This window comes from Bombina bombina, chromosome 6, assembly GCF_027579735.1.
Source record: "Bombina bombina isolate aBomBom1 chromosome 6, aBomBom1.pri, whole genome shotgun sequence".
In the NCBI taxonomy this organism is placed as follows: domain Eukaryota; kingdom Metazoa; phylum Chordata; class Amphibia; order Anura; family Bombinatoridae; genus Bombina; species Bombina bombina.
The window spans coordinates 808,705,992-808,850,170 of record NC_069504.1 but is presented as its reverse complement, the minus strand read 5'-3'; the positions used below and the strand labels follow the sequence as shown (position 1 = coordinate 808,850,170).

General features: G+C 38.3%; 1 long non-coding RNA gene across 1 annotated transcript; it reads right to left on the bottom strand.

Annotated features, from left to right (window-relative positions):
- Nucleotides 1-23,629: 23,629 nt before the first annotated feature.
- LOC128663704 (uncharacterized) lies at nucleotides 23,630-104,829 on the bottom strand. Its single transcript, XR_008402896.1, has 3 exons — nucleotides 104,766-104,829; nucleotides 76,730-76,977; nucleotides 23,630-23,724 (listed from the first exon to the last, which is right to left on the bottom strand). It is a non-coding gene; the product is annotated as an uncharacterized LOC128663704 (long non-coding RNA).
- Between the last annotated feature and the right edge of the window lie 39,350 nt (nucleotides 104,830-144,179).

Sequence of the window (144,179 nt, the reverse complement as noted above, 5' to 3'; positions counted from 1 at the left end):
ATCTTCAATGCCCTTGCTGATGGAAGGAGGTTTGCACTCATAATCTCACGATACATGGCCCCATTCATTCTTTCATGTACACGGATCAGTCGTCCTGTTCCCTTTGCAGAGAAACAGCCCCAAAGCATGATGTTGCCACCCCCATGTTTCACAGTAGGTATGGTGTTCTTTGGTTGCAACTCAGCATTCTCTCTCTTCCAAACACGACGAGTTGTGTTTCTACCAAACAGTTCTACTTTGGTTTCATCTGACCATATGACATTCTCTCAATCTGCTTCTGGATCATCCAAATGCTCTCTAGCATACTTCAGACGGGCCCGGACATGTACTAGCTTAAGCAGGGGGACACGTCTGGCACTGCAGGATCTGAGTCCCTGGCGGCGTAGTGTGTTACTGATGGTAGCCTTTGTTACATTGGTCCCAGCTCTCTGCAGGTCATTCACTAGGTCCCCCCATGTGGTTCTGGGATGTTTTCTTGTGATCATTTTGACCCCACGGGGTGAGATCTTGCGTGGAGCCCCGATCGAGGGAGATTATCAGTGGTCTTGTATGTCTTCCATTTTCTAATTATTGCTCCCACAGTTGATTTCTTCACACCAAGCTGCTTGCCTATTGCAGATTCAGTCTTCCCAGCCTGGTGCAGGTCTACAATTTTGTTTCTGGTGTCCTTCGACAGCTCTTTGGTCTTCACCATAGTGGAGTTTGGAGTGTGATTGTTTGAGGTTGTGGACAGGTGTCTTTTATACTGATAACAAGTTCAAACAGGTGCCATTAATACAGGTACTGAGTGGAGGACAGAAGAGCCTCTTAAAGAAGAAGATACAGGTCTGTGAGAGCCAGAAATCTTGCTTGTTTGTAGGTGACCAAATACTTATTTTCCACCATAATATGCAAATAAATTATTTCCAAATCAGACAATGTGATTGTCTGGATTTGTTTCCACATTTTGTCTCTCATAGTTGAGGTATACCTATGATGAAAATTACAGGCCTCTCTCATCTTCTTAAGTTGGAGAAGTTGCACAATTGGTGGCTGACTAAATACTTTTTTGCCCCACTGTATATATATTATACAGTGCATGTATATATATATATATATGATTTTTTATAAAATATATATCTATACTTATATATAAAGATGATAATATATAGATATAAACAGATATATATTAGAATATCTATTTAAAAATACATAGAGCATTCAGGACATCTTAGCACCTCACTCACTCATTGACACTTGGCAGACACTATATGGGGATACTTCAGACACCATGTTTTATTCGGCAGCTCATAATAAATACACTAGAATTGATTATATATATACTAGTCAAAGTCTCCAACCCCTATTACTATCCTCATCAATACATTCATGTGTCTGGTCAGACCACTCTGTGGTTTCTCTTCACCTAGACGGGATACAGGACGGGTAAAGGGGAAAATCTTGGATATATGACCCTAGCTTCTTCAAACACCCCCTATCTTACGAGAAGACACTGAGGCAACTAACAGAATACTGGCAAATAAACACAGACACCACTAGCAATCCAATAAACACATGGTCAGCCCACAAAGCAGTTATAAGAGGTATACTCATCCAGGGCATCAAATCAAATTGCATCAAACAGAAAAAACTGCAATTGTCCCAACAAGAGATTGAAACACTAGAGCGACAACATAGACTAACACTAAAACAATCAGTACTGACCACCCTTCAAACAAAAAGAACTACATTAGCAAAACACCTGAACACAGATGCTACTAGGGCCATACAAAAGTTAAAAGTTCAGTATTATACGCCAACAAATACGTGAATGGAATATATTATTGGCTATTCCCTCCATACAAAATAATAATGGTGATTTAACTACACACACCCAGAAAATTGTAGATAAGTTTGCCTTGTTTTATAGTAAACTATACGATGAAAACAAGGTGTTGCAATCTCCAAAAATGGATGAAATTACTGCATCAATCTTATCAGAAGCCCAATTACCTAAAATCACTAAAATTGATCTTGATAACCTTAAAGGGACACTAAACACAATTTATTTCTTTAATGATTCAGATAGAGCATGCAAATTTAAGCAACTTTCTAATTTACTCCAATTATCAATTTGTCTTTGTTCTTTCAAACATCCCTAGTAGGGAGCACTTCTAAGGATATCCTATGGACCAGACAAATGGAAAAAGGTGTCACGCTGGTTTACAGAATCTTGTATAATTGGGGTTTATTGGACAATGCCAAAAGTCACAGACAGTAACACCTGATGCGTTTCACGCATGCACACATGCGCCTTATCAGAGGCTGCTGAGATTCTAGAGGCACTAACATTTAAAAACTGTGGTAACCTATCAGTACTGATATTACAACATCCAATCATATTCTTTCTTACATATGGAGGAAATACATGCTGATTCTAACATGTTGCTCAGCTGAGGTAGATAATCAATTGATTACTTAGTTTAAACATAAGAACAATTGTAAAGAAGACTCCATAAAAACAAAGTTACTTATTAACTGAAAAATGTCAACAGTTATACATGTTAAAACATGATTGACAGTATGATCAGAGACCTATGCATAAATAAAAAATAAAGAATACAATATAAAACAATTGATATAATAGCATGAAATAAATATATATAACATGGGTACACTGTCATTATTCAGAATAATAATAATAATGATCCCCTAAGCTATTGTGAATGACTCGTTTCTGAGTGGTAGCCTGTGAGAGTTACAATAAACACAGGATGAATATACTGTATGAATTCTGAAAGGACAAATCACTGTGATCGTATCTTAGGTATCTCATAGTATTGTCAGACCTTTGTATATTATAGCTTTATTATAGGACTACTCAATAGTATGTCTAAAAAAGGACAATAATAGAGACAATGTTATGGGTATCTGGATGCTAATTAGGGGATCAGAAATAAGGAAGGAAAAGGAATAATTCTCAAAAGAAAATAAATAAATAAATAAATGAATACAATGTTGTTAGTGTTATACATCAAATGAAAAGTATCTCACAAAAGTGAATACACCCCTCACATTTTTGTAAATATTTTATTATATCTTTTCATGTGACAACACTGAAGAAATTACACTTTGCTACAATGTAAAGTGAGTGTGCAGCCTGTATAACAGTGTAAATTTGCTGTCCCCTCAAAATAACTCAACACTCAGCCATTAATGTCTAAATTGTTGGCAACAAAAGTGAGTACACCCCTAAGTAGAAATGTCCAAATTGTGCTAAAAGTGTCAATATTTTGTGTGGCCACCATTATTTTCCAGCACTGCCTTAACCCTATTGGGCATGGAGTTCACCAGAGCTTCACAGGTTGCCACTGGAGTCCTCTTCCACTCCTCCATGACGACATCACGGAGCTGGTGGATGTAAGAGACCTTGCGCTTCCCGACCTTCCGTTTGAGAATGCCCCACAGATGTTCAATAAGGTTTAGGTCTGGAGACATGCTTGGCCAGTCCATCACCTTTACCCTTAGCTTCTTTAGCAAGGCAGTGGTCGTCTTGGATGTGGGTTGTTATCATGTTGGAATACTGCCCTGCAGCCCAGTTTCTAGAAGGGAGTGGATCATGCTCTGCTTCAGTATGTCACAGTATATGTTGGCATTAATGGTTCCCTCAATGAACTGTAGCTCCCCAGCACCGGCAGCACTCATGCAGGCCCAGACCATGACACTCCCATCACCATGATTGACTGTAGGTACACTTGTCTTTGTACTCCTCGCCTGGTTGCCGCCACACACGCTTGACACCATCAGAACCAAATAAGTTTATCTTGGTCTCATTGGACCGAAGGACATGGTTCTAGTAATCCATGTCCTTAGTCTACTTGTCTTCAGCAAACTGTTTGCGGGCTTTCTTGTGCATCATCTTTAGAAGAGGCTTCCTTCTGGGATGACAGCCATGCAGACCAATTTGATGCAGTGTGCGGTGTATGGTCTGAGCACTGACAGGCTGACCCCCCACCCCTTCAACCTCTGCAGCAATGCTGGCAGCACTCATATGTCTATTTCCCAAAGACAACCTCTGGATATGATGCTGAGCACGTGCACTCAACTTATTTGGTCAACCATGGCGAGGCCTGTTCTGAGTGGAACCTGTCCTGTGAAACCGCTGTATGGTCTTGCCCACCGTGCTGCAGCTCAGTTTCAGGGTCTTGGCAATCTTTATATAGCCTTTATTTAGAGCAACATTTTTTTTCCAGATCCTCAGAGAGTTCCTTGCCATTAGGTGCCATGTTGAACTTCCAGTGACCAGTATGAGAGAGTGTGAGAGCGATAACACCAAATTTAACACACCTGCTCCCCATTCACACCTGAGACCTTGTAACACTAACGAGTCACATGACACCGGGGAGGGAAAATGGCTAATTGGGCCCAATTTGGACATTTCCACTTAGGGGTGTACTCACTTTTGTTGCCAACGGTTTAGACATTAATGACTGAGTGTTGAGTTATTTTGAGGGGACAGCAAATTTACACTGTTATACAGGCTGTACACTCACTACTTTACATTGTAGCAAAGTGTCATTTCTTCAGTGTTGTCACATGAAAAGATATAATAAAATATTTACAAAAATGTGAGGGGTGTACTCACTTTTGTGAGATACTGTATGTGTATATATATATATATATATATATATATATATATATTTCTCTTGTTAAGTGTATCCAGTCCACGGATCATCCATTACTTATGGGATATTCTCCTTCCCAACAGGAAGTTGCAAGAGGATCACCCACAGCAGAGCTGCTATATAGCTCCTCCCCTCACTGCCATATCCAGTCATTCTCTTGCAACTCTCAACTAAGATGGAGGTCGTAAGAGGTCTGTGGTGTTTTATACTTAGTTTATTTCTTCAATCAAAAGTTTGTTATTTTTAAATGGTACCAGAGTGTACTGTTTATCTCAGGCAGTATTTGGAAGAAGAATCTGCCTGCGTTTTCTATGATCTTAGCAGAAGTAACTAAGATCCTTTGCTGTTCTCACATTTTCTGAGGAGTGAGGTAACTTCAGAGGGGGAATAGCGTGCAGGTTTCCCTGCAATAAGGTATGTGCAGTTAAAATATTTTTCTAGGGATGGAATTTGCTAGAAAATGCTGCTGATACCGAAGTAATGTAAGTAAAGCCTTAAATGCAGTGATAGCGACTGGTATCAGGCTTATTAATAGAGATACATACTCTTATAAAAGTGTATTTTAAAACGTTTGCTGGCATGTTTAATCGTTTTTTATATATGTTTGGTGATAAAACTTATTGGAGCCTAGTTTTTTCCACATGGCTGGCTTGAATTTTGCCTAGAGACAGTTCCCTGAGGCTTTCCACTGTGGTAATATGAGTGGGAGGGGCCTATTTTAGCGCTTTTTTGTGCAGAAAAATTACAGACACAGACATCCAGCTTCTTCCTGCATGTTCCAGGACTTCTCTTGAGGGCTCAAAAGGCTTCAAAAGTCGTATTGAGGGAGGTAACAAGCCACAGTAGAGCTGTGGCAGTTGTTGTGACTGTTTAAAAAACGTTTTTTGTCATTTGTTATTCCGTTTTTGGTATTAAGGGGTTAATCATCCATTTGCAAGTGGGTGCAATGCTCTGCTAACTTGTTACATACACTGTAAAAATTTTGTTAGTGTAACTGCCTTTTTTCACTGTTATTTCAAATTTTGACAAAATTTGTGTTTCTTAAAGGCGCAGTAACGTTTTTTATATTGCTTGTAAACTTGTTTTAAGTGTTTTCCAAGCTTGCTAGTCTCATTGCTAGTCTGTTTAAACATGTCTGATACAGAGGAACCTACTTGTTCATTATGTTTGAAAGCCATGGTGGAGCCCCATAGGAGAATGTGTACTAAATGTATTGATTTCACCTTAAACAGTAAAGATCAGTCTTTATCTATAAAAGAATTATCACCAGAGGGTTCTATCGAGGGGGAAGTTATGCCGACTAACTCTCCCCACGTGTCAGACCCTTCGCCTCCCGCTCAGGGGACGCACGCTAATATGGCGCCAATTACATCAGGGACGCCCATAGCGATTACCTTGCAGGACATGGCTGCAATCATGAATAATACCCTGTCAGAGGTATTATCTAGATTGCCTGAATTAAGAGGCAAGCGCAATAGCTCTGGGGTTAGGAGAGATACAGAGCGCGCAAATGCTGTAAGAGCCATGTCTGATACTGCGTCACAGTATGCAGAACATGAGGACGGAGAGCTTCATTCTGTGGGTGACATCTCTGACTCGGGGAAACCTGATTCAGAGATTTCTAATTTTAAATTTAAGCTTGAGAACCTCCGTGTATTGCTTGGGGAGGTATTAGCTGCTCTGAATGACTGTAACACAGTTGCAATTCCAGAGAAATTGTGTAGGCTGGATAGATACTATGCGATGCCGGTGTGTACTGACGTTTTTCCTATACCTAAAAGGCTTACAGAAATTATTAGTAAGGAGTGGGATAGACCCGGTGTGCCCTTTTCCCCACCTCCTATATTTAGAAAAATGTTTCCAATAGACGCCACTACACGGGACTTATGGCAGACGGTCCCTAAGGTGGAGGGAGCAGTTTCTACTTTAGCAAAGCGTACCACTATCCCGGTTGAGGACAGTTGTGCTTTTTCAGATACAATGGATAAAAAATTGGAGGGTTACCTTAAGAAAATGTTTATTCAACAAGGTTTTATTTTGCAGCCCCTTGCATGCATTGCGCCTGTCACTGCTGCGGCGGCATTCTGGTTTGAGGCCCTGGAAGAGGCCATCCATACAGCTCCATTGGAGGAAATTATTAACAAGCTTAGAACGCTTAAGCTAGCTAACTCATTTGTTTCTGATGCCATTGTTCATTTGACTAAACTAACGGCTAAGAATTCCGGATTCGCCATCCAGGCGCGTAGGGCGCTATGGCTTAAATCCTGGTCAGCTGACGTGACTTCAAAGTCTATGTTACTCAATATTCCTTTGGAGATCATATCTCAGGGATATCTTCTGGACTTCATAGCTTCTCCTCCACAAGGGAGATTTCATCTTTCAAGGTTATCAGCAAACCAGATAAAGAAAGTGGCATTCCTAAGCTGTGTGCAAGACCTCCTAGTAATGGGAGTGATCCATCCAGTTCCGCGGACGGAACAGGGACAGGGGTTTTATTCAAATCTGTTTGTGGTTCCCAAGAAAGAGGAACCTTCAGACCAATCTTGGATCTAAAGATCTTAAACAAATTCCTCAGAGTTCCATCATTCAAAATGGAAACTATTCGGACCATCCTACCCATGATCCAAGAGGGTCAGTACATGACCACAGTGGACTTAAAGGATGCCTACCTTCACATACCGATTCACAAAGATCATCATCAGTTCCTAAGGTTTGCCTTTCTAGACAGGCATTACCAATTTGTAGCTCTTCCCTTCGGGTTGGCTACAGCCCCGAGAATCTTTACAAAGGTTCTGGGCTCACTTCTGGCGGTCCTAAGACCGCGAGGCATAGCGGTGGCTCCGTATCTAGACGACATCCTGATACAGGCGTCAAGCTTTCAAATTGCCAAGTCTCATACAGAGATAGTTCTGGCATTTCTGAGGTCGCATGGGTGGAAAGTGAACGTGGAAAAGAGTTCTCTATCCCCACTCTCAAGAGTCACCTTCCTAGGGACTCTTATAGATTCTGTAGAGATGAAAATTTACCTGACGGAGTCCAGGTTATCAAAACTTCTAAATGCTTGCCGTGTCCTTCATTCCATTCCACGTCCGTCAGTGGCTCAGTGCATGGAAGTAATCAGCTTAATGGTAGCGGCAATGGACATAGTGCCATTTGCGCGCCTGCATCTCAGACCGCTGCAATTATGCATGCTAAGTCAGTGGAATGGGGATTACTCAGATTTGTCCCCTCTACTAAATCTGGATCAAGAGACCAGAGATTCTCTTCTCTGGTGGCTATCTCGGGTCCATCTGTCCAAGGGTATGACCTTTCGCAGGCCAGATTGGATGATTGTAACAACAGATGCCAGCCTTCTAGGTTGGGGCGCAGTGTGGAACTCCCTGAAGGCTCAGGGATCGTGGACTCAGGAGGAGAAACTCCTCCCAATAAATATTCTGGAGTTAAGAGCAATATTCAATGCTCTTCTAGCTTGGCCTCAGTTAGCAACCCTGAGGTTCATCAGATTTCAGTCAGACAACATCACGACTGTGGCTTACATAAACCATCAAGGGGGAACCAGGAGTTCCCTAGCGATGTTAGAAGTCTCAAAGATAATTCGCTGGGCAGAGTCTCACTCTTGCCACCTGTCAGCGATCCACATCCCAGGTGTAGAGAACTGGGAGGCGGATTTTCTAAGTCGTCAGACTTTTCATCCGGGGGAGTGGGAACACCATCCAGAGGTGTTTGCTCAACTTATCCATCGTTGGGGCAAACCAGAACTGGATCTCATGGCATCTCGCCAGAACGCCAAGCTTCCTTGTTACGGATCCAGGTCCAGGGACCCGGGAGCGACGCTGATAGATGCTCTAGCAGCTCCTTGGTTCTTCAACCTGGCTTATGTGTTTCCACCGTTTCCTCTGCTCCCTCGACTGATTGCCAAAATCAAGCAGGAGAGAGCATCAGTGATTCTGATAGCGCCTGCGTGGCCACGCAGGACCTGGTATGCAGACCTAGTGGACATGTCATCCTTTCCACCATGGACTCTGCCTCTGAGGCAGGACCTTCTAATACAAGGTCCTTTCAATCATCCAAATCTAATTTCTCTGAGACTGACTGCATGGAGATTGAACGCTTGATTCTATCAAGGCGTGGCTTCTCCGAGTCAGTCATTGATACCTTAATACAGGCACGAAAGCCTGTCACCAGGAAAATCTACCATAAGATATGGCATAAATATCTTTATTGGTGTGAATCCAAGAATTACTCATGGAGTAAGGTTAGGATTCCTAGGATATTGTCCTTTCTCCAAGAGGGTTTGGACAAAGGATTATCAGCTAGTTCTTTAAAAGGACAGATTTCTGCTCTGTCTATTCTTTTGCACAAGCGTCTGGCAGAGGTTCCAGACGTCCAGGCATTTTGTCAGGCTTTGGTTAGAATTAAGCCTGTGTTTAAAACTGTTGCTCCCCCGTGGAGCTTAAACTTGGTTCTTAAAGTTCTTCAAGGAGTTCCGTTTGAACCCCTTCATTCCACTGATATTAAACTTTTATCTTGGAAAGTTCTGTTTTTGATGGCTATTTCCTCGGCTCGAAGAGTCTCTGAGCTATCTGCCTTACAATGTGATTCTCCTTATCTGATTTTCCATGCAGATAAGGTAGTTCTGCGTACCAAACCTGGGTTTTTACCTAAGGTGGTTTCTAACAAGAATATCAATCAAGAGATTGTTGTTCCATCATTGTGTCCTAATCCTTCTTCAAAGAAGGAACGTCTTTTACATAATCTGGACGTAGTCCGTGCCTTGAAGTTTTACTTACAAGCTACTAAAGATTTTCACCAAACATCTTCCCTGTTTGTCGTTTACTCTGGACAGAGGAGAGGTCAAAAAGCTTCGGCAACCTCTCTTTCCTTTTGGCTTCGGAGCATAATTCGCTTAGCCTATGAGACTGCTGGACAGCAGCCCCCTGAAAGGATTACAGCTCATTCTACTAGAGCTGTGGCTTCCACCTGGGCCTTTAAAAATGAGGCCTCTGTTGAACAGATTTGCAAGGCTGCGACTTGGTCTTCGCTTCACACCTTTTCAAAATTTTACAAATTTGATACTTTTGCTTCTTCGGAGGCTGTTTTTGGGAGAAAGGTTCTTCAGGCAGTGGTTCCTTCCGTTTAATCCTGCCTTGTCCCTCCCATCATCCGTGTACTTTAGCTTTGGTATTGGTATCCCATAAGTAATGGATGATCCGTGGACTGGATACACTTAACAAGAGAAAACATAATTTATGCTTACCTGATAAATTTATTTCTCTTGTAGTGTATCCAGTCCCCGGCCCGCCCTGTCCTTTTAAGGCAGGTCTAAATTTTAATTAAACTACAGTCACCACTGCACCCTATGGTTTCTCCTTTCTCGTCTTGTTTCGGTCGAATGACTGGATATGGCAGTGAGGGGAGGAGCTACATAGGGTGATCCTCTTGCAACTTCCTGTTGGGAAGGAGAATATCCCATAAGTAATGGATGATCCGTGGACTGGATACACTACAAGAGAAATAAATTTATCAGGTAAGCATAAATTATGTTATATGAATATATAGATGTGGGAAACATTGGAGAATCGTCAATGATTAAATAGATTAAATCAGAAGTACATTAATAAAAAGTGACTTATATTCTATGTTATTAAATGGCATGAAGATGGAAGGGTGCATGTAAAAGAGAGAAGGCATATATTGCATATAATGCTTAAAATTATAAATCCACATCCAAGCGTCTATTCGTGCCATCTGGGTACCTAGCGTGTAGTTTGAGTACCCAAAATACCTCTCTTTTCAATAGGCGTGCCAGCCTATCACCTCCTCTTACATTCTTAGTTTAAAGGAGAAATTTTCTGTTCCTATACTCTGAGTATGAAAGTGTTTTGCTATCGGGGTTTTGGGCTCTTTTTCTCCTAAGGACAATAAATGCTCTCAAATCCTATTTTCTAGTGGGCGTGTCGTGATACCTGTGTACTGTTTTTGACAGTGTTTGCAATTTATGAGATATATCACATATTGTGAAGTACAGTCTATTCTATGTTTAATGTTAAAGTTTTCACCTGTAATAGTTGAGGTAAAGATATTGGATTTATCTGTAAAGTCACAGCTTTAGTAGACAGTATTACAAAGTTTGTGATATTATTAAGAGGAATTTAACTATCGTTAATGGAGACGATAAATGAAAAACTATCATATCAAGAGGGGTAAAATGTGTAGCTAAGAAAGCTCCCTCTATAGAGGATATGACTAGGAAGAATTTGTCAGACAAAATGCACACGGCAAAAAATTGGCTCAGTTTGAGACCAGGGTTGTATAGATGTGGCCATGTACCCTGCAAAAGCTGTGACTTTACGAATAAATCCAATGAGGCCCATTTATCAAGCTCTGTATGGAGCTTGTGGGCCCGTGTTTCTGGCGAGTCTTCAGACTCGCCAGAAACGCAAGTTATGGAGCAGCGGCCTAAAGACCGCTGCTCCATAACCCTGTCCGCCTGCTCTGAGCAGGTGGACAGAGATCGCCACAATTCAACCCGATCGAGTATGATCGGGTTGATCGACACCTCCCTGCTGGGAGTCTGGAGGGGGTGGCGTTGCACCAGCAGCTCACAAGAGTTGCTGGTGCAATGCTGAATACGGAGAGCGTATTGCTCTCCACATTCAGCGATGTCTGTCGGAGCAGATCCGCACTGTCGGATCAGGTCCAACAGACATTTCGTAAATAGGCTTCAATATCTTTACCTCAACTATTACAGGTGAAAACTTTAACATTAAACAGAGAATAGACTGTACTTCACAATATGTGATATATCTCATAAATTGCAAACACTGTCAAAAATAGTACACAGGTATCACGACACGCCCACTAAAAGATAGGATTTGGGAGCATTTATTGTCCTTAGAAGAAAAAGAGACCAAAACCCCGATAGCAAAACACTTTCACACTCACAGTATAGGAACAGAAAATTGCTCCTTTAAACTAAGAATGTAAGATGAGGTGATAGGCTGGCATGCCTATTGAAAAGAGAGGTATTTTGGATACTCAAACTACACACTAGGTACCCAGAGGGCATGAATAGACACTTGGATGTGGATTTATACTTTTAAGCATTATATGCTATATATGACATCTCTCTTTTACATGCACCCTCCCATCTTCATGCCTTTTAATAACATAGAAGATAAGTACCTTTTTATTAATGTACTACTGATTTAATCTATTTAATCATTGACGGTTCTCCAATGTTTCCCACATCTATATATTAATATTTATATATATTTCTCCTCCCTTGATATATAACGCTAACAACATTTTATTCATTTATTTATTTATTTATTTTCTTTTGAGAATTATTTATTCCTTTTCCTTCATTATTTCTGATCCCCTAATTAGCATCCAGATACCCATAGCATTGTCTCTATTATTGTCCTTTTTTAGACATACTATTGAGTAGTCCTATAATAAAGCTATAATATACAAAGGTCTGACAATACTATGAGATACCTAAGATACGATCACAGTGATTTGTCCTTTCAGAATTCATACAGTATATTCATCCTGTGTTTATAGTAACTCTCACAGGCTACCACTCAGAAACGAGTCATTCACAATAGCTTAGGGGATCATTATTATTATTGTTTTTCTGAATAACAGTGTACCCATGTTATATATATTTACTTCATGTTATTATATCAATTGTTTTATATTTGATTCTTTATGCATAGGTCTCTGATCATACTGTCACTCGTGTTTTAACATGTATAACTGTTGACCTTTTTCAGATAATAAGTAATTTTGTTCTTATGGAGTCTTCTTTACAATTGTTCTTATGTTTAAACCAAGTAATCAATTGATTATGTACCTCAGCTGAGCAACATGTTAGAATCAGCATGTATTTACTCCATATGTAAGAAAGAATATGATTGGATGTTGTAATATCAACACTGATAGGTTACCAAAGTGTTTAAATGTTAGTGCCTCTAGAATCTCAGCAGCCTCTGATGAAGCGCATGTGTGCATGCGCGAAACGCATCAGGTGTTACTGTCTGTGACTTTTGGCATTGTCCAATAAACCCCAGTTATACAAGACTCTGTGATCCAGCATGACTACTTTTTCCATTTGTCTGATTTCCATTAAGGTTGGGAATACCGTTTATATCCCGCTAATATCTATTGCTGGAACTTTTCCTCTACAAGAGGTGCCTTCCTTTCCCCCCTTCCTCCTCCCGAATAGCCTATTGTCTACAGCTTCGCTGGTGATGCACCAGGAAGCCACTCGACTGGAACCCCACCCACCGAGGATCGGAACACCACACCACCGGACTAAAGACCGGACCGGCTTCAGAGAGGTCTCATCGCTCATTTCGAGCTGAACCAGGACAGCGGTTCAGGTGACACAGAGAATACCAGTGCATTTGAAGCAGGTGGATTTGGCACCGTGGAGGCTTACTCACCTGCACGGCACCGGAGGACACCGGCTACTTTCAAGTGCTTCATACATGTAGGCAGAAGCGGAGTTAAGGGGGCAAAGGCTAAAGGACACATCAGACTGACTTCTTACCACAGTCCTGGATTAATCAGTACTCCTTTGGATTTGGGACTTTTTAAAAATTCCAATTATTGACTCACTTCACTTAGAATTGATGAGGCTCTTTGGAACATTCTGACTACTCCTTAATGTTTATAAATATTTTTTTTATCCTATGTACCACACTAGAAGCAGACATGGAGAACCTAGGGAACCAGGATGACATCTTTTGGAATAGAGAAACAAACAAAAGACCCACACACAAATCCCCCATCACAGAATCAATACAGCAAGATTTACAATTAATAACAAAACTCAAAGACCTACTGCCGTTCCACTCTCTAATGATGCCAATCAGATTATTACTTCCGATGGACACACATAGCATAATCGATAAGTGGGCAAACAAAGGCCTATATAAAGTGGCAGACCTAGTAACCAACCATAAAATCATAACATACTCCCAGCTGCAGGACATTATACATCCCCACAAACTACAATGGTATCTATATCTTCAATTATCTAACTCCATACAAAAATATCTTAGGGGGACTTCCCCTCAACCTAAAACCACACTAGAGAAGATATACAACTCAGCAGATAGGCCGAAACAGACCATCACTAAACTGTACTTAGATATTCAGTAATATATAGATGGAATTAAGATGGAATGAAGATCTGGGGATAAACTTGGAGGTAGAGAAGTGGGACGGCATTTTTAGCTCTATTTGTAAATGCCTTTTGAGTGCAGATTTACGGGAAAACACAATAAAAACAGCTTATCGCTGGTACCTAACACCTGTAAAGACATCACATATATCAAAGTCATGCAGGATGCAGAGAAGTTGGCTCTTATAAACATATATGGTGGGAGTGTGTGGGGGTTAAGGAAATTTGGCAATCTTTGTCACGCCTTATCAGCACACTCTTGGAGGAAAACATTCAACTTACAATATCACAAGCTCTTTTGCATGACCATATAGGGAAGTTCAATAAAGCTATCAATACCTTTATCAGAATCCTGTGCACAATTACCAGAACCTGTATAGCTAGATATTAGAAATCTGGGGTACCTCCATGGCTAGAAATTAGAAACAAAAGTAACACAACGTATGTGATGTATGAATCGGCATCTTGGTACAAGAGAAGTGTTTTATAAAGTATGGTTTTACTAGATGCATAACAGTAATAAAGGGTAATAACACACAGTGGCGTCACGCGGTGGGTGCGGACCGCACCCAGGTGACACCCTCCAGGGGGTGACACCACCGGAATTTTTGTTTTTGTTTTTTAAAATTGTATTGAAATTCAAAGAAATACAATGTAGAGATGCATAGATTTTTTTATTAGAGGGGCCAGCATTTGTGAACATTAGTGGGACTGGGGAAGTTGTAGACACTTAATTTTTTTTTTTTTTGCCCCTTGAGCCAGCGGTGCAAATTCCACAAATAGTTTTCCCGGCTGCTTTTGCTTGTTTGTACTTTGCTCCTCCCCGGCCCAATTTCACTATGAATGTTGTGGGCGTGCCGTGGGGCTTGCGAAAGTTGTGCTGCTAGCCTAAACCTGCCTGCCTGCCTATCTGTGCTCACTGCTCAGTGACATGTGGAGCAGTGGAGTCACTCACTGCTGTGCTGTCTCTCTAAACGGGTACCCGGGAAATCATGAGGGGGATGCCTGGCACCTGACCGCATGACTGTCTGACACTGTCTCTAAAGTGAAGGAGGCATGTATGATGCCCACCAGACAGGTACGGTTACGGTACACTAAGCGTACACTGAAGAGGTAGGAGGGGAGGGCATGCAAGGGTCTGGGGGTGGGCAGAGTGCAGAGGTGATTGGCCATAAGAAGCAGTAGGCACGTGGCCCGGGGCTGTGCACTGACAGACTTGGAACAGAGTCAGAGAGCAGAATTTTCATAGTTTGCGCACCTAAACCTTTTCTTTAGTGATTTATTTTTAGAGTGCTCTGTTTATCTTTGATTTGATGCTCTGCTGAGTCAGGGAGCAGCTCTAGGCATGAGATTTATAATTAATGCAGTGCAGTTTACATATTTTGTATGTGTGTGTGTCTGAGTTTTTGTGTGTGTGTGCCTGAGTGTTTCTGTGTGTGTGCCTGAGTGTTTCTGTGTGTGTGCCTGAGTGTTTCTGTGTGTGTGCCTGAGTGTTTTTGTGTGTGTGTGCCTGAGTGTTTTTGTGTGTGTGTCAGAGTGTTTTTGTGTGTGTGTCTGAGTGTGTTTCGGAGTGTTTGTGTGTGCATCTGAGTGTGTTTTTTAAGTGTGTCTGAGTTTGTCTGAGTGTTTGTATGTGTGTGTGCCTGTATTTTTGTGTTTGTGTGTGTCTTTTTTCTGGGGGGAGGGGGGGTGACACCATAACTTACTGCACCGGTTGACACCAACCCTAGTGACACCACTGATATCACACAGCTACATGTTCCATTTGTCATACAGGAGAATAATTAGATATAATCATCTGTCCCTTATTTATTGATAACTATAGAAGTAGGAAAAGAACGAGATTAAAAATTGTTAAATAATTACTTTTTATTTATATTATTTTCTGGTTGTGCTCTGTATTACTTTATCTTGTTTAAGCCATGCCTTTTCTCTAAGTGAAAATAATCAATATCCTAAGATTAAGGGGCCCATTTATTAACAGTCTGTCTGACATGATCCGGTCAGCATACGCTGTCGGCATTTAACACTGCACAAGCAGTTCTTGTGAACTGCTTGTGAAATTCCACCCCCTGCAGATTCGCTAGCAGGGGGTGTCAATCAGCCCGATCTTATAGGATGGGGAGGATTGATGTCCGCAGCCTGGAGGCAGTAGACCAGTTAAGGAGCAGCAGTCTTAAGACCTGAAGGCTCGCGCAGAAACATGGGGATCAGGGGCCATTCGACCCTTGATAATTTGGCCCCCTAAATGTTTCAATCTGTCTACAAACCCAACAATATGACCCCATTGTGGATATTGGAGACTCTTTTATACAAAACAGGACTTTGACTACTTAAGAGACTGGAGTTATGATAATCTGGCAGAAACAACAGATGATAGAAAAGGAAATATAAGGATGCATCATTTATTTTGTATTACTGAAATTGTAAAACCTAATAAAAAATATTTAAACATAAAAATACATAGAATATAGTCCCGTGTGAAGAACATTGTAATGTGAAATATTTACAGTACAAACACAAACACTTTATTAACTATGAATATTGCATAAATATGACTTTTCATGTTTTCAGCTACTTGACTGCAAAGGGCTCCAATCATATCTATGTCTATTTATGTATACATATGTATTTATGTATCTATAAATACATACACACACATATACACATGTAAACACATAGAAACATATGTACATACATATAAATATTTAGACGTATATATATGTATCTCTATGTTAAAGCCCTTTGCCTGCTTTTTATAAAAAGAAAATGATTAGATGGTGTTATTATGAGTGTTACCGTACTTTTTAAATATATTTTTTGATGTATTTTGTACAACTTTTTATTCGAGCGTACAGTTAAAAAACGCTCTGTAGTTGCGCTAATCCGACGAGTGTTAAATTCAATTGCGCTCGAGCAAACACTTTTCTTTCAACTTGTAATATGCGCTACTTCTGACGCTCTCAAACTCCTGCGATAAACCCCTTATCACTCACTTGCAATTGTTACTGCACCACTTGTAATTTAGCCCTGTGTCATCATCACTTAAAGGGTTAAATGATTTATTTAACCCTGCAGTATGCTATATGGCAATTGCTTAGATTAGTGCATGAGCCTATTTTTTAACTGTACCAGACTGGCCATAATAAAAAATAATACTCAATAAGCATACTCATGGGATGTATCCTGCAAAAAAAAAACATATGATGTCCTTTTTAAAAGCAGCTCTTAATCCCCAATATATAAAATAACCGTAATATCCCTTTAGATTAAAATAAAGGTAAATATGGTCTCCTGTGACAATTTCCATCACTGATAATATGTTGATGTTGAGCCTAAGTTAATTATAGCTAAGTCTCAGGGACTCCTGGGAAACCTTTTCACTAACGCCTGGTATGTGAGTTCGGGAGAACTTCATTAATTAAACTGCACAGCATTTCAAGCTCTATTTCTCCTTCATGACAAAGAACAGCCAGACAGACATTACTATACACAATGGGCCAGATTACAAGTGGCGCGGCTGGGTTACTGCACGGCCCGCATTACAAGTTGAAAGTAAAAAATAGCCCTTGAGTGAAAGACCGATGTGCACTAACTTCAGGTACCACTACCACACTAAGGCCTAGATTTAGAGTTGGGCGGTAGCCGTCAAAACCAGCGTTAGAGGCTCCTAACGCTGGTTTTTACCGCCCTCTGGTATTTGGAGCCAGTCATTAAAGGGTCTAACGCTCACTTTCCAGCCGCGACTTTTCCATACCGCAGATCCCCTTACGTCAATTGCGTATCCTATCTTTTCAATGGGATCTTTCTAACGCTGGTATTTAGAGTCGTGGCTGAAGTGAGCATTAGAAATCTAACGACAAAACTCCAGCCGCAGAAAAAAGTCAGTAGTTAAGAGCTTTCTGGGCTAACGCCGGTTCATAAAGCTCTTAACTACTGTGCTCTAAAGTACACTAACACCCATAAATTACCTATGTACCCCTAAACCGAGGTCCCCCCACATCGCCGCCACTCTATTAAAATTTTTTAACCCCTAATCTGCCGTCCGCACGCCGCCGCAAGGTACGTTATACTTATGTACCCCTAATCTGCTGCCCCTAACACCGCCGACCCCTATATTATATTTATTAACCCCTAATCTGCCCCCCTCAACGTCGCCTCCACCTGCCTACACTAATATTAACCACTAATCTGCCGACCGGACTGCGCCGCTATTATAATAAAGTTATTAACCCCTAATCCGCCTCACTCCCGCCTCAATAACCCTATAATAAATAGTATTAACCCCTAATCTGCCCTCCCTAACATCGCCGACACCTAACTTCAAGCATTAACCCCTAATCTGCCGACCAGAGCTCACCGCTATTCTAATAAATTTTTTAACCCCTAAAGCTAATTCTAACCCTAACCCTAACACCCCCCTAACTTAAATATAATTTAAAACTAACGAAATAAATTAACTATTATTAAATAAATTATTCCTATTTAAAGCTAAATACTTCCCTGTAAAATAAACCCTAATATAGCTACAATATAAATTATAATTATATTGTAGCTATTTTAGGATTTATATTTATTTTACAGGTAACTTTGTAATTATTTTAACCAGGTACAATAGCTATTAAATAGTTAATAACTATTTAATAGTTACCTAGTTAAAATAATTACAAAATTACCTGTAAAATAAATCCTAACCTAAGTTACAATTAAACCTAACACTACACTATCAATAAATTAATTAAATAAAATACCTACAATTACCTACAATTAAACCTAACACTACACTATCAATAAATTAATTAAATACAATACCTACAAATAAATACATTTAAATAAACTAACTAAAGTACAAAAAATAAAAAAGAACTAAGTTACAAAAAATAAAAAAATATTTACAAACATAAGAAAAATATTACAACAATTTTAAACTAATTACACCTACTCTAAGCCCCCTAATAAAATAACAAAGCCCCCCAAAATAAAAAAAATGCCCTACCCTATTCTAAATTAAAAAAGTTCAAAGCTCTTTTACCTTACCAGCCCTTAAAAGGACCTTTTGTGGGGCATGCCCCAAAGAATTCAGCTCTTTTGCCTGTAAAAAAAAACATACAATACCCCCCCAACATTAAAACCCACCACCCACATACCCCTAATCTAACCCAAACCCCCCTTAAATAAACCTAACACTAAGCCCCTGAAGATCTTCCTACCTTATCTTCACCTCGCCGGGTATCACCAATCGGTCCTGGCTCCGAAATCTTCATCCAAGCCCAAGCGGGGGCTGGCGATCCATAATCCGGCGGCTGAAGAGGTCCAGAAGAGGCTCCAAAGTCTTCATCCTATCCGGGAAGAAGAGGCGATCCGGACCGGCAACCATCTTGATCCAAGCGGCATCTTCTATCTTCATCCGATGAGGAACGGCTCCATCGTGAAGCCCTCCAGCGCGGATCAATCTTCTTCTTCCGACGTCCAACTGAAGAATGACGGTTCCTTTAAGGGACATCATCCAAGATGGCGTCCCTCGAATTCCGATTGGCTGATAGGATTCTATCAGCCAATCGGAATTAAGGTAGGAAAATTCTGATTGGCTGATGGAATCAGCCAATCAGAATCAAGTTCAATCCGATTGGCTGATCCAATCAGCCAATCAGATTGAGCTTGCATTCTATTGGCTGATCGGAATGTGTTCTAGATATTTTTTACCTAGACTTAGACCACACCTTCCAATATTTGTTGTTAGGTATTAGGAACATAAGAGGTTGACCGGGATTTAAACATTTTTTGGTTGGAGACATGCTGGAAGGGGATAGGGTCATGGTGAGATAGTGAGTGGGATTGTGGGTGTGTATGGGCCATCAGTAGGTGTGTCTGGGTGGTTTGTGGGTGTATCTGGGTGTGTCAGTAGGTGTGCCTGGAGGGTTTGTGGGTGTGTCTGGGTAGTCTATGGGCAGAGCTTTGCGAAATTCTGCAAATAGGTAAATTTAGCTGTCTCAGAGGAACAGTGGGACAGAGTTTAGAATTAGGGACCCTCCCTCTCAAATAGGGATAGTTGGGAAGTCTGACTTAGACCATTTCAAAGCTGATAAGTTTATGTTGTTTTTCTTTTATTGCACTGTTATTTATGTAAGCACAAGTGCTGGAGTATTTATGACCCATACTGCATCATGTGTGGGGGTGTTCTACCGGAAAGATGCACTGAGGATCCCTATAGTTATTTTATGACCTTATATATGTTGTACATATTGTTCTCAAGTTTTTATTTTGTTTAAACCCTTTCTATAAGCAATTTGTAAGTTTAGTTATAAATACATCATTTGTAAGGTTACTCAAGTAAATATCTGAGAAGAGTTCATTGTAGTCAGATGTGCTGCAGGAACACCCATTCAAATGGGCTGGGCTCTCCCCCAGCTCCTATGAAAGGGTGATTTCTGCTACTACCACTTGTTTATATAAGGTTGTTGTTTTTTTTTCAATAGTCAATATTGTAGTATTCAAAATTTTCTATATAGGTGGTGGTTTCAACAGATAAAAGCAGTTAATTCAAATAACAAAACAATGGTAAATGAGCTATTTTTAAACAAATTCAGTGTTTTTCACAGAAAATTTCACCAGCCGGGTGGCATTATAAAGTATCCGATGGGGCAGTGTGCAGCAACTTTTTCTGCTATCCAAAGCAAATAATTGTTGCATAATAAAAGATACATTTATTTAATGATAATTTGTGCAATAAACATTGAAAAATATTAATATTAGCTCAATATTAGCCAAAACTTTACCTGGGTAGTGAGTTAAATCAGCCAGGTGGTGCACCCATTAAAAAGGTCCTGGGGTGAACACTGAAATTAATTCACTCCACATTAATGTAGGGATGGTCAACCTATGGCACATTGAATGATTAGAAGTTGCGCATCGCACCCCAGTGATAATAATAAAAAAGCATACGCATACAAAAAGTATTCACCAATAACAAATTTGTGGGGCTTCCGGTGGGTGGGCATCTGAGGAACAGCAGCAAAGAAGAGCTCCATGCCGCTTCTTCATCATACCCGCCGATTTGAGCCTCCAGCCCCCCTGCGCATTATACCTTGCTGGGGAATAGTACCTGCATCTCACGGCCATCGTCCCAGCTGAACTCCATAGCGTGAAAAGTGCTACATTAACGCTCTTGACCGCAGATTGCCACAGCCCAGTAAAGGGTGTGAAACTGTCAGCACCATCTTGGACGGTTCCCACCCACATCTATCTATACAGCTCAACTGAGTCTGGTAACGGCTTCTGCATTCAGCTATCTCTGGCAATAGCCGCTGCACCTTATTTACCGTGTTCAGGCTCACTGCTTGTTACCCAGCATCTCTCCACCAGACAAGCTTCCAAGTGTGAGGGCACCTTCCTCAGTCACTTAGAGGGGCTAAAGTAAAAGCCCTCTCTGGGCCAAATTACAAGTGGAGTGCTATATATATCGCTTGCATGCAAGCAATATTAGTGCTCCACTTTGTAATACCAGCACATGATAATGTGTGCTGGTATTACAAGTTAATCGTAATACTATGGGCGCCTCATTCTGATGCCGTCACAGACGGCATCACAACCTCGCGCAGCAAAGAGATAAGTAGCACAGCGGTGAGCAGCATTTTTAGATACATATGTATATGAATATATACATATTTATTTACGTGTTAATATATATATATACACATATTAACACATAAATATATATAAAAACAAAAAGAAAGCGCCTCATGGTGCAATATTTCCAAGCAATTTGTGAACGAAGCAACAGGTGATCAAGTGAAACAGTACTCACAAGTGTGATGGCACTTTTAACGAAAAAAGTGCAGACAAGCAGGCTGACCTTTAATACAGCAGTCAGTATGCTGTAGCCACCGTATCCTACGTGTAGCTAGAAGACTGGAACAGGATCCACAGCAGATACAATCCTTAGAAAGACGATATGGTCTCTGTCTTACAACCGGTTCCGGGAGCAAAGTCCAAACAGTAATGATTACTGCAAATGAAGTAGTGAGTAAAATGCTGGAAAAAAGTTTACTCTCAGTGTAAGCAGGTTAAATAAAAAGAAGATGCTGACATCTGAGAAAGTTAAAAAAGGTTTATTAAATGCTTAGCAACGTGTTTCTCGGCCGTATTGTTCTGGCCGTTTCATCAGGCTGATGAAACGGCCAGAACAATACGGCCGAGAAACGCGTAAACTTTTTTTCCCAGCATTTTACTCACTACTTAATTTGCAGTAATCATAACTGTTTGGACTTTGCTCCCGGAACCGGTTGTAAGACAGAGACCATATCGTCTTTCTAAGGATTATATCTGCTGTGGATCCTGTTCCAGCCTTCTAGCTACACGTAGGATACGGTGTCTACAGCGTACTGACTTCTGTATTAAAGGTCAGCCTGCTTGTCTGCATTTTGTACGTTAAAAGTGCCATCACACTTGTAAATACTGTTTCACTTGATCACCTGTTGCTTCGTTCACACATTGCTTGGAAATATTGCACCATGAGGCGCTTTTTTTTTTTTTTTTTATGTTTTAGATACACTGAACCACCATCGGTCACAAGAAAAGCTGCCTCCCTCCTGCATAGAACTAGCACCAAATAAGAATTTTTTGTATTTTATAATAATTTCGTCATTATCTTTTTCATTTCACAACATCACCTGGCATTTTATTTTATTTGTTTTTGAATTTATTTTCAATTTTTTGATCCTGAACTTATTTTGTTCTCACTATTTATTGTTTGTAAATTGAGTTTTGCTTTGGAGACCAGTCACATTATCACTCTTTTGTATATAATATTATTTTACACACTTTTTTTATCACCTATTGGGCTTTTTGCATAATTTTAAAAAATACATAAATATATATGTATATAATCATATACAAATACTGTATATTTACATTGCAGTCTATGGGAACACACAGTTCCCATAGACCGCAATGTAAAGGCACTTTTCTGTGCCGCTTTTTTTTTTCTAACATACCACTCCCACTAAATTTAAAGCCCCAATACTGCCTACTGCAGTTTTTTTTTTTTAATAAAAAAAAGCTAGATTTGAGGACATTTGGGGCATTTTTAGAAAATCAACCAGAGATCTAATCTCTGGTTAATTTTTGGAGCGCTAATTGCTACCTCAAAAGTTTTCCCTCTACTTGTAATCTGGCCACTGTATTCAATCACCTCACCTGAACCAATAACCGATTTGCAGAAAAAAAATTATAACAGAATTTCAAGTAACTTATAGCTAGAAATGAGTTTTACTGAGAATAAATTTAAAACTATTTTTAGTGATTTTATTATTTCGTGCACATCTTTTAGCAAAAGTCTCAATAAAGTAAGTAACGTTGATTTTGTCTATATGAAATCATTTTTGTATAAATGCTAAATATGTCCATATTAACATATTTTTAAAGAACTGAATGGGGGTACAAGTGTCGTATGGCGCATCTGAACTAGAGCGTGAAAATATTGGCGCATGGAATGCAAAAGGTTGGTCATCCCTGCATTAAAGGATTGAACATTTTAAATTATCACCCAAACACGTAATAGAAGGAAAATTCCTAGATTAAGTTGTCTATTAATGGAAATTCCAAACATAAACACTGTCCCCAATATGCTGCATATGTTGCATATATCTGTGACCATCCATGATTACGTACATCCATTCTAGTACGCTGACATATTGATAAAAACATCGCCAATCAAAAAAGTTCTTCTAGTTATAGTAATTCTGTTACAACATATTTCATGTCAGTCACTCACCTCGCGCCGACAACTTCTTAGTGTTTATGATCTTTGCTGCATATTCGTGTCCCGTACAGAGCTTCACACAGCGTCTAACCACTGAAAATGCTCCCCTGGAAGAGAGTAAGGAATCCATTTTAATAATTATACAAATGTAATAGCTTATATATTTCATGAGACAATAAATATAATATTTTTTCCTGCACAATCTTTAAACCATGACCCTGCTGTGTTTCAGCGAGGCATCTGATTGGCTGTACTGCATCTTGTGTCATACATCGGCATCAAATGAGCAGTAGGTTTAGGGTCTAAACGGGAATCTTCGCCCATCACAATATAAGGTAAACTTACGTTTTATGAGCTCTTTTGAAGACTGTCTATAAATATGCGGTATAGTGCTGTAAATGCAGCACAGGAAAATATTATGATTACTGTCACTTTAAAGGGACATTAAACTCTAAATAAATGCTAGATAGAATAATGCATTTAAAGAAAAGATTAGTCTGAGAATTACATGTTGTTGTATTTTTTAAAATTGTATTAGCTGTTTCAATATTGATGAATTAAGTGTAAAGTTTTAGTGTCTATAAAACAATAGGAGCCACCATGTTGTAACTTAGGTTACCTTCTCTGCTGTGGCCAATTAGAGACAGTTATAAATAGGTCACTAGAGTGTGCAGCCAATGGCTGTGTGGAATATAACAGTGTTCTGCACTTCTATTTCTTACAATAACTGAAAAGCTCACATTTTCAGAATGGAATTATAGGAAAAGGGGACAAAATAAATAATGACACTATATTGCAGGTTTTTTATATATATGATTTATCATTTTATATTACCATCTCAAAGTGTTTAATATCCTTTTTAACGAAAAGTAGAAGCACTCCAATTTACTTTTTTTACTCATCAACTGTCAAATCTTAAACTTTTTTTTTTAATCCCTAGGTTGCTATTTTATTAGATAACCTTATATTTTTGCATGTTCTAGAATGTTATTATATTACTATTTCCTCTAGCAGTGATGATATTTTGATTAGGATAAGCGACAGGTCACTCCAAGTTACCACTGCAATAATATTGAGATAGATTTATTTTTATATCTGTTAAGGTTAGATTTACTGGTTCTGTTAGGGCCCTTGCTGAAGTAATATATTAGGTTAAAAACTCAATATAAAATTTGTGGCTCCAGTAAGGGCATTACCTACATTTCTCGTTAAAAAAAAGAAAGGGAAAATACTCATGTACAATTAAACAGACAATGTATTTAGCAAGCAGCTGATAAGAGTTAATTGTATTCAAAGCAGCTGCGGGAACATTGTTTTAAATGGGCTGAGCTCTTCCAGCAGCTAAAATGCATCATTGGGCGCACAATAAAGATGAGACCATTTTATAGAGCAATGTTCCTTTAATTAGAAAATACAATGGGTGTATTATTGTATTAGATATCCAATTATAGCAGGGCGCTCTAGCAGCACAGATATCAGGGGCGTTCTTTTGAGTAAGTACTATCTTGCAGACTTGCCACACAATGGGTGCTCTAGGCAATTTCCCTGTCTAGGCGTGATAAGCAGATAGTAGTGAAACAAGATCCTCCACACACCATAGAAGTAGAAAACACAGCTCAGAAGTCCAAAAAAATGTTATTCCAAATGAGCTAAAAATATACAAAAACAGTAAATGGCACCAAGGGGGTCCAAGCCCCCATCACATCAGACGCATTTCTTGCTACAGGCACTTGATCAGAGATATATTATTGTATTATGTGTGATCTTAACAAAAAAAATAAAACTGATTTTGTAGTTATTTCATTTTGGTTTCCTACACACACTACCATGGACTAAAATACAAAATGCCTAACATGAATAAAACTCTATTTACATTAAAGGAACAGTTTAGTTAAAATGAAACTTTCATGATTCAGATAGGTGAAGCAATTTTAAACAACTTTCCATCAAATTTACTTTGTTCTCTTGGTATTCTTTGTTGAAAGCTAAACCTAGTTATTCTCGTATGCTTATTTCTAAGCCCTTGAAGGCCACCTCTTAACTTAAGTCCATTTGACAGTTCTTTACAGCTAGACATTGCTAGTTCATATGTGCCATGTAGATAACATTGTGCTCACTCCCGTGGAGTCAGCACTTATTGGCTAAAATGCAAGTCTGTCAAAAGAACTGAAATAAGGGGGCAGTCTGCAGAGGCTTAGATACAAGGTAATCGCAGAGGTAAAAAAAATATATTAATGTAACTGTGTTGACGTGTTTCGCACCCCCTACAGGCGCCTGTAGGGGTAAGAGCCTGTACAGGGCACGAAACGCGTCAGACACCTGTCTATGTCCCACCTGCATGTCTTTTAGTTTTCTTGTTCCATGAACTTTTGTATCTATGTTGATTTTTATCAATAAATCTATGGATTTTTTCAAAGCACCTTGTTGTAGTGCCTACATCCCTTTTCCTTAATTTAATATTGTACCCTACTTGAAAACCAAGGTCCATATTAAACAAATATACTGTGGGGGAGGTAATACATCGTAATTACTATATTACTATATGTTTTATTTGCTTTTAGTTATTACATATTTGTCTTATTAGTTTTAATTTTTTGTGACTAGTTCACTAGTAAATAAAGAGTTAATCTTGTTAAACGACTAAAAAATTGGTCTGTGATTACATTTATGATGTAATAACTACTGCTTGGTGGACCTGGTTACGTGGACTATTTATTTTGCGTTATTTATATACAGCTTGAGAACCGGGAAGGAAACCCAACAACATTGTCGCACTTTGCTTGTCTACTAATGTTATTGCACTAATTAAAGGGATAGGAAAGTCAAAATTAAACTTGCATGATTCAGATAGAGCATGTCCTATATAGACACTTTTAAATTTACTTCTATTTTCAAATGTGCTTCGTTCTCTTAGTATCCCTTGTTAAAAAAATGAATGCACATATATCATACACTAGTGGGAGCTACTGCTAATTGGTGCCTGCACATTTGTCTCTTGTGATTGGCTAAATAGATATTTTCAGCTTCCTGTCAGCAGTGCAATGCTGTCCCTTCAGCAATGGATAACAAGAGAATGAAGAAAATTTGATAATAGAATTAAAATGGAAAGTTGTTTAAAATTGTATATTCTATCTGAATCATAAAATAACATTTTGGGGTTTACTATCCCTTTAATTTTGAATCAAGATGTACTATTTGAGTTTGCTGGCTCTTCTTTATGTTATTAGAATCATTACTACCTGTGGAAAACAGGCTGGGATCATAGCACCCTATTGTGGTATGCTGAGTGTAGGTTGTAGTTGTCTAAATCACCCAGTTAGCAAATTGATCATTGAGTATCACTTGTGCTCAAAAATGCACATCATGTTAGCTTTGAAATCCATATAAAGAGAGTAAACCGTTTAAATGCAAACAATATATATATTTACATTTGATTACTACTGACTTCTTATGCATGATAGGTTTATACTTTTAAAGAAAGAAGGATATTAGGCTCATTGGTTATTTTGGTACTGAGCTTGTAATTTAAATCCACTCTGAGCTGCAACCAATTTTCTTTATGAATTTGGGTGTGATAAGAAACTGCAAGCTCAGCAAAGCCTGGTGAGTAGCATTTCCACAGACCTACGCCATGCGTTTATACAGTGATGCTAAGCCTTCAACATGCAATCTGACATAAACCTTTACGTTTTAAAATGAATGAGAAACTCAATATGTTTGGAATTTTGTTTGTTGAGTATTTGGTGAGTGAAAGAGGATACACAGTTTAACAATGTTATAAAATTGATGGAGCCTAGAAAAAAAAAATGATTGAGCTCATTTATTTGGGTTGAATGGACTCAGCTGTTCAGAACGCGAACATAAATCAGTAAATCAGGTGCTTGCAAACTGGTATATTTCGTTTGGCCAACCTACATTTTCTCAGCCACAATACAGCTTAATTATAAAACTAGGCTACATTTTTTTAAGGTAAACCGATGCTGTTCCACATAGATGTGCAAATTGGTATAGTATATATAAAAATAAAATTGGAAATAAATGCTAATAGATGTCAGTCTTTCAGTTTCAGTAATGTATGATCTAGTACCGCAAAAAAGAATAAAGCAAGGCCTTAAAATAAATCTAAATAAACATATCTTGACATAGAATATGTGGAATTTTAGAAACACCTCAATAAAAACATGAATAAAAAAAAACAGAGTATGTTACATATATCACACATAGTCCCTGATATTCAACAGCTCTCCGCTCAGGCGAGATGATCTAAGATATCTCTTCAGAAAAATGTTAGAAACACAAATTTTAATTTGAAAGATATTGATCTATGTATCACACATAGTCCCTGATATTCAACAGCTCTCCGCTCAGGCGAGATGATCTAAGATATCTCTTCAGAAAAATGTTAGAAACACAAATTTTAATTTGAAAGATATTGATCTATGTATCACACATAGTCCCTGATATTCAACAGCTCTCCGCTCAGGCGAGATGATCTAAGATATCTCTTCAGAAAAATGTTAGAAACACAAATTTTAATTTGAAAGATATTGATCTAACTATGCAGGGTTTTGTATGTGAAGGAGAGACTTTTACATTATAATATAAGGTCTAAAGAAATCCCAAAGATGTTTCATGATGTCTCTCCATGCTGGCGAGCTTTTGAATATCAGGTCCATGGTAACTTGCACCAGCAACATCTTTTGAGGCATTTAGGTATTCAGTACATGCCCTGTTAAGAAATGTGGTAGAGCTGTCGTTGATATAGAAAGTGCAAAGAGGGAATCTTCCTGGAAATTGGAAGGGAATAATGTGGTTAGGTGTTACCTTAAGACTAATAAGGAAAATGGCAACATGAATTTATCCTTTGAATCTGTTTAGTTCATTCGTATCACCCCCATTTCTAATCTTCATCTCCTTGCTCTTCCATTATTCATTAATTAATCCTCCTCATCAATAATGTATCCTGAAGGGATTGGTAATGTCTCACAAATTATTCACCTTGAGGTGTTAAATAATAGACTTTCCTCTCTTTTTTCCGTTAGAGATAGCATTATTCACTGAAGGCCACCCCTCTCTTATTAAAGTGACATATAGTGGGAAAGAGATGTTTCTGAAGAGGAAGCAGACCTCCTTTACAAACTAATCTCAATCTGTGCTATAGTATTCCTCTCCTGTCCCCTCTATTGCTATAATCATGACAAATACCCATGTAGCAATTCTTTACCCTGGGAGAGTCTCAGTCTGTTTTTTATAGCCAACCCAGTGACCCAACCTGCCAATGCTTATTCTGTTCATTAGTGTCTCTAATCTTCAGTTCATGATAAAAATTGTGGTTTCTAGGGTAACACATGGGTCATACAGAACACATAAACTGAAGAACACACCAAATGAACTCAATGGGGCAAGCTTGACAGAAACACCAGTTATGAAGCAGCGGTCTAAAAACCGCTGCTCCATAACCTGTTCGCCTGCTCTGAGCAGGTGGACAGACATCGCCGCAATTCAACCCGATCGAGTACGATCAGGTTGATTGACACCCCCTGCTGGAGGCCGATTGGCCGCGATTCTGCAGGGGGGGGGGCGTTGCACCAGCAGCTATTGTGAGCTGCTGGTGCAATGCTGAATACGGAGAGCATATTGCTCTACGTATTCAGCGAGGTCTGGCGGACCTGATCCGCACTGTCGGATCAGGTCTGCCAGACTTTGATAAATAGGAGCCAATAAATCTAGTCCAGTCAACAGCAGTTTATCCATGAATCCAACAAGATCAGAAGTGTATTCTGGATATTTGGCCAAAAAAGCAGTTAAAAAATGTAATCTCCCATATATAAAAAAAAACTGCTAATGGACAGGCCAGTGCAGAGAAAAAATGAACTACCCAAGTTAAATTAAAAAAAAGAGTAATTGGCATTATAGTTGAGAATTAAGAGCCATGTGCATCAGAGAAGAAAAAAAAAGCCAATAAACAGTGTAGGCCAGAACTCAGGATTCAATAATGTCCAAATTATTCCTACATGGGTCAAATGGATTAAATATATAGAGGGGACAACAATACAATACATGTTTTAGTTTAAAGTAACACATTTGTATCAGATATTCTTTCATTAGAACAACATATTTATAGTGCTGAAAAGTAACCACTGTAAAAAAGGCAACTTTGTCAGTACTAAAGAACGTTGGATTTTAAGAAACGCTATATAATAGAAAAATGTTCACCAATAAAATATGGAACACATAAATAATGGTTACGTTCTAGTCTAAAAATAAATGGCCTATTTTACTGGAGCATTTTAGTTTTAAAAGAAATTCTCAATCCTGAAACATCTCCATTCTACTCCAGATCAGAAGGCAGCCCAGTGTTCTTCCCAGGACCTTTTTAGCAGGTGCACCACCCAGCTAATTTTACTGACCACCTGGCTAAAATTTTAGCCAATATTAAAGAGACAGTCTACTCCAAAAATGTTATTTTGGTATCGCGCAAAACACGTCAGAGATCTTTAATTATGGATGGTGTCCCTTTGGAAATATTACCTTTTAACACTATGTATAATAAAGTATTTACTTTTATTTTACCCTCGACGGCATCACTATTTACTCTGTGACCGATAGCTTTGACTTAGCCTCTGCATAAAAGGTAATTGAATTATCCTTCACTAAACACTCTTAGGGGCCAATTTATCAAGAGCCGAATTGTCCCTGATGCCGCTATTTCTGCGTGACCCCTCAGGCTCCCCAGAAACAGCAGTTATGTAGCATCAGTCTTAAGACTGCTGCTCCTTAAAGGGTCAGTAAAATGTAAAATTGTTTTTCCCTTAATGTGTTGCCAATTACTTTTTTTTACCAGTTGCAGAGTATAAAATGTATGAGAATTTGTGTTTTAAAGTTTATTTGTGTATATGAATTAGCTGGTTTTGTGTTTTGAAGCCACAACCTATTAAAATGAGTTGAGCTTGTAGGTATAATCAGATCTCATTACTTTATCACATTGTGTACATAGACATGCTTCTTTATCATATATCTGTCAATAAAACAATCACCAATACTTGGAGAGAACAATGGAAAATTAACATTTTATTACCTTATTTCTTCTATACCCCAATGGGAGTGTAATTTCTTCTGCTCGCTGTGTTTACACAGCTTATTTATAGCTTGGCCCTAAGGCCAAACACTTTCAGAATAGGTGGGGATACCACAGGATAATTCAAATGCCAATAGATGGGTAAATTTAAGGGGATAATTTTTTTTGAGTAAACTGTCCATATAACTGGTTCACTGCCTCTAATCTGCCTGATCTAATATGATCGGGTTGATTAACATTATTTGCTAGCGGCCAATAGGCCACAAATCTACAGGGGATGGCATTGCACAAGCAGTTCACCAGAACTGTGTGTGCAAAGTTAAATGCCAACAGCGTATGCTGTCGGCATTCAGCGATGTCTGTCAGACATGATACGCTACAGCGTATCATATAGGACAGACATTGATAAATCTGCCCCACATACTTTGGATTGAAACATGTTTTGGGAGAAGGCTTGAAGGATTCAATATTCTCGAATGGGATTGCTCCTTGGATTGGGCAAGTGAACCAATTTTTTCTATTTCATGTATCATTTTATGTATTTGACACACATGTACTAGCGCTGTCTAGCTGTAAAAAACTGTCCAAATGCACTGAGATAAGAGGTGACCTTCAAGGGCTTAGAAATTAGCATATGAGCCTATATGTTCAGCTTTTAATAAAGAATACAAAGCAAATTTGATGATAAAAGTAAATTGGAAAGTTGTTTAAAATTGCATGCCCTATTTGACAAGACTGTCCCTTTATGCTAAAATTTGTTAATATTAAAAATGTTAATTTTTTATTGCACAAATTATCATTAAATACATTTATGTTAAATTATGCAAATAATGTTTGCTTTGGATAGCAGAAAATTATATAATATTAGAAAATATTACACTGACCCCACCTGTCTACTTCATAATGCCACCCGGCTGGTAAAATATTTTGAGTAAAACATTTAACCCTGTGACTGGGCCATTTTACACATGCTCCTGTGATTGGCTCACCAGTCATATCCTAACCTAGATTGGTACAGTATACTGATTTGACTAAGCATTTCACCTTTGTGCTGTGGATATTGATAAAAAAAAAAGCAAGTTACAATTTGGTGTTTGAAATAATAAAATAAAGAAACATGAATGAAAATAGATATTTTAAATAAACAAAACTATATATCCCAACAAACACACATGCCCACTATACCAATAATGGCCAATAATCCCTTAACATTTATACACACATATCTCTGTGGCTATGAAACACAACAGGTCTAACATCCCTACACACTGTCAAAAGCATTTAATCAACATATGTGCCCTTCAACCTGTTATGTAATCATTAAACCCACAAAACCACTATTTTTTTATCCTTAAAGGAAAAGTCTACTAAAGAATTGCTATTGTTTAAAAAGATAGATAATACCTTTATTACCCATTCCCCAGATTTGCACAACCAACGCTGTTATATTAATATACTAATTTACCTCTGTGATTACCTTGTATCTAAGTTTCTGCAGACTGTCTCCTTATTTCAGTTCTTTGGACAGACTTGCATTTTAGCCAATCAGTGCTGACTCATAAACAACTCCATGGGACTGAGCACAATGTAATCTATATGGCACACGTGAACTAGCACTATCTAGCTGTGAAAAACTGTAAAAATGCACTGAGATAAGAGGCGGCCATCAAGGGTTTATAAATTAGCATATGAGCCTACCTAGGCTTGGCTTTCAACAAAGAATACCAAAGAACAAAGCAAATGTGATGATAAAAGTAAAATGAAAAATTTGTTTAAAATTGCATTCCATATCTGATTCATGACAGTTTAATTTTGACTGTCCCTTTAATCCTGCACACTTGGTTTCTGGATAGCAAAATAGGAGATTAAGGATGTTGTCTTCTTTTCAGGAGGTAACTATTTTGAGCTTCAGGGGTATACAGCAGAAGCATTTTAGGATTCAGTTTAATGGAAAAACACATTGAGAATTTTTGGCTAATGTTGAGAAATCTTCCGAAAACAAGTGCAAGATTGTGATTAACTGTCATGTGTGTAACCCCCACAAAGGTGTTAAACAAATAGGTTAAGTCACACTCAGGAGCAGCATATATTGCAGTTCCCCAATAACAACAAAAAATTGCTTGTAATTTACATAAAACTACGGCTTCTGATTGGCTCACCAACCTTTTCTTGCTCACAAGCTGCAATGTTTGCGGCTCTTGAGAGTGACTTTATTATCAGTAATGCAAAATTACATGCTTTAGAGCATTAGAAAATTGCATTTTTGTTTAGCCTACCTAGGTATGCTTTTCAACAAAGGATACCAAAAGTACAAAGGAAATTAGACATTAGAAGTAAATTGAAAAAAGTTGTTAAACTTCTTTGCCCAAATGGATGTAGATAATGTCATGTGGTACATAGCCCATCACACCGCATAACGTAAATCTACGTCCATATTGCTTGAAGCCCAAACAATCTTTGTTGTCAAGTAACAACCGAGACTTGGGGGCCTATCTATCAAGCTCTGAATGGAGCTTGATGCCCCGTGTTTCTGGCGAGCCTGCAGGCTCGCCAGAAACAACAGTTATGAATCAGCGGTCACAAAGACCGTTACTCCATAACCTGTCCGCCTGCTCAGAGCAGGCGGACAGTGTAATGATACGTGTTGTATGTCAGAACAGGTGATGGAAAAAGTTCTGGTACCTAGTATCCTCTATTGTAGGACCACTCAGCCTCACACCAAACCTTGGATTCACACAGATTTAATTTATAGGAATACAGTTATGCTCATTGAACTGAGGGTCACTACTGTAGGGTACAGAGTGATAACGGAGCTGTCACGCAACCAGATATTTATGATAGATAGATATCAATAGATAAATATGATAGAAAGGTATCTACTGAATAAATATGATAGATATTCCTCCAAGGTAGAATATATATATATCAGAAGTGTCACACAAACACAGAAGGCAGATAAAATATATACAGTAGTCACACACACTCAGACACACAAGCTGCCAATAGTGTAGCGTATAAGGCAGAGAATATAACCCCCAATGAAGTTTAAATGGCACACATAAGTAGTAGAGGTTAGAAATGAGTGTGTATAAAGACAATGTTATTGTACTGAAACATAACCCCAATATGTGTTAGTTGAGGCAGATAACAAAGTCTTGTCCAGAAGTTGTTGAAATAATTACTGTATGAATGGGCAGCAGCTGAGGTGTTGAATACAGTTTGATATGGATATACTGGGATATGCAGTTAGTAGATGATATGGCAGACCTTTGTAATAATAAGCAAAACAGTCACTTAGGGAATCAGTATTTCAAATAGCAAGAGTAACAGTGTCAAGCAGTATCCGGCAATAGTAAGTAGTGAGTATGGCAGACAAAGTAATTATACAGATGAGGGTAGCAAAACAGTCATTTAAGGTAGCGGTAGTTAGATAGCAAGCATAGATGTCATGCAGTTATCCGGCAGAGGTAAATAAATTATACAGACCAAATCCTTGTAGTATTGCAGGGACAGCATGTCAGCAGTTGCTGGATATTCCGTTACCCATATAGGAGAGAGAGAGCGCGGTACACGCGCTGAGAGACCGCTGAGATGCCGGGTGTGACGTCACACACACCTGGAGTTGCAGAAGGAAGAAACTTAAGCTGTATCTTTGGTTCCGGTATGGCTGAAGTTAGCTGTTTGAGGTAAACCGGCACAGAGGAGCTGAGGACAGCAGGACTCAGCAGAGTATAAGAAGCTCAGGTAAGAAATGCCACTAAACAGAGGAATAGGGCTAGGTTTCTTAGGCAGGAGTCACTAGAACAACTGAATCAAATTACCAAGCAGGGAGTATAGAGAGGAGGGGCCTTAAATAGGGTAAGAGGAGTGAGATTTAAAGTGACAGACTTGATATGTTAAAATCCCTGACAGACAGACATCGCCGGAAATCAACCCGCTCGAGTACGATCGGGTTGATTGACACCCCCTGCTGGCGGCCCATCGGCCGCGAGTCTGCAGAAGGCGGTGTTGCACCAGCAGCTCTTGTGAGCTGCTGGTGCAATGCTGAATACGGCGAGCGTATTGCTCGCCGTATTCAGCGAGGTCTGGCGGACCTGATCCGCACTGTCGGATCAGGTCCGCCAGACTTTGATAAATTGGGGCCTTGCTGTCTATGGTCTTCCAGCATCCGCCTTCATATGGTAACGGAACACGACCAGTGCTCCGTTACCATATAAAGCCAGATTACCAGATCCTTACAGACAGGTAGGTGAGTGGGTGGCCCAGCAGAGGAAGGGGGAGGGAGGACTGGGACCCTACACTAAAGAAAACATTTAGGGTGCAGAGACATAAGTTTGGGGTTTAGACCGCTGCTGTCCTAGCTCTTTTGTTTTTATGCACTGAGAGTGTTTTTATATTTTGTATGGCAATAAAAGCTAAGTATTTTCTTTTTACCTGTGGCCACGACTCGCCTTTTTTTTCTCTTGTGGCTGCTGGTGATTTTGCAGACTTGCGGAGGTCTGCAGGCGGTTTGCGGTGAGCACCTCTGTGGTTGCTGTGTTTGGAGCCGTTACATTGGTCACTTTGGTAGTGACGAAGAAGCCAAGGGGAGGAGATTGTCACACTCACTTGGGAACTGATTGAAACCAGGAGGGTACAGAGAGAAGTTGCGGTTGGCGACTGGAGCCCCCAAGGTACTGTGTTACATCAGCATTCAGGATGTTTATACTGTGATACCCCCATTGTAGGCTTTTGACATTTTACGTTTGTGTCTGGCTAAATGAGCGCTGTCTCAGGACTTATTTGTATATAGTGATAAGTTTGGGGTAGCTTGTCACATCGGTTGTAGTGGCAGCAGTGAGTCAGGCAGTTCATGTATTAGTTTAGTTAGGATGAGAGATTGTAAGATAGTTGTGGACTGTTGGTGCTAGACAGCGGAATTTCACATGGGAGACAAAACAGTGTGGAAGAAGGTGAAGAATTGTGTGAAGAGATCAACTCTATCAAAAAGGTAAAACAATGGCTCCCTTATGTCCCTTGCAAACTGGATTTAATCTTATGCTAAGTTTCATTGATTTAGGGCTTTGAGAGATATCACAGAAACACGGCGGCTCATTTGGTCTTTCTGCTGCTGTGGATGGGAAGTTGGGCTTGAAACTGAATTTTGGAACATTTAAGCAAGCAGAGCTTTTTAGGAAAGTTACCATGAAAATACATCAGGAATCAGTGCTGGGACCTGTTTTATTTTAGATATTAATCAGTGATATTGTTTGCAGCCTTTATGAAAAAAATTGTTTTTTAGATGATACTAAAATAATAATAATTTATTATTGTTATTATTATTTGAGATGATATGATATGAGATAAAGGTAGAAAAGCAATATAACAGCAAATAACTCCAGTAGGATTCCTGGTTGTATAGGAATAGACAACAGTTATAGGCCTGAAGATACTATCCACGGCAAACAAATAAAATAGAAGTCCATGATATATGTTCTACATAAGTGGAAGCTGCTCAAAATAGGAGGGAAACACATTTTCCTGGAAACAATGAATTACTTTAACAAAAATGAATATAATTAATGAGATAAAAGAGAGGTAATAGATGGGAAACCTACAAACACATAGCCCATGTGCAACTGCTAAGCTGAGACCTTTGGTTTGCAAAAATATACAACAATGGCAAAAAGCTTAAACTCAAAACTAAAAAAAATAGTAGTATTCTGTAAATGTGTACATGATGCTGTATCTATTGCAATACATTAGTAGAGTAGAGAATATGGGGCCATTTCATCGGTCTGTCCAAAATGATCCGTTCAGTGGATCATGTCCGACAGACATCGATGAATGCCGACAGCATACGCTGTCGGCATTTATCATTGTACAATCAGTTATTGTGAACTGCTTGTGCAATGCCGCCCTCTGCAGATTCGCGGCCGCTAGCAGGGGGTGTCAATCAGCCCGATTGTATAAGATAATTTGGCCCCTATGTATTGAATGGCCTTTTGAGGGCTTTCAAATTCAAGGTAATTTCAATTCATCTGAAAACATTTTTTGTTAATCATTAGCAAACCAAAGTTGTTATTGCTCAGTTCTCTAGGGGATTTGTTTTTTGCCATTAATTAACTTTGCAGCAGTATTCCAATCTATTATGAATACAAATTTCAAATTGTTTATTGCATTTATTTATAAAACGCTGACAATTTCCATAGTTTTGGAAGTAAGGAGTAAACAATGACAATGATCTATGGTAAAAATAAATAAATATCCATAAAACAACTAAAAAAAAAATAATAAAGAGGAGGAGATCCTAATAAAAACTAAGAGGAAGCAGTGGCTGTGGGCCCCCTAAAAGGAAGGGCCCGGTAGTGTGGTGACCCTTGTAGTTAGAGAATGAAAGTGTTGTAAGGCATTTCCCATAGCTATGATAGTCACATGGAAGATGAATAGATACAGGACCACTCGGTTTAAAATGGGGGGATATAGAGGATAAACCTCTTAAAATGAAGGGGTCTCCTGTTCCTCTATGTATTGTAAGGGTAAGTGGGCACTACACCAACCCTCATTGCTTGAGTTTGCTCCATATGCTTGTGAGTCAAGTGACTTGATAGCCGCCCAGTATGTGACCCCTCTATTATGAGAGAGATACCCATTCTGGTGCTAAGATACAAGTGTTAGATGTTCTTTTAGAGAACAGAGCGAGCACAATAAAAGTCACAAATAAGGTGTAATGGTTTAGCAGTTCAGGGGTAAACCAGTAGAATGGTCAGGAACAGGCAGAGGTCAGCAACAAAAAGGCAGTCAGCAGTTCAGGGGTAAACCAGTAGAAAGGTCAGGAACAGGCAGAGGTCAGCAACAAAAAGGCAATCAGCAGTTCAGGGGTTAAGCAATAGAGTAGCCTTGAAACAGGCAAAGTTCAGTAACAATATGGCAATTAGCAGTTCAGGGGTTAAGCAAAATATAAGCATCCAGGAGCACACACAGTAACACCTATACTTGGGCAAAGTGCATAAAGTGAGAGATACTTACATAGGCGCAGGTTCGCGCCAAGAACATCAAACAGGAGAGCGGTATCAGAGACCAGAAGCTGCATGCGGCGATGACGTCATCACCACAACAACCGCCGCAACCATGGCAATGGCCGTGGTAGGGAAGGTAGAGACGCTGCCAAGACGGAGCGGCGTGACACAGCCCCCTTCTTAAAGGGTACCCCAGGGACCCTAACGTGGCTTGGAGGGATGAGCAGAATGAAACCTGGAGACCAAAGATGGAGTATGCACATCACGGGCTGGAATCCAGAAACAATCCGCCACAGAATAACTCTTCCAATACACTAGGTATTAAAGTTGCCTGAGTCTGGAGTCTAGGATTTTACCGACCTCATATTCTGGTTCACCATGAAGCAAGAGTGGAGGAGGAGGAGGTCTGAGTTGAGTATATCTGATGTAAGGCTTGAGCAGTGATATATGGAAGACTGGGTGTATTGCGCAGGGTTCTGGGCAAAGCCACTCAGTAGGCTACAGGAGAAAGTCTTTTAAGGACCTTGTATGGGCCGATATACCTAGGATCTAATTTTTGACAGGGTTGACGTAAACGAACATGTCAGGTAGAGACACAGACGTGTTCACATACTGAAAAGGCACGAACAGTAGCTTGATGATGATCGGCAAACCTCTTGTATCTGGAGACAGCTGAACGTAACTGAGAGCGAATACATTGCCAATGAGTAGTGAGGCCAGTAAAGCAGGAACCCCTGTATACTGAGCAGAAAGAGTAAAGACACAAGGTTGATAGCCTGCAGCGGCTTGAAATGGAGAACATCGTAGAGAGGTGTGACAGTGAGTGTTCTTTGCCAGCTCGGCCAGGGGTAACAATTGAGACGAATTGGTATGTAGAGAATTGACATAGGTTCTGAGATAAGTCTCGAGATCTTGATTCGTTCTCTCCTTTAGCCCATTAGTTTGGGGATGGTAATGAGAGGACAAGTGTGATTCCAATCAACTTGCAAAAAGCTCTCCAAAAGGTAGATATTAATTGAGAACCTCTGTCAGAAACAATATTCACAGGAATTCCATGAAGTCATACTACATGTAACAGAAAAAGGGATGATAATTCTTGGGCAGATGGCAACTTGGTCAAGGGTATGAAATGAGCAAGTCTGGAAAATCGATCCACCACAACCCAGATTACCGTATGATGGTCAGAAGGAGGGAGGTCCACAACAAAACCCATTGCTTTGTGTGTCCAGGGTTGTTTGGGAGTAGACAATGGTTGGAGTAGGCCATGGGGCAAGGATTGGGGAGTCTTATTAACAGCACAAGTTTGACAGGCCTTAACATTATCCTGAGAGTCAGAGATCATAGTAGGTAACCATACATGTCGGGAAAGAAGTTTAAAGATTCTTTTCATACCAGGATGTTCTGATAGTTTGCTGTCATGAGCCCAGGATAGCATGCAAAGGTTCGGAAGTACAAAGAAGATATCAGGAGCTGAAGGGGCTTCAGGAGGTTTTCTAGACTGGGCACATTGCAGTCTTTGAAGAAGAGAGGTGTTAAGGTGAGCAAGCACACAGGACAGAGAAATTATGTTTTCGAAAGGTGCTTCAGAAGAGTCATTAGACTGAGGAAACTAACGGGACAGAGCATCAGCCTTTTTATACTTGGTCCCAGGAAGATAAGAGACTCTGAAGTTAAAACGAGAAAAGAACAAGGCCCATCTGGCCTGTCGAGGATTGAGTCGATGAGCAGGTATGTCAGATTCTTGTGGTCAGTGAGAATCTGAAGGTGGTTGGCGGTACCCTCTAGCCAATGAAGCCATTCAGTCAGGGCCATCTTAATGGCTAAGAGTTCACTATTACCCACATCATAATTCCTCTCTGCAGGAGTAAACCGTGTAGAAAAAAAGGCTACAGGGTGCAACTTGGAGGTTAAAGGGTCCCTTTGGTTTAAGACTGCACCAGCTCCTATCTCAGAGGCATCAACCTCTAGAGTGAACTGTAGGTCAGGATCAGGATGGCAGAGCACAGGAGCAGAATAAAAGACCTTTTTTCAGGTGGGAGATAGCATCCACAGCTACAGGAGGCCAATTCTTACAGTCTGTTTCATTTAGTTAGCTCAGTGAGTGGAGCAACGGTTTGGGAGAAGTTCTTTATAAACTTGCGATAATAGTTGGAAAACCCCAAGAATCTCTGTAGTTCCTTTAATTAGGTGGGTTGAGGCCATTCCAGAACTGCGGTTAGCTTTGTAGGATCCATGGCAAAACCCTCCTTTGAGATGACATATCCAAGGAACTGGATCTGGACTTTATTAAACTCACATTTCCCCAGCTTGGCTACCAGAGAATTGTTTCTGAGGCGAAGAAGTATCTGTTTTACATGCTCATTATGCTTCTGATGGGTGGTGGAGAATATGAGGATGTCATCCAAATAGACAATGACAGTGCAATTAAGGAGGTCACGGAAGACATCATTGACGAATGCTTGGAAGCCAGCAAGTGCATTGCACAACCCAAAAGGCATTACGAGGTATTTGTAATTCCCTGATCTTGTGTTAGAGGTAGTCTTCCATTCATGTCCCAGGAAGAAACCAATGAGATTGTATGCCCCACATAGATCCAGCTTTGTAAAGTAGCAAGCATTTTGGAGCAAATCATATAATTCAGTGATCAAAGTAATAGGATAATGGTTCTTGATTGTAAGGTTGTTTAGGGCTCTGTAGTCGATACAGGGTCTGAGACCACCATCATTTTACTGACAAGAAAGAAGCCAGCCCCGTCAGGAGAGGAGAAAGTGTGAATAAAGCCTTTAGCTAGGTTCTCTTGGATATATTCCTTCGTGGCCTTAGTTTCAGCTTTGGAGAGCGGATAAGTCCTCCCTTTAGGAAGTGGGGCTGCAGGAAAGAGGTCAGTTTTGCAGTCTTAAGGACGGTGAGGTAGCAGCACATCAGCTGCTTTCTTTTCAAAGACATCTGTGAAATCCGCATATACTGAGGGAAGATTAGAAGGGGTCAGAAGGCTGGCTATAGGAATGTAATGTAGTGGAGTAACCTTAACCAGGCAGGAGTGAAAACAGAATTTACCACAGGAAGCCAACTGTCCCTCAGTCCAGTCGAATTGAGGATTGTGTTTATGTAGCCAAGGAAGAGGGATAACTGGTTGTGCAGGAGAATGAATGACATTGAACTGCAACTGTTCAGTATGTAGGACTCCCCCAGTCATGGTTAGGGTGCTAATTCAAAATGGATTAAACCTGATCCAAGGGGAGTGCCACCCAGAGTGGTTATTTTAAGAGATTGTTTTTTCTGAAGAAGAGGCAACCCTGTGTGAATCATGAAACGGTGATCTAGGACATTTTTTAGCTGCCCCTGAACCTATAAAGGCTTGAGCATGGACAGAATTCTGAAGAAAGGTAAGGGTAACAGGTACCAGGATCCGAGAACAGTGAGGGGAATTATTAGTGGCCCGGCTTAGAGGTACCCCACTGCTATCCTCTAAGCGTTGGCTTTTCCTGACAGTATATCACAATTCTTGAGTTGGTGTGAATTAGAAACACAATAGAAACCCAGTCTTAAAGGGACACTGAACCCAATTGTTTTCTTTCGTGATTCAGATAGAGAATGCAATTTTAAGCAACTTTCTAATTTACTCCTATTATCAATATTTCTTTGTTCTCTTGCTATCTTTATTTGAAAAAGAAGGCATCTAAGCAAAGAAGCCAGAGAATTTTTGGTTTAGACCACCGTACAGCACTTGCTTTTTTGGTTGATAAATTTATCCACCAATCAGCAAGAACAACCCAGGTCGTTCAGCAAAAATGGGCCGGCATGTAAACTTACATTCTTGCTTTTCAAATAAAGATACCAAGAGAATGGAGAAAATTTGATAATAGGAGTAAATTAAAAAGTTGCTTAAAATTGCAAGCTCTATCTGAATCCTGAAAGCAAAAATTTGGTTTCAGTGTCCCTTTAATCTCATTCTGTCTTTCAGATTCAGAGGGCTTTAAGGAAAAGAAAATTTGATAATAGAAGTAAATTAGAAATTTGTTTAACCCATTAGTGACCAGATCATTTTTCAATTTTCTTACCGTTAAGGGCCAGGGCTGTTTTTACATTTCTGCTGTGTTTGTGTTTAGCTGTAATTTTCCTCTTACTCATTAACTGTTCCCACACATATTATATACCATTGTTCTCACTATTAAATGGACTTTTTAACGATACCATTATTTTCATCATATCACATAATTTACTATAAAAAATGTTATAAAATATGATGAAAAAATTGAAAAAAAACACACTTTTTCTAACTTTGTCCCCCAAAATCTGTTACACATCTACAACCACCAAAAAGCACCCATGCTAAATAGTTTCTAAATTTTGTCCTGAGTTTAGTAATGCCCAATGTTTACATGTTCTTTGCATAAAGTAAGAGGTACTTACATAGGCGCAGGTTCGCACCAAGAACATCAAACAGGAGAGCGGCATCAGAGGCCAGAAGCGGCGTACGGCAATGATGTCATCTCCACAACAATTGCCGCAACCATGGCAACGGACGTGGTAGGGAAGGCAGAGCCGCTGCCAAGGTGGAGCGGCGTGACATAAGGAATGTGATTTCAATTTCTATAGCAATGGCCTATTGCCTGACGGGCATAGGCTCTCTTATTTAAAAGAGGTGAACACATCCTTTGGAACTCCTATTCCACATACAATAACTACATTAGATAGATGTTAGCAATTTTTATATCTTTCACCTAATAATAAGTGCAGCATGAGAAACCTTATTTGAAAGAGGAGAGACACCTTTTTTCAAAATAAGATCTACAATGTATGGGGGAAAAACAACCTGATCTCAAAATCTCCTTAGTTATCCAGAACTAGAGGACATTTCACTCATTTAAATTTGAGATCCTATGTACCCCTAGGTTCTACAGAAGGCTATGGGGTTAATTAGAAACTTGAAAGGCAGTTAAACATATAACGTTAACTACAAATTAGCAATATACTTGTGCTCCAAAGCTAAGCATCTTGCTGGTGATTGGTAGCTATGCACATATGCCTCTTGTGATAAGCTCACAGACTAGAAGTGCATTGCTGCTCTGGAGCTGACTTTAACTGTATGTTAAACCTCTTTGAAAGGGTTAAACAAATAGCTATATTCAAGCAATAATGCAATAGGAAAATGCTCTAATAAATGTAGTATGTTAATTTATTGTAAGACTGTCGAAAATGTTTAATTACAAGGTGTTTATGTCCCTTTAAGACTGTTGAACTAGCTGAATAAAAAAAAGGGAACATTCCAGCAATAAGTATTTTCTAATAAATGGAACAACATTGGTGAAGATTTGTATTGTGTTGGATCTGACAGCACAGTGTATCCCCCCAAACCCCACCCCCCAAAAAAAACAACAACAGAAAACGATGTAAATAAACAACTTTTCTAATTGATTAGAAAGTTATTGAAAATACCTTCATTATTTGAATTTGAAGTAAACTTAGATTTCATTTGGGGAAGAGCTTATTTTCTGAAATAATAGTTAAAGGGACATGAAATCCAACTTTTTTCAGATTGTTTCAGATAGAGCCTACAATTTTAAACAACTTTTCAATTTATTTCTATTATGCTTTATTCTCTTTATATTCTTTGTTGGAAAGCATGCGTAGTTAGGCTCAGGAGCTGAAAACTAGATGCTGATTGGGGGATGCACATATAAGCCCCTTTTAATTTCTTACCGATGTGTTCAGCTAGCTCCCGGTAGTACATTGCTGTTCTTTCAATAAAAGATACCAAGAGAATGAAGCTAAAATTTATATTAGAAGTAAATTGAAAAGTTGTTTAAAATTGTAGGCTCTATCTAAATCTTGAAGGAAAAGTTTTAGGTTTCATGCCCCAGAAGAAACAATAGACCCAGGGAGTCACGGCTTATTGGGTCTATTATATATATATTTTGACTGTCCCTTAATATTTTACCAGCTCCAAAATTTAAAATACTATGGGTGACCCACGGCCTACATTTTAGCAAATTTTCTGTCTTGTCTGCTGTCAAAATCGACATTTTTATTTGCAAAGCAATTTCACTGCTAAATAGGGCATGAATAAAATTGGATGCCAACATTTGATTAAGCTAATCAGCTGGGTATTACTAATCAAACAAATCAGCACATCAATTTCATTTAAGGCATATTTTTCAATTGAACTTTTGACTATCACACTACCCACAACATCAGTACATTTAAACAATATCGTAAAATGTAGGTTATGTATCCAAGCAAATCTATAAAAAAAAAAAAGTCCAGCACTCGCTGACAAGCTCTCAGGATTAAAAGCAAAACTGGAACGTCAGTTACCGCATTTGTCCAAAAGGGACAAGCCCAGGTACCACGTCAAGATCTCTTCCAAAAACCTGGGTCCCTAATACAGCCACACAAATGCAGCCACGCACACAAATGCAAGCTCTTAATCAAACAAACTGGGAACAAGTCAGGGTTCACAGACATATGCAAAACAAGGAAAAGGGGACAGCACTCTCAAACCAGACCGGGGTCATGGGATGTGTACCCGGTCCGGTCTGAGAGTGCTGTCCCCTTTTCCTTGTTTTGCATATGCCCAAGGTGATTACATAAGTCTGTGAACCCTGACTTGTTCCAAGTTTGTTTGATTAAAAGCTTGCATTGTGTGCTTGGCTGTATTAGGGACCCAAGTTTTTGGAGGAGACCTTGACGTGGTACCTGGGCTTGTCCCATTTGGACAAATGCGGTAACTGACTCTTCCAGTTTTGCTTCTAATCCTAGCAGAGAGCTTGTGAGCGAGTGCTGGATATTTGTGTGTGTGTGTTGCATAGACTGCTTTGTAATTTTCCCTATGGACCTGCACCCAGGCAGCCCGGAGTTAACTGCCTGTGACTCTGGAAATAGTGTAGCTTTAAGAGAGTGCTATAGCACCAAAATCAGAGCCTGTTTAGGGGTCATGGGATGTGTACCAGTCCGGTCTGAGAGTGATGCCCCCTTTTCCTTGTTTTGCAAGCAAATCTATAGATATGTAAAATCTTTGGGTGCTTCAGTTGGTGCCTCACTACAAACGATTAAAAAGAGCTTGTTTAGTAAGTATCTATAGTTGTTTCAAGAACCTCATCATCTGTATTATCATTACATTTTGCTAACAAGGATGGTTCTTGACCACAGATTTTAAAGGGACAAAAAAATTATTTCGTGATTTAGATAGAACAAACAATTTTAAACAACTTTCCAACGTACTTCTATTATCAAATTTTCTTCATTTTCTTGTTCTCCTTTGTTGAAAAACAGGAAGGTAAGTAAGTTCAGGAGTGTGCATGTCTCTGCCGTATTATATGGCAGCAATTTTTAGCAAGAGCACTAGATGGCAGCACTATTTCCTGTCATGTAGTGCTTCAGGCATGTGCACGCTACCTATCTAGATATCTCTTTAACAAAGAATAACATAAGAAAAAGGCAAATTAGATAATGGAAATAAATTGATAACTATTTTTAAATTGTATTCTTTATCTGAATCATGAAAGAGGTTTTTTGAGTTTCATGTCCCTTTAAATCAAGGGCATGTGATTCAGGCAGAAGATACCATTTTAAAAAGTTTTAAATTTACTTCTATTATGCAAATGAATAACATTCTTGCAAAACTGCTGCCTCATAGTGTGACACATGAATGCTCCCGAGCTTACTTGCTTTTCAACAAAAGATACAAATAGAACAAAGAAAATTAGTGACCAGACCATTTTTCAGTTTTCTTACCGTTAAGGACCAGGGCTATTTTTACATTTCTGCAGTGTTTGTGTTTAGCTGTAATTTTCCTCTTACTCATTTACTGTACACACACATATTATATACCGTTTTTCTCACCATTAAATGGACTTTTTAAATATACCATTATTTTCATCATATCTTATAATTTACTATAAAAAAGTTTTAAAATATGATGAAAAAATTGAAAAAACGCACTTTTTCTAACTTTGACCCCCAAAATCTGTTACACATCTACAAACACCAAAAAACACCCATGCTAAATAGTTTCTAAATTTTGTCCTGAGTTTAGAAATACCCAATGTTTACATGATCTTTGCTTTTTTTGCAAGTTATAAGGCAATAAATACAAGTAGCACTTTGCTATTTCCAAACCATTTTTTTTTTTCAAAACTAGCAAAAGTTACATAGTAACAATGATATCTATCAGAGTGACGTGCACTCATAGGAGGCAGGTGAGGCAGTGCCGCACCTGCCATTTGGGGCAAAAGAAAAACAAATAGAGAATTTTATTACATGTCAAACTATAATATTGCGCAATAGAGAGGCACTGGGTTCTGGTGTTTCTCTATTGCGCAATATTTTAAGTGTATTTTTATATCTAGCTGCTCTGCAGCATCACCCGGTGGTGATTTGCAGGAGCAGCGCGGCTGAGAAAATTGTTATATGAGGCATCTCTAATATGGCCTCGACTGTTCCCTGGGAGACCGGCTCATCCAATCAACACCGGTGTTGACTCCCTGGCTCTGCTTACAGTGCACTACTGACTGTCAGTCACTGTCTATGCCGGGCCCGTGTCTACTGCGCATGCGCAAGGAAGGAGCAGCGCGGCGGCGGAAACAACAGCCAGTGCCACTCATTCCTGCCTGTCACATCAGCCTGAGCCAAGTAGCGAGAGTGGAGTGGAGGAGGCTGCCTGATCTATTCTAGAGAATCTAGAGAGTGACGCACCGCATATCGCAGCTGCTGCCCCCTGGTCCTGCCTGACCTGTAAGTCAAAGCCAAGCCATCGTGTTATAGTGTGATGATCGTGCACTGCTGCTGTTATATGATATATATTTTATTGTGAGGCTTGGGGTTGTGAGTTAATACGGGACCGGGTAGTGGGTGCCCCCCCCCCCTCTGCTGCTCTGAATCTGACATGTTAAGTGCCTGTGTGACCGTGTTGGAAGGAACTTGTGACTCAGTCTGATCCTCTTCTCTGCTTATTTGCTTAGTAAATGTATTTTGTGTATGACCCGGTCAGTGTTGTAAGTACTTACAACACTGACCAGGTCATACACAAAATACATTTATTAAGCAAAACTTGCAAGTTGCTATGGTATGTTGATGTTCTCTACTTCTCTGGCAGCTTAATAAATATATTTTAATGAGCAGCCATCTTGCAGCCATCTTGTGATTTAGTGCTTATTTGCTTAATAAATGTATTTTGTGTTTGACAAGGTCAGAATTGTAACTTACTAAATATATTTAAATAATAAATATATTTTAATGAGCAGCCATTTTGTGATTTTGTGCTTATTTGCTTAATAAATGTAACTTACAACACCGACCAGGTCATACACAAAATACATTTATTAAGCAAAACTTGCAAGTTGCTATGCTATGGTATGTTTGTTGAAAATCAGATCTAAATATGCTCATTAGCTACTGAGCATATTTAGATATGATTTTCAACAAAGGATATCTGATTTTATTCATTCTTTTGATATCCTTTGTTGAAAAGCATATCTAAATACGCTCAGTAGCTACTAAGCATATTTAGATATGCTTTTCAACAAAGGATATCAAAAGAATGAAGAAAATCAGATATCCTTTGTTGAAAATCATATCTAAATATGCTCAGTAGCTAATGAGCATATTTAGATCTGAGTTTCTTCATTCTTTTCATATCCTTTGTTGAAAAGCATATCTAAATATGCTCATAGCTACTGAGCATATTTAGATATGATTTTCAACAAAGAATATCTGATTTTCTTCATTCTTTTGATATCCTTTGTTGAAAAGCATATCTAAATATGCCCAGAAGCTACTAAGCATATTTAGATATGCTTTTCAACAAAGGATATCAAAAGAATGAAGAAAATCTGATATCCTTTGTTGAAAATCATATCTAAATATGCTCAGTAGATACTGATTGGTGGCTGCATATAGATACCTCAAGCGATTGGCTCGCCCATGTGCATTGCTATTTCTTCAACAAAGGATATCTAAAGAATGAAGGCGTATGCGATTCTAGCCACTGCCTCACCAGCCTCTGAAGTCACCACACATCACAGGAATCCCTGAATATCCCTTCACATGTATATATTTTGTTTTAGTAGACATCCCAAAGTATTGATCTTGGCCCATTTTGCTATATTTCATGTCACCATTTCACCGCCAAATGCTATCTTTTTTGGCACAAATGGTTGTAAATGCTTCTCTGGGATACCCTTTGTTCAGAAATAGCAGACATATATGGCTTTGGCATTGCTTTTGGTAATTAGAAGGTCACTAAATGCCGCTGAGCACCACACTTGTATTATGCCCAGCAGTGAAGGGTTTATTTAGGTAGCTTATAGGGTCAATTTTAGCTTAAAGTGTAGAGATCAGCCTCCTACCTGACACATCACATCCCCTGATCCCTCCCTGACCCCTCTCAAACAGGTCTCTTCCCACCCCCACAGGTCACCCCCATTTTAAAGGGACAAGTCAAGTCCAAATAAAACTTTCATGATTCAAATAGTGCATGTAATTTTAAATAACTTTCCAATTTACTTTTATCACCAATTTTGTTTTGTTCTCTTGGTATTCTTAGTTGAAAGCTAAACCTAGGAGGTTCATATGCTAATTTCTAAGACCTTGAAGGCCGCCTCTAATCTAAATGCATTTTGACAGATTTTCACCACTAGAGGGCATTAGTTAATGTGTTTCATATAGATAAAATTGAGCTCATGCATGTGAATTTACAGAGGAGTGAGCACTGATTGGCTAAAATGCAAGTCTATCAAAAGAACTGAAATAAGGGGGTAGTTTGCAGAGTGTTAGATACAAGGTAATTACAGAGGTAAAAAGTATTTTATTATAACTGTGTTGGTTATGAAAAACTGGGGAATGGGTAATAAAGGGATTATCTATCTTTTAAAACAACAACAATTCTGGTGTTGACTGTCCCTTTAAGTACTGGCAGAAAGTCTGCCAGTATAAAAATATATATATATATTTTTTTTTTAAAGTTTGTTTTATTATATATTTTCTGCAGTGTAGGATCCCCCCTTACCACCCAACCTCCCTGATTTCCCCCAAACAGCTCTTTAACCCTCCCCCCTCTACCTATTACCTGCCATGTTTGGTACCCAGTTTTCAGGAAATTAGGCTTATTTTTTTTTAAACGTAATTAAATAACCTATTTTTTCTGTAATGTAGATGCCCCACCTCATTCCGCTACCCCTCCCCCCTTTTAGATCCCTTTACCAAAACACTATCACCCTCCTCCTCCTTGCCACTCACTAACTTTTGTAGCGTAGTGCTCCCGCCCCTCGCACGCCTCCTACAGCTCCCCTCGCACATCTCCCTCCCACCACTTGCATACCTCCTTCCTATACCTCCCACGCCACCAACAATCGACACCATCGCTGGCCGATGCAGATAGAGCCACAGAGTGCCCCTCTCTGCATCGGTTGCTTAACAAAGGGTATTGCACAATGCCTCTATATCGAGGCATCGCTGCAATAGCCTACAAGTGTCTGGAAGTGATCACGATTGCTTCCAGCACTTGAAACCCCAGAGGACGGGCCCCGTACGTCCTTGGTAGTTAACAACCGTTTTTTGTAGGACGTGCCTGGCACGTCTTTGGTTGTTAAAGGGTTAAAAATGAATGCTCTATCTGAATCATGAAATAATTTTTTTTGGGATTCATGTCCCTTTAAGTATCAGTTAATCTGAACCAGTAAATTGGAACCATGTTGATAAGAAAGGTAATTATTACATTTTATATAATAAACCAGACATAATTACAGCTAACCTATTGTCCCGATCATCTCTCAAGAAGCAAGAAAGAAAGTCACAATTTACCCCCACTAGTTTCTGTTGTACCCATAACATATCGTCATTCCTTTTTTGCTCACTTTTTACATCATAATTTGCTCTCTCCCTTAGAAATATATATAAAAATTAGAAGTACTCTTCTGATCTTTTGAAGACTTTAAAGGGACAATCCAGCCAAAATTGGAATCCACATGGATGCATTTTGGTTTTGAATAGAAGTATTATTTTGTAATATACATGTATTAGCTAAAATGCTTCTAATAAAAGCTATAGCTGTTTCAAAAGTGTATTTAAAGGGCCATAATACCCAAATGTTTAAACACTTGAAAGTGATGCAGCATAGCTGTAAAAAGCTGACTAGAAAATATCACCTGAACATCTCTATGTAAAAAAGAAAGATATTTTACCTCAAAAGTTCCTCAGTAACCACATCCCATTGTAAAGGATATCTAAGCAGCAAATCAGTATGTCTGTCCTAGGACAGCTGAAAGGATGAGCCTCGTGCACTCTCATACTATTTCCCTATTCAGATTAGGGAAGTTTACAATGAAATCTCATGAGAGTTAAGTCAAATCTCATGAGATCACAGTAAAAGAGTTCATGACCTCAGCACTGTTGATGCTGATTGGCTGCTGTTCATTTCTTCATTTATTTTAAAGAGTTCATGACCTCAGCACTGTTGATGCTGATTGGCTGCTGTTCATTTCTTCATTTATTTATTTTTTTTACCTGCAGCTGGCAGCAGCTGAGTATAACTTTTTAAACAGAACTTACTCTGCTGAGCTAAGGAAGTTGTGAGGTAAAATATCTTCCTTTTTACATAGAGATGCTCAGGTGATATTTTCCTGTCAGCTTTTTGCAGTTATACTGCATCAGTTTCAAGAGATTTAGCATATGAGTATTATGTCCCTTTAAGTATGCACCGTGCACCATCATTTGATGCACAGCACTTGCTCAGAGAGCCTAAGGTGCATGTACCATATGTTAATGACTCAGTTTGTTAATTGCTGAGATATATTTCTATTCAAAGATGTAATTTATCTATGTGTATTTCAATTTTGACCGGAATTTCCTTTTAAGGCCAAGATTTATTAAGGGTCTCAGCCTCATCGGCTGCAGGTTCCCACGAGCGAGCCTGCAGTTGAGATTTAAGAAGCAGACTGCTGCTTTTCAACCCTAGCCTTCGCCTGTTATGTGGATATTAATTTCCTGGACTTTTCCTACCGGTGAAAATTTACAGCCCCTCCCTGCACGTGATTGGCTGTTCACAGGAGGCTGGGTGGCACACGAGCGCACATGTGCAATGATAAATGCGGGCAGCAAGAGCCGATATCAAATTTGTTTTGTTCTCTTGGTATACTTTGTTGAGTAAATCTAGGTAGGCTTAAATGAGCATATGAGTGTGCACGTGTTTTTAGCATTCTATGGCAGCACTGTTTGCTATAAATATTGTTGTAAACACTGTTTCCAGATGACTAATGACACGCTCATGAGCTTACCTATGATTACTCTTTAAAAATGGATACCAAGAGAACTAAACAAAATCTATAGCAGAAGTAAATTGGAAAGTTGCTCTGTCCATTTCAGTCTATTTTTGACTTTACTGTACCTTTAAGGGCTGTGTTGACATAACTTAAAGAGACACAATACCCAAACACTTTAAAGTGATGCAGCATAACTGTAAAAAGCTGACTAGAAAATATCACCTAAAATGACCTAAGTGTTCACACCCTACTGTAGATACTGATACTTACTACGCGTTTCTGGGTCACGCCCCTTCATCAGGTGTCGTGAAGGGGCGTGACCCAGTAACGTGTAGGGAGTATCAGTAAAATTAGTCTGGCCAAACCAATAAGTTACAGCTTGCTGCTATTTTGCTTTTTTACTCTATTTTATTCAAACCCTACTGTAGCTACTGATACTCACTACGCGGTTCTTGGTCACGTCCCTTCATCGGGTGGCGTGAAGGAGCGTGACCCAGAAATGTCTAGTCAGTATCATTAAGATTAGTCTGGCCAGACCAGTAAGTTACGGCTTGCTGCTATTTTGCTTTTTTACTCTATTTCATTCAGTTTTAATTGCGGTTCGTTAACTGCTTTTTATGTATCTGCACATTTTGTAAGAGATAGTTCCTTGAAACATTTTGTGAAAGAGATATTTTTCCTGCCTATTTCAGCTTGGATTTACACTCTGTTTAGAGCTATTAGATTGTATATATCTCTCCATTTGTTTTTTGGTGTGAATAACGCCTTGCTGCGTTCCTTGTAATCTATTTTATTTCACTGTTTTATAACACCAATAAACATTTTTATTTTGATAATATTATTATTTGTCGAATTTTATTAGTGCTGTTAGTGTTTTTGACATCTACATATATATATATATATATAACATAAAAATAACATTTTCTTCTAGGTAAAGAACAATGGAATTTAAAATATTTATAACTATCTTTGGGTTTAGTGATGTAGGTCTAATGAGGTCCCGGGTTAGCGTGCGAGCGATAAGTGTTATGTTTTTTCTTCAGTGCATTCCATTGAAGTCTACGGGGAGAAGAAGTTAACTTGGTTGCAATATCAGAAGTCCTGATGTTAGCACGCCTTGGATTTTGCTTGCACGCAAACAGTTTACTTTCAACTTGTAGTACGTGTGGAAAAAAATATTAGCGTACCGCTTGCAATCTAGCCCCTAAATGTTTTAGTTAAAGGGACAATAAACACTAAATACATGTTAGATAGGATGATGCATTCAAAGAAAAGATGAGTTTGAGAATAACAGCGCTTTCGAGGCTTGCTGGATTTCTTTCTCCTGAGAATAACATGTAGATGTATTTTTTAAAGTTTCATTAGCTGTTTAAATATTGACAAAATAAGTGTAAAGTTTTAGTGTCTATAAAACAATGGGAGCTGCCATGTTGTAACTTAGGTTACTTTCTCTGCTGTGGCCAATTAGAGACAGTTATAAATAGGTCACTAGAGTGTGCAGCCAATGGCCATGTGGAATATAACAGTGTTCTGCACTTCCATTTCTAACAGGAACTGAATAGCTCACACATTGAGAATGGAATTACAGGAAAAAGGGACAAAATAAATCATACAAGTATATTGCAGAGTTTTTTTTATATATGAGTTATCCTTTTATATTACCATCTCAAAGTGTTTAATGTCCCTTTAAGTGAGTCATGTAATCAATCTACAAGATATGAATTTCTTTACTTTAAATGTTAAAATTGACTTATCTTGGTTGAAACTCTGTTAATGTTTTTCTTATAACTTTGTTCCTGCGATAGACACCTGACTAGTGGTTATTTGTTCAAAAATATAAATTAGTTTAAACTACTAGATTATAACACTATTATCATTGATCAAATGAGTGAAACACATAGGTAAAGTTCTGCTAGGGAGCCGCACACATGGCAGCTCCCAAGTTAAGCACAGCTAATGAGCCAATCAGCAACAGCTGTTCTATGCATGTGCACAGCACTGGCCTTGTTTTGCGCATGAGATGCAATGCTTGTGGTTCCTGGTTGTGACTATGCTATGTATTTAACCCCTTTGCAGTTACGATTTAGAGTATTCTAAAAAACAAAATAGAGTGCTTTAATAGTGCAATTGTCATTTAAAACTGAAAATTTTCACTACCAAACAAACTTATATAAGTGAAGCATCCCAGTTGGTGCTAATGACACATGCTGTGCATGTTAGAAGTTCCCCACCTGACTGGTCTCCGGTTGTACTGCAGGGATCAAACCACTTCCTCCAGATCAAATAAGGTTGTGAATGTAATGTAAAACAGTTTGTATAAATGTAGATATTCCTTTATTTAAAAAAATGTTCACAATACAAAAGCACCCTAATTTGTTTTATACATTACTGCTAAGGACTGGATATTTCCGGACTTGGGCCTCTATTTATCAAAGGTCTTGCGGACCTGATCCGACAGTGCGGATCAGGTCCGCAAGACCTCGCTAAATGCAGAGAGCAATACGCTCTCCGCATTTAACATTGCACCAGCAGCTCACAAGAGCTGCTGGTGCAACATCGCCCCCTGCTGACTCGCGGCCAATCGGCCGCCAGCAGGGAGGTGTCCACAACCTGATCTGAAGACTCGCCAGAAACACGGGCTCACAAGCTCCGCACGGAGCTTGAAAAAATGGGCCCCTTGTTATCAAGAGGAGCTGCTGTTTGGAGTGGATTTACTTACTTTCATAGACCACATGGCTTGAGCCTAGAGAAATGGTGACTTTCATGGAGAATGCTGAGAGGTAGAAAACACTATTGAGACCTAGATTTCCATGATGCAACTACAGTAGCTTAGCACTTATACCTTCCAGTATTATTCAACACACAGTAACGAGGCAAATACAATGCCCCAAGGTAATGTCAAAAGGATTAAGAGAAATTAACACCTTTTGAAAATTTCCCATATGGTTAATGACTACACTTGATTTATCAAAAGGTTTTTACAAAACACAAATACCATAACAGGACATAAGCAACAAACTGTAAATCAAGGCTCCCATCCTTTTCGCATTGAGGGACCACATTGGATATTTTTCACTTGAAGGAATGGAGAGTACATTTTAGAAATAGTATTAATCAAGATAAATGTATGTAATATAATTATATATGAACAACCCAGAAATGATCAATGATCTAACTAGATATATGCTATTAGTTTGACACATACCAGTGCCATTATTAGCAAGGCAAACTTGTTTAATGATGAAGTCCAAAAGAAGAGCCACACCATCCCAAAATTTTCAAAATTGTTTTATTCACATATAAATAAGCAAAATTTCTGGACACAGCCCTTAATCATGCCTAAGACTAAGCATGATTAAGGGCTGTGTCCCAAAAGTTGCTAATTTATATGTGAATAAAACAATTTTGAAGAATTGTGGATGGTGCGGTGCGGCTCTCCTTTTGGACTTTATAGTTTGTTGTTTTGGTCAGTGCAGTGACCAAGTGAGCGTGCACTTCCATTGAAAATTTCTGAGTGCTGGATGCATACATTTGGATTTTATTGTTTAATGGTGCACAAGTGCTATTGCATAGATCCAATTGTACATGCTTAGTTAATATATATTTGCTGCTTAAAGAGTAATGTTACTATTATCAAGTTAATGAGCAATTTAGAAAACATCATTTTTGCAGTAGAGTGTCCCTTTAAAGGAGATCTTGCATTAAAATCTGTCTGGATATACTATAAAATAGGTATGTCCCTGTACAGGGTTGGATATATATGGCAAGAAATGGTAGATGTTCAGCAAAGCATAATTTATTTGAAATGTCATAAATAATTGATACACATCTATAAACACACACATAAATACATTATACACACACAGACACACACACACACACACACACACACACATATATATATATATATATATATATATATATATATATATATATATATATATATATATATATATATATATATATATATATATATACATACAGTTGTATGCAAAAGTTTAGGCACCCCTGACAATTTCCATGATTTTCATTTATAAATAATTGGGTGTTTGGATCAGCAATTTCATTTTGATCTATCAAATAACTGAAGGACACAGTAATATTTGAGTAGTGAAATGAGGTTTATTGGATCAACAGAAAATGTGCAATATGCATCAAAACGAAATTAGACAGGTGCATAAATTTGGGCACCCCAAAACAAATATTGCAATAATATTTAGTAGAGCCTCCTTTAGCAGAAATGACAGCCTCTAGACGCTTCCTATAGCCTGTAATGAGTGTCTGGATTCTGGACGAAGGTATTTTGGACCATTCCCTCTTGCAAAACATCTCCAGTTCAGTTAGGTTTGATGGTTGCCGAGCATGTACAGCCTGCTTCAAATCACCCCACAGATTTTCAATGATATTCAGGTCTGGGGACTGGGATTGCCATTACAGAACATTATACTTGTTCCGCTGCATAAATGCCAGAGTAGATTTTGAGCAGTGTTTTGGGTCGTTGTCATGTTGAAATATCCAGCTTCAACTTTGTGACTGATTCATCAACATTATTCTCAAGTATCTGCTGATATTGAGTGGAATCCAAGCGACCCTCAACTTTAACAAGATTCCCAGTACCGGCACTGGCCACACAGCCCTACAGCATGATGGAACATCCACCAAATTTTACTGTGGCTAGCAAGTGTTGTCCTGGAACGCTGTGTTCTTTTGCCGCCATGTATAACGCCCCTTATTATTATCAAATAACTCAATCTTTGTTTCATCAGTCCACAGCACCTTCTTCCAAAATGAAGCTGGCTTGTCCAAATGTGCGCTTGCATACCTCAAGCGAATCTGTTTGTGGCGTGTGTGCAGAAAAGGCTTCTTCTGCATTACTCTCCCATACGCTGAATTGTTGAACGATGCACAGTGAAACCATCTGCAGCAACATGATGTTGTATGGTCTTTGGAGGTGGTCTGTGGGCTGTTTTGACCATTCTTATCAACTTTTGCCTTTGCCTCTCCGATATTTTACTTCTGGCCTTAAGAACTGTAATACCTGTGGTCTTCCATTTCCTCACTATGTTCCTCACAGTGGACACTGACAACTTAAATCTCTGCAATAACTTTTTGTAGCCTTCCCCTAAACCATAATGTTGAAGAATCTTTGTTTTCAGGTTATTTGAGAGTTGTTTTGAGGCCCCATGTTGCCACTCTTCAGAGGACAGTAAAAGAGAACAACAACAACAACTTGCAATTGGCCACTTTAAATAGCTTTTTCTCATGATTGGATGCACCTGTCTATGAAGTTCAAGGCTTAATGGGCTCACCAAACAAATTGTGTGTTCCAATTAATCAGTGCTAGGTAGTCACAGGTATTCAAATCAACAAAATGACATGCATATTGCACATTTTCTGTTAATCCAAACAACCTAATTTCACTACTGAAATATTACTGTGTCCTTCAGTTATTTGATAGATCAAAATGAAATTGCTGATCCAAACACCCAATTATTTATAAATGAAAATCATGGAAATTGTCAGGGGTGCCTAAACTTTTGCATACTATATATATATATATATATATATATATATATATATACACACACACATACATATATACAAAACACTCACCGGCCACTTTATTATGTACACCTTGTTAGTACCGGGTTGGACCCCCTTTTGCCTTCAGAACTGCCTTAATTGTTCGTGGCATAGATTCAACAAGGTGTTGAAAACATTCCTCAGAGATTTTGGTCCATATTGACATGATAGCATCACGCAGTTGCTGCAGATTTGTTGGCTGCACATCCATGATGTGAATCTCCTGTTCCACCACATCCCAAAGGTGCTCTATTGGATTGAGATCTGGTGACCGTGAAGGCCACTGGAGTACAGTGAACTCATTGTCAAGTTTAAGAAACCAGTTTGAGATGATTTGAGCTTTGTGACATGGTGCATTATCCTGATGGAAGTAGTCATCAGAAGATGGGTACCCTGTAGTTATAAAGGGATGGACATGGTTAGCAACAATACTCAGGTAGGCCGTGGCATTTAAACAATGCACAATTGGTACTAAGGGGCCCAAAGTGTTCCAAGAAAATATCCCCCACACCATTACACCACCAGCCTGAACCGTGGATACAAAGCAGGATGGATCCATGCTTTCATGTTGTTTACGCCAAATTCTGACCCTACCATCTGAATTTTGCAGCTGAAATCGAGACTCATCAGACCAGGAAACGTTTTTCCAACCTTCTATTGACCAATTTTGGTGAACCTGTGTGAATTGTAGTTTCAGTTTCCTGTTATTAGCTGACAGAAGTGTCACCCGGTGTAGTCTTCTGTTGCTCTAGCCCATCTGTTTCAGCCCATCTGTTTCAAGGTTCGACGTGTGCATTCAGAGATGGTATTCTGCATACCTTGGTTGTAACAAGTGGTTATTTGAGTTACGAATGCCTTTCTATCATCGAACCAGTCTGCCCATTCTCCTCTGACCTCAACAAGGCATTGTCATCCACACAACTGCTGCTCACTGGATATTTTCTCTTTTTCAGACCATTCTCTGTAAACCCTAGAGATGGTTGTGTGTGAAAATCCCAGCAGATCAGCAGTTTTTTAAATATTCAGACCAGCCCATCTGGCACCAACAACCATGCCACGTTCAAAGTCACTTAAATCCCCTTTCTTCCCCATTCTGATGCTCGGTTTGAACTTCAGCAAGTCATCTTCACCACGTCTTGATGCCTTAATGCATTGAGTTGCTGCCATGTGATTGGCTGATTAGTGTTACCAAGCAATTGAACAGGTGTACCTAATAAAGTGACCAGTGAGTGTATATATATATATATATATATATATATATATATATTTATATATTCCATTGAAATAAGTGCACTCCCACGAACAGTAAGTTTCAATTCTTCCAGGGTGCTATAGAGAGTTCAAGAATCCAAGTTATAACACAATCACTCACTGGACTTGATACAGGTGAAAGTGACAAGTGTTTTATTCCATATAAACAAGTGATGTTTCAGGGTGTTCACCCCTTCATCAGACCAACAATTGTACAGAGTGATTCACAAATGTTATATCCATTGAAACCCCACCCACTGTGCAAAAAAAGCCCAACTGTTGCCATAGCAACCATAGAAAAAACAAATACATTGTGAATGCTCATAGTTACTAATCTTGTGTTAATATTATACAGTGCAATAATAAACATATAGTGTAGTAATAGTGGGACCATTTGCAGAACATCACTGAGTATAGTCAATCCTTGTTAGTGATAAAAATAAATTCTCTATTTAATATTATCACAAACCTTAGTTGTTATTCCTGCACTGAGAAAATGACATCCTAAGCCCCGCCCTCAAACTATGTGTAACAACAACAATGGAATGTAGCAATGTGTATCATAAATGTATAAAACACTATTTGACATAACAGTATCCAAATCAATGTATAGATGTGTATAAAAATACAAATGTCTAGTGTAATCACTTCTAACTCCTATAGGTGTACCTATAGTACTGTATTGGACCTAGTAATGGAGATAACAAGTCTATATGCCAGCTATTGTCTAAGATACTGCTCCAAATGTATCCTCAGAGTTACCTACATGTAGAAAAACTGATCAAAGTATTTTCAAAAAAATAATAAAACCTAAAAATGCAATCCAAAAGTCTAGTTAAACATATAGGGGCATATCTATCAAGCTCCGTACGGAGCTTGAAGCCGTGTTTCTGGTGAGCCTTCAGGTCTAAAGACCGCTGCTCCATAACCTGTCCGCCGCAATTCAACTTGATTGAGTACAATCGGTTTGATTGACACTCCCCTGTTGGCGGCCAAATTTGCAGGGGGCGGCGTTGCACCAGCAGCTCTTGCAATGCTGAATATGGAGAATGTATTGCTCTCCGCATCCAGCAAGGTCTGTCGGACCTGATCCGCACTGTCGGATCAGGTCCGACAGACCTTTGTTAAATAGGCCCCATAGAATTAAACACATAGATAAAGCTAGCATTGGGGAGCATACATATAGTTTGGCATGGTACATCCATATACATCTCTCAAAAGTCTCATTTTAGTTACATCATGGGGAAAGTAAACTAAGCAATTATATACGGATCAGATGCTCAAAATAGAATTAAACACATAGATAAAGCTAGCATCAGGGAGCATACGTAAATTTTCACTATGTGTATAGTACATCTATATATATATATATATATATATATATATATCTTACATGTCTCATTTCAGTTATATCATGGGGGAAATTAAACTTAGCACTTATATATGGATCAGATTAATAAGATCAACAAATCAAAGTCTATCAACAAGAAGCAGTGTCAGTCCACATTTGTGTTAAGGCCCCTGGGTTGTACCGTATTAAGCCTCTAGATCCATTGTGCTTCTAGTTGTAAAAGACGCTGGTCCCTATTCCCACCCCTCTTCAGAGGGGGAGCATGATCTACAGGCTGATCGCTGTTACCCTTGTCTATGGCAGCCCGAATGGCACTCCTATGTTTGGCCATATGTTTCTTTATATCGTCTGTCATTTTCCCGATGTAAAACAGACCACAAATGCAGCTGAGCATATATATTACACATTTCGTAGTGCAGGTCAAATAATGTTTAATCCTAATCTGTTTTGTAACAATGTTGGGGGTCAGTATGCATCAAAAGATCCCTGAGGTTTTCACCTCGCTTAAACCCCATCCTTGGTGGTGCATATGTTTAAAAAGGTAAAGAGGCATCACTGTTAATAACATGCCAATCCTTCTTAAGTGTCTTAGACATTGTCCTCAATTGAGGTGAATAAATCGTGGTGAAAGTCATACGTGGGATGACGTCCTTAGAAGGTTTGTGTTGTATCAATTCTTGCTGGGTGATATTTGATAATGTTTGCTGTAGACTGTTGGGGAGTTTGTCCCTGGGGATCTGGTTTGCTGTAGACTCTTGGGGAGTTTGTCCCTGGGGATCTGACACTGAGATTACAGACAAAAGGAGAGTAATGGTAACACTCACAATATGTACCTATGCCAAAAATATCAGTGTTTCTTTATAGAAAATATATGTTGGTCCCGGGACTTCCGTCCAGAAACCCCACTAACCACTTAGTAAAGGAACTTCACCCAACCGGGGGTCAGCCGTCCGCCCGTAAAGGATAGAGATTCAGAAACCAGGGAGACTCCAGGAGCATGCTGGCCGGTACTTGTCTTCGGCGTGAGCAACTGTGCTTACTTCCCTGTTGTATAATGGAATCTTGAGACAGGCGGCAAAGGGTCGGTAGGGACTGGCTGAGTTCCAAATGATTCTCTCCAGCATTCAGCGTGTGCGTGCGTGAGTATCGGGGGGCGTGACCATCTTCACCCGGGATTGCAACAAGGATTGCAACAAGGAGCAGGGCTGTAGCAAAAGTATGGGATCCGTAATCTGGTGTAGTGAGCCGCAAAAAGTAAGAAAAGAGCAACGGGTCCCAGTATAGATGAATAAAAATACTTCTTTATTTAAACAAACTGTTTAAAAGTTGCTCTTTTCTTACTTACTGAGATTACAGACCCCCAGGAACAAACTCCCCAACAGTCTACAACAAACCAGTCTTTTTTAGGGGTCCCTAAAAGATTTACCCAAAGACGGAGAGGAGGAGACCACATTCAAGGAGGGGAGGCTTTTGGAGGAAGGCCCCCATACCAGCCCTGATACAGGAGGACATAGTGGTAAATATAAGCACATATTCCCTCTCCAAGATTGAACACCAGGTACTCAACAAGGGACTCTCCTTTGTACCAACAGCTCGACTTGATTAATTTTCATTATTTGTTGGCACTATGAAATTCCAGCATCAGCTCAAATTGGTTGACTTTTTTCAGGCTACATTAAGGGAGGAGAGGACATACACATTTATAAGACTGAGTATGTTTGACCCTACTACCATTAACCCTGGTATCCGTACATATACCAGACTTGTGCAGCAGGATCTGACCAAATGCAGAAACGTTAACTTCAGGCAAAACATAATATTGGAAGAGAGATCTGCCATTGAGTGTCTATCCAAGAACCAAGAGATAGTAATTCGTACAGCGGACAAGGTTGGTGCGGTAGTCATACAGAACTACAAAGATTATAAGGATGAGATCATCAAACAGTTATCGGAGGCTGATACTTATAGACTTCTGCCTGGAGATCCGACAATCAGCTTTAAAAGACAGTGATACAAGAAGGATTGGACATCGGTTGGATAGACAAAACTACCAGGGATTGGCTAATAGTGGATCACCCTATTAGACCTATTTTGTACACATTACCCAAAATCCATAAGGATATTAAATCACCACCTGGTCGTCCAGATGTATCGGCTAGAGGATCACTTCTTCAACCTTTAGCAACATTTGAGGACCATATGCTACAACCGATGGTGACCAATATGAGATCCTATTTGTGGGACTCCTGGGCCTTGATTGAGACACTAACACAGGTGACAGACATCAGATCTGATGAAATACTAACAAGCATGGATGTCAATAGTCTGTATACCATGATCCCACAAGAGGAACGCATTCAGGTGATCCTAAGAACCTTACTAAGATATCCATATGTGGGTCCCCTATCTGAATTCATCATCGAGTTGTTATGGATATGTTTGCAGAACAATAATTTCAGATTTGAGAACTTGTACTATCTCCAACTCAGGGGTACAGCGATGGGCTCAAACATGGCACCGGCATGTGCAAATTTATACATGGAACACATCGAGGTGGATGTATTACAAGTGTATGAAAGTCCTGAGATCATTTTGTATTGTAGATACATCAATGACATCCTCCTAATATGGAGAGGTACACAGGAGGGGTTAAACACTTGGGTTGAAACATTGAACAACTCCACAGGCCCTATTAAATTAATAGTGACAGCCAATAAAGAGCCAATAACATTTCTGGATCTATGCATTTACAAAGAGGGTGAGGGGTTAAATACCATGCTCTATCATAAAGAAACTGATTGATTGTAATTCCATTCTTCATGCTGACAGCTGTCATCCTCGTCCACTTCTTAGAGCTATTCCGCGAGCACAAATGCTTTGAGTGGCACGCAATAATACATCCAGTGACAGACATGCACTCCAAGCACTCTCATGGCTACAGGAACGAAGATATTGTGTTGGCGAAGACAACAGTATCGAATATCATACAGCAAGAATCGATACATCACAAACCTTCCAAGGACGTCACTCCACGTATGACTTTCACTACGGTTTACTCACCTCAATTGAGGACGATGTCTAAGACACTTAAGAAAGATTGGCATGTTATTAACAGTGATGCCTCTTTTCCTTTTGATACATATGCACCACCAAGGACGGGGTTTAAGCGAGGTAAAAATCTCAGGGATCTTTTGATGCATACTGATCCCCAACATTGTTACAAAACAGAAACTTGGTTGAAACAAAAAATACTTGAATCATTTATGTGCCCTAGTTGCCCGACATGTCATTCTATGATACAAGGGAGTGACTTTAGACACCCACATAAAAATCAGAGGTTTAGGATTAAACATTATTTGACCTGCACTACGAAATGTGTAATATATATGCTCAGCTGCATTTGTGGTCTGTTTTACATCAGGAAAACGACAGACGATATAAAGAAACGTATGGCCAATCATAGGAGTGCCATTCGGGCTGCCATAGACAATGGTAACAGCAATCAGCCTGTAGCCAGGCACTTTGTGGAGAAGGGCCACACTGTCAAGGACCTACGCTTTCAACTGATAGATCATGCTCCCCCTCTGAAGAGGGCTGGGAATAGGGACCAGCGTCTTTTACAACTAGAAGCACGATGGATCTATAGGCTTGATACGGTACAACCCAGGGGCCTTAACACAAATGTGGAGTCGCACTGCTTCTTGTAGTTAGACTTTGATTTATTGATTTTATTAATCTAATCCATATATAAGTGCTTAGTTTAATTTCCCCCATGCTATAACTGAAATGAGACATGTAAGATATATATATATATATATATATATATATATATGGATGTACCATTCACATAGTGTAAATTTACGTATGCTCCCTGATGCTAGCTTTATCTATGTGTTTAATTATTTTTTGAGAATCTGATCCGTATATAATTGCTTAGTTTACTTTCCCCATGATGTAACTAAAATGAGACATTTGAGAGATGTATATGGATGTACCATACACAGAGTGAAAATATATGTATGCTCCCTGATGGTAGCTTTATCTATGTGATTAATTTGATATGTTTAACTAGACTTTTGGATTGTATATTTATATTTTATTATTTTTTGAAAATACTTTGATCAGTTTGTCTACATGTAGGTAACTCTGAGGATACATTTGGAGCAATATCTTAGACAATAGCTGGTATATAGACTTGTTATCTCCATTACTAGGTCCAATACAGTACTATAGGTACACCTATAGGAGTTGGAAGTGATTACACAAGACATTTGTATTTTTATACACATCTATACAAATAGTTATGTCAAATAGTTTTTTATACATTTATGATACACATTGCTACATTCCATTGTCGTTGTTACACATAGTTTGAGGGCGGGGCTTAGGATGCCATTTTCTCAGTGCTGGAATAACAACTGAGGTTTGTGATAATATTAAAGGGACATGAAACCCACATATCACACTGAGTATTTACACCCAGCTGTACATAATGCTGAGTTATATCTAGTGACATATCACATTGAGTATTTACACCCAGCTGTACATAATTTCCCAGAATGTTGAGTGCCTAGGGCAGCACAAAACCTAAATACGCCACTGGCTTTATATCTAGACATTTGGCTTTGACAGTTTCTATTGTTTCCCTAGTAAAGTTATAAATTAATGTAATGCAATGTAATATAAAACAGACCCCTACAAAAATTCTTACAGGAACTTTCCTACTTTTCTCACTCATATCTTCATCAATATACAGGGAGTGCAGAATTATTAGGCAAATGAGTATTTTGACCACATCATCCTCTTTATGCATGTTGTCTTACTCCAAGCTGTATAGGCTCGAAAGCCTACTACCAATTAAGCATATTAGGTGATGTGCATCACTGTAATGAGAAGGGGTGTGGTCTAATGACATCAACACCCTATATCAGGTGTGCATAATTATTAGGCAACTTCCTTTCCTTTGGCAAAATGGGTCAAAAGAAGGACTTGACAGGCTCAGAAAAGTCAAAAATAGTGAGATATCTTGCAGAGGGATGCAGCACTCTTAAAATTGCAAAGCTTCTGAAGCGTGATCATCGAACAATCAAGCGTTTCAGTCAAAATAGTCAACAGGGTCGCAAGAAGCGTGTGGAAAAACCAAGGAGCAAAATAACTACCCATGAACTGAGAAAAGTCAAGCGTGCAGCTGCCAAGATGCCACTTGCCACCAGTTTGGCCATATTTCAGAGCTGCAACATCACTGGAGTGCCCAAAAGCACAAGGTGTGCAATACTCAGAGACATGGCCAAGGTAAGAAAGGCTGAAAGACGACCACCACTGAACAAGACACACAAGCTGAAACGTCAAGACTGGGCCAAGAAATATCTGAAGACTGATTTTTCTAAGGTTTTATGGACTGATGAAATGAGAGTGAGTCTTGATGGGCCAGATGGATGGGCCCGTGGCTGGATTGGTAAAGGACAGAGAGCTCCAGTCCGACTCAGACGCCAGCAAGGTGGAGGTGGAGTACTGGTTTGGGCTGGTATCATCAAAGATGAGCTTGTGGGGCCTTTTCGGGTTGAGGATGGAGTCAAGCTCAACTCCCAGTTTCTGGAAGACACCTTCTTCAAGCAGTGGTACAGGAAGAAGTCTGCATCCTTCAAGAAAAACATGATTTTCATGCAGGACAATGCTCCATCCCACGCGTCCAAGTACTCCACAGCGTGGCTGGCAAGAAAGGGTATAAAAGAAGAAAATCTAATGGCATAGCCTCCTTGTTCACCTGATCTGAACCCCATTGAGAACCTGTGGTCCATCATCAAATGTGAGATTTACAAGGAGGGAAAACAGTACACCTCTCTGAACAGTGTCTGAGAGGCTGTGGTTGCTGCTGCACGCAATGTTGATGGTGAACATATCAAAACACTGACAGAATCCATGGATGGCAGGCTTTTGAGTGTCCTTGCAAAGAAAGGTGGCTATATTGGTCACTGATTTGTTTTTGAATGTCAGAAATTTATATTTGTGAATGTTGAGATGTTATATTGGTTTCACTGGTAAAAATAAATAATTGAAATGGGTATATATCTGTTTTTTTTAAGTTGCCTAATAATTATGCACAGTAATAGTCACCTGCACACACAGATATCCCCCTAAAATGTCTATAACTAAAAACAAACTAAAAACTACTTCCAAAACTATTCAGCTTTGATATTAATGAGTTTTTTGGGTTCATTGAGAACATGGTTGTTGTTCAATAATAAAATTAATCCTCAAAAATACAACTTGCCTAATAATTCTGCACTCCCTGTATATATAGTGTTAGAAGAGTAATATTGGTATTAAAAGATCAAAGTACCAAAAATGTCTTCTGGTTCAGACACAAAATTCAGTTTGTAGAAAAGCATTGTAGGATCACATGATAACCCCACAATCCTTAGAATGCCCAAATCTGCTTTAGAGTGGAGCTAAAGGGTTAAAGGGACATACATTGTAACCCTTTTGCTACCTGCCCAAAATCCCAGAAAATGTTTAGCATTTTTTCTATCACCCCATTTAAACAGAAATATAGCCTTGTTAAAACTATATCGCCTAGATTTAGAGTTCTGCGTTAGCCGTCAAAACCAGCGTTAGGGGGTCCTAATGCTGGTTTTGGTCTACCGCTGATATTTAGAGTCTTGTAGGTAAGGGTCTAAAGCTCACTTTCCAGCCGCGACTTTTCCATACCACAGATCCCCTTACGTCAATTGCGTATCCTATCTTTTCAATGGGATCTTTCTAACGCAGGTATTTAGAGTCTTGGCTGAAGTGAGCGTTAGAAATCTAACGACAAAACTCCAGCCGCAGAAAAAAGCCAGGAGTTAAGAGCTTTCTGGGCTAACGCCGGTTCATAAAGCTCTTAACTACTGTGCTCTAAAGTACACTAACACCCATAAACTACCTATGTACCCCTAAACCGAGGCCCCCACATCGCCGCCACTCTATTAAATGTTTTAACCCCTAATCTGCCGACCGCACACCGCCGCAACCTATATTATCCCTATGTACCCCTAATCTGCTGCCCCTAACATCGCCGACCCCTATATTATATTTATTACCCCCTAATCTGCCCCCCCCCAACGTCGCCGCTACCTACCTACACTTATTAACCCCTAATCCGCCGACCGGACCTCGCCGCCACTATAATAAATGTATTAACCCCTAAACCGCCTCAATCCTGTCTCAAAAACCCTATAATAAATAGTATTAACCCCTAATCTGCCCTCCCTAACATCGCCGACACCTAACTTCAAGTATTAACCCCTAATCTGCCGACCGGACCTCGCCGCTACTCTAATAAATGTATTAACCCCTAAAGCTAAGTCTAACCCTAACACCCCCCTAAATTAAATATAATTTAAATCTAACGAAATAAAATAAATCTTATTAAATAAATTATTCCTATTTAAATCTAAATACTTACCTGTAAAATAAACCCTAATATAGCTACAATATAAATAATAATTATATTGTAGCTATTTTAGGATTAATATTTATTTTACAGGCAACTTTGTATTTATTTTAACCAGGTACAATAGCTATTAAATAGTTAATAACTATTTAATAGTTACCTAGTTAAAATAATTACAAAATTACCTGTAAAATAAATCCTAACCTAAGTTGCAATTAAACCTAACACTACACTTTCAATAAATTAATTAAATAAACTACCTACAATTATCTACAATTAAATCAACTAAACTAAATTACCAAAAAAACAAACACTAAATTACAAAAAAAAACAAACACTAAATTACAAAAAATAAAAAGATTACAAGAATTTTAAACTAATTACACCTACTCTAAGCCCCCTAAAAAAATAACAAAGCCCCCCCAAAATAAAAAAATGCCCTACCCTATTCTAAAATAAATATTTTACAGCTCTTTTACCTTACCAGCCCTTAAAAAGGGCCTTTTGCGGGGCATGCCCCAAAGAATTCTGCTCTTTTGCCTGTAAAAAAACATACAATACCCCCCCAACATTACAACCCACCACCCACATACCCCTAATCTAACCCAAACCCCCCTTAAAAAACCTAACACTAAGCCCCTGAAGATCTTCCTACCTTGTCTTTACCACGCCGGGTATCACCGATCTGTCCAGAAGAGGCTCCGAAGTCTTCATCCTATCCGGACCGGCAAACATCTTCATCCAAGCGGCATCTTCTATCTTCTTCCATCCGGCGCGGAGCGGGACCATCTTGAAGCAGCCGACGTGGATATATCCTCTTCTAACGACGTCCTAAGTCCGAATGAAGGTTCCTTTAAATGACGTCATCCAAGATGGCGTCCCTCGAATTCCGATTGGTTGATAGGATTCTATCAGCCAATCGGAATTAAGGTAGGAAAAATCTGATTGGCTGATTGAATCAGCCAATCAGATTCAAGTTCAATCGGATTGGCTGATCCAATCAGCCAATCAGATTGAGCTCGCATTCTATTGGCTGTTCCGATCAGCCAATAGAATGCGAGCTCAATCTGTTTGGTTAATTGGATCAGCCAATCGGATTGAACTTGAATCTGATTGGCTGATTCAATCAGCCAATCAGATTTTTCCTACCTTAATTCCGATTGGCTGATAGAATCCTTTTTTTTTTTTTTTTAAATTTGTTTTTTTATTTTTTCACAAGCAAATACAAAGAAAAAATCAAAGTGTCTCATCACAATCAAAATGACATTCTGTGCAATGAAAATCTTCAATCTTCTATTCAAACAAGGTCATATTTGCAGACATCTCTCATGAGCAACATAAAATAGTGCAAAATTGACAGAATAGAATCCTATCAGCCAATCGGAATTCGAGGGACGCCATCTTGGATGACATAATTTAAAGGAACCTTCATTCGGACTTAGGACGTCGTTAGAAGAGGATGGATCTGCGTCGGCTGCTTCAAGATGGTCCCGCTCTGTGCCGGATGGAAGAAGATAGAAGATGCCGCCTGGATGAAGATGTTTGCCGGTCCGGATCTCCTCTTCTTGCCGGATAGGATGAAGACTTCGGAGCCTCTTCTGGACGGATCAGTGATACCCGGCGTGGTGAAGACAAGGTAGGAAGATCTTCAGGGGCTTAGTGTTAGGTTTTTTAAGGGGGGTTTGGGTTAGATTAGGGTATGTGGGTGGTGGGTTGTAATGTTGGGGGGGGGTATTGTATGTTTTTTACAGGCAAAAGAGCAGAATTCTTTGGGGCATGCCCAGCAAAAGGCCCTTTTAAGGGCTGGTAAGGTAAAAGAGCTGTAAAATATTTATTTTAGAATAGGGTAGGGCATTTTTTTATTTTGGGGGCTTTGTTATTTTTTTAGGGGGCTTAGAGTAGGTGTAATTAGTTTAAAATTCTTGTAATCTTTTTTTATTTTTTGTAATTTAGTGTTTGGTTTTTTTGTAATTTAGTGTTTGGTTTTTTTTGGTAATTTAGTGTTTGTTTTTTTTGGTAATTTAGTTGAGCTGATTTAATTGTAGATAATTGTAGGTAGTTTATTTAATTAATTTTTTGATAGTGTAGTGTTAGGTTTAATTGTAACTTAGGTTAGGATTTTTTTTACAGGTAATGTTGTAATTATTTTAACTAGGTAGCTATTAAATAGTTATTAACTATTTAATAGCTATTGTACCTGGTTAAAATAAATACAAAGTTGCCTGTAAAATAAATATTAATCCTAAAATAGCTACAATATAATTAATATTTATATTGTAGCTATATTAGGGTTTATTTTACAGGTAAGTACTTAGCTTTAAATAGGATTAATTTATTTAATGAGAATTATTTTATTTCGTTAGAATAAAATTATATTTAACTTAGGGGGGTGTTAGGGTTAGGGTTAGACTTAGCTTTAGGGGTTAATACATTTATTAGAGTAGTGGTGAAATCCGGTCGGCAGATTAGGGGTTAATAATTGTAGGTAGGTGGCGGCGACGTTGGGGGCGGCAGATTAGGGGTTAATAAATATAATATAGGGGTCGGCAGTGTTAGGGGCAGCAGATTAGGGGTACATAGGGATAACGTAGGTTGCGGCGGTGTACGGAGCGGCAGATTAGGGGTTAAAAATAATATGCAGGGGTCAGCGATAGCGGGGGCGGCAGATTAGGGGTTAATAAGTGTAAGGCTTGGGGTGTTTAGACTCGGGGTACATGTTAGGGTGTTAGGTGCAGACTTAGAGAGTGTTTCCCCATAGGAAAAAATGGGGCTGCGTTAGGAGCTGAACGCTGCTTTTTTGCAGGTGTTAGGTTTTTTCAGCTCAAACTGCCCCATTGTTTCCTATGGGGGAATCGTGCACGCGCACGTTTTTGAAGCTGGCCGCGTCTGTAAGCAATGCTGGTATTGAGAGTTGCAGTGGCGGTAAATATGCCTGTACGCTCCCTTTTTGGAGCCTAACGCAGCCCTTCAGAGAACTCTAAATACCAGCGTTGTTTAAAAGGTGCGGGGGGAAAAAAACCACGCGTAGCTAATGCACCCCTTTGGCCGCAAAACTCTAAATCTAGGCGTAAATTTTTTAAGTAGACAACTCAAAGAATTGATCTAGGCTTATTTTGGTATATTTCATGACACCATTTCACCGCCAAATATAAAAATCGCAATTTTTTTTCACAAACTTTGGGTTTCTCACTAAAATTATAAACATACCACGTGTGTAATCATGACACAAATGATTGTAAAATCTGTTGTGTGAGCGATAGGTGTTAGTTTTTTTCTTCCGCGCTCTACATTGGAGTCTATGTGGAGAATACGTTAACACAGTAACAATATTGCGAAGTACTTTGATTAACTTTCAACTTGTAATACACGCACTCCTTGACACGCGCAAAATGATTACTTCTAGCGAAGTTTACACTTGAGCGAAATTGAGATTTCACTGAAATCTTGCGAGATTTCATAGTAAACTTCCTTAAACTAAATAGGGAAATAAAATAACTGTGCCTGCACATGCCAGATGCACGCTTCCTTGCAAGTCCTGGGACTAGTATCCCGATTGGCTGCTTAAAATTCCTTTACAATGGGGTGTGAAAATGTAAGGTAAATATCTTCCTTTTTTACATAGAGATGTTCAAGGCAACAATTTCTTGTCAGCCTTTTACAGATATGCTACATTACTTTTAAGTGCTCCAACATTCGGTATCATATCCCTCTAAAATGAAACTAACAGGAATATATGACTCTGTGTACAAGTGATACCTAGGTATCTATTGCTCCCTGGATGATATGTGTGTATATATATATATATATATATATATATATATATAGCCAAAAGTATGTGGACACCCCTACTAATTATTGAATTAATTAAACCCAGCACATAGCCATAAAATCTCCATAGACAAACATTTGTATTGCAATGGCTTGTATCGAAGAGCTCAGTAAATAAATGTGCCACTGTCATAAGACGCCATCTTTGCCAAAAAAACAGCTTGTGAAACTTCTGCCCTACTAGATCTGCCCTGGCAAAATTACTATTATTGTGAAGTGGACTATAATCTGTTGCATCACTCACTACAGAGTTCAAAACAGCTTCTGAAAGCAACATAATCACAAGAACTGTGCATCTGGTGCTTCATGAATGGTCTGGGGCTGTTTTTCAGGGTTTGATCTAGGCCCCTTCGTTCCAGTGAAGGGGCATCTCAATACTGCAGGATATAACGACATTTTAAAATAATTGGGTGCTTTCAGCTTTGTTGCAACAGTTTGGGAAAGGCCCTTTTCCATTCCAGCATGACTGTGCACTTGTGCACAAAGTGAGGTTCATGAAGACATGGTTTGACAAGTTTCGTGCAGAGGAACTCCAGTGGCCTGCACCGAACCCTGACCTCAACCCCGTTGAACACTTTTGGTATGAATTCTAATGCTCATTGTGAGCCAGACCTTTTCATACAGCATCCGTGCTTTACTTCACAAGTGCTCTTTTGGCTGAATGGGCGAAAATTCCCACAGACACACTCCAAAATCTTGTGAAAAACTTTAACAGAAGCACTGTGGCTGTTATTGCAGCACAGGGAGATCAACTCCATATTAATACCCATGGTATATCCAGCAAGCTCATCTAGGTGTGATGGTCAGGTGTCTATGTACTCCTGGCCATATAGGGTGAGTGTAAATAATTATGTGCATGGTAGTAACATGAGTTATTGTCAAAAATCATACATGCATCCTTATTACAGATTCAACATATTGCTAAGATGCTACCCAGTTGCTCTTGGGCACACTCTGCTTAGCTATATAATGACTTACTGTGGGTTTTCATAGCCATGCCCAGGATTGGCATTAGCAAGCCCATATTGACTTACTGTCAATAGGTATGCATGTTAGTTAAGTGGTTACTAAGATATATTAAGATATATGTATATTAAGGTAAGGTATTATAAAGTTATATTAAATGTATTCAAAATAATGGTAAACAATGTGAGCACTACATTTTAAACATGATCAACCAAATTCCATTCTGCCTCAACAGACTGAACAGTAATGACAACCCATACAGCCAGATACTGCTTGATACAGAATGACTAAGCACATAAGCCTAAATTACAAGCACAAAAATATTAGCACTCTCATGCGTTAACATTGCTCAAGGAAAATCAACAGCACTTTATTTTTGCTCTTAAATTACAAGTCTAAAGTTATTTTAGCTCCACTAACAAACCAGTCCAGTTTAAATTCCCTAGACTGTTTTAGAGGGGCTGGGTGACCTCATTGTCTGGAAAAGAAACAATTTGCTATTATCTTACAAATAAAAGCAGCACAAATGTTAATAAGGGCTGATGCTCTACCTGGTAGCTACAACCCTTACCAATAACTTATTTAACTTATATTCTATAACAATTAAAAGACATGGACACAGAGAGCTGGGTATAAGACCATAATGAGGTCATGTTTATTTAACATTTAAATAAACCCGACTTCAACTGAAGTCATAACTATAAACAGTTAACTTGTGGCGGCATTCGAGGCCTAGTAAAATAATAATCACTCCATATGACTAGAGGTCGAGGCCAGGTGTTACTGGAATTGCAAAGTGAAAAGGGGGGCCCCAAAACGAGGCTCCACCCCATTCCGTCTAGGAAGCGCAGACGTCCTAAAGGATCTTCAGCCAGCAGTCCCAGGGGGAGGGGGCCCCCAGGTCACGACCTGGGGACATCTCCCCCGCCCATTAGCCCAACTGTCACCCCTACAGACTCTGCCCTCAGGTATTTATGGCCACAACCTCCCGCCTCTAGGAGATATTTTTTTTTGTCATTTAGCTTCAACCTATAAGGCGCTGGAGAGAAAAAGCCCTGCAGCAATTTCTTCCAGTAAGCTCCAAAATTAACGCCAAGGTCTTACATCAATTAGGCCCACTAACCCTATCCCTGCCTTCAGCCTACTAAACCAGCAACCACTCGGAAGCCATAAACCTGAATTCCACCATTGAGATGTTAGCACTACAGCCAACAAAAAAGGGGTTGGGAGGGAGGGAAACTTTCTTCGTTGAAAATCCCAGGAAGAAAAGGCAGGATCCTTCTAGAACTACCCTTATAACTGGTAAGTCTAAGACCTCCCCTTACTTTGCAACAATGTTGCTAGCACACTGAACTAGGGATTTTCACTACCTTGAGATGCACAGGCCCTTAACTCCGTTACTGGAGACCTTGCTACCCTGCACTCCCCTTGTTATGCACATACCAGCACTAACATAGCACTAACAAAACACAATGCATTTTTTTCTTTATGCCGATTGCAGTGGGGTAATCTTCAATGAAATATTTTTTTACTACTCCAGTGATAGTCTAGGGAGCGCTAACATCCATCTGCCTATCAGATAGCGTAGGTGCAATAAACCCCTCCCACAAAAGACTTCTATGGGGGAGCTCAGTAAAATTCACGTCGGATATCACTCAAATGCTAAGCTGATGGTTCGATAAGCAGAGGGTGCACAAGTAGTGGAGTTATATATGTAGTTCTGTGCTATACTATTAAAAATAATGGCGTTTTTTACTTCAGGTCTTAAAAAGCACTACATTTTACAGCGGTAATTTAAATTGCATTCGAGCATAACACTTGGCTCACCACTTGTAATACCCTGCAATATCCATTAAAAGTATAGGACGTGCAAATAAATATTTGGGCCACGTTAAGATGTTTTGTTAAACCATCCACTTAATTGGCTCATACTAACTTATCATATACTGGCTGTTGATAGATATATTTATATACCAATGAAACTGCTGGACAAACAATAATTGATCATTGATATGTACCATAACATACAAGTAATACTGCTCTGCACACTATCATTGGGCATCCCAAGATACAATTACATAACCTTGATACTCCTGGGCACACAACCATTGGGTATTGATAGATACCCTCATATATTCCTATGCTGGGCACAATCATTGGTTACTGATGTGCAGGTTTACACATCTCAGGGTGAACAATAGCAGGTTAATAATAGATACCCACACACACACATAGCATAATGCTGGACATACGAGTGATGTGAATCTGTACACCCATATAACATTATTGATAAGAACATATAAGCATGTTATGGTTACAAAATAACTGGTTATACATTGATAAGAATTTCCCGATACTGTAGGACATCAACTAGGTAAGGATAGGTGTACATACATCCCATATAGCGATGGGTATTTATAGGTGCACAGATTTTTCCTAAAAACACAACAGATAAGTATTGATCAGTAATACATCACTGATATTGTAAAGGTATTGATCGTATCTCATATACTGCTAACACACAATAACTAGAAATAATACATGGTTACTACTGGAAACACATAATACTTGGGTACTTTCTGACTATTCTTTTCACTACAGAATATATATACATACCTAGCTATTGCAATGCAAACACAATGATTGGGTATTGTTGGCTACATGCAGTCCTTAGTCACTGCTGGGCAAACACATTGTCTGGTACTGCTGAGTATGCACTGCATGGTGTTGCTGGGCACTCACAATGCCTAGCTAAGCTCATACTGTCGGAATGTGGGGAACACACTGCAGGATGTTACTGGGCACAGAATGTATGGATATTGCTGACATACCTTTACCCATATACTGTCTGGATAAATCTGTGCTTTCACTGCAAAATGCTGCTAGGCACATATAATGTCTGAGAACTACTAATGATTTTATGATGCTACTGGACACACACAATCCCTACGTACTGCTTCGAACATACTGTCTGGATACCGCTGGGCAAACACTGCAAGCATCTGCTAGGCACACATAATGTCTGGGTACTGCTAGGCACAAACACTGTTAATCACAAACCGCAGGGTAATTCTGAGTGCAAATTGCAAACAAACTGCCAATGTGCAGAAGTGTAAAGTAAAAACTCATAATACATCTATTGTGAAGTGACTGGTCAATACTTGGCACTCATATCATGATATACTAACATAAAAGCATAGACAGCAGATAAAAAACAAATGGAGCATAACGTATTTCCATATTTCCTTCTGGTGTATGCTTAATTCATTAATTAATAAATAAATGTATTTATTCTTGCAATGGCAGTAGGCATATTAAAACCAAACTCCATTACAGTCTTTGTCTATTCCATGAATCAGTCATTTTTTCCATAAAGAAGTGCTTTTGCAAACAGTTAACATAAATTATGTGGGCACAAATATCACACAAGCTATGGGCAAGAACTGCCTAGGTTGATGAAGCACGTGGCATGTTTCCTGCTGGCCATGCAAGCCATACAATTTGGCAAAAGATATACAAGTGATACAGGATACCATGTTTGACACAAATACTCATAAATTACTAGAGTATTTTCACCAACATTTTGGACTGTAAACCCATTGGTTGGTCCAGTAAAACATAGTGATTGCTTTGTTGATCCCTGGGGAAAAACAAAATGAATTGCTAAATAAGTAATTTTGAGGTTCTGAATAGTCCTTACTAACTATGATGCAATGTGGATTTGGCACTAAAATGTATAATTTGGTATACAGACAACCACAGTTACAAAGCTCTCCCTATATATATATTTGTTGATAACTAATTACTTATATGCCTTAATGAAGAATATTGTTGGAATATTGATCAGAAATAGATGGATGCAGAAAGGCTGCTAGTCATTTAGCTAACCTGAAAAACAGTTTGAGAGACAGACACAGAGAGAGGTCCAGACAGGATGACAGACAGACAAGAAAAAATCTAGACAGGATGACAAACAGATAAAGAGAAGAGATAGATATATAGATAGATATATAGATAGATAGATTGATTGATTGATAGATGATAGATATGTGCTGCATAAACATGCATGACAAACTGTTGTTGATCAACAGCTACTCATTTATTGTTACACAGGTATAGTGGTATACATCCACTAACATATTGGATATTTGTTTGGTGCTATATGTGTATTCAGGGCCAAATAAGGTCTTTGGTGACGTTAGCGACTTCACCATCTTGGTGACATTCTGACCCCAGATCTCACAGGCTCTGTCCTAAAAACCTCATCCATGTGAGAGCCAATAGTGACATCAGCACAGGGAGGGGGAGGGAGACCCAGGAACTATAGGAGGACCTAAAAGAAGGAGGGGAAGAAATCTAGGGACAGAAAGATGCCAGTGCACCTGTCAATCAAATCATCATACTCACAGCACTGCTACCCACCCATCAATTTGCCTAACCAATAAAAAAATAATTAGAACAGATGTATGATCCACACAGAATTGTTCTCCATACTGCACATTTGTTCTGACTATTTTCTATTACTCAATGATTAAAAAAACAACTTGTTCTTAATTCATAATTAACCCCAATTTGTTATCACCAACCCCCATAACTCATTAATAGCCATCATTATTTATTAATATCTGTAACACTCATTCATTCCTGCTAATTTAATTATAATTAATACATTATTATCAGTCTTATACCATACATTCTAATACCTACCCGAATGGTATCAATCACTTCCTAATATTGCCACACACAACAAAGGTTTTATTTATTTTTTTATACTAAAACTACTAAGCAATAATACATCCTCAACATTCTACAACATTAACCCATTCTCCTATTTCTCACATCATTTGCGAACATCACTAGATGCCAATCAGTTGTAAATATTTCCCTGCAAGCTGTGAATAGTATTGAACATTCATACAGCTTCCATGAAACCAAACCTCACCCTGCATCTAATCACCTCTCAGAAGAAATGTACGCAGACACTTAACACAGGCTAGCAGACACACACAAGTGTATGTGTTTGTGTTACACTAATAGCAAGAAACAAATACATAATACAGCACAGACATGAGTAAGTCTACCAGGTACATTTCTGCTGTCACACTGAGTTGAGGTAACCAAGCTATACCTCTCTAACCCCTTACACACCCTAATACCCCACATCTGCACCATTGGGCCCTTTTTTATATCCACTGGCATGAAAATGATGCATATAGTGCATTTAAGTATAATAAGTAGGATTTGGTAGTCCAATTCTTAAACCTCCTCTTTCATGTCAGTTAAGACAGTAGAGTGGATGCCATTTTTAACAAACCCTGATGCTGAATTATTGCCACAGTTTGTCATCTTTAGGTTGAGTTACTTACTTGCCAATTTCTTCATATAGCTGGTATTCATCTGTAAAACGTGTGCAGGTTACAGCCATATCTGCACGGGCTCCTTGATCTGCAGTGGCTCCTGGCTCTTTGGGGGTGGGGGGGGGGGATAGAGCTTTTTGGATCTTGATTTTACAAGAAGGATTTGGAGGCGCTGGAGAGATCTGTTTTTACTTGCCCCTTCTGGTCCTATTTGCTCTTCTCTCTCTGCCCCTCCTGATGGGTTTTCTGCGTCTTTTCTATAAAACACACACCAAAAAAAAAAAAAAACCCAAAAGGATGAAGAATGATAGAGACAGTCAGGGAGGGATTGAGACAGACAGAGGGAAAGGGGGAGGGGGGTATTTGAGGAATAAGGGGGAAACAGGGAGAGAGAGACAGAGAGAGACAGAAAGAGGCAGGAGCAGCTTTGAATGTGTCTTGCCTGTATTAATTTCAGACTGAGAGAACAAGAGGGAGGGATATAGGGAGGGAAATAGGGAGAGGGAGGGCAGAGAGAGGCAGAGATAGAGTAGAGATACCAGGAGATGAAGAGAACAGGAGGGGGACATCAAAAAAGTGCAGAAGGAGGACAGAAGCAATTATCTATTTGGGATATTTAAATATGGCATCACATAATTGTACAATCTATAGAGTTTCCCTTTTTATCTCCCTGTCTGTGAGACCATATTGTGTTAAGTACATGATTAGAGCAGTGTATCATAGATTGTAAGCTCTTGGGGTACAGTAGCAGGTTTCCTTTATCTACAATATTATGTTGTTCCCTTACAAATAGTGATAAAATGCAATAAAAATAAAATTGTTTTGTGCTAAGGTTACACATACAACTCCTAAACAAAAAAATGATATAAAAGGGTGTCGTTTATCTAATAATAAAGTGGTTGTATATCAATAGTCTGCTGAATTTACACAGGAAGAATAATATGAGGGGATGAGAGAACTGAAAAGCGACTTTTTTTTTTGTGATCTCATAGATATGCCATGTGAAATGTGCTCGTTTCCAGAGCATCTGCCCCATATATTCAACACTCCTGCCAACTGCTGCAGCTTACTTCAGCGCTAAATGATAGTTAATTAGCAAATACCTGCATGAGCATTACTTGCTACCATAGTGATTACATAAATAGGTGCACATAGAGAGGGAGGAAATGATTGTAACTAAGGTCCTAAACGGTGGGGATTATGGAGTCAACCTGGTTTTGCTGTGATTTCATAAAAGCTTCTTTTTTTTTAAATAGTCTGCCAGTTATGAGACAGGACCTATCTGCAATTGGTTACAGTAGCCAAGATGGGAGAGATGAGGGCATGGGTCAAAGTTTCATCAGGAGAGGGACGGAATGAGATAATTGTTACACAACTGAAGGAAAAGTGAATATGGAAGAGTTAAAGTAATCAATGAGTTAAAATTTAACCATTTGTGTGCCTTGCTCTTTTTGGTGCACCTAATTAATAAGCAAGGGAGGGGGAAGGGTCTGGCCACTTGTATTTGGCCTGAACCATGCTTGCAAATGCAGTCTGTGCCATGTTGCCACGGTAACAGTTACAAGAACAATTACATTGCTATATGCCACCCTCCTTCCTCATATACTGGGGGGTGGTAGTCCCTTAATAGAGATAGTGTCAGGGGAAAACAGAGTGAAATAAAGATTTTATTCTTAAACTGTGTATGTCTAAAAATAGCCATAAGAAGGGCAGGTCGAGGAAGTGAGGAAATGTTATTTTAATGGGATTTTTCTTGTCACATTGTTCTTTCTGTAAGTAATAGTTAGACTGAGGTTGGGAGATGCTCATGTAATGAATACAAAGGTTTAATAGAAAGGTTTAAGGATTTTCCCACTAGAAGGGCACAATAATGACATGAACTCATGAACTGATATTCAGTGTAAGCGCTCAATTATAAAAATGATAAAGGAACAAGGTGTTGTACTATCTATCTATCTATCTATCTATCTATCTATCTATCTATCTATCTATCTATCCATCTATCTAATCTATCATCTATCTGTTATTATTATTATTATCCGTTATTTGTAGAGCGCCAACCGATTCTGTAGCGCTAATCTATCTATCAATAGTATATATCTAACTGTCTATCTATCAATAGTATATATCTATCTGTCTATCTATCTACACATACATACATCACACATGCATACACACACACACACACACACACACACACACACACACACACACATATATATATATATATATACACACACACACACACACACACACACATATACACAAACACACACATATAAACATGCAGAGACAAATCCAATGAATATACATGAATAAAATATATATACATACATACCTCATTTTATGGCTCTTTGCAGATATTACACTTTTTACAAATTGAAGGTTTGTGGCAACCCTGTGTTGAGCAAGTCTATCGGCGCAATTTTTCCAACACATATATATACATACAAATATAAACATATAATTACACATATTTACACACCTATACACCAGCAAAAAAATTATGACTCACTGAAGGCTCAGATAGTGGTTAGCATTTTTTTAGCAATAAAGTATTTTTTAATTAATGTACATTGTTTTTTAGACATAATGCTATTGCAGATTACAAGTGAAGCACTAACAGTTACGAGTGAGCGAGTGAGAGATAAGCGGTATATCACAGGTGTTTGCGCTCGTTGGGTTTTCCATATTACAAGTTGAAAGAAAAATGCGATTGTGATTGCTTACATACAAATATAAACATATATTATATGTCATTTATACAGCACCAACAGATTATATAGCACTTAAAGGTATAGGAAAGTCAAAATTAAACTTGCACGATTCAGATAATGTGGTCTATTTATCAAGCTCCTAACGGAGCTTGATGCCCCGTGTTTCTGGCGAGACTTCAGGCTCGCCAGAAACACAAGTTATGAAGCAGTGGTCTACAGACCGCTGCTCCATAACCTGTCTGCCTGCTCTGAGGCAGCGGACAGAAATCAACCCGATCGAATACGATTGTGTTGATTGACACCCCCTGCTAGCGGCCGATTGGCCATGAATCTGCAGGGGGCGGCATTGCACCAGCAGTTCACAAGAACTGCTGGTGCAATGCGTATGCTGTCGGCATTTATCAATGTGCGGCAGACATGGTTCGCTATAGCGGATCATGTCCATCCGCACAATGAAAAATGGACCCCAGAGAATGTAATTTTAACACACTTTTAAATTCACTTCTATTTTCATATGTGCTTCATTCTCTTGGTATCCCTTGCTGAAAAAGAATACGCATATATCCTACACTAGTGGGAGGCGAGCTAGTTGCTGATTGGTGCCTGCACCTATTTGTATCTTGTGATTGGCTAACTAGATGTGTTCGGCAAGCTGCCAGTAGTTCAAGGCGATTCCTTCAATGAGGAATAACAAGATAATGAAGCAAATTTGATAATAGAAGTAAATTGGAAAGTTGTTTGGAATTTTATGTTCTATCCAAATCTTGAAAGAAACATTTTGGGGTTTCCTGTCTCTTTAACAATGGATAAATCACATATACAGTATAACAATGTCATTACATAAGATAAATAAAATACATTGAAGAGTAAGATAGATATAGAATAAGGGTACTGCTTGAAATATATAGCTTACAATTAAAAGAAGCATACATGAGAATATGTGGGCGTAATGAAAGATCTGGGGTGAGGTGGAAGTGCATTTAGAAATGAGAACAGTACTGTAGGAGACAGTCTGCCAGCTTTTAGGTTGCACAAGCATTTCACTAGAAATGCTTGTGCAATGTTAAATGTCGACAGCGTATGCTGTCGGCATTTAGCGAGGTCGAGCGGACATGATTCACTACAGCGAATCGTATCCGCTCATCCGTTTCAAATGTTCCTTTATCAACCCTGCTGCCAGGTGCTTGTAATAAAATTTACAAATATTTTGCAGAATTTGTTACATCTAAAGGAAGTCATTATTACCCCTCACTATAGAAATAAATCATAGGACACATTGGCTAGATTACAAATGAAGAGCTAACATTAGCGCGCGTGATGCAACTGCATGGGCGCAAACTAAATTTGTGCTTGTCGGGTTAGTAAGGCTTTGAAGTCCTCGTTTACAGGGTTAGGGCTAAATAAAAAGTATCACCAAACACACTTTTTCAGCGCACAGGTTGTGGTCGTATTATATGTTGAAAGTAAACTGTTTTGCTCTCATGCTAACCCTACCAGCACAACGTAGTCCCCTAAGTCAATGCAGCAAAAAAAGGGGAAAAAACACCCTACTCACGTGAAAACCCAATTGCATATGTTCATGCGTGCTAACCCGACATGAAAGTATGAATATTTCACATTCCAATGTTTTTCACATAGCAGAATATGTTCTCATTATTCATAAATAAATAGCACAAGAAGACAAAACCTGTTTAAATGCTGTTCTTTCACAGAGTCAGTATACCATTTTTGAATAATGTGTCTCTGTATGTATCAGATTTATATTAAAAGGACATGAAACCCAATTTTTTAATTCTGTATTAAAAAAAGATCTGGATATCAACAATACTGGGGCAGTCAATCCCATGCATCCCAAAAGTCAAAATGGAAATTGTCATGAGATGCAGGACACATGCAGGACACAGCAATAATAGTACAACTCTATTTTATTGTAGAGCATGGAAACACACATCTGGTAGCATTGATCTCACTAACTAACTGCGACACAGACAAACGGACCTAAGCCCTGCTCCCAATCTGGTGACGTCACTTCCTGCTCTCATCACATCTTCCCCCTTTTCAAAGGACAAAACATACATTTTTTTTTTCATTTGAATATAACAAATAACAAGGCATACAACAACAACTTTGTATAGAATATAACAAATAACAAGTTACAGAAAATATAAACAACATGAATTACATCCTGACTTGAACATCGGGGTAGACTACCCTAGTCCACAGTGACCATGGGATTATTCTGCCCATACTTCTGGTCACTGTTCTAACTAAGTTAATCCCGATATAGGGCCGGAAGTTTCACCACTCTTCCGCTTGATGTAACTCTACATGAACTGTCCTCTGATACAGAAGAAGGTGATTGAGAGTCCGCTGGAGGCAAAGACATATCCCCGCTGTGATCTTGCTGAGGAGAAGGCACCCCTTTTAAAACAGGGGATCCCACCGGCGGTGGTATTCTCAGGTACAGGCTGAAGATGTTTCCGGTTACGGCGTGTAACTGTCCCTCCATCAGTAAGGACTACATAAGACCTTGGTTCTGGAGAGCGTCCAATTACCGTAGCAGGCGTCTTCCATTTCTTCTCATCATCCAGTTTAATTCTGACACTTTGCCCGCATTCAGCTCCTGCAAGGGCCTCACAGAATGTCTCCTGACGTAGAAGAATCGATAGCCTCTTTTTGCCTCTTCATCACTCCTAAGGACTTCATCCCGAGGAATAGAGCTAGTTGGCTAGAAGACACCCACAGAGGGTAAGGTGGTGCAAATCTGGCGTTCTAGCATCAGCTGTGCCGGGCTAAACCCCGTGGCTTGAATGGGTGTTGCCCTATAGGACAAGAGGGCTAGGTACGGCTCAGATTGCTTTAAAATGAATTTTGTTGTTTGAACTGCCCTTTCAGCCATTCCGTTGGCCTGCGGGTAATGTGGACTTGACGTGGAATGTATAAAATCATATTCCCTGCTGAAAGAACTGAACTCTATAGAAGCGATTCCGTTATCACTCACCAGCTCCATTGGTATGCCCCACCGGGCGAACATGCTCTTAAGACGAGTGATAACGGCTTGACTTGTGATTTCATTCAAAGGTGCAATTTCCAAATACCTGGAATAGTAGTTGATCACAACTAAGAACTTTTTCCCGTGCAGTTCGCACAAATCAGCAGCTATTTTCTGCCACGGGCCTGCAGGCAGCGGAGTAGAAATCAAGGGCTCCCTTCTCTGAGTAGGCCGGTGTTCTCAGCAAAAGGCACATTTAGACACATGGCTTGCAATATCGGAACTGATCCCAGGCCACCATACAGCTGTAGCTGCCCTTTCTCTGCAATTTGTAATGCCTAAGTGGCCATCGTGAATCCTGTTTAACATCTCCTGCTGCATGCTAACAGGGATAACAATGCGGTCCTGGAACAGCACCAACCCATCCAGCTTCGTGAGCTGCGACCTTTCTGACTGGTAAGCACTTAAAGACATCTAGGCTGCCCGACTCTCGGGCCAACCTTCTTTTATGTACTTTATAACTTATTGAAGGTCTGTATCTAAATATGTCTCTTTCTTTATTTGTTCTAGCTTCCCTGAAGAAATGGATTTGGAGGCCAGAACTGAATCCACATACACTTTTACATTTGATTCCTTTGAAGACTCTTCAGCAGCAGCCAGCGGGAGCCTGGATAGTGTATTTGCCACAACCAGTTGTTTCCCCGGCACATGCACTGCCTGAACTTTGAATCTGAGCAGCCTCATTAGAAGTCTCTGGCATCTTAGGGGCATTTTGTCAATATCATAGGAATTGATTAGAAGGACTAGCGGTTTATGATCAGTCTCCAGACTAAATTTCTCTAAACCCACTAGGTACCGCTGAAAGCGCTCACAGGCCCAAACTGCAGCCAGGCACTCTTTCTCAATTTGGGCGTATTTTGACTCCGCAGCCGTCAGTGTACGGGAACAGTAGGCAATGGGCTGTAGTTTGTTTTCATTTAGCTGCAGGAGGGCGGCCTCTAACCCATAACTGCTCTCATCAGCACTAACCACAGTCTTTTTGGAAGGGTCGTAGAACCCCAACACTGGGGCAGACTCCAGCAGGGACTTGACCTGCATAAAAGATTCTTCCTGTGAAGGTCCCCAGACCCAGGCAACATCTTTCTTTAGCAACTCTGTGATAGGGTGTAGTATTGTGGATAAATCTGGAAGGAACCTGCCCACATAATTTACAAGGCCCAATATTTGTCTCAGCTCATGTACATCAGAAGGATTTTTCATCTGTTCAATAGCACAAATTTTCTCGGGGTCTGACTTGATGCCATCCCCATTGATGATATGCCCAAAGTAATATAACTCTGCTTTCCCAAAATGGCATTTCTCTTTGTTTAGCTTCAGCCCGGACTCTCTGATAGTCTGCAGCACACAGCTCAATCGCTGATCATGTTCCTCCAACGTAGACCCATACACCAAGATGTTGTCCATGACTACTGCCGTGCCCACATGGTCTTTTAGGAGAGAACGCATTTCTCTTTGGAAGATTTCAGGAGCAGAGGATATCCAAAGGGGAGTCTGCAAAAACAAAACCGACCTACTGGTGTAATGAAGGTAGTCAATTTGCGGCACTTTGGATCTAGAGGTATCTTCCAGAAGCCGCTAGAAACATCCAGTGTAGAGAAGAACTTCGCCCCCGCCAATTTCGGAGCTATGTCTTCAAGTGTTGGCAGCACATATCTCTCTCTCTTCACCGCCTCATTCAGCCTTTTCAAGTCTACGCAAATGCGTACCTTCCCGTTCTTCCCGGGCACAATGGGGGCACACCAGTCAGTTGCTTCAACAACCTCTTCAATAAACCCCATATTCATATTCACCTTTAAGTGATATACGGAAAGGTTTGCAATTCAGTAAGTGATATATGGAAAGGTTTGCAATTCAGTAGGCCCAATTCGCCAAACATATCTTCTGAGATCTCATTCACTCTGGCCACTAGGCCCAGACCACAGGCTGCTTTTCTGCTCAATAAGTTGTTAACACACTGACCTCTAATCACATGCACCCACATGGTGAATTTCCTTTGCTTGTACTCGCAGCTGGCAAGAAATTTCCCCACACAATCAATGCGGCCACCAGGACTATGGACTTTTGTTGTAACTTTTGCCAGCTGGGGCTGTCGAGGCAGTTTTATGAACGCTGCAAGAGACATTACAGTGATGTCTGCTACTGTGTCAATCTTAAAGGCGACTTTGGCTCCCATTACAGTAAGGGCAACCCTCCAATCATCTTCTGAACCCGGCCGTTCAACAACAGACCCCACAAAGGACACTTCTTGACCCTCCTGGTCGCTATCCACCTGCATCTCCTTAATATATTCGGTCTTACACACCACTTCAAAATGGCCCATCCTGTTACATTTTATACATCTTTTGTCTTTAGCAGGGCATATGACACTCTGATCATGGGCAAGGTTGCACCGTGTGCATCGTGCATGCTGCGCCCATCCACTTCTGGGCCTATCTGTTGCCCTAGGTCTACCGCTCACACTGTGCCTTTCACTTGCAGCTCTCCTGAACTGCTGCACTTCATCCACAATACTCTCAGACCTCAGATCAGCACTTTGCTTTTTCACCAGTTCACTCTGGCAGGCCATCCTAATAGCCCCATCTAATGTTAAATCAGACTCTAACTGCAGCTTCAGTGAGACTTCAGCATCTGCAATTCCAATAACTATTCTGTCTCTGATTTGCTCTTTTTTAGCAACACCAAACTCATAGAATTCAGCTAGTTCATACAGGCTGCACACAAATGACTCCACAGATTCTCCCACATGCTGAGCACGTTTGTGAAAACAAGCTCTCTCATTAATCACGTTTCTTTTGGGCACAAAGTGGGCACTGAGTTTATTCATAACTAGTTCAAAGTCAAATTCTTCCCCTTTCTTGGAAAGTAAAAGCATTGAACACTGGCTCCACATCTTTCCCCATAGAGTATAAAAGAGAATTAACTTGTACTTCACCACTCTCCTTGTCCAGCTTGGAAGCAATCCTGAAGCGCTGAAACCGCTGACACCATGTGGGCCAAGCTGCAGGCTGAGAGAAGTCAAAAGGCTCAGGTGGGGTAAACTTTGACATCGTCATTGATCAGGAACAGAAGCGCAGGCAAGAACTTTTGACACCATGTCATGAGATGCAGGACACAGCAAGGATGGTACAACTCTATTTTATTGTAGAGCATGGAAACACATATCTGATCTAGAAGGGAGAAATAGAGGCGCCACATAGAGTAGTACAATCTTGAACAGGAATGACAGCAGGAGACCCAAAGTCTCTATAGAATAGCCTCTCACCAGATGTTGCGGCACAACCGGAGTGCCAGACCAAACGGCACGGGACCTTCACAGTCGCCCGTAGGACACAGCGGCAGCTTCAAGGCACTTCTCAACAGAGCAGGTACCGGGGCTATCCAATCGGAGGAACCAAGAGGCCAAAAATCAGCAGGTCTCAGATTGGTTAAAAGCACAAAGGAGCATGAATAGTTAAAAGTACAATCTTTATTTTGTACACAGTGTCAATAGCATAGCGATGCATTTCTCAGCTTAAAATCACAGCTGTTTCATCAGGCTACATACACATTCATAAACGCGCTCCTTATTTAAAACGTCAGTGGACCAATCAGAGGCTGTGATTTTAAGCTGAGAAACGCGTCGCTATGCTATTGACACTGTGTACAAAATAAATATTGTACTTTTAACTATTCATGCTCCTTTGTGCTTTTAACGAATCTGAGACCTGCTGATTTTTGGCCTCTTGGTTCCTCCAAATGGATAGCCCCGGTACCTGCTCTGTTGGGACGTGCCTTGAAGCTGCCGCTGTGTCCTACGGGCGACTGTGAAGGTCCCGTGCCATTTGGTCTGGCACTCCGGTTGTGCCGCAACATCTGGTGAGAGGCTATTCTATAGAGACTTTGGGTCTCCTGCTGTCAATCCTGTTCAAGATTGTACTACTCTATGTGGCACCTCTATTTCTCCCTTCCAGATCTCTTGCAAATCGACATCTGCTAAGAGAGCTGCCTTCCACCGCTCACGATTGCTTCTCCTATCTGGTCCCGAGCGCACCTCCTGTGAGGAACCTTCCATCCCCTCCACACATCTGGTAGGATTGATCTCACTGACTTACTGTGACACAGACAAACGGACCTAAGCCACGCCCCTAATCTGGCGACGTCACTTCCTGCTCTCATCACAGAAATTAAACTTGGACACAATGAAATAAACCTTTTTATTGTGTACTGGTGACCAGTGTTTCCTGGTATTTTCAAGGAATGACTCATCTTTCTCACAGGGATCCTAATATTTTCTAATCAAGTGAAAGCCATTGTTTCATTAATTGAATGGAAATGCAGAGCTCTTTGCCAGGAGTGGAATTAAGGGTTAAGACCCTTACTGAGTGAAAATGGCTGTGTTTGTAACATTTGTTGCAAGTGTGTGGGGGTTGTCTACTTACCAGTATAAAATGTAGTGACACCTAGGCCCTGGCTTCTTCTTGCTTTCTGGACTGTAGAGGATTTTCCTGCCCTCCCTCCCTACATTGTGGTTGGCAATCAGTGTTTATAGCAACCAGAGTTGCTTAGCAGTTTGGCTCCCATAGAGTTAGCTGACCTAGAGGTGGGCAAGTCCAAACTTGTAATTTTGGCACACTGCTCGGATAGTCATGATGTACGACTAGAATCCCAGAATCCTAGGTGAGCAGTGGGCAGAAGTGCTTGTGTATATGCCACTGTCTTCAGTGGTGTGGTAGCTATGCTCTGCCTATGAAAGCTTGGGCCCCAATCAGATTAGCAGTGATTTTAGTATGAGGGCCCAATTGCCGTCATCAAAGTTTTACCTCTAAGATTGAAAAAAGTTATCTAATGTTGAAGCTGTTAATAAAATTGACCTACACAGTCTTTGGTGCCAGTGTGTTATTTATTGATGTTTCTAAGTTTGATGTTTACGGTTTAGTTTTCAGCAACAAATTATATAAATCATTTAATCCCTTATATAGGATTCAAACGGATGAGGAGATACACACCCAATAAACAATGTTTTTCACCAGAACCATAAAGGTCCCTGTACTAAAATTAGCTGCTCTGCAAACTGTTGGGAATCTGGACGCCTGTAGATAGGGCCAGTTCTGCTGAACAGAAGGGATGCAGGGATTCTTGTATGGCAGCATTTTTTTTCAATAACAATGAGAAATAAATAAGGTATAAAAGAGCCAATTACACTGTTCCCTTGAAGAAAAAAAAAATCTTTAAAATTCCAAATAATAATAATAATAAAAATCTGCTAAAAAGTTCTTTATAACAGAACATTATAAATCACCAACTAGAAAATGAACAGGTTATTTATCTTAGTCTATTCTTTTGTTAACTAAGGCATAGAATTATACTACTTGCAAAAATTATAAGTCATGTAAATCTATAGAATATAAAGGGTAGCAGTGAAAGGGCAATTGAATGAGTATATTTGCAGCCTATGATGATGATGATGAGAGTATGAGTCAAGTGTAACACCCCATACCTCTGAAAAACTTTATTATAAACAGAGGGATAATGTGCTTAAAGGGACAATAAAGACAAAATCAAAATTTCATAGTTTAGACAGAGCTTGCAATTACAACTCTACAATTTACTTCTATTATCAAATTTGCATTGTTCTTTTAATTTCCTTTGTTGAAGCATAAACCTAGGTTCTGCTATATGAAGCTGCAGTTACCTGCAACTTCCAAATTGGGCTGAATGTCCCTTTAAGCTGACACTGATTTTGCACGGTTTCTCATGACTATGTGCTGAAACCCCCCCCCCCCCCCATCTATTACCTCACAACAACACTATTCTTTTCCATCAAGAAACACTTTTACACCAAGTTGTTACAATAGCTTAAAGACACTAAACAAATGCTAGATAGAATGATGCATTCAAAGAAAAGATAAGTCTGAGAATAACATGTAGATGTATTTTTAAAGTTTCATTAGTTTTTTAAATATTGGCAAAATAAGTGTAAAGTTTTAGTGTCTATAAAACAATGGGAGCTGCCATGTTGTTGCTTAGGTTACCTTCCCTGCTGTGGCCAATTAGGGACCGTTATAAATAGGTCACTAGAGTGTGCAGCCAATGGCTGTGTGGAATATAACAGTGTTCTTTTTATTATTATTATTATAATCTGGTATTTGTAAAGCACCAACAGATTCCGCAGCACTATCTGCACTTCCATTTCTTACATGAACTGACAAGCTCACAAATGCAGCATAAAAAATTATAGGAAAAGGCAACAAAATAAATAATACAAGTTTTTTTTGTATATACAATTTATCTTTTTATATTGCCATTTTAAAGTGTTTAATGTCCCTTTAAAGGGACATCAAACTGCTGAGCACACGTCCTCTAGAATGGTTACTATCCACTATATGCTATTGTTTTTCCACCTGTTGATGCAGTTGTCTTCAAAACCGTGTTACTATTATAACCCCTAAAAAGTTGTCAGATGAGGGCCGCCATCTTGGAGAACAGGAATCCTCACATACTGTGACAGACACAGTGTTTATTCACACATCAATGAGGTTGTCAACTTTTTGTTCACTGTATAATGTGCTTCAAGTTAGGGTGGAAGATACAGAGCAGGAACTTTATATTTTTTTGCAGCTACTGCATTTCTCTATAATATTGCCGAGTTTTTTTAAAACATATTTTGTGTAACTGTAAAACTGTGCAAAATGCAAAAATGTAAAGCTCATATGATGCATCATGCACACTAACTCCAGGCAAATGAAACAGCTGTCAAAAGTGGGCAATATTACTGATCTGTGAGTGTGCACTGCTTCTGGTTGTGACAATACCTAAGCTCCAAAATGGCGCTGAACAGTATGAAGTATCTGGCACTTTAAAACTATTAAAACAGGAGAACTGATTTTTACAGAGTTACAAGAACAGGAGGAAATACAATAACATCTTAAGTAGTTACTATTCTTATGTAGTTGTATACAACCGTTTAATGTCTCTTTAACATCAGTTGTCCTACCCAATACTCTATAGTGCCTCCGTTTAGCGGCATTAGAATTAAATGTATCTATGTGCCATCTTAATATAATGCAAGAGAAAGCAAAATCTTTCTGTTCGGGAAAAAAAACGTATTATTCTCGTTCAGAGTCAGGGGTGGAACTACAGGGGGTGCAGAGGTCGCAGGTGTGACTGGGCCCCTGAGGGTGGGGGCCCATCTTAAAAAAAAAAAAAAAAAAAATTTAAATAAAAAATGTTAACATACCACTGCCTGCACTGATATCATGTGAATGTGACATGACTACAGGGGTTAGTGCTTATGTTATACCCATTGGTGTTTATGTGTGTGTGTATGTGACTGTGTGTGTATTTATGCATGTATGTGTGTTTGTGTATGTTTGTGGAACCAGCAAATTACAGACCTTGTTACTACAGCATGGGGGGGGGGGGGGCAGGGGGTAAACAGTGTCACTATACAGTACCACTATATATAGTATGGGGGGTGGACCATGTCACTGACTACTGTGGTCACTTTATAAAGTACTGGGCAGGTAGGGTCAGGCCAGCCATCTCACCGGCAGATTACAGACTGTGTCACTAACTTACTATATACAGTACTGAGGGGTTAAATAGTGTCACTATATACAGTAATAGAGGGTCAGACCATCTCACAGACTGTGGGCACAGGGTACCTCCTTTTGCAGACATGTAGCTGATTCACATTTTTTTCTGTGTTAAATGTAAAAAAAAAAAAATATATGTATTAAATTCACCTTTTTTTTGGAGGGGGGAGGGGTGGTGGGGGGCCCCTTCTTGCACCTGGGCCCTGTGGTTTCTAGTTACGCCTCTGTTCAGAGTGACAAAATTTGGAGGTACAGCAGAGATCTTTCTCTGTTTGTTTTCAAGTGCTTTTTTTAGTTGGACTTGTTGTGCTGCTCTGTCTTAAAACTCTCATAGAGCTCAGAAAACTGAGGCTTGAAAGGGTGGAAGGAAGAGACACTCAAGGAAGATTTTAAAGGGACAGGAAACCCCCAAATTTTATTTCATGATTCAGATAGAACATACTATTTTAATCAACTTTCCAAATAACTTCTGTTATCAAATTTGCTTCAGTCTCTTGTTATTTTTTGCTAAAGGAACATTGGCCGCTAGCTGACAACATCTAGTTAGTGTTACCCAATCACAAGAGACAAAATGTGTACAGGCACCAATTAGCAGTTTCCTCCTACTAGTGTAGGATATGTGCGTATTATTTTTCAACAAGGGATACTAAGAGAACAAAGCACATTTGAAAATAGAAGTGAATTTAAAAGTGACTAAAAATGACATGCTCTATCTGAATCATGCAAGTTTAATTTTGACTTTCCTATCCCATTCATTCTCAAATCAGGTGTGAGGGGATCTATTTATCCTTAAAGGGACACTGAACCCAAATTTTTTCTTTCGTGATTCAGATACAGCATGCAATTTTAAGAAACTTTCTAATTTACTCCTATTATCAATTTTTCTTCGTTCACTTGCTATCTTTATTTGAAAAAGAAGGCATCTAAGCTTTTTTTTTGTTCAGAACTCTTGACAGCACTTTTTTTTATTGGTGGATGAATTTATCCACCAATCAACAAGGACAACCCCAGGTTGTTCACCAAAAATGGGCCGGCATCTAAACTTACATTCTTGCATTTCAAATAAAGATACCAAGAGAATAAAGAAAAATTGATAATTGGAGTAAATTAGAAAGTTGCTTAAAATGTTATGCTCTATCTGAATCACAAAAGAAAAAAAATGGGTTCAGTGTCCCTTTAACTTAACTTTTTTACTGCAAAAAAAAAAATACTGCTAAAGTCTTATTTTTAATTTACATGGTCTTCAGCACTATCTATAAGAACCCCTTTAGCATTTTATTGTTTTCTATTCACAAGTTACTTTTCTGTCCTCTTTTCCCAATTACACTAGTAATTACAAAATATTGATCACATTAAAAGACAAGCCAAACAAATGTTTGATAATAATTGCAGTGATGCTGGTGTTTTTGAACATGTAAACGTTTCCCAAAATTTACTTGGCAAGCAAAGAATCTATACTAATGAGGAACTGACTATATAAATGGAAGATGTTTATAGAAACTTAGAAAGTTTTTTTTGTTTTTTTTAGTGTCTGTCTTAGAATCCACAGTATTGGGAAATAGAACTGTTTAATTTATTTTTGTCACAATAGGCTAAATTCTCTAAGATAGAAGATTCATCAATCTAATATAAATTTGACCTCTTCAAATTCCTAGGAACAGCTCCTTAAAAGGATATTAAGGGGATACTTAACCCACTTTTTTTTTCTTTTATGATTCAGATGGAGCATGCAATTTTAAACAACTTTCTAATTTATGCCAATTATCAATTTTTCTTCATTCTCTTGCTATCTTTATTTAAAAAGCAGGAATGTAAAGCTTAGGAGCCGGACCATTTTAGGTTCAGCACCATGGATAGGGCTTGCTTATTGGTGGCTGACATTTAGCCATCAATAAGCAAGCATAACCCAGATTCTCAACCAAAAATGGGCCGGTTCCTATGCTTTACATTCCTGCTTTAAAAATAAAGATAATGAAGAAAAAATTATTATAGGAGTAAATTAGAAAGTTGCTTAAAATTGCACGCTCTATCTGAATCCTTAAATAAATAATTTGGGTTTAGTGTCCCTTTAATTAGACATGAGCAGCCGTGAACAATTTGGTTTGGCCAAATATTTCAGAATGAATATTCGGGATATTACTTACCCTGAATACACCTTGGGGCATATGTATCAAGGTCTGGCGGACCTGATCCGACACTGCGGATAAGGTCCTCCAGACCGCGCTGAATATGGCGAGCAGTATGCTCGCCGTATTCATCATTGCACCAGCAGCTCACAAGAGCTGCTGGTGCAACGCCGCCCCCTGCTGACTCGCAGCCAATCGGCCGCTAGCAGGGGGTGTTAATCAACCCGATCCTACTCGATCGGGTTGATTTCCGGCGATGTCTGTCCGCCTGCTCAGAGCAGGCGGACAGGTTATGGAGCAGCGGTCTTTGTGACCGCTGCTTCATAACTGCTGTTTCTGGCGAGCCTGCAGGCTCGCCAGAAACACGGGCATCAAGCTCCATTCGGAGCTTGATACATATGCCCCATTGGCTGCACTATTTAGTATTCTTTTAGTTTTAAATAAAACTAATAATAAATATTCTAAGAACATTTACATTTGTTTTCATTACACAAATGTAAATGTTCCAAAGCTACAGGTGAAAAAGAGGCTTTGATCTTCTCTTTAGTGAAGTCCCTGGGAGCTGCCAAGCAAAGCCTCCTATTAGAGGAACAGGTTAGTGTTGCTCTCCAGCGTACAAAAGGTAAGGATTTTAACCATTTAAAGGGAACAAATGAATACTGTTAAGTATTTTTTTGTTTTCTTTAAATTTCAGGGTGCATTCAATCAGATATTTTTTGTGTGAAAAAGAAACGAATATCCATGTTTCTTCACAAAATTGCATTTGTGACGAAACAGAATGCACTTGTCTAATATTAATCTTGTCACATATATCAGCAATAAAACACTGCATTGAAAAACAAAAAAACAGTAACTGTCATTTTGTTAGCACAATTTACAAGTTTTAGTAAATCAAGGGCAGTTCAGGAATGTACCTCTTTGAACCTATGTCTCTGCTCTCTTTTGTTGTGACCAGTCATGGACAGATGCAAATAAACTTTTGCTCTTAGTCAGCCAATCACTGTGTTGAATAATGCAGACTCATTTCAATTTAACCGCACTTAAAAGGGACAGTCAACACCAGAATTTTTGTTGTTTAAAAAGAAAGATAATTCATAATGCATAACCAACACAGTTATATAAATACACTTTTTACCTCTGTGATTACCTTGTATCTAAGCCTCTGCAAACTGCCCCCTTATTTCAGTGCTTTTGACAGACTTGCTTTTTAGCCAACCAGTGCTGACTCCAGGGTAACTTCACGTGGATGAGCTCAATGTTATCTATATGAAACACATGAACTAATGCCCTCTAGTGGTCAAAATGCATTCAGATTAGAGGCAGTCTTCAAGGTCTAAGAAATTAGCATATGAACCTCCTAGAATTAGCTTTCAACTAAGAATACCAAGAGAACAAAGCAAAATTGGTGATAAAAGTAAATTGGAAATATGGTTAAAATTACATTCCCATTTTGGGGGGGGGGGGGGTTAAAATGTTGAGCTTTATGTCTCTTTAAATTTTGAGAATGCATGTGTCTTGAGCACAATATGTATACGTAGTTTACTTTTACTATCAGATTATTATCAAATTTTCTTTGTTCTCTTAAAATACATACATAGGAAGGCTCAAGTTGCAGCTAAGCACCACTGAGAGAGTCTGAGCTTTTTCAAATGGCTTAGGACAATTTAGTTTGTGATCTCATTGATTACAGGGACATGAAACCCAATTTTTTTTTCTTATGTGATTCAGATAGAGCATGTGATTTTAAACAACTTTCCAATTTACTTCTATTATCTAATTTGTTTATTTGTCTTGGTATCCCATGTTGAGAAGGATACCTAGGTAGGCTCATGTTATTAGCTCACCTAGGCCTAGATTTAGAGTTTGGCGGTAGCCGTGAAAACCAGCGTTAGAGGCTCCTAACGCTGGTTTTAGGCTACCGCCGGTATTTGGAGTCACTCAAAATAGGGTCTAACGCTCACTTTTCAGCCGCGACTTTTCCATACCGCAGATCCCCCTACGTCAATTGCGTATCCTATCTTTTCAATGGGATCTTTCTAACTCCGGTATTTAGAGTCGTTTCTGAAGTGAGCGTTAGACATCTAACGACAAAACTCCAGCCGCAGAAAAAAAGCAGGAGTTAAGAGCTTTCTGGCCTAACGCCGGTTCATAAAGCTCTTAACTACTGTACCCTAAAGTACACTAACACCCATAAACTACCTATGTACCCCTAAACTGAGGTCCCCCCACATCGCCGCAACTCGATTAAATTTTTTAACCCCTAATCTGCCGACCGCCACCTACGTTATACTTATGTACCCCTAATCTGCTGCCCCTAACACCGCCGACCCCTATATTATATTTATTAACCCCTAATCTGCCCCCCACAACGTCGCCGCCAGCTACTTACAATAATTAACCCCTAATCTGCCGACTGCAAAGCGCCGCCACCTAAGTTATCCTTATGTACCCCTAATCTGCTGCCCCTAACACCGCCGACCACTATATTATATTTATTAACCCCTAATCTGCCCCCCTCAACGTCGCCGACACCTGCCTACACTTATTAACCCCTAATCTGCCGAGCGGACCTGAGCGCTACTATAATAAAGTTATTAACCCCTAATCCGCCTCACTAACCCTATCATAAATAGTATTAACCCCTAATCTGCCCTCCCTAACATCGCCGACACCTAACTTCAATTATTAACCCCTAATCTGACGACCGGAGCTCACCGCTACTATAATAAATGGATTAACCCCTAAAGCTAAGTCTAACCCTAACACTAACACCCCCCTAACTTAAATATAATTTACATCTAACGAAATTAATTAACTCTTATTAAATAAATTATTCCTATTTAAAGCTAAATACTTACCTGTAAAATAAATCCTAATATAGCTACAATATAAATTATAATTACATTGTAGCTATTTTAGGATTAATATTTATTTTACAGGCAACTTTGTAATTATTTTAACCAGGTACAATAGCTATTAAATAGTTAAGAACTATTTAATAGTTACCTAGTTAAAATAATAACAAAATTACCTGTAAAATAAATCCTAACCTAAGTTATAATTAAACCTAACACTACCCTATCAATAAATTAATTAAATAAAATACCTACAATTACCTACAATAAAACCTAACACTACACTATCAATAAATAAATTAAATACAATTCCTACAAATAACTACAATTACATAAACTAACTAAAGTACAAAAAATAAAAAAGAACTAAGTTACAAAAAATAAAAAAATATTTACAAACATCAGAAAAATATTACAACAATTTTAAACTAATTACACCTACTCTAAGCCCCCTAATAAAATAACAAAGACCCCCAAAATAAAAAAATGCCCTACCCTATTCTAAATTAATAGAGTTAAAAGCTCTTTTACCTTGCCAGCCCTGAACAGGGCCCTTTGTGGGGCATGCCCCAAGAAAATCAGCTCTTTTGCCTGTAAAAAAAAACATACAATACCCCCCCCCAACATTACAACCCACCACCCACATACCCCTAATCTAACCCAAACCCCCCTTAAATAAACCTAACACTAAGCCCCTGAAGATCTTCCTACCTTGTCTTCACCTCAACAGGTATCACCGATCCGTCCTGGCATCCGGTGCTGAAGAGGTCCAGAAGAGGCTCCAAAGTCTTCCTCCTATCCAGCAAGAAGAGGACATCCGGACCGGCAAACATCTTCATCCAAGCGGCATCTTCGATCTTCTTCCATCCGGTGCGGAGCGGGTCCATGTTGAAGCAGCCGACGCGGATCCATCCTCTTCTTTCTGCGTCTCCCGACGAATGACGGTTCCTTTAAGGGACGTCATCCAAGATGGCGTCCCTCGAATTCCGATTGGAATCTAATTAAGTTCTCTCCTATCTAATACTTTTTCCATATCCCCTCCTCTCCAATGTAAAGATACTCGTTCAATACCTATGGTGGATACATACACTAAAAATTTACGGACACTATGGATTAAATAAAGACATTTATTTAATTTGATTTAAGTATTTAACTTATTTAAAAAGATATCAAATAACTTTGAAATTTTGAAGTTGTCTGATTTTGGGATTAATATTCACTATTATACACCTAATCATGTTTTCAGGACTATAATAATAGCAACGAATAAATAGTATCAAATATTAGAATTCACACAAATAATTAATTGAAAACATAAATATTTAAATTGTTGAGAAGAGATTTTTTATATATAAATAGAGATATATACTATCAAATAAATCCTCTGATAGTCAGATACATTCTTCACCGAATATTATTCTATTTAGGGGTATAATTAGGTGTAATAAAAAGATTGAAAATAATGAATAATATATTTAAATATTCTCATGTGTATATTAAATGCTAACTATATCTGGCTATATAATGTCCTAGTCAGAATAGTTGTATTATATGTATTATAAACAACTTATACAAAGTAAGTGTGAAAATATGTCATCAGTGATCTGCACTATCATTGCATTTTTCAGATTACACATAAGAACTTTATGTTGGTCACAATGCTAACTAAGAACTCTTTACCACCGGACATATGAACTATAAGAAAACAAGCCAAAGAAACATCATCCGTAATTGGCATAGCTGGAACATGTGACCGCAACTCAGTAGCGGACTTGATTTGGAACTAACAACAATACCAAACTCGAAAGGGAACTTATTTCAAATCCAAACTGATTGGTTGGGATAACGATTACGTAAGCAAGTTTATACTTATCCGATTTATAAAATGTAAAGTTTTAAATTAACATCAGCGCTAATGCGCGCATAGAATTCGACATAATAACAGCACTTATTGACACAAAAAATCAGATAAGGATAATATAGAAGGTATTTGATATTGTTATTTTTGTGAGACCAATTCTGGTTAAACCGGAAAAGGAACATCTAATTACCTGTATAAAAAGCACCTGTGTATTCCAATGGCAGCACTTTAAATTTTTATTGCTCTTGAGAGAGACGAGTACATGGTTGAAACGCGTAGAGCTATTCATGAGAGCTTTTAAACTTATCTATAGTGACATATTTTAATAAATGTTTGTTTTTGTAACAAATATTTGTTTGCTTCCTTTTGGATACAACGGTATCAGAAGCACTACAGGAGGAGCCGGATTCCGATTATTTTGGAGTGAATATACTGCACATTATATACACTGTAAAAAATACCACACTTTCAGTGTAAATTCTATCATTTGCAGTTGCACCTAGACCAGGAGAAATTAGACAGAAGTCCCTCATATATGGTATATATGTTATACTTAAACGAAGAAGCTGGACTCTGAATTCTTTCGGAGTAAGTATACTGCACTAATTATTTGGTGTTGATCTACACAAATAAAAAGCAAACTCCTTTTATCCTCAGCTTTAATTGGAGCACCAGAAAAATTACAGACCTGTGCCTCTATATCCACTAGCCACTATTCCATAGCAGTCCTTAGGGAGAGACTGATAGAAGGCAGCGGTCCACATAGAGCAGAGTATTCTTGTCATTTCTGTACAAATATTGTTGTTACATCTAGCATATTTTGTATAGAACTATTTTTTGTATTATTTGTAAATATCCATATTATATACATTATATATGTATAGGTGATGTCTCAGATTTTTCATGGTCCCTTTTTGTAACCATAGTGAGCATGTCTGTATATCTTGATTGGATAGCCAAAATTCTTCTTTCATGCTTTAGGTAGAAAATACAATTTTAAACAACTTTCCAGTTTACTTCTATGATCTAATTTCCTTCATTCTCTTTGTATCGTTTGTTGAAGGATCAGCAATGCACTACTGCTTTCTAACTGAACACATAGGTGAGCCAATGACAATCAGTATATTTATGCAGCCACCAATCAGCAGCTAGAACCTAGGTTCTTTGCTGCTCTTGAGCTTTCCTAGATAAACCTTTCAGCAATGAATAAGAAGAGAAGAAAGCAAATTAAAAAATAGAAGCAAATTGGAAAGTTGTTTAAAATTGTATGATCTGTCTAAATCATGATTGTCTAAGTATGACTTTACCGCCCCTTTAAGATGCCCAGTAAGACATTTGACGATTGCATTACCCTATTGTCTACAAGCTTACAGATGTTTATACATTTTCAGCATAGGCTTATTAATAGCTTGCTTTTTTTTCTGCACAGTAAAATAACATATTTATATAAACTGGTAATAGTATAGTTGCATTAATTATTTATGGCATAACCTAATCCAAACGTGATGTTCCATTAGTAATTATGCATATTAGGACAAAAGCAATATTTAAAAAAAAATGGCGATTAAAAGGTCTTGAATTTGATTTGAAGGGCAGAGGATACATGGATTAATTACAGAAGTATTATATTACAGAAAGGACAGTAAATAGCTGAAATAAGTAGATGTCAGGTATATGCACAGGATTATGCCAGTGGACTATTTAGAGTTTGTGCTCTATTAGGCCCATTTAAATGAATGGTGGCCTGCACTAAATTGGTTTCCAAATTAATTGTTTTTATTATTTTATTTCTTGTTATTTATGTGTGTGACTTTACATGTGTTTCTGTGTAATCCTGAAAGAAAAAAAACGCATTCAGGGGCGCCGTATGGAGATTGAAGGCCCGTGTTTCTAAAGACCGCTGCTCCAGAACCTGTCCTCCTGCTCTGAGGAGGCGGACATACATTGTGGGAAATCAACCCGATCAAATATACGATTGGGTTAATTGACACCCCCTGCTAGCGGCGAATCTGCAGGGGGCGGGTTTGCACAAGCAGTTCAGAAGATAGAGTATTCCTCTCCGCATTCAGCGATGTCTGTCGGACATGATCCGCTGATGGGATCATGCCGGACAGAGGGTTGATAAATCACCCCTCCGTCTCCAGCCTCTCATTAGATATGTTATTTAGTACACCTATGTCACTCATCAATCTGTTCCTTATCATCTGCATAAATAAAGGAGACTATATTTAGTGACTTGGCCTAGCTTCAGTAAAACCTTTGTAAAATGAATACCTGGCTAAAATGACTCCAGTGGCAGCCACATCGCAACTCAAAAATGGCTGAATTCAAAAAGATTTAAACCCGCCCTTTATGACACCCTTGGGTTGCTCCAATATAATCAATGGAGTTCCATCTATCTTGCAACTGTTAACTGCTTGCCCACCGAAGAAGTTCCGCTGTCAAGGCTACAAGGATAACAAAACATTGCTAAGCAAACAAATTAAAATGAATAAAAAAAACTCCCTATATAAAATAGTCTACAATAAGATATACACAAAAGAAAACTTGAAAACAGTTAAAGAAATTCTAGATAACCTTGTCAGTTTTAAAACAGCGAGACTGGACAACAAGACAAGATAGTTCACAAGAGCAATAGAGTAGAAAACCCAGACAAACTGGGCCTCTAGAACACTCGGAAACACCCACAGCAGCCCCTTGATGACTTCTGTGAGATTTCTGAAACACCTCTCATTCTATTCAGTGAGACTTCTTTACCCTAATAAAACAGGCATGCAAATATTTTACAATTGCATTGTTTGGTTTGCCCTCATATGTAACTTCAGATAGAGCTTTCCGAATTACTTCTATTATCAAAATTGCTTTGTTCTTTTGTTATCACTTGTTAAAAGCATACTTAGGTAGGCTCAGTAGCAGAAATATACTACTGGGAGCTGGCTTCTTTCTGATTGGTGGCTACACAATAATGCCACTTGTAATTGGCTCCCCCGATGTCTTCATCTAGATCCCAGTAGTGTATTGCTGCTCTTTTAACAAAGGATACAAAGAGAATGAAGCATATTTTATAATAGAAGTAAATTGTAAAATTGTTTAAAATGATATGCTCTGAGTCATCTAAATAGAAAAAAAACCTGTTTCATGTCACTGTAACACAACTTGCCCAAAAAACAGGAGAATTTTTAGCATTTTTGCTATCACTCTGTTAAAACAGAAATAGAGCCTTGTTTTTTGATTTACCTATGAAAACTATATAAATATATTTTTAAAGTAGACAACCCAAGGTAGGGATTTAGGCCCATTTTGATATATTTGATGTCACTATTTGGCCACCAAATACGATCATATAAAAAAAACTGTGGGTTTCTCACTGAAATTATTTACACACAACTACTGCAGTCATAAAACAAATCATTGTAAAAGTGTCTCTGAGGTCCCGTTTGTTCGTAAACAGCATACATGCATGGATTTTGCAATTGGTATTTGGCAATTAGAACTTGCAGTTGCACACCACATTTCTAAAATTCCCAACAGTGAAAGGGTTAATCAGCGATCTTGTAAGATTAATTTTTGCTGTAGTGTAGAGATTGCCCTCCTTGTCTCTATCATCTCCCTGATCAGCGCAACAACTCTCTTACCCTCCCACTGCCCACCCCCATATTTGTTACTGGCAGTCAGTCTGTAGCCACATTTCTGTAGTGTAGGGAACCCTGCCCCTAACCCATTCATCCACTGGGCTGACCCACATGCCTCCCTCCCACCGATTTCACTCGGCACCAACGATGATCGTTACAGAGAGTGACACAGACAGTACCTTTGTATGGTAAAGGGAGACCAATCAGTTCTTCCTTACCATAAGAAGGCAGATGCCTTCTGCCCCCAGCTGCAGTCTCCACTGTCTAAGCTGACAGCTGTGCCTCTGTGTTGGATGTAGGTTCTACTTCAACACAGTACACTGGGCAAAGCACTGTGTGACGTAGTGCCTATGTGTAAATGGCACAAGGGGTTAATGTTAATAGAAGGAATGTCCACTAAAAAAACAATGCAAAAGATAGGTGTAGTGATGTTCAATGAATTTCAAGCATAATTTCACCTTAACAACAAGGCCTAATGGCTGCCTAACAATCATCTATAAATATAGCCCAGTAAAATATATAAAAATAACTGCTCATACCTCCAAACATTTCCAAGTAGCTATTTAGGACCAAGAGGCTCAAGGAGATTCATTGAGTGTTCTGTGGGCGGGGTCATTATAAGTCGGTAAGATTTACATGTTTTCAGTTTACTGCTCTGCAAGGGACTGGAAACTTTCCATGATTACCATGTACAAATAATGAATCAAACAGTTAATGTATAATATACAGTATATACAGGTGGCCCTCGGTTCACAACGGTTCAATTTGCACCGTTTCAGAATAACAACCTTTTTTTTCTAGTCATGTGACTGCTATTGAAAAGCATTGAGAAGCAGTGCATTGATTAAAATAGCCAGTAGGTGGAGCTGTCCGCTTGTGTTGCAGCAAAGATATGCAAGCCAAGCAAGCTGAAATTAATCAGCTTAACCAGACCTGAGCTATTGAGCAGATTTCAAAGGCACAAGATCTTCCGGTCTATAAATCAGTCCAGATTGGTATGCATAGAAAGAACTGTTTGCAGAAAAATGCAAGTAAAGTCTGTGTTGTGTGATTATTTTATTAGGTTTATAATGCTGTTTATCAAAAGTTTTTGTTAATTTAACTTAGTTTAATTATATATTCTGTTTTGTGTGATTATTTTATTAGGTTTATAATGCTGTTCAGCATTTAAAGTCTTCATTTCAAAGCTTTAAAAATAATGTATTAGGTGTTACTTATGACAATTTTGAGAGGAGCCGGGAACCTAACTCCCTCACTTCAACATTGACTTACATTATAAACTGGGTTTCAATTTACAACGGTTTTGATTTACAACCATTCCTTCTGGAACCTAACCCCAGCGTAAACTATATATATATATATAATCATATGCCTTTAGCACATATATTCCTTTAATAGTATTGCCTTTAAGAAATAAGTTACACTTGTATTTCACACTGCCTTTCTGTTTTCTTAGCAGATGCTCTTATCTAGAAAGAGGGGGTGTAACATTCCGACAGACAGTGCTAGGCTAGTGTAAGAATATTTGCTTGTTATGAGAAAAACTCTTATTTTGATAAAAACACTGACTAATTGATATAATATGATTGACATAACATTATACACGCCCTCTAAACTAACAGTTTAATTATTATAATTGCTAAGGGGGGCAGCAGGGTCTTTGGGTAACATCTTGGAGACACTGTTTGACACTGCACCTGTGGAATTAGCTGCCTGTGTTCCACTGAAAGATGACTCTCAGTGCTGTTGCATGCATTTTGCTTACCCGAAACACGAAGATAAGTATTGCATTTATAGTTTAATAACTGCTTTGTTCTACTGTACTGTGATCACTGCTTAGTGTGCATTATTGTACTAGGCTCATAATAAACACTGATCATTAGTGTGTTAGTTTCCCTTTTCAGTACTATCATGAGACCTAGTTTGCGCTTCCCCAGCACCAGGACAAAACATTCTCTTATCAAGTTTACTGTTATCTTTGTTGAAAATCATACCTAGGAGCAGCTATGCACCACTTGAAGGTGACTGGTGTTTGGTGGCTATGTGTTTATTCCTTTTGTCATTGGCTCACCAGATGTTTTCAGCTAGGTCCCGTAGTGCATTGCTGCTCTGGAACATTACAGGGATAAACAAACAGTTATATGCATGCAGCATGGCAACAATAAAATGCATAAACACATAAGAGTATTTTCATTTTAATATCTACATTTAAAGGGAAACATGAATTTATATTTGCTTTATTTGTTTCACATTCTTTTCTATATATGGTATGGCCAATTTTCAGTACTTAACAATGGAAGGAGTAAATGATGTTTATTATGTGTAGTTTACCCTCATATGTGACTTTCAAGAAAGAGAACATATTTAAGGGAACAATAAAGTAAAAATTAAAGTGATAGTAAATCCTAGCGTTTTTGAAATGCTAGGATTTACCAGTGTTGCAAATAAAGGGAACTTTCATTTATGAAGTATAAAGTGCTTTATTCTGAAAGTTTTTTTTTATTTGCCTGCAGCGTATGCCGCGCTGAGCGCCTCAGACCCCCCACAGCAGAAAGCTATTTTATCAATGAGGTGATTTAGCCAATAGTGTGCTAGCCATCTGGTATAATGCTGATTCGCCCACACGGCTATTGGCTAAGAGGTGGAAACGTCACCTAATTGAAAAAAATAGTGTTTTGCCATGGGCAGCCTGAGACGCTCAGCGCAGCATAAGCTGCAGGCAAATAAAGGAACTTTCAGTATGAAGTATTTTATAATTTATGAGTGAAAGTTCCCTTTATTTGTAACACTGGTAAATCCTAGCGATTCAAAAATGCTTGGATTTACCATCACTATAAAACTTTCATGATTCAAATAGGGCATGAGATTTTGAACAATTTTCCAATTTACTTCTATTATCAAAATTGCTTCATTCTCTTAGTATCCTTTGTAAAAAAAAAATACCTAGGTAGGCTCAGAAGCAGCTATGCACTACTGGGAGATCACTGCTGATTGGTGGCTGCTTATATATATATTCATTGGATCGCTCACTATGTTCAGCTTGTTAAAATTTGTTGAATGTTTGGCACCCACAGGTTTCTGGAGCATCAACTCATAAGAAAATTAAGGAGGTTAAAGGGACATGAAACCCAAACCTTTACTTTTGTGATTTAGATAGAGAATACAATTTTAAACAAATTTCCAATTTACTTCTATTGTTTAATTTGCTTCCTTCTCTTGTTATCCTTTGCTGAAAGGTTTATCTATAAAAGCCTAGGTTCTAGTTGCTGATTGGTGGCTGCATATATATATACTGATTGTCATTGGCTCACCCATGTGTTCAGTCAGCAACCAGTAGTGCCTTGCTGCTCTTTCAACAAAGCATACCGAGAGAATGAAACAAATTAGATAATAGAAGTAAATTAGAAAGGTTTTTAAAATTGTATTCTCTAGCTAAATCATGAAAGAACATTTTTGGGTTTCATGTCCCTTTAAGACAAAAAAAATATATCTATCTATCTATGGAGACCAGTAACAAACATGTGAACATAAAAGGGCCGGTAAAGTCAGAATTAAACTTTGATCCTTTAGATGGAGAATGCGATTTTAAACAACTTTACTTTTGACTTCAGTTATCTAGTTTGCTTCGGTCTTTTGGTATCCTTTATTTAAAAGCATACCTAGGTAGACTCAGGAGCAGCAATGCACTACTGGGGACTAGATGCTGATTGGTGGCTGCACATATATACCTCTTGTCATTGGCTCATTTGATGTGTTCAGCTAGCTTCCAGTAGTGCATTGCTGCTCCTTTAACAAAGGATACAAAGAGAATGAAGGAAATGTCATAATAGAAGTAAAGTTGTTTAACATTTCTCTATCTGAATCATGAAACAAAAAGATTGTTTCATGTCCCTTTAATTCATTGGGCATTACTCATGCTCAGAATCTTAGTTAAAGGGACAGTCTACACATTAGTCATCTTAAAGTCTCACCGTCGATTAAGCTGCAAATAGCCTCCTGCACCCCTTTCAATATCATGCAGCAGGAACAGTAAAAAAAGTTGTTTTAAAATCAAGTTTGTTTCTGGTCACTTTGAAATGGCTGCCAAGCTCCGCCCTCTGATGACATCATGATCTGGGCTACATCAAAGGGACATAATACTCATATGCTAAATCACTTGAAACTGATGCAGTATAACTGAAAAAAATATCACCTGAGCATCTTTATGTAAAAAAGGAAGATATTTTACCTCACAATTTCCTCAGCTCACCAGAGCAAGTTCTGTGTAAAAAGTTATACTCAGCTGCCGTCCAGCTGCGGGTAAAAAAAAAAATGAAGAAATTAACTGCAGCCAATCAGCATCAACAGTGCTGAGGTCATGAACTCTTTTACTGTGATCTCATGAGATTTTACTTAACTCTCATGAGCCGCGTTTGGCAAGTGCTCCAATCGACTCAGAGCTCGCTTGGAGCGTTTTGTGAAGACTTGAGCTGGAATTTGTAAACATGGCAGCCTCCACAAGCAACACGTGTGTGTGTGTGTGTGTATATATATATATATATATATATATATATATATATATATATATATATATATATATACACACACACACATGTTGCTCATGGAGGCTGCCATGTTTACAATAATATATATATATGTTGAAATAAATAATTTAATAATTCTTTCACAAGTAAGGGAGCTTATAATAAACGTTTGCATGTGCAAAGGGATCTACTGCACAATAATGGAGTACATATATATAATTTATATGTGAGACAGTTCTATTTGCATGCAATATTTCTAATACTTAAAAGGTATTAGAGACATTGCATGCAAATAGAAGAGCAGCAGATCCCTTTGTGCATGCAAACATTTTTTCTAAGCTTCCTCACTTGTGACGTCTCCTAGTGCCACGCCATCGCTGGAGCAGATGTTCCCGGCGCTGGCTCTGAGCGCTTGCCGAACGCGGCCATGAGATTTCATAGTATACTTACTTAAACTGAATAGGGAAATAACATGAGTGTGCATGAGGCTCACTCCCTTGCCTGTCCCTGGACAGGCATACTGATTTGCTGCTTAGTGTTTTGCAATGGGGTGTGAATACTTAGGACATTTTGAGGTAAAATATCTTTCTTTTTTACATAGAGATGTTCAGGTGATATATTCTAGTCAGCTTTTTACAGCTATGCTGCATCACATTCAAGTGTTTCAACATTTGGGTATCACGGCCCTTTAATAGCAGTGACAATTTGTTGAATCCATCCAGTGAGTCTTTTGTGATTGGACACCATAACAAGGCCAGATCGTGATGTCATCAGTGAGCAGAGCTTGGCAGCCATTTCAAAGTGGCCAGAAACAATATTCATTTTAAATAACTTTTTTTTTTTTTACCATTCCTGCTGCATGATAAAGAAACGGATGCAGGAGGCTATTTGCAGGTTAATCTAAGGCAAGACTTTAAGATGACTAAGGTGTAGACTGTCCCTTTAAAGGAAGATGATATTCAAAAAATTTCTCAGTTTTTCCTAAAATAGAATAATTCAAAGTATAATACTGACCTTTGTGTTTTATCTTTTTTTAAATGATGTTTCTGTGCTGTGGAAGTTGTCCCTGTCAGCCAGTGAGCGATAGATTTCAGGATTTCTACTCATACACTTCCTCCTAGGTTCACCTTAAAGGGATATGAAACCCAAAATTATACCTTTTGTTATTCAGAAAGTGCATACATAACATATTTTTTTAAAAACTTTCCACTTTATATCTGTTATCAATTTTCCTTCATTCTTTTGATATATTTTATTGAAGGAGCAGAATGCACTACTGGAAGCTAGTTGAACACATCAGATGTGGCATTTATGCTCAACCACCAGTCAGCAGCTATCTCCCAGCTCCTACTTAGGTATGCTTTTCAACAAAGAATCCCAGAAGAACAAAGCAAATTAGACAGAAGTACAATGTATAGTTTTTTTTAAAACTGTATGCACTATATGAATCATGGAAGAAAAATGTGGGTTTCATGTCCCTTTAAATTTAAAGGGACACTGAACCCAAATTTTTTTCTTTTGTGATTCAGATAGAGCATGCAATTTTAGGCAACTTTCTAATTTACTCCTATTATCAAATTTTCTTTGTTCTCTTGCTATCTTTATTTGAAAAAGAAGGCATCTAAGTTTTTTTGGGAGTTCAGACCTCTGGACAGCACTTTTTTATTGGTGGATGAATTTATCCACCAATCAGCAAGGACAACCCAGGTTGTTCATCAAAAATGGGCTGGCACCTACATTTACAATCTTGTATTTCAAATGAAGATACCAGGAGAATAAAGAAAATTTGATAATAGGAGTAAATTAGAAAGTTGCTTAAAATGTCATGCTCTATCTAAATCACGAAAGAAAAAATTTGGGTTCAGTGTCCCTTTAAGCAGTTTTTTTTTTTTACTAAAAGAAAGTGTTAACTGCTCTGTTAACATATACATAGGGGTCGATTTATAAAGCTGCGACAGACAAGAGCGCACACAAATATTTGCTGCACTGACAGCAAATTAACTACACACAATATAATATGCTAAGACTTACTGCACTGGGAAAAAAAGGATCAGATAAAGTAATACAGAAGTCTACTTTTATGATTATTCCTAAAATGCAAATATATATATATGACAAAAGGAGAAGTAAAAAGATTATTAATAAATAAATAAAATAAAAATATGTCTGTTCATTTCTCATGAAAGCATAGCGTTAGGTGCTGTATTTTATCAACTATATGAGCTACACATTAAAAAATATATTGATGCTAACACATATTGAGTCTGATAATATTATTAATTTGTATTAATGTCATTGTGATATATGGGAAATGTATGCTTTGTACAGTATTATAAATAATAAATTAAAAAAATAAATAAATAATGAAATATAAGAAGTAAATAGATAAAATCATATAACGAATTGGTTAGTAAGTTGATTACAAAGAAAATCATGAAAGATTAACATTCCAATTAAAAACAGTTATACAGTTGAGGGGAAATGAAAGCCAGACTTTAATGATTCAATGATTTTAATGACTTTAATGATTCAGATAGAGTATACAATGGGAAAAAAAAATCTGAGTTAGCAGTTTAAATCACTCTGATAAAACTCTATGGTAAAACTAAGCTGTACAGCTAGAAGCACTGTTTAAAGGGACAGTCTAGGCCAAAATAAACTTTCATGATTCAGATAGAGCATGTAATTTTAAACAATTTTTCAATTTTCTTTTATCACCAATTTGGCTTTGTTCTCTTGGTATTCTTAGTTGAAAGCTTAACCTAGGAGGTTCATATGCTAATTTCTTAGACCTTGAAGCCCACCTCTTTCAGATTGCATTTTAACAGTTTTTCACCACTAGAGGGTGTTAGTTCACGTTCTTCATATAGATAACACTGTGCTTGTGCACGAGAAGTTATCTGTGAGCAGCAGGGCCGCCATCAGGGGGTGACAGGGGTGACTCCTGTCAGGGGCCCAATGGGCCAGGGGGGCCCCATGAGGCAAGAACTTAAAAAAAAAAAAAAAAAAGTTTTTTTTTTTTTTTTTTTTTAACATTTTGGCAGCCACCAGTGGGTACTACAGCAGAGTGCTAATTTAGCATGGGAGATGTTAGTACAAGGAGTAAAGTTTTAGCATTTGAGAGGATTTCTGAGTGTGCACTAAACCCCTATGCACAGTGTGAGACAGACTTGGCACTTTGTTTGTACAGTGTGTGCGTACCACAGCTTATGGTTCCACCAAGACCATATAGAGTACAGCATTTTCAAAATCCATAAGTACAGCTGACAGATGGGAACATTTGTACACTATATTTGAAGTGGTGCTCTTGGTTGGGGAAAATGGGGAAAAATCAAACAGACATATGTCAACCTTTTAAAAGTACTTTTCTTCATCTAGCCATCTACCCAGATCAATAATGTACAATTTTGAATTCACAGAATTATTTTTGTTTGCACATTTACAAATATGATTATTTAAAAAGTGATCTCTTAATTTCTGCAATTTTGTTATCATGCATGTCACACACTGTTGATTTATGGAATGCAATGTGCATAAATGTTTCCTCCTGTGAGTGTTTCTGTGGGTGTCTGTGTTTATGTCTTTGTGCTTTGATTTGTGTCTCTATGAGTGTGTATGTATTTTTCAACAAAGAATCCCAGAAGAACAAAGCAAATTAGACAGACTGTGGGTCTCTCTGTGAGGGTTGGTGTGTATGTCTTTGTGCATTTTCTGTGGATGTCTGTGAGGGTGTGTGCATGCATATGTCTTTAAGCTTTTTCTATGGGTGTCTCTGTGAGGGTGTGTGTATGTTTGTCTTTGTGTATTTTCTCTGGATGCCTCTGTGAGAGTGGGTGTGTATGTCTGTGTTTTCTGTAGATGTCTCTGTGAGGGTGTGTGTTTTCTGTGGGTGTCTCTGTGAGGGTGTGTGTATGTCTTTGTGTGTTTTCTGTGGATGTCTCAGTGAGGGTGTGTGTATGTATGTCTTTTATGTGGTTGTCTCTCTGTGTGTGTATGTCTTTGTGTTTTTTCTGTGGGTGTCTCTGTGTGTGAGTATGTCTTTGTGTGTTTTCTGAGGCTGTCTCTGTCGGTGTTTCCTTGGGTGTATGTGCAAGTTTGAGTTTGTGTGTGTGTGTGTCCATTGTCTGTTCCTTTTTAGGACATTTTGACCTTACTACTGATTATTCACATCTTTCTACAGACTTTAAGACTAATGAGACCTTTCCGGAAGTCACCAATCTACCATTTAACCTTTAAATTATTGTTTAGGCAGTTCAGGGCCCTTCTTTTCAGCCACTGCATGCTGTTGTCATCATTTAGTTGGCATCTTCCTTTACAAAAAGATAGTCAGAACTCCCTATTTTATTTTCTAAATCTCCTTTTTTTTACAAAAATGTAGTTTACCTCATTACTTGTCAGGTCAATGTAATCAAGTGCTGAGTGTCTGTTTGGGTGTCTGTGTCTGAGTGTGTTTCTTTGCGTGTCTGCTAGAGTGTCTATATGTGAATCCTTATGTGTGAGTGTGTGTGTGTGTGTGAGTGTGTGTTTCAGTGTATGAGTGTGTCTGTGTGTTTGTATGTTACTACCTTTACAACATTTCCAAGTTTAAATAGACACTTAAGAATAAAGTGCATATACATTTTAGTCATTTGGTCAAAAATTGCACATGTCAAAGGAGGGGGGGGGCCTGATCAATAGTTAAGTCAGGGGCCCCAAAATTTCTAGTGGCGGCCCTGGTGAGCAGGCACTGATTGGCTAGACTGCAAGTCTGTCAAAATAACTTAAAAAAGGGGCAGTTTGCGGAGGCTTAGATACAAGATAATCACAGTGGTTAAAAGTATATTATTTTAACTGTGTTGGTTATGCAAAACTAGGAAATGGGTAATAAAAGGGATTATCTATCTTTTAAAACAATAAAAATTCTGGTGTAGACTGTCCCTTTAACAAAAAACTACTGTTGGTGACAAGCTGCACCTCAACTCTAAGGGGCGCAAGAAAAAAAAAACCTTACAGAAACAAATTAATATAAAATATATATATAAAAAAATGTGTGTATAATAGAATTATAATACAATTATAATATTATATGTTCAACTATTTGACAGCTACACATTCATAAGAAAAAATTGCAAGAAGAAGGCCAAGTTATAAGTCCAGGTTATTATTCCTTATTTGTTTGGTGAGACAAATCCTTGTCGGTGTATGGGCACAGATCATAAGTCTTGTCCCAAAACTGTGGGTCCAGATATGGCTCAGTGAGTGGGATCCCTCTGATCCAGGCTGCTCCTCTTGTATCCGAATCCTCCAAACTTGATCTGTAAACAATCACAAAAAGAGGGCGCCTCCTAGTGTAATACTGTGATGGCACAAAAGGTTAAAATTCTGGTCAAATGACCATACTCACAAACGTGGCAGCACCCAATTGTGCTAAGTGGAACACACTGGGATCTCTCAGTGTCTCACGGTCCCTGGATTCAGTATGGAGTTCCTCTTTATAGCTCCTGATCTCAATTTAGGACAAAAAAAGCTCAGGCTTCCAGGGCAATTTATAAAAATGTTTAATATGATAAGAATAATAAAAACTTGGGTGTAAGAACAGCCCAAAGATTATAAAAACAATGGAACAGTTACAATGAGTTTTTCAGCTACACTTGCTGTTTCATCAGGCGTCTCTAAGACACAAACATGGAGGCCTATGTATCAAAGGTCTTAGTGACCTGATCCGACAGTGCGGATCAGGTCAACAAGACCTTGCTGAATGCGGAGAGCAATACGCTCTCCGTATTCAGCATTGCACCAGAAGCTCAAAAGAACTGCTGGTGCAACGCCGCCCCGGGCAGACTCGCGGCCAATGGGCCGCCAACAGGGAGGTGTCAATCAACCCAATCGTACTCGATCGGGTTGAATTGTGGCGATTCCTGTCCACCTGCTCAGAGCAGGTGGACAGGGTTATGGAGCAGCGCTCTTTAGAAACACAGGCCCACAAGCTCCATACGGAGCTTGATAAATGGGCCTCTAAGAGTGTAGCTACCAGGATAATAGATATTCAACCAGTGTGTGCACTAGTAACAAGCGGAGGCAGTATTATGGCTGTTCCCTACTGTTACTCAGTATTGCCGCTTCAGTTAAACCTCCCTCTACAAGTAACTTGTTACACACAATGCTACTTCATAGTGTTCAAAAAAACATCCAAGCTCTTGAGAATACGTCAGTATGCCACTATGGAAAGGGGCCATGTTTTAACCAAGCTGACCAATTAAACTAGAGGGGTTTTTTTTTGTTTTTTTTACATTGGCTTTTTAACAATTCCATTTCAAACATTGTACACATAAAGGCAAATGTAGCAGATAACAAGCAAATACATACAATAAATACATACAATAATAAAACTATACTGGAACACAAAATACAAAATGCCAAAAATATAACAAAGCCCAAAATATAACAGGGAAATGGCTTATTAGGTCTAGTCTCAACTGAATACCACAAAAATACTAACACTTTTGAACCTGTTTAAAACTACTAACTGGATAAAAAATATATTCAGTGAATTTATCTCTGAAAATTCACAAACAATTAGTACTGGTATACTCAGTAACCAAGTCCAGATATGTGCTCTCCTCACAAACAATTAGTACTGGTATACTCAGTAACCAAGCCCAGATATGTGCCCTCCTCACAAACAATTAGTACTGGTATACTTACTCAGTAACCAAGTCCAGATATGTGCTCTCCTCACAAACAATTAGTACTGGTATACTCAGTAACCAAGTCCAGATATGTGCTCTCCCACAAACAATTAGTACTGGTATACTCAGTAACCAAGCCCAGATATGTGCCCTCCTCACAAACAATTAGTACTGGTATACTCAGTAACCAAGTCCAGATATGTGCCCTCCTCACAAACAATTAGTACTGGTGTACTCAGTAACCAAGTCCAGATATGTGCCCTCCTCACAAACAATTAGTACTGGTATACTCAGTAACCAAGTCCAGATATGTGCCCTCCTCACAAACAATTAGTACTGGTATACTCAGTAACCAAGTCCAGATATGTGCCCTCCTCACTACCAAGTCTACTAGCTTGTCACCAGCTATAGAAAAGATTACAAGTGGAGAGCTAATTTAACCCATTTACTGGCGTGCAATAAATAACCAGCAATTACAATTAGATCAGATCTCTCGTTAATTTTCAAAATATCCCCCAATTGGCCCCCAAATAAAGTATATTGTAGTTTTTTTATTTAAAAAAATATAGTATTTATGTATAAATAAATAATATGTAGGGGTTAAAAGTGTCATAATTTGCATAAATAAAAAATGAGAAGCGCTCAACCTGGGAACGAACAATAGCATAATAGCTTGTTCTGTGGCTAGTTACCACCCAAGAAGCACCCTCTTTTTGCAAATTATGACAATTAGGGAAGTCTCCCTAAGTGTGATGCAGGAATCCAGACGTGGACCCGTTGCTCAGTGTGCCTAGAGGGATATGGCTGCACCTCACTGACAAGGCCCACAATAGGCCAAAACGTACATCTGGGGTTTTGCTGTTTCTCTCGTTCAGACAGGGATTGCCTGGTATTTTGGGTCTGGACTGTACTGTGAAGTCAGGTTCAGACTGATATGCTTCAGGAAAGTTCTTCTCTGTGAAAGGCACATGTTGAGCAAAAAGAGGCTGCTTCTTGGGTGGTAACTAGCCATAGAACAAACTATTATGCTATTTTTCGTTCCCAGGTTGAGTGCTTCTCTCTTTTTATTTATGCAAATTATGACAATTAGGGAAGTCTCCCTAAGTGTGATGCGAGAAACCAGATGTGGACCCGTTGCTCAGTGTGCCTAGATGGATATGGCTGCACCTCACTGACGAGGCCCACAATAGGCCAAAACACACGTCTGGGGTTTTGCTGTTTCTCTCGTTCAGACAGTGATTGACTGGTATTTCGGGCTGGACTGTACTGTGAAGTCAGGATCAGACTGATATGCTTCAGGAAAGTTCTTCTCTGTGAAAGGCACATGTTGAGCAAAAAGAGACTGCTTCTTGGGTGATAACTAGCCATAGAACAAACTATTATGCTATTGTTTGTTCCCAGGTTGAGAGCTTCTCTCTTTTTTATTTATGCAAATTACTGCACTGAAATAAGCATGGACATAACTGCTAGGGTTTTTTGGGTGATCCAGTTGCTGCTATCATTAACATATATTCTTTGTGTCCCCATATATAAATATACAATACTTATGACATATGGAAGCATTATAAGTCTAAAGTATTCTACACTATTTATTTTAGTTCTGCTTACATACAAACCCAGTACAAAAAGAGTGGTGTCTTGCAGGGGAATAATACATTGTAATACTACAAATGTCAAGTGTTTTTTTTTCACTATAGGCAGGTTGTTTCGCCCTCCTTGGGGCTCTTCAGTATGATGAAGGTGCTATGTTATTGGACTAAAGCATTAATTTTAGTTTTACGGCTATATGCCAGTTTTGCTGATGTTTACATTAATTTTAGTAACAACACTAGTAACAACAAAGTGTGAAATGAATGCTTGAGTAGAACAGCAGCACCAACCATAGACAGCCTATTTGACCCATTTGGGGCTCATCCCTCCATTGTATTAAACTTAGCAAAAAACAAATATATGTATCTGTGCAAAATTGCAACACTTAAAATTCAAAATCCATTTCAATATAATCGGCAGCAGTATAGCAAAGGGTCGAATTTTGAGGACATCAGCATCAGCCATAATGACTTGAGTGAGAAAGAGTCCCAAAGTAGCGAAACAGGCTGCCTATGGTTGATGTTCTGTTATTTAAGCCTCATGTATTTCACAGTTTGTTACGCTACTGGTTTCAACTGACAGAGCATAAGGGGTGCCATATTAAAAATGCATTTTGAATTAGTAATACACTCTGTGGGATAATTTACATATCCATTGTATATGTATCCTTGCTTAACTAAATTAAATGGAGGGTTTAGCTCACTCTATTAACAACAATACATTTATTTGGTACAATGGGAGTCCCTGCTCTAAGGGATTTCCATGGGTTTAAGTGCAGACCCTGTTCCAATGAGCTTACAATCTAGTGTTTCAGTGCTTTGCTCAAAGAGCTTACAATCTTGTGTTTAAGGAGAATTTACATCTGGGTACTGGGTATTAGATATACTCATTAGATGCAAAGCAAGATATTTCAAGCTGTGATTTGTCATAATTGTGATGATTATGGCTTACAGCTCATGAAAACCCAAAATCCACAATCTCAGAAAATTAGAATATTGTGAAAAGGTGCAATATTCTAGGCTCAAAGTGTCCCACTCTAATCAGCTAATTAAGCCATAACACCTGCAAAGGGTTCCTGAGCCTTTAAATGGTCTCTCAGTCTGGTTCAGTAGGAATCACAATCATAGGAAAGACTGCTGACCTGACAGTTGTGCAGAAAACCATCGTTGACACCCTCCATAGGGATGGAAAGCCTCAAAAGGTAATTGCAAAAGAAGTTGGATGTTCCAAAAGTGCTGTATCAAAGCACATTAATAGAAAGTTATGTGGAAGGGAAAAGTGTGGAAGAAAAAGGTGCACAAGTAGCAGGGATGACCGCAGCCTGGAGAGGATTGTCAGGAAAAGACCATTCAAAAGTGTTGGGGACTTTCACAAGAGCCACCACACACAGACGGATCCTGGACATGGACTTCAAATGTCGTATTCCTCTTGTCAAGCCACTCCTGAACAACAAACAACGTCAGAAGAGTCTTACCTGGGCTAAAGAAATCCTCCCTACTAACACTGGGCTAAAGAAAAACAGACCTGGTCTGTTGCTCAGTGGTCCAAAGTCCTCTTTTCTGATGAGAGAAAATTTTGCATCGCATTTGGAAACCAAGGACCCAGAGTATGGAGGAAGCATGGAGAGACACACACTGCAAGATGCTTAAAGTCCAGTGTGAAGTTTCCACAGCCTGTGTTGATTTGGGGAGCCATGTCATCTGCTGGTGTTTGTCCACTGTGCTTCATTAAGTCCAGGGTCAATGCAGCCGTCTACCAGGAGATTTTGGAGCACTTCATGCTTCCTTCCGCAGACGAGCTCTATGGTGATGCTGACTTCATATTCCAGCAGGACTTGGCACCTGCCCACACTGCCAAAAGCACCAAAACCTGGTTCAATGACCGTGGGATTACTGTGCTTGATTGGCCAGCAAACTCGCCTGACCTGAACCCCATAGAGAATCTATGGGGCATTGCCAAAAGAAAGATGAGAGACATGAGACCGAACAATGCAGAAGAGCTGAAGGCCGCTATTGAAGCATCCTGGTCTTCCATAACACCTCAGCAGTGCCATAGGCTGATAGCTTCCATGCCACACCGCATTGAGGCAGTAATTGTTGCAAAAGGGGCCCAGACCAAGTACTGAGTACATACAGTATGCATGCTTATACTTTTCAGAGGTCCGATATTGTTCTATGTACAATCCTTGTTTTATTGATTGCATGTAATATTCTAATTTTCTGAGATTGTTGATTTGGGGTTTTCATGAGCTGTAAGCCATAATCATCACAATTATGACAAATCACGGCTTAAACTATCTTGCTTTGCATGTAATGAGTCTATCTCATATATTAGTTTCACCTTTTAAGTTGCCTTAGTGAAATAAATGAACTTTTGCACAATATTCTAATTTTTCGAGTTTTACCTGTATGTAGTGTATATTGTAAATATGTTTCTATTCAAAGAAGTAACTAATCTATGTGCAACCGTATTGTCCCTTTAAGCATATCTTCAACAGGGAGTTATATATTTTGCAGTGTTTTCATGAAAAGTTAAAGGGATATTAAACCCAAATTTTTCTTTCATGATTCAGATAAAGCATGCAATTTTTAGGCAACTTTCTAATTTACTCCTATTATAAATTTTTCTTCATTCTCTTGCTATCTTTATTTGAAAAGCAGGAGTCTAAGCGTAGGAGCCACCCCATTTTAGGTTCAGCACCTGGGTAGTGCTTGCTGATTGGTAAATCCAACAACATTAAGTGCACACACAACTGACGTACTGCAGCACATGCATAATTCTTCCTGCCTGTTACTCATTTTACTCTAAAGACTCTCATGAGCAAGTGAGTGCACATTCCGCCAATCAGAAACTGAGCAGTCCTCTCAGTACAAGTGCTTGGCTCAGCTAGCATAATGGTCTGCCCAGTCTTATAGTTGACATTATAACTAGATGGGAGAGAAAAAAAGGAGGCGCCACAATAGTGTGAGATCGTAGGTGTATGGGACCCCCACAAAATGATACAGAATCACTTACTAGATTATGAGCACTTGAGAAGTGCCACAGGTGCAGGCTGAACTATTAAAAGCTGTCCAGCGAGCTTATCTTCATGATCCAATGGCCCAAGGAAAAATTCAATTTCCCCCACATATACTGGGGTCGGAAATGAGCCCAGTATTGGTATAAATATCCACTCAGGGAAAAAATACAGCTTATACAGAGCTGAAAGCTGGTTAAAAGTCAGAGCAGCTAATAAAAGCAAAGGTAAAAACAAGCGTGATGACAGATAGGTTAAAATATAACATATAAGTTTATTAAAACCTAATACACTACGCGTTTCCCGGTCACAACAACCGTTTCATCAGGTGTATAAAACTAACAGTCATCACACTATTTAAAAGAGTGTGATGACTGTTAGTTTTATACACCTGATGAAACGGTTGTTGTGACCGGGAAACGCGTAGTGTATTAGGTTTTAATAAACTTATATGTTATATTTTAACCTATCTGTCATCACGCTTGTTTTTACCTTTGCTTTTATTAGCTGCTCTGACTTTTAACCAGCTTTCAGCTCTGTATAAGCTGTATTTTTTCCCTGAGTGGATATTTATACCAATACTGGGCTCATTTCCGACCCCAGTATATGTGGGGGAAATTGAATTTTTCCTTGGGCCATTGGATCATGAAGATAAGCTCACTGGACAGCTTTTAATAGTTCAGCCTGCACCTGTGGCACTTCTCAAGTGCTCATAATCTAGTAAGTGATTCTGTATCATTTTGTGGGGGTCCCATACACCTACGATCTCACACTATTGTGGCGCCTCCTTTTTTTCTCTCCCATCTATCTGCAGATCGTCGCTGGTGCCATCAGCCTTGGAAGGAGTGTTTGCTGCCGCATACCCGCTATTTAGTGGACATCCGGAGGAAAGAATCTCCATTACATGAACTTTGGATAAGGACTATACGTATACTCTATAGTACCTGGGTACCTTATTGTATGTATCCGGTATTGCTTTACAATACCTCCACCAATATGTGTCTTTAATATCGCTTGTTACTATGGTGTGTTTGTAACATCTCTCGCATTGATAGTCACTTTGTCTTAGCAACATTGTGTTTATTGTTGGAGGTTGATTGATTCTATTAGAAGGACATACAATATATATCACTTTTTGGCACTGTATTTTATTGACAATTTGAGTTCACATATATCATATTGTTTTTTATATCTATTGTACACACATATATATATATCCAGTACCAGTTAACTATCACATAAAATATATAATTGTGAATTTATATCACGCACATCTCAAATCCTTGTCCTTTGTTGAAGAGGGCACTAAGGATATTGAGATATATAAAATATTTCTACATGTGCATTTTTGTACACCTTATTTGTGTGCATCACATCTAGGCGCCTTCACTTTTAATATATTATTTTTTGTTGACATTATAACTAGACCTGCATGTAGCATTTGGAGTCAGATTATTTTTGTTGTTCAGTCTGTTATTTTACTCTTCATCTGAAGAAAGAAAGGATGTGTGTATGAATATATGTAAAAGCAAATGTGCAATAAATCAATCTAAAATGTCTGTTACACTCACTATACAAGCATTTCAGTATCTGTCACATAGTATAGGATTGTAAATCTAGTTTTTAATTTGTGTTTTACTTATTTAAATTGTATGAAATCATCATAATTGTTCCCTATGGCACGCTGTCATTTTTGATCACACTATTTGTGGTAGCAAAGGACTGGTAGCAAAGGAGCAGGTGGCTTATTTCTGCCATTAGATACCACCATTATGCTACACCTCACAAGGGTGCAGGGGGAATCTGTCCTGAGGCTGATCAGTGCTGATTGGGCAAAAATTGGGTAAATGAATAAAAACAAAAAACAATTTTAAGTGTGTTTTGAACTGTCTACGAAGGGGCTATATTTTATGTTAAAGTATGTTATTTTATTGTTTATACTATGATTTAATTTTTTTTTCATTTTTTTTTTAAATATTGATATTTAAAGGGAGAGTCTACAGCTTAGTCAACTTAATGGGACATTAAAAACTAAATACATGCTAGATAGAATGATGCATTTAAAGAAAAGATTAGTCTAAGAATAACACGCAGATGTATTTTTTAAAGTTGCAATAGCTGTTTAACCCCATAGTGACCAGACCATTTTTCAATTTTTTTACCGTTAAGGACCCAGGCTATTTTTACATTTTTGTGGTGTTTGTGTTTAGCTGTAATTTTCCTCTTATTTATTTACTGTACCCACACATATTATATACCGTTTTCTCGCCATTAAATGGACTTTCTAAAGATACCATTATTTTTATCATATCATATAATTTTCTATAAAATAAATTATAAAATATGATGAAAAAATGGAAAAAAACACACTTTTTCTAACTTTGACCCCCAAAATCTCTTAAGCGTCTACAACCACCAAAAAATAACCATACTAAATAGTTGCTAAATTTTGTCATGAGTTTAGAAATATCCAATGTTTATATGTTCTTTGCTTTTTTTTGCAAGTTATAGGGCAATAAGTACAAGTAGCACTTTGCTATTTCCAAACCATTCTTTTTTTTCTTCAAAATTTGCATATGTTACATTTTAACATTGATATCTGTCAGGAATCCCTGAATAACCCTTTACATGTATATATATTTTTTTTTTAGTAGACAAACCCAAAGTATTGATCTAAGCCCATTTTGGTATATTTCATGCCACCATTTCACCGCCAAATGCGATGAAATAAAAAAAATCGTTAACTTTTTCACAATTTTAGTTTTCTCACTGAAATTATTTACAAACAGCTTGTGCAATTATGGCACAAATGGTTGTAAATGCTTTTCTGGTATCCCATTTGTTCAGAAATGGCAGACATATATGGCTTTGGCATTGTTATTTGGTTATTAGAAAGCAGCTAAATGCCGATGCGCACCACACTTGTTTTATGCCCAGCAGTGAAGGGGTTAATTAGGTAGCTTGTAGGGTTAATTTTAGCTTTAGTGTAGAGATCAGCCTCAAACCTGACACATCCCACCCCCAGATCCCTCCCTGACCCCCCTCAAACAGCTCTCTTCCCTCCCCCACCTCATAATTGTCACTGCCAACTTAAGTACTGGCAGAAAGTCTGCCAGTACTAAAATAAAAGGATTTTATTTTAGTTCCTTCCTTTACACTTGTGAATGTGTAGCAGGCGTGCGCGCATGCTCCCTTGTATCTCTCCAACCCACCAACGATCGGCCCCATCGCTGGCCGATGCAGAGAGTGCGACAGAGTGGCCCTCTCAGTTTGCTTAAAAAAGGGTATTGCACAATGCCTAAATACTGAGGCATCGCTGCAATACCCTGAAAGTGACTGGAAGTGATCACGATCATATAGCGCCAGTGATCAGACGCTATATGCATGCCAGATTGTGATCCTTTGATCCTGATTGTGATCCTGTCAGTGGGAGGAGCTTGGCAGCCATTTCAAAGCAGCCAGAAACAATATTAATTTTCAATAACTTTTTTACAGTTCTGCTGCATGATATAGAAAGGGATGCAGTAGGCTGTTTAAAGCTTAAAGGGACATGAAACCCAAAATGTTGATTTCATGATTTAGGTAGAACATACAATTTTTAAACAACTTTCCACTTTACTTCTATTATCAAATTTGCTTCATTCTCTTGGTATCATTTGTTGAAGGAGCAGCAATGCACTACTGGTTTCTAACTGAACACATGGGTGATCCAATGACAATCGGTATATATATGCATCCACCAATCAGCAGCTAGAACCTAGGTTCTTTGCTACTTCTGAGCTTTCCTTGATAAACCCTTCAGCAAAGTATAATAAGAGAAGGAAGCAAATTAAATAATAGAATTTAATTGGAAAGTTGTTTAAAATTGTATAATCTGTCTAAATCATGAATGTCTAATTATGACTTTCCTGTCCCTTTAATCTAAGGTAAGATTTTCAGATGACTAAGTTGAAGACTTAGTGAAAAATACTAAATCCTATATTAAAGACACATCCAAAGTAATTAAGAAATTTGAAGGAATAGTGTGGAGAGAAGATTACTAGTGGTTAACTTTTGACGTGTCGTCTTTATACACAAATATTCCCCATGAAAAAGGAATGGAAGCTATTAAGAAATCATTTAATAATCTTAGTTTACCTGAAATACAAGTCAATTTTATTTTAAATTAAATTAGTTTTATTCTTACCCATAATTATTTTAAGTTTGAAGGTAAATATTACCACTAAATCAAAGGGACGGCGATGGGGGCGACCTTTGCCCCATAATACGCAAACCTTTATATGGATGATTTTGAGAACCATTATGTTTGGGATAATAATCCTTTTAGTAATCACCTACTAAAATATTTCAGATATATTGATGATATTATTATTTTGTGGAAGGGAAATGAAACCACAATTAGTAATTTTTCTGAACATCTTAAAGCAAATAATTATAACTTAAGTTTCACAGAGAAACATTCCAAAGTCCAAATCGAATTTCTGGATTTGTTTATGTTCAATAATGAAAGCAATTCAGTGTGTGATAAGAATTATAGGAAACCCACTGATAGAAATAGTTTTGTAAATTCTAACAGTGCACATTTACCCATGTGGAAGAATAATATACCTTTAGGTCAATATTTTAGGGTTAGACGGAATTGTACATCTCTTATGGATTTTGATAAAGAGGCAGATATTCTAGAAGATAATTTTTTAGATAAAGGGTATGAGAAGACACTCCTAAGACAAGAGATAAAGCCAGAATTAGGGAGAGGGATTCACTCCTAAATAAAGAACCTAAAGGTTGTCCTAATACACTGAATATAATAAAAAGTGAAGAGAAAGATAAAATCGGATTTATTACTACCTATAATGAAGGTGCAGGGATGATCAAGAAAATTCTTAATAAACATTGAGGGATTATTAAGGCTGATCCCCTATTAATCGAACTAGTTGGGGACAAACCAGTCATTATGTACAAAAGAAACATGAATTTGAAAAATCATCTAACACCTAGCAAGTTGAGACCGTTCACTAATATGATAAATGAGAGCACATTGAATTCTAATAGTTTGAGTAGCTGGTTATCCATACGAAACGGAACATATAAGTGCAAAAAAAAAAACAAATGTAGCATGTGTAAATATATTGTGAAAGGTAATATTTTTCATAATTTTAACAACACAAAACAATTTGATATCAAATGTACATGCGAATCAACTTATGTAGTCTATCTTTTGAAATGCGGATGTAATTTAATTTACATTGGGCGTACGAAACGTAAAATCAGAAAAAGGTTTAGTGAACACCTGTATAACATAAAGAGAGGTTTACATAGCCATAGCGTGTCCAATCATTTTAAATTAAAACATGGGAAATGCGAGAGAGAGGCATTTCTATACAAGTATTAGACTGGATTCCACCCAATACAGAAAATAGACTCCTAAAACTGAGACAGAGAGAGACCCTATGCATAAAAAATACTAATAGTTTACATCCTAGCGGTCTCAATATAGATCTTGATGTTCAAGCATTTTTATAAGAGATTTCAGTATATGTCAAAGTAGGTGTTTATCCTATGTTATTTAGGTGTTCTCAGTTTTTTAAAATAGCTTATTTTATATGCGATTCTACAATAAAGCAGCATAGTTTTTAATTTTTGTCTGTTTTTTAAGGTGGTCTTTTTGGTGGTGTTTATCACTTTCTTGATGAGGTAAGGTTAATAGTTATAGATATATTTATATCCCTCTTACTTTTTCCATAGGACTTATGTATTAGGTAATTAGATTTCATATCATGCATTTTACTAGGTGTGTGATTAGGGTCTTAGGACATTTTATTTATTTAATATGGATATATTGTTTCAGATATTTTTATGTGAATATATAATTTTAATTAATTAATAACCGTAATAGGGGTTGTATTGTTAAATCATTTTTTTTTTTTTTTAATAAGATTGTTTGCATACAATGAATATTATTGTGTTCTGTAGATTATTGATGTGTAGTCAAGGACAATATAGGAGAATTAAGTGACGTTAACCAATAGGAATAGTCATCAGCCTATATAAGCCCCTGCCTATCATATTTTTGATTATCCCTTGATAAAGTCTGGAAGATACCGGATGAAACGTTTAGGGTGTTTTTGGCCAAGCAATAAATCCGTAGCGTGATCTTAGAAGGAGAGTGGGCAATTGGAACATTCTGTAACTTCAGGTTAAGACGGAGACAGCGTGTTCAAACAGTGAGCTGACTATCCCAGATCACTACAGTGCTACGACTTTGTACTACAACTTTAAAAGATTATTTGAGTGTTTTTTTTATACATACTTCTTGTAAGTATATTTTTATGTATGAGAAGGAAAACAATATACAGAGGTGCAAGATGGAAAAAAAACACACAATATTCTGTACAAATGAACTAAGAACTGATACTCTCCTTTAGGTCAGACCGCAGCCTTCTTGCAGTCTCTCCCCGGTGACTGTGTATAGATAGATAGTAGTAGTAGATGGCGCTGGTCTATTGAGTGATTTTCTCTAGTAAGTGAAGAGAAAAAAGGTCCATAAGATGAATCTTTACAGCTGAAAGGGAACGTAGCGTCAGATGGCAAGAGTCCACAGGTTCCTGGAGTCAAATACTGAATTTTCAGGTTTATCCAAAAGTGGACTATAAATGAATAGAGACCCAAATGACAAAAGTATCCAGTGTATAATTGAAAAAATGTAGTAACTTACTCCATAAATAAGGAGATTCCAGCTCAGCACAGCAAAACAAGATCTTGACAATCTTTCAACAAAGGATAAAAGGTTTTATTTGCTCAACGCGTTTCAACGTATTACACGTCTTTATCAAGAGCATACATTAAAACAGGTAAGTAAAACCAAGTATTGAGTGTGTTTGCTGTGGCTACAGGGCTGGTTTATATACAGGTGAACAATTAGTTCCAATTTCCTGTTGAGCACAGGAAATTGGACTCACAAAAACTTCATAAAATGTTTAATACTATATATATGCATCAATAGTAAACTATTCATGAGAATAAAAATGAAGAAAAATATATTTTAAAGAAAATCATTAAAAACCATCAAAGTTTAAAAATAGAGGCTTAGTTTAGTATTGATACGTTATTTAACCAATCAAAACACTTCTTGAATATTTAGACCAATGAACAGACAGTAGTATAAAGTCCTCAATCAAGTAGTCCGTTGTGTAACAGTTCCTTTTCAGGTCCGATCTGTGGTCATATGCTTCTCTTGTCCAATCAGAGGACGGCTGTAATCCAAGGGTGAAAGCATCAATCCGGAAGAGTCAAAATTCTGTGTACTAATAGAGGGAGTGTCCTGAATGACATCAGACATATATCTCAGCCAATAAAACAAGATAAATAATTCTGAAACAAAAGCAGGAAAAAAGTGACAAGTATTTGCTCTTCAGAATGGATCTGAAACATTTGTGACACACTACATTCATATTTCAAAAAGGGAATCCTTATTGCAAATATTATGTTTAAGGAAATTTCATGGTGAGAGCCCACAGATCTAGTAACATGATTATAAATAAATATTTTGTTTAAGGAAATTTCATGGTAAGAGCCCACAAATCTAGTAACATGATTATAAATAAATATTTTGTTTAAGGAAATTTCATGATGAGAGCCCACAAATCTAGTAACATGATTATAAATAAATATTTTGTTTAAGGAAATTTCATGATGAGAGCCCACAGATCTAGTAACATGATTATAAATAAATATTTTGTTTAAGGAAATTTTAAATATTGTCTCTAACATAAGAAATAATAAAAATAAATAGATATGTGCAACATTTGAATAGTGAAAATTTAATTGTGCTTATTTACTATTGAAAGTCCCTATACTAATACATTATTATTAATAATGAAATGAATAAAAAGAAATAAAAATGAATGAATAAAAAGAAATAAAAATGTGATATCTTGAAAGTGAATGTGATGTCTTAAATATTAATTTAATCCTAAAGTATAACATAAGTGTGGATGGTATGTGTGAAGTGTTGATGAGATACCTAAATGTACCTAATAGTTTATGAGTGTAGCATTAATTTAATAATGTGTCAAGAATAGTGTATTAAATTAATAGTAATATATTTGATATGTTAGATAAAGGCTGCTATCCTAATGTCCTTGTTTAGACCCCATTGGTTGTAGGTTCTCATAGTGTGAATCCACCAAAGTTCCCTTCTGTCTAGTTCTTTTTCCAGCTTCCCCCCCCCCCCTCCAGTGGGTAGACACTCTTTCTATACCCAACCAGAGGAAATGATTTTTGTTGAAATCTTGACAGGAATTACAATGTAGGGGTACACCGTGATCTTCGTGCTTTTTCTCTATTTTATTGAGATGTTCTAGTATACGTGTTTTTAAAAACCTGGTTGTTTGGCCTAAGTATTGGATCTTACAATTGCACTGTAGAAGGTAAATGACGTTAGTGGTTTTGCATGTTATGAAATGTTTAATAATAAATGTCTGTCCTGTAGTGGATGAAGTAAATGACTTGTGTACACTTTTTGTGTAGTTACAACCCTTACACCGACCACAGGTATAGAAGCCTTGTAGGTTCGCGATGGACAAAGGAATTTTTGGGGTCATCCCTTTAATTAATGAAGGTGCTAATTTATGTTTGAAATTGTGGCCTTTTCGGAATGTAATTTGTGGTTTGGAGGGAATAATTTTATCTAATACTTCATCACTCTTTAACATGTGCCAGTGTTTGTTTATGATGTTTTTAATTTGATTATGTCCTGAATTAAATGTTGTTATAAACCTAGGGAAGGAGTTTTCTTGTGATTGTATACGTTTATATCCTTTAAGTATCTCCCTTCGATCTAGATTTTTGGCATACTGTCTATCTAGTTCTAATGTCTCTGACTTGTATCCTTTTTGTAAAAATCTTTTTTTTAGCATGATCGACTGTTCCTCATAATCGTCTAATTGGTCACAATTTCGTCTGAGGCGTTGAAATTGGCCTTTAGGGATGGCTTTAAGCCAACTGGGGTGGTGTTGGCTGTCGTGTCTGATATATGTGTTAGTATCACATTTTTTAAAATGTGTTTTAGTGTGTATAACTCCCTCTCTGATGGAAATGGACAGATCTAAAAATGTTGCCTCTGTTTTATGAATTTCAGGGGTAAGTGTAATGTTCATATTATTGCTGTTCAAGTGGGAAATGAAAAGATTTAAGGTTTCTAGGTTTCCATTCCAGATACAAATAACATCATCAATGTATCTCCGCCATGTCACCAGGCTCGCCCCGAGCACGCCACTGGCCGATACATAAAGATGTTCAAAATGGTCCATATTGATATTGGCATAACTCGGGGCGAACCTGGTGCCCATGGCGGTTCCACAAATTTGTAAATAATATTGATTGTTAAACCAAAAAAAATTATGGCTAAGCATAAAATCAATGGCTGTAATAATGAACTCCAAATGTTTATTAGACAAATTGGGGTCTTGTTCTAATTTCCATTTCACAGCTGCAATACCCTTTTGATGATCTATAATAGAGTACAATGAAGTAACGTCCATGGTAACCCAATAATAATTTGGTTCCCATTTAATCTGATTGATTATATTCAAAATATGTGTAGTATCTTTTAAATAAGATTTGGAGTTTTGGGCAAATGGCTGTAATAAAAAGTCAATAAAGGAAGATAAGTTCGCTGTCAGTGAATCAATGCCGCTAATAATGGGGCACCCTGGGGGGTGGATTGGGTTTTTGTACAACTTGGGTAGAAAATAAAAAATAGCTGTTTTAAAATTATTCTGGAATAGAACATTGAATTCCTGTTCAGATATAATCTCTCTATCAAGGGCTTGAGTAAGAACCTTATGTAATTCTTCACAAAATACTTTTTTTGGTGACCTATCGAGAATTTTGTAGGTATTAACATCAGATAATATATTGTTAGCCTCCTGTAAATAAAATTCTCTGTCCATTATTACCACTCCCCTGCCCTTGTCAGCCTCTTTGATCACTATGTCTTTTCTTTTATTCAGATTTTTTAAAGTTTCAGATTCAGATTTAGTTAAATTATGAAACTTAGGTTGTTGTTTTATATTTTCTATATCCTTAAGGATTAACTTACCAAGAACATCTATGCTAGATTCCTTACAATGACTAGGATAAAAGTTAGATGGATTTTTAAATTTGGATCTGGGTTCTGGTGGAATATAGCTAATAGTATCTTTTTTGGCAAAAAAGCGTTTAATGGTAAGATTTCTAATAAATTTTTGTGCATCCACAAATAGCTAAAATGTATTGACTCCTTGTGTTGGTATGAACTTGAGACCTTTCATTAATACCTTCTGCTCCTGTTCTGTAATTACTTTAGCGGATATATTATATATACATATTCCATCTGTCTCCTCCTTCTGTGTCTTTCTTCTACCTCCTCTCCCTCCCCTGTATGATCGGGTGTTCTCTCTCTTTTCCTTTGGTTTGATCTTTCTGATTGATTTACATTGTGATGCATCTGTGTGTCTGTCCTCAATGGTGAGTATCTGTTTGGATGAGTCCAATTCTGATGAATATGAGTGTGTGAGGACCCTGTTTTGTTCCTGTCTCGATTGTAATGGTTTGGAAAAGGGCGAGTGTGTTCTGGTTCATTCCTATTTTCCCTATAATCTGAGTTAAATCTGTTTTGTTGGTTGTAATTATTTTCATTGTAATAATTCCTAGAATTATTCCTTCCATGATGGATGGAATGGTTATTTTCGGTGTGTGCATTATAAGGGTGATCTTCCCTATGTCTAGAATGATATTGATCTGTGTTAGAATTATATTGTCTACTACCTTGGTGTGTATCTCTATGTGATTTGGAATGGGAATGAGTTCTGTTTTTCTCCCAAGGTTTTATATTGAAGGGAAGTCTACCTCTATTGTAAGGTTGATGTTGATTAGTTGATGAACCATTAGTATAATTCTGTATTTTAAAATTATCCGATTGAACTTGTACATATTGTGTACCATTGGCAAAATCATCTTTATCTCTGAGGTATTTATTATATTTAGACTCCCCAATCTGTTCATCTAATTCCTTAGATTTTCTTTTAATTTCTTCAAATCTGTCATTACAAAGTTTGTTAGATAAAAATGGATCTAGTTCAATTTCTAAAGCCACAATCTCTTTCTCAATATGTTTTAGATTTATTTCTTGATAGTCATAAAGAAGGCTCACTAATTCAGTTGAACATTTATGCAAAGCTGCATTCCATTTTTCCATAAAAATTGTATCACTTGTTCCAAAAGCTGGAACTTTATAGACCCTAAGACCCCTAGGTACAATACCTTCATTTAAATATCTGCTTTGAAAAGTGGTTTCCCACCATTTCTTTGTTTCTTTAGAGTACAATTTTTGTAACTTATTGATAATAGTTTCCCAATTAGGAGCCTCTTGGTGGTTATCTTTAAAATTACTATTATATCTATTTTGTCGTGCTGCCCTCCAATCATTAAGAGTGTTCTTAGACATAGGAGATAAAATAATACAAGAAGGAAAACAATATACAGAGGTGCAAGATGGAAAAAAACACACAATATTCTGTACAAATGAACTAAGAACTGATACTCTCCTTTAGGTCAGACCGCAGCCTTCTTGCAGTCTCTCCCCGGTGACTGTGTATAGATAGATAGTAGTAGTAGATGGCGCTGGTCTATTGAGTGATTTTCTCTAGTAAGTGAAGAGAAAAAAGGTCCATAAGATGAATCTTTACAGCTGAAAGGGAACGTAGCGTCAGATGGCAAGAGTCTACAGGTTCCTGGAGTCAAATACTGAATTTTCAGGTTTATCCAAAAGTGGACTATAAATGAATAGAGACCCAAATGACAAAAGTTTCCAGTGTATAATTGAAAAAATGTAGTAACTTACTCCATAAATAAGGAGATTCCAGCTCAGCACAGCAAAACAAGATCTTGACAATCTTTCAACAAAGGATAAAAGGTTTTATTTGCTCAACGCGTTTCAACGTATTACACGTCTTTATCAAGAGCATACATTAAAACAGGTAAGTAAAACCAAGTATTGAGTGTGTTTGCTGTGGCTACAGGGCTGGTTTATATACAGGTGAACAATTAGTTCCAATTTCCTGTTGAGCACAGGAAATTGGACTCACAAAAACTTCATAAAATGTTTAATACTATATATATGCATCAATAGTAAACTATTCCTGAGAATAAAAATGAAGAAAAAACATAATTTATGCTTACCTGATAAATTTATTTCTCTTGTAGTGTATCCAGTCCACGGATCATCCATTACTTATGGGATATTCTCCTTCCCAACAGGAAGTTGCAAGAGGATCACCCACAGCAGAGCTGCTATATAGCTCCTCCCCTAACTGTCATATCCAGTCATTCGACCGAAAACAAACAGAGAAAGGAGAAACCATAGGGTGCAGTGGTGACTGTAGTTTAATTAAAATTTAGACCTGCCTTAAAAGGACAGGGCGGGCCGTGGACTGGATACACTACAAGAGAAATAAATTTATCAGGTAAGCATAAATTATGTTTTCTCTTGTTAAGTGTATCCAGTCCACGGATCATCCATTACTTATGGGATACCAATACCAAAGCTAAAGTACACGGATGATGGGAGGGATAAGGCAGGATTAAGTGGAAGGAACCACTGCCTGAAGAACCTTTCTCCCAAAAACAGCCTCCGAAGAAGCAAAAGTATCAAATTTGGAAAATTTGGAAAAAGTGTGAAGCGAAGACCAAGTCGCGGCCTTGCAAATCTGTTCAACAGAGGCCTCATTTTTAAAGGCCCAGGTGGAAGCCACAGCTCTAGTGGAATGAGCTGTAATCCTTTCAGGGGGCTGCTGTCCAGCAGTCTCATAGGCTAGGCGTATTATGCTCCGAAGCCAAAAGGAAAGAGAGGTTGCCGAAGCTTTTTGACCTCTCCTCTGTCCAGAGTAAACGACAAACAGGGTAGATGTTTGACAAAAATCTTTAGTAGCTTGTAAGTAAAACTTCAAGGCACGGACTACGTCCAGATTATGTAAAAGACGTTCCTTCTTTGAAGAAGGATTAGGACACAATGATGGAACAACAATCTCTTGATTGAAACCACCTTAGGTAAAAACCCAGGTTTGGTACGCAGGACTACCTTATCTGCATGAAAAATCAGATAAGGAGAATCACATTGTAAGGCAGATAGCTCAGAGACTCTCCGAGCCGAGGAAATAGCCATCAAAAACAGAACTTTCCAAGATAAAAGTTTAATATCAATGGAATGAAGGGGTTCAAACTGAACTCCTTGAAGAACTTTAAGAACCAAGTTTAAGCTCCACGGGGGAGCAACAGGTTTAAACATAGGCTTAATTCTAACCAAAGCCTGGCAAAATGCCTGGACGTCTGGAACCTCTGCCAGACGCTTGTGAAAAAGAATGGACAGAGCAGAAATCTGTCCCTTTAAGGAACTAGCTGATAATCCTTTGTCCAAGCCCTCTTGGAGAAAAGACAATATTCTAGGAATCCTAACCTTACTCCATTAGTAATTCTTGGATTCACACCAATAAAGATATTTACTCCATATCTTGTGGTAGATTTTCCTGGTAACAGGCTTTCGTGCCTGTATTAAAGTATCAATGACTGACTCGGGGGAAGCCACGCTTTTATAGAATCAAGCGTTCAATCTCCATGCAGTCAGTCTCAGAGAAATTAGATTTGGATGATTGAAAGGACCTTGTATCAGAAGGTCCTGTCTTAGAGGCAGAGTCCATGGTGGAAAGGATGACATGTCCACTAGGTCTGCATACCAAGTCCTGCGTGGCCACGCAGGTGCTATCAGAATCACTGATGCTCTCTCCTGTTTGATTTTGGCAATCAGTCGAGGGAGCAGAGGAAACGGTGGAAACACATAAGCCAGGTTGAAGAACCAAGGCGCTGCTAGAGCATCTATCAGCGTCGCTTCTGGGTCCCTGGACCTGGATCCGTAACAAGGAAGCTTGGCGTTCTGGCGAGACGCCATGAGATCCAACTCTGGTTTGCCCCAACGATGAATCAACTGAGCAAACACCTCCGGATGGAGTTCCCACTCCCCCGGATGGAAAGTCTGACGACTTAGAAAATCCGCCTCCCAGTTCTCCACGCCTGGGATATGGATTGCTGACAGGTGGCAAGAGTGGTACTCTGCCCAGCGAATTATTTTTGAGACTTCTAACATCGCTAGGGAACTCCTGGTTCCCCCTTGATGGTTGATGTAAGCCACAGTCGTGATGTTGTCCGACTGAAATCTGATGAACCTCAGTGTTGCTAACTGAGGCCAAGCCAGAAGAGCATTGAATATCGCTCTTAACTCCAGAATATTTATTGGAAGGAGTTTCTCCTCCTGAGTCCTGATCCCTGTGCCTTCAGGGAATTCCATACTGCACCCCAACCTAGAAGGCTGGCATCTGTTGTTACAATTGTATAATCTGGCCTGCGAAAGGTCATACCCTTGGACAGGTGTACCCAAGACAACCACCAGAGAAGAGAATCTCTGGTCTCTTGATCCAGATTTAGCAGAGGGGACAAATCTGTGTAATCCCCATTCCACTGACTCAGCATGCATAATTGCAGCGGTCTGAGATGAAGGCGCGCAAATGGCACTATGTCCATTGCCGCTACCATTAAGCCGATTACCTCCATACACTGAGCTACCGAAGGGGGCGGAATGGAGTGAAGAACACGGCAAGAATTTAGAAGTTTTGATAACCTGGACTCCGTCAGGTAAATTTTCATTTCTACAGAATCTATAAGAGTCCCTAAGAAAGAGACTCTTGTGAGTGGGGATAGAGAACTCTTTTCCTCGTTCACTTTCCACCCCTGCGACCTCAGAAATGCCAAAACTATCTCTGTATGAGACTTGGCAACTTGAAAGCTTGACGCCTGTATCAGGATGTCGTCTAGATACGGAGCCACCGCTATGCCTCGTGGTCTTAGAACCGCCAGAAATGAGCCCAGAACCTTTGTAAAGATTCTCGGGGCTGTAGCCAACCTGAACGGAAGAGCTACAAATTGGTAATGCCTGTCTAGACAGGCAAACCTTAGAAACCGATGATGATCTTTGTGAATCGGTATGTGAAGGTAGGCATCCTTTAAGTCCAATGTGGTCATGTACTGACCTTCTTGGATCATGGGTAGGATGGTCCGAATAGTTTCCATTTTGAAAGATGGAACTCTGAGGAATTTGTTTAAGATCTCTAGATCCAAAATTGGTCTGAAGGTTCCCTCTTTTTTGGGAACCACAAACAGATTCGAATAAAAACCCTGTCCTTGTTCCGTCCGCGGAACTGGATGGATCACTCCCATAATCTTGCACACAGCGTAGGAATGCCTCTTTCTTTATCTGATTTGCAGATAGCCTTGAAAGATGAAATCTCCCTTGTGGAGGGGAAGCTTTGAAGTCCAGAAGATATCCCTGAGATATGATCTCCAACGCCCAGGAATCCCAAACATCTCTTGCCCACGCCTGGGTAAAGAGAGAAAGTCTGCCCCCTACTAGATCCGTCGCCGGATAGGGGGCCATTCCTTCATGCTGTCTTAGAGGCAGCAGCAGGCTTTCTGGCCTGCTTGCCTTTGTTCCAGGACTGGTTAGGTTTCCAGGCCTGCTTAGATTGAGCAAAAGTTCCCTCTTGTTTTGAAGCGGAGGAAGTTGATGCTGCACCTGCCTTGAAATTTCGAAAGGCACGAAAATTAGACTGTTTGGCCTTTGCTTTGGCCCTGTCCTGAGGAAGGGTGTGACCCTTACCTCCAGTAATGTCAGCAATAATTTCCTTCAAACCAGGCCCGAATAAGGTCTGCCCCTTGAAAGGAATGTTGAGTAATTTAGACTTCGAAGTCACGTCAGCTGACCAGGATTTAAGCCATAGCACCCTACGTGCTTGGATGGCGAATCCGGAATTCTTAGCCGTTAGTTTAGTCAAATGAACAATGGCATCAGAAACAAATGAGTTAGCTAGCTTAAGTGTTCTAAGCTTGTCAATAATTTCAGTCAATGGAGCTGTATGGATGGCCTCTTCCAGGGCCTCAAACCAGAATGCCGCCGCGGCCGTGACAGGCGCAATGCATGCAAGGGGCTGTAAAATAAAACCTTGTTGAATAAACATTTTCTTAAGGTAACCCTCCAATTTTTTATCCATTGGATCTGAAAAAGCACAACTGTCCTCAACCGGGATAGTAGTACGCTTTACTAAAGTAGAAACTGCTCCCTCCACCTTAGGGACCGTCTGCCATAAGTCCCGTGTAGTGGCGTCTATTGGAAACATTTTTCTAAATATAGGAGGTGGGGAAAAAGGCACACCCGGTCTATCCCACTCCTTGCTAATAATTTCTGTAAGCCTTTTAGGTATAGGAAAAACATCAGTACACACCGGTACCAAATAGTATTTATCCAGCCTACACAATTTCTCTGGTACTGCAACTGTGTTACAGTCATTCAGAGCAGATAATACCTCCCCAAGCAAGACACGGAGGTTCTCAAGCTTAAATTTAAAATTAGAAATCTCTGAATCAGGTTTCCCCGAATCAGAGATGTCACCCACAGACTGAAGCTCTCCGTCCTCATGATCTGCATATTGTGACGCAGTATCAGACATGGCCCTTACAGCATCTGCGCGCTCTGTATTTCTCCTAACCCCAGAGCAATTGCGCTTGCCTCTTAATTCAGGCAACCTGGATAATACCTCTGACAGGGTATTATTCATGATTGCAGCCATGTCCTGCAAGGTAATCGCTATGGGCGTCCCTGATGTAATTGGCGCCATATTAGCATGCATCCCCTGAGCGGGAGGTGAAGAGTCTGACACGTGGGGAGAGTTAGTCGGCATAACTTCCCCCTCGTCAGAATCTTCTGGTGATATTTCTTTTATAGTTAAAGACTGATCTTTACTGTTTAAGGTGAAATCAATACATTTAGTACACATTCTCCTATGGGGCTCCACCATGGCTTTCAAACATAATGAACAAGTAGTTTCCTCTGTGTCAGACATGTTTAAACAGAGTAGCAATGAGACTAGCAAGCTTGGAAAACACTTTAAACAAGTTTACAAGCAATATAAAAAACGTTACTGCACCTTTAAGAAACACAAATTTTGTCAAAATTTGAAATAACAGTGAAAAAAGGCAGTTACACTAACGAAATGTTTACAGTGTATGTAACAAGTTAGCAGAGCATTGCACCCACTTGCAAATGGATGATTAACCCCTTAATACCCAAAATGGAATAATAAAAGACAAAAACGTTTTTTTTTTTGTTTTTTTTTCAAACAGTCACAACAACTGCCACAGCTCTACTGTGGCTTTTTACCTCCCTCAAAAACGACTTTGAAGCCTTTTGAGCCCTCCAGATATGTCCTGGATCATGCAGAGGGAAACTGAATGTCTCTGTCAGTATTTTTATCTGCACAGAAAAGCACTAAAAAAGGCCCCTCCCACTCATATTACAACAGTGGAAAGCCTAAGGAAACTATTACTAGGCAAAATTCAAGCCAGCCATGTGGAAAAAAACTAGGCCCCAATAAGTTTTATCACCAAATACATATAAAAATGATTAAACATGCCAGCAAACGTTTTATATTACATTTTTATAAGAGTATGCATCTCTATTAATAAGCCTGATACCAGTAGCTATCACTGCATTTAAGGCTTTACTTACATTAGTTCGGTATCAGCAGCATTTTCTAGCAAATTCCATCCCTACAAAAATATTAACTGCACATACCTTATTGCAGGAAAACCTGCACGCCATTCCCTCTCTGAAGTTACCTCACTCCTCAGAATATGTGAGAACAGCCATGGATCTTAGTTACTTCTGCTAAGATCATAGAAAACGCAGGCAGATTCTTCTTCTAAATACTGCCTGAGATAAACAGTACACTCCGGCACCATTTAAAAATAACAAACTTTTGATTGAAGAATAAACTAAGTATAAAACACCACACTCCTCTTACGACCTCCATCTTGGTTGAGGCTTGCAAGAGAATGACTGGATATGACAGTTAGGGGAGGAGCTATATAGCAGCTCTGCTGTGGGTGATCCTCTTGCAACTTCCTGTTGGGAAGGAGAATATCCCATAAGTAATGGATGATCCGTGGACTGGATACACTTAACAAGAGAAATATATTTTAAAGAAAATCATTAAAAAACCATCAAAGTTTAAAAATAGAGGCTTAGTTTAGTATTGATACGGTATTTAACCAATCAAAACACTTCTTGAATATTTAGACCAATGAACAGACAGTAGTATAAAGTCCTCAATCAAGTAGTCCGTTGTGTAACAGTTCCTTTTCAGGTCCGATCTGTGGTCATATGCTTCTCTTGTCCAATCAGAGGACGGCTGTAATCCAAGGGTGAAAGCATCAATCCGGAAGAGTCAAAATTCTGTGTACTAATAGAGGGAGTGTCCTGAATGACATCAGACATACATCTCAGCCAATAAAACAAGATAAATAATTCTGAAACAAAAGCAGGAAAAAAGTGACCAGTATTTGCTCTTCAGAATGGATCTGAAACATTTGTGACATACTACATTCATATTTCAAAAAGGGAATCCTTATTGCAAATATTATGTTTAAGGAAATTTCATGGTGAGAGCCCACAGATCTAGTAACATGATTATAAATAAATATTTTGTTTAAGGAAATTTCATGGTAAGAGCCCACAAATCTAGTAACATGATTATAAATAAATATTTTGTTTAAGGAAATTTCATGATGAGAGCCCACAAATCTAGTAACATGGTTGTGAATAAATATTTTGTTTAAGGAAATTTCATGGTGAGAGCCCACAGATCTAGTAACATGATTATAAATAAATATTTTGTTTAAGGAAATTTTAAATATTGTCTCTAACATAAGAAATAATAAAAATAAATAGATATGTGCAACATTTGAATAGTGAAATACGTGTAATACGTTGAAACGCTTTGAGCAAATAAAACCTTTTATCCTTTGTTGAAAGATTGTCAAGATCTTGTTTTGCTGTGCTGAGCTGGAATCTCCTTATTTATGGAGTAAGTTACTACATTTTTTCAATTATACACTGGATACTTTTGTCATTTGGGTCTCTATTCATTTATAGTCCACTTTTGGATAAACCTGAAAATTCAGTATTTGACTCCAGGAACCTGTGGACTCTTGCCATCTGACGCTACGTTCCCTTTCAGCTGTAAAGATTCATCTTATGGACCTTTTTTCTCTTCACTTACTAGAGAAAATCACTCAATAGACCAGCGCCATCTACTACTACTATCTATCTATACACAGTCACCGGGGAGAGACTGCAAGAAGGCTGCGGTCTGACCTAAAGGAGAGTATCAGTTCTTAGTTCATTTGTACAGAATATTGTGTGTTTTTTTTCCATCTTGCACCTCTGTATATTGTTTTCCTTCTTGTATTATTTTATCTCCTATGTCTAAGAACACTCTTAATGATTGGAGGGCAGCACGACAAAATAGATATAATAGTAATTTTAAAGATAACCACCAAGAGGCTCCTAATTGGGAAACTATTATCAATACGTTACAAAAATTGTACTCTAAAGAAACAAAGAAATGGTGGGAAACCACTTTTCTTAGCAGATATTTAAATGAAGGTATTGTACCTAGGGGTCTTAGGGTCTATAAAGTTCCAGCTTTTGGAACAAGTGACACAATTTTTATGGAAAAATGGAATGCAGCTTTGCATAAATGTTCAACTGAATTAGTGAGCCTTCTTTATGAATATCAAGAAATAAAATCTAAAACATATTGAGAAAGAGATTGTGGCTTTAGAAATTGAACTAGATCCATTTTTATCTAACAAACTTTGTAATGACAGATTTGAAGAAATTAAAAGAAAATCTAAGGAATTAGATGAACAGATTGGGGAGTCTAAATATAATAAATACCTCAGAGATAAAGATGATTTTGCCAATGGTACACAATATGTACAAGTTCAATCGGATAATTTTAAAATACAGAATTATACTAATGGTTCATCAACTAATCAACATCAGCCTTACAATAGAGGTAGACTTCCCTTCAATATAAAACCTTGGGAGAAAAACAGAACTCATTCCCATTCCAGATCACATAGAGATACACACCAAGGTAGTAGACAATATAATTCTAACACAGATCAATATCATTCTAGACATAGGGAAGATCACCCTTATAATGCACACACCGAAAATAACCATTCCATCCATCATGGAAGGAATAATTCTAGGAATTATTACAATGAAAATAATTACAACCAACAAAACAGATTTAACTCAGATTATAGGGAAAATAGGAATGAACCAGAACACACTCGCCTTTTTCCAAACCATTACAATCGAGACAGGAACAAAACAGGGTCCTCACACACTCATATTCATCAGAATTGGACTCATCCAAACAGATACTCACCATTGAGGACAGACACACAGATGCATCACAATGTAAATCAATCAGAAAGATCAAACCAAAGGAAAAGAGAGAGAACACCCGATCATACAGGGGAGGGAGAGGAGGTAGAAGAAAGACACAGAAGGAGGAGACAGATGGAATAGGTATATATAATATATCCACTAAAGTAATTACAGAACAGGAGCAGAAGGTATTAATGAAAGGTCTCAAGCTCATACCAACACAAGGAGTCAATACATTTCAGCTATTTGTGGATGCACAAAAATTTATTAGAAATCTTACCATTAAACGCTTTTTTGCCAAAAAAGATACTATTAGCTATATTCCACCAGAACCCAGATCCAAATTTAAAAATCCATCTAACTTTTATCCTAGTCATTGTAAGGGATCTAGCATAGATGTTTTTGGTAAGTTAATCCTTAAGGATATAGAAAATATAAAACAACAACCTAAGTTTCATAATTTAACTAAATCTGAATGTGAAACTTAAAAAAATCTGAATAAAAGAGAAGACATAGTGATCAAAGAGGCTGACAAGGCTGACAGAGAATTTTATTTACAGGAGGCTAACAATATATTATCTGATGTTAATACCTACAAAATTCTCGATAGGTCACCAAAAAGTATTTTGTGAAGAATTACATAAGGTTCTTACTCAAGCCCTTGATAGAGAGATTATATCTGAACAGGAATTCAATTTTCTATACCAGAATAATTCTAAAACAGCTATTTTTTATTTTCTACCCAAGTTGAACAAAAACCCAATCCACCCCCCAGGGCGCCCCATTATTAGCGGCATTTATTCATTGACAGCGAACTTATCTTCCTTTATTCATTTTTTATTACAGCCATTTGCCCAAAACTCCAAATCTTATTTAAAAGATACTACACATATTTTGAATATAATCAATCAGATTAAATGGGAACCAAATTATTATTGGGTTACCATGGACGTTACTTCATTGTACTCTATTATAGATCATCAAAAGGGTATTGCAGCTGTGAAATGGAAATTAGAACAAGACCCCAATTTGTCTAATAAACATTTGGAGTTCATTATTACAGCCATTGATTTTATGCTTAGCCATAATTTTTTTTAGTTTAACAATCAATATTATTTACAAATTTGTGGAACCGCCATGGGCACCAGGTTCGCCCCGAGTTATGCCAATATCTATATGGACCATTTTGAACATCTTTATGTATCGGCCAGTGGCGTGCTCGGGGCGAGCCTGGTGACATGGCGGAGATACATTGATGATGTTATTTGTATCTGGAATGGAAACCTAGAAACCTTAAATCTTTTCATTTCCCACTTGAACAGCAATAATATGAACATTACACTTACCCCTGAAATTCATAAAACAGAGGCAACATTTTTAGATCTGTCCATTTCCATCAGAGAGGGAGTTATACACACTAAAACACATTTTAAAAAATGTGATACTAACACATATATCAGACACGACAGCCAACACCACCCCAGTTGGCTTAAAGCCATCCCTAAAGGCCAATTTCAACGCCTCAGACGAAATTGTGACCAATTAGACGATTATGAGGAACAGTCCATCATGCTAAAAAAAAGATTTTTACAAAAAGGATACAAGTCAGAGACATTAGAACTAGATAGACAGTATGCCAAAAATCTAGATCGAAGGGAGATACTTAAAGGACATAAACGTATACAATCACAAGAAAGCTCCTTCCCTAGGTTTATAACAACATTTAATTCAGGACATAATCAAATTAAAAACATCATAAACAAACACTGGCACGTGTTAAAGAGTGATGAAGTATTAGATAAAATTATTCCCTCCAAACCACAAATTACATTCCGAAAAGGCCACAATTTCAAACATAAATTAGCACCTTCATTAATTAAAGGGATGACCCCAAAAATTCCTTTGTCCATTGCGAACCTACAAGGCTTCTATACCTGTGGTCGGTGTAAGGGTTGTAACTACACAAAAAGGGTACACAAGTCATTTACTTCATCCACTACAGGACAGACATTTATTATTAAACATTTCATAACATGCAAAACCACTAACGTCATTTACCTTCTACAGTGCAATTGTAAGATCCAATACTTAGGCCAAACAACCAGGTTTTTAAAAACACGTATACTATAACATCTCAATAAAATAGAGAAAAAGCACGAAGATCACGGTGTACCCCTACATTGTAATTCCTGTCAAGATTTCAACAAAAATCATTTCCTCTGGTTGGGTATAGAAAGAGTGTCTACCCACTGGAGGGGGAGGGGGGGGAAGCTGGAAAAAGAACTAGACAGAAGGGAACTTTGGTGGATTCACACTATGAGAACCTACAACCAATGGGGTCTAAACAAGGACATTAGGATAGCAGCCTTTATCTAACATATCAAATATATTACTATTAATTTAATACACTATTCTTGACACATTATTAAATTAATGCTACACTCATAAACTATTAGGTACATTTAGGTATCTCATCAACACTTCACACATACCATCCACACTTATGTTATACTTTAGGATTAAATTAATATTTAAGACATCACATTCACTTTCAAGATATCACATTTTTATTTATTTTTATTCATTCATTTTTATTTCTTTTTATTCATTTCATTATTAATAATAATGTATTAGTATAGGGACTTTCTATAGTAAATAAGCACAATTAAATTTTTACTATTCAAATGTTGCACATATCTATTTATTTTTATTATTTCTTATGTTAGAGACAATACAGATGCATCACAATGTAAATCAATCAGAAAGATCAAACCAAAGGAAAAGAGAGAGAACACCCGATCATACAGGGGAGGGAGAGGAGGTAGAAGAAAGACACAGAAGGAGGAGACAGATGGAATAGGTATATATAATATATCCACTAAAGTAATTACAGAACAGGAGCAGAAGGTATTAATGAAAGGTCTCAAGCTCATACCAACACAAGGAGTCAATACATTTCAGCTATTTGTGGATGCACAAAAATTTATTAGAAATCTTACCATTAAACGCTTTTTTGCCAAAAAAGATACTATTAGCTATATTCCACCAGAACCCAGATCCAAATTTAAAAATCCATCTAACTTTTATCCTAGTCATTGTAAGGGATCTAGCATAGATGTTTTTGGTAAGTTAATCCTTAAGGATATAGAAAATATAAAACAACAACCTAAGTTTCATAATTTAACTAAATCTGAATCTGAAACTTAAAAAAATCTGAATAAAAGAGAAGACATAGTGATCAAAGAGGCTGACAAGGCTGACAGAGAATTTTATTTACAGGAGGCTAACAATATATTATCTGATGTTAATACCTACAAAATTCTCGATAGGTCACCAAAAAGTATTTTGTGAAGAATTACATAAGGTTCTTACTCAAGCCCTTGATAGAGAGATTATATCTGAACAGGAATTCAATTTTCTATACCAGAATAATTCTAAAACAGCTATTTTTTATTTTCTACCCAAGTTGAACAAAAACCCAATCCACCCCCCAGGGCGCCCCATTATTAGCGGCATTGATTCATTGACAGTGAACTTATCTTCCTTTATTCATTTTTTATTACAGCCATTTGCCCAAAACTCCAAATCTTATTTAAAAGATACTACACATATTTTGAATATAATCAATCAGATTAAATGGGAACCAAATTATTATTGGGTTACCATGGACGTTACTTCATTGTACTCTATTATAGATCATCAAAAGGGTATTGCAGCTGTGAAATGGAAATTAGAACAAGACCCCAATTTGTCTAATAAACATTTGGAGTTCATTATTACAGCCATTGATTTTATGCTTAGCCATAATTTTTTTTAGTTTAACAATCAATATTATTTACAAATTTGTGGAACCGCCATGGGCACCAGGTTCGCCCCGAGTTATGCCAATATCTATATGGACCATTTTGAACATCTTTATGTATCGGCCAGTGGCGTGCTCGGGGCGAGCCTGGTGACATGGCGGAGATACATTGATGATGTTATTTGTATCTGGAATGGAAACCTAGAAACCTTAAATCTTTTCATTTCCCACTTGAACAGCAATAATATGAACATTACACTTACCCCTGAAATTCATAAAACAGAGGCAACATTTTTAGATCTGTCCATTTCCATCAGAGAGGGAGTTATACACACTAAAACACATTTTAAAAAATGTGATACTAACACATATATCAGACACGACAGCCAACACCACCCCAGTTGGCTTAAAGCCATCCCTAAAGGCCAATTTCAACGCCTCAGACGAAATTGTGACCAATTAGACGATTATGAGGAACAGTCCATCATGCTAAAAAAAAGATTTTTACAAAAAGGATACAAGTCAGAGACATTAGAACTAGATAGACAGTATGCCAAAAATCTAGATCGAAGGGAGATACTTAAAGGACATAAACGTATACAATCACAAGAAAGCTCCTTCCCTAGGTTTATAACAACATTTAATTCAGGACATAATCAAATTAAAAACATCATAAACAAACACTGGCACGTGTTAAAGAGTGATGAAGTATTAGATAAAATTATTCCCTCCAAACCACAAATTACATTCCGAAAAGGCCACAATTTCAAACATAAATTAGCACCTTCATTAATTAAAGGGATGACCCCAAAAATTCCTTTGTCCATTGCGAACCTACAAGGCTTCTATACCTGTGGTCGGTGTAAGGGTTGTAACTACACAAAAAGGGTACACAAGTCATTTACTTCATCCACTACAGGACAGACATTTATTATTAAACATTTCATAACATGCAAAACCACTAACGTCATTTACCTTCTACAGTGCAATTGTAAGATCCAATACTTAGGCCAAACAACCAGGTTTTTAAAAACACGTATACTATAACATCTCAATAAAATAGAGAAAAAGCACGAAGATCACGGTGTACCCCTACATTGTAATTCCTGTCAAGATTTCAACAAAAATCATTTCCTCTGGTTGGGTATAGAAAGAGTGTCTACCCACTGGAGGGGGGGGGGGGGGAAGCTGGAAAAAGAACTAGACAGAAGGGAACTTTGGTGGATTCACACTATGAGAACCTACAACCAATGGGGTCTAAACAAGGACATTAGGATAGCAGCCTTTATCTAACATATCAAATATATTACTATTAATTTAATACACTATTCTTGACACATTATTAAATTAATGCTACACTCATAAACTATTAGGTACATTTAGGTATCTCATCAACACTTCACACATACCATCCACACTTATGTTATACTTTAGGATTAAATTAATATTTAAGACATCACATTCACTTTCAAGATATCACATTTTTATTTCTTTTTATTCATTCATTTTTATTTCTTTTTATTCATTTCATTATTAATAATAATGTATTAGTATAGGGACTTTCTATAGTAAATAAGCACAATTAAATTTTTACTATTCAAATGTTGCACATATCTATTTATTTTTATTATTTCTTATGTTAGAGACAATATTTAAAATTTCCTTAAACAAAATATTTATTCACAACCATGTTACTAGATTTGTGGGCTCTCATCATGAAATTTCCTTAAACAAAATATTTATTTATAATCATGTTACTAGATTTGTGGGCTCTTACCATGAAATTTCCTTAAACAAAATATTTATTTATAATCATGTTACTAGATCTGTGGGCTCTCACCATGAAATTTCCTTAAACATAATATTTGCAATAAGGATTCCCTTTTTGAAATATGAATGTAGTGTGTCACAAATGTTTCAGATCCATTCTGAAGAGCAAATACTGGTCACTTTTTTCCTGCTTTTGTTTCAGAATTATTTCTTATTTTATTGGCTGAGATGTATGTCATTCAGGACACTCCCTCTATTGGTACACAGAATTTTGACTCTTCCGGATTGATGCTTTCACCCTTGGATTACAGCCGTCCTCTGATTGGACAAGAGAAGCTTATGACCACAGATCGGACCTGAAAAGGAACTGTTACACAACGGACTACTTGATTGAGGACTTTATACTACTGTCTGTTCATTGGTCTAAATATTCAAGAAGTGTTTTGATTGGTTAAATAACGTATCAATACTAAACTAAGCCTCTATTTTTAAACTTTGATGGTTTTTTAATGATTTTCTTTAAAATATATTTTTCTTCATTTTTATTCTCATGAATAGTTTACTATTGATGCATATATATAGTATTAAACATTTTATGAAGTTTTTGTAAGTCCAATTTCCTGTGCTCAACAGGAAATTGGAACTAATTGTTCACCTGTATATAAACCAGCCCTGTAGCCACAGCAAACACACTCAATACTTGGTTTTACTTACCTGTTTTAATGTATGCTCTTGATAAAGACGTGTAATACGTTGAAACGCGTTGAGCAAATAAAACCTTTTATCCGTTGTTGAAAGATTGTCAAGATCTTGTTTTGCTGTGCTGAGCTGGAATCTCCTTATTTATGGAGTAAGTTACTACATTTTTTCAATTATACACTGGATACTTTTGTCATTTGGGTCTCTATTCATTTATAGTCCACTTTTGGATAAACCTGAAAATTCAGTATTTGACTCCAGGAACCTGTGGACTCTTGCCATCTGACGCTACGTTCCCTTTCAGCTGTAAAGATTCATCTTATGGACCTTTTTTCTCTTCACTTACTAGAGAAAATCACTCAATAGACCAGCGCCATCTACTACTACTTTATATTTTTATGTATGCGTGTGATTGTTTATTAAATTCCTTCACTTGAATCGTGGGTTGCGCTGTTTTCTTCTTTCACTTTCTATATGTTTTAAAGATATATATTAAATGTCCTGTTTTCTAAAGGATAAAAATATATCTTTGCATAAAGAGACAGTCTTTAACTTAGTCATCTGAAAATCTTACCTTAGATTAAAGGGACAGGAAAGTCATATTAGACATAATTATTCAAATTTGCTTCATTCTCTTGGTATCATTTGTTGAAGGAGCAGCAATGCACTACTGGTTTCTAACTAAACACATGGGTGAGCCAATGACAATCGGTATATATATATGCAGCCACCAATCAGCATCTAGAACCTAGGTTCTTTGCTACTTCTGAGCTTTCATTGATAAACCTTTCAGCAAAGGATAATAAGAGAAGGAAGCAAACTAAATAATAGAATAAAATTGGAAAGTTGTTTAAAATTGTATGATCTGTCTAAATCCTGAATGTCTAATTATGACTTTCCTGTCCCTTTAATCTAAGGTAAGATTTTCAGATGACTAAATTGAAGATTGTCCCTTTAAGCAAAGATATATTTTTACCCTTTAGAAAACAGGACAATTAATATATATCTTTAAAATATAGTTAGTCGAGAAAACTCTAGGGGGTCTATTTATATATGTGCGGACAGACATGATCCGCTATAGCGAACCATGTCCGCCGCACATCGATAAATGCTTCTTGTGAACTGCTGGTTCAATATCGCCCCCTGCAGATTTGCGGCCAATTGGCCGCTAGCAGGGGGTGTCAATCA